The sequence below is a fragment of the Mesoplodon densirostris genome, chromosome 9 (genome assembly GCF_025265405.1).
Source record: "Mesoplodon densirostris isolate mMesDen1 chromosome 9, mMesDen1 primary haplotype, whole genome shotgun sequence".
NCBI lineage: Eukaryota > Metazoa > Chordata > Mammalia > Artiodactyla > Ziphiidae > Mesoplodon > Mesoplodon densirostris.
Genome location: NC_082669.1, coordinates 39365570 through 39509748, shown reverse-complemented (window position 1 = coordinate 39509748; position 144179 = coordinate 39365570).

The following is a 144179-nucleotide window of genomic DNA, read 5'->3' as shown; positions in this document are numbered from 1 at the left end:
AATTTTAGGAGATCTCTCTTTTAAACAATTTTGTACTATTCTTTGATAAGCCACTTCATTTGGCCATCTCAGGATCCCAGTGGGGGGCTGGTATTTTTTCCTTGCTGAGTAAATGCCATCACACAAGTGGCATACCCCAAGAGCAGATCAAAGGAGCGGAGTCCACAGAGCCATGGGCACCTCTAGGATCTGGGAGAGCAGGGGGGAAAGAAAATGAGCTGTAAACTCCCTCTGGTTAGATGGCTTTCATTCGCTGGTGTTTGTTATTTTTATGTTTGTTTTTAAAGAAAGACGTGATCTTTGAGATTCTGGAAATTAATGTAGGGTGGTTTTCTTCTTTGCGTGAGAAATGTGATTGTAAATGTCACTTCTCTCTGCATTCATGAAATGCTGGTATTAAGAAAATATATCATGATCCACAAAAATGTAGATTCTGATTTTGCTTTGTTAGCTGTTTCACATAAAAAAAATATGTTCATAAAGGTGTATACAGATAATTCTACGTATGACTTCATAATCAGCCCTATGTGTGTTCTATTGAAAGACATATAGTACTTAAGAAATACAGTGTATGCCTGTTTTCCTAAGAAAATTAGAGAGTGTATTTAATTAATGTTGAAATGCAATAGAATTCCTATGGAAGTACTTATGACATCCACATGCATACCAAATGAGTTCATTATGATCTGTGTTATTACAGTGAATACCAACTGAATTAATAATGCTGGGACACTCAAAATGAAGTGTTACCAAGTGCTGTAGTATAACAAATATGGTTAAATATTATGTGATTAAAGTTATTATATAAGCTGAGTCTCAATCAAAAGAAAGCAAAATTCCATCTCTCTTGCAGGGAGTTAGGAGTGGAATCAAACTGCCCTTTCTAAGCGCTGTGATTCTTAACTTTGAACAGTCTCTTAAAGTCTTTTCCCATGTACTATAATCAGTTAAACCTTGGTTCGAAGCGGCAGAGAAGGTGGGTGAGGGTGAGTGGAATACTGTGGTTGGGGGCGGGAGGTGGGGGGGGGAAGCAACTGATACACCTCAAGAATTCAGAAAGTTGGAAGTGTATGTTTGATTTTCTGTACTTTGCATATTAAGAAAAGGAGTTTTCAGCTTAATTATTCTCCTCTAGTGACAAGCTTATTAAAATAACTATTTAATACACATTTCAGGACAGTGAGGTAATGATAAACAAGGATAGTTTCTTTCGTTTTCTAGCTGAAGTCCCACTTTTCTGTGTCAGACATTCCATAACAATTTCTAAAATAAATTATTTTTAATAATATATCCCAACTGTATTTGTGTAAATTATCGCTGCACATGCTGTTGTAGAAAAGCTGGGCTCTACATTTGCATTGTATTATTTATGCACTTAGATGTAATACATCGTAACAATTCATATCTATTATAGATTTAGTAAGATGTGAAGGCATAAGTGGATTTAATCAGACATGTAATTATTTTTATGCCTCCAACTCAAAAATATGCATAAATGAATTTATGGTTATTTGGCAATCAGTGAAAATGGTCTTCATAAATGTTGAAACAGCTGCTGGCAAATATATTTGCAAAGGAAGGAAAACGGCACTTATCTTCTTGTCGGGTAAATGATAAAGGAATTATTGTTAGCTGTATGCAGTACCCTAGGTGTTAAATATTTCCCTCATCATCCTTAATATTACATAAACATACATTGAACAGAAGAAAACCTTCCATTTCTTTCCTTCTGTAATAATGGAGCACATTTTTTCATAAGAGGATTTTTAGAACACATCTGTATCCTAAAAAGCTTTTTTTCTAAGTCTGAGCAGTTTCTGTCATGCTGTTTGACTTTTACATTCCCATTTATTCTGTTATTTGTGGTATCATTCCAGTTCTTGAGATAGAATACTCTCATTTAAAATAGTGGGGCATGATAATGCACACACTTCTGTCAAATATGTTGATTCTGGTGTCTATTAGGATTTCTCACTGTTGCTTTTACAATGGCTTTAAGACATTTGTAAAACTTCTGTGCCACAGAGAGTAAAATGCAATCCTTGTACTACCAGGTTATGATTACTTTGTTGTGTTGAAGTGTCTAATAAATTACATATCAGTAAATGTAGATCTTGGACAAATACCCCAAGAAAATCTAATTTTCCTGAAGTGCATCTTTTTTCATTCTTTCAAGTTTTCAGTTTAAATTTAGTGCCTTTGACTGGTGAAAAATTAATAGTCCCAGCACCTGAAATTTTCTCTATAACCTGTAGCAGAGAAAGTCTAGACCTCTCCAGTGTGTCAATTATGACCCTGATAGATTACCATATGAGGAATTATTTCATTTTTCTTGGATCAAATATAAAACAGCTATAATATATTTAAGTTGTACTGAAGCAGGCACACTAAAGACACTCCTGCACACAGTGCGAGGGCAGGGAACATAAATAAAGCTGTCACTCCCTCTACAAGGTGAGCTTGGATTTGAGCAGGCAACTGGGTTTTATGCAAATGATGATTTCCAATGCTAACCATTTGGGTGATACTCAAATAGTAACATACCACTGACTTAAAAGTCACTTGCATCTGACTTTTGTAAATCACGGGGTTCTCTTTCACTCAGGTGTGTTGTTTCAATGATCAGTAGCATTTCCAATTAATTATACACTGACCAGTTGGAAGAGCTTTTGCCTGTTTTTGGAGCGAACTCTTTGCAGACCTCGTCTGTCAGATGCTGCACTCCCAGCCCTCAGCCCCCTCGCCGAGTTTGCTGAATTCCTTGGCAAACGACAGAGTGCCCTCTGTTGATGGAAAAAGGAATGCTCAGCGCAGGACACATGGAGAAGCTTTCCGATAAGTTGCAAAGCTGCAATTAGCCCGTAAACATTTGTGACGGAAAAACCACATTTTAAACTATAAAAATATTGATTTAATGGACACTGACAGAGTACAGAGTGTTGCAGATTCAGAGAGTTCAGAGGCAGTTGTAGGATTATATCTGTTTACATGCGCGCGCACACACACACACACACACACACACTGCTAATTTTTCAGTTCCTACATACCTGGAAATGCTAGGTAGGATGACTTCTTTTTATTCTGTGTAGATGTTGATTTACCTACACACGCTTGTGTTTCCATTCAAATATTTCTGAAGCTGAATTGGAAACTTGGCTTGAATAATAATGCTAAATGCTCAGGATCTATAATTTAAATAATTTTTAAAGTGAACAACTATAACAAATAACTCAAATGAACAGGGAGATTTCTAATTCCCTCAGGCTCAAGGAGGGACGGGGGTGTTTAGACAGAAAAGCAAAACTGCAGAGAGCAGCCTCTAGTGCTGTCCCTGCAGGGCGAGAAAATTGGATAACCTGGTTTGCTGTTACGGCTTTCAAACGAAGTTCTAGTGAGCCCTTATAAAACAGTAAACTTTATTGCAATTTTAAAGCAGTCCTTCACTGATGGGTACTCACCTCTTCATTTCTATATTTCCATTTACTTTGTATTCGAAGGTTGGGCGGGGTGGAATCAAATCTCACAGAAGTGACAGCTTTCCATTTGAAAGTCATTTCAAATGTTACTTAGTTTAAAAGCAAACATGAAAAATATTAACTTACACCAAAATACTTACAGGAAACATTTTAAATTGTGTGACTTTCTTGCCTGTTTTGGAGAAAGGCACTGAAGTTGCTATTGCATGCTTCAAATGTCTTCTGCCTGAGAGATTGAATTTGGGGGATCTTTGTGTATTTTAGATACTCCTCTAGCTGCTCTTGTACTTAAACCTGAGTATCTGCAACCACAAGATAAACCTAATGTAGGAATTTGATCGCAATCTTCAATTCCACTGTTACAAAAGGGGAGTTTTCTTTCTTTTCTGAGGTTCCATTTGCAAATGCTAAATGAAATTGAGAGTTAATAAAGTAATCTTTATGCTGTTGCCAAAAGACAGTGCTACCAAGAAAAGGAGGGGAGATGTTAAATTGGATTTTCCAGATATGTTATCAGTATTGATGAAATTGATCGGATAAATTACTCAGTACTATTCATTTTCCTTACAGAGAGGCTGAGGTGGTTTTTTTGTTTTGTTTCGTTTTTAAGCAGTTTGCTGATCCTTGACTTCTATGTACCCACTCTTTATCTATTTGAAATAACTCTGTTAATGTGAATTCAGATATTTTTCACAAGATTTGTTTGCATAAGTATGGGACGTATGCCGAGGAAATAATTTAAAACATGAGTTGAAATTCTCAGTTAGTGACCATGGTCTGACGAATGGGCTTGGTGATGCCTCAGAGGTTGACATACACAGTCCATATCGCTGGATGAAAATTTAAAATTCAGTTCGTTGGCATGGCTGAGATTGCAGCTCACTAGAACCTCTGTATTAGGAGGAATTGCAAACAGAGGAGAATGAGATCCTGTTGTATCACAAGATTCACAGTGCACTGGAGTTTGTGAAGATTCCAAAGCGTTTTATCAATAGTCCCTAAACGTGGAAGCATCTTAGCTCTTGTACTTTGACGTGGTATTTTTTTAGCTTTTTTTTTTCCCAAAGCAATATAATGTGTTTTTTTGGGGGGGGGGGGGGCTCAAGAATATAATTATCTCATTTCTGTTTCTTTTTTTCAAACAATAAAATTAACACTTAAACAGGGCCAGAGAACAGAACCTAAGTGTGGTAAACACTTTATTTTTTTTGTTGCTTAGCAACGGAAAAACAATACAGTTATCAAAATGGAGATATATAAAAAATGAAAATAAAGTTCCCCGAATTTTTTGCTTTGCTTCCATCCTTTAATTGAAGCTTGAAACTAAAAAAAATTTACACTTAAAGGAAAAACAGGTTTTAAAAATTAGAAAATAGCTAAACTCATCATAATTTGCTTTTACATTTTGTAAATAGTATTTCACTTTTTAAAGTTTTCTCCTTTTCCCAAATAATTTTGTTATTTGCAGGAACTGAATTGTAAAATAATCTCATGGCACTTACAGTATTTTATAAAGCAAAGTTAAAGGTGCTAAATATTTTAGAAACAGCCCACCAGAGGGCAGTCAGCTTTTAGTGTAACAGATTTGAAATAGATAAATTTATTGCTATGGTTTAATTTTAAGTAAAATATCTATTTAAATTACATTTCTGTTTGCATCTACAAGTTGAACAAAATAAAAGACGTGACTTCAGATTGAGAAGGTTATGGCTTCAAACATTTTGAGGAAAAACTATTAAAGGGCGAATAATTCTAACTTCTGCCTTTTGTGCACCCTCACACACAATTTTTCCATTGTGATATTTATACTTGGTTATAAAGTAAGATTTGTTGTGATTTGAGATGCCTTGGGACATTAATATTTTTTAATCAATACAGACTTTAGGATAAGCTCTTATTGAGAGAGACAAAGACAGAGACAAATTACGGGGGTCGGGCAGAGAGGGAGGAAGGGAAGGAGGTCAAGAGAAGAGAGGTTTAGTTTTCTTGTTCACCTCTGTCTTTTATTAATTCCAAATGCATCTAGTATGGTTTTAATGGTGAACAGTGTGCTTAATAATATGTATTGTACAGATTATACAGAGGAAATTCTGGACCTTGTGGTTGGAGATTAGAGAATCAATCCATGGTTTGTTTCTTCATGCAGCTACCATGGGTGTGGGCACTAAACGTCCTCTCATTATCTTAATAGTTAGAGATAATATTTTCCCTTTCGAAGAGGAGTTTAAAAACCCTGAGATTCTTGTACATACAGTTTGTTTAAAATACAGAAGAGCCATTGGGGTTTGGGTAATATTTTGTCATTGTTGTCATTGTTATTTGCAAAACTCTGGTTGTCACGATTCTAAGCCCTAGAAAGAAAATGTTCCTTCTAAAGCCTGCGAAAGAGACCATGAGTAATAATAATTCCCTATGAGGGCTTAGGCGCTTTTAGGTGTTCGCTTGCTTGCTTTTTTATAATAATCCTACAAGATATTGAGACCCTGGTTAAATGACGGCTAAGATAACAAAACTGAGCCTTAGATCTCGTCACCTTCTTCACTAACTTGCCTTGGAATTCAGAAACCCAAAGAAGCTAGAGTTGTGGGGTGTTTTCCCCCAGGGTTTTTAATTTACTTTTATTGTTTTTGTCAAAATGGAAACCAAATTTTTGTGATTATAAAAATCACCTATATTTACAAGAAAATAATGATCTCACAATCACAGAGATTAATACTCTTAACATTATGATGTATATGCTTCCAGATATTTCCTCTGCATATGTACATATTTACAAAAATGGAATCAGAGTGTACACCCTGTTCTTCTATTCATATGTCAGTATATCATGGAAACCTTTTCACATCATGTAGATAATAAAAGGTAACATCTACTGAGTGCTCACCGTGCGCTGGGCACCCTTCTAAGCATTTTACATGAGTTATTGCATTCATTCTCACAATATCCCTAGGAAGTAGGTAATATTGTTTCACCCATTTTGTAGAAGATAGAAGAGACTAATTAGTGAGTGACATGCAAAGCTCATATCTTGACCCTTTGGCTTTTCAAGGGCTTTAAAGTATTCTGCCATATGAACCATTTAACTGTTCTCCATTGGTGGGTAGCTCCAAGTTTCTGAAAAGCAGAATTTCCAGAAAGGGGAATTCTAGTATCCAAGCTAGTATCCTCTGATCTATACAGGTAGACCCCAAACCATTCTCAAGTTTTTTTTTTTAATCCTGCTATTTTCTTAGAACTTCCTTTTTCCCCTCCACTTATTCCCGAAAAATGACTCAGATCCATTTTTCAGGGCTTCAGAACCTACCTCTTATCACTGCCACTGAGAGACAGTAGCTCCAACTCAGGAGTGAGATGCCCAGAGTTGGAACCTTGACTATGCTACTTACCAATGGGGTGACCTTAAGTATTACTTAATCTCCCCAAGCTACATTTTTCTTATCAGCAAAGTGAGGAAAACTACCTACTTCACAGAACTCTTTGGGAAATGGCATATGCAAAGTGCCTGGCAAGTAATAAGTTTTCAATAAACGTGGGAGAGAAATGCCCCGTTACTGTTTGATTGGGAACCTCAAGGTGAAAGAGAGAGAGAACATTGCATCCTACATTGTTATAAAGACAAACTCCCATCTCGATATTAGACTTCTGTGTCAAAGGACTCCGAGAATTCCAAGTTACAGTCTCCTTATCTTGAGCCACACGTGAAGGAAACGTGAAGTGAATCCCCTTCTTGAGCATTTTCGAATAGAAATTTTTAGGTGAAGCAAATTTGAAAGAAGCCCAAACAAAAGTTTCTTGGAGAGGTTTTTTTTTTTTTTTCTGCCATCCAATTCAATAAAGCTGTGGGAGAAAGAGGGCTGAAGAAGGGCAAAGTAAACTATAAATCCCTTTCCTGACATCCTTCCTCTTGGAGTGTCTATAAATACTAAATTATGAAGATTTGAAATATGTACTGAAGACTCACGCTCCATCACCTATGCTCCAGGACTGTTTAATTAGAGCCCGTACCAAGATGGTAATTCCAAGTCCATTCCTCAAAATGATTTCTGTTCCAAACACAAGCCTCCACCATTAGTTGGTCCAGTTCAGTGAATGTCAGAACTTGAGATGATGAGTTCCCAAGCCCACTGTTAGCAGGTAGAGCCAGAGCTGTTAGCTAAAACATTAGTGTCCTTCTGAGCATTTAGGCTGTGGAATTGCTTCTGATGTGCACAGGGCTCTTCATTAATTGCAGTTGCCTCGCAGTAAGGCCGAGTGTGACTCACTCTCAGAGACAAAGGTGCTGATGAGAACTTGCCCAAATTGCACAGAATGGTGGAAATCCACATAGCACCTGGTCTGAGGCTTGGCTGTGAATACCAATGGCTAAGCCACTTCTATCATGGACATTTTCCATTTATTTGTAGGAGAAATCCCTGAGCCCACACCAAAAATAGTACATGATTAATGGGCACCCTTTGGGATAAAAAAAAAAAAAAGAATTCAGCAGCAAGGTCTCTCTGGATGCATCTCCAGCTTCTGGCGTTCTTAGTCAGGAACATGGTCAATAGAACAAACCTTAGTGAAGAAGTTAATCCCTAGGAGCCTGGATAGCCTGAGTTCTCACAAACCTCATCTCATGCACTTTTCACAATAATCCTCATAATCTGGCATTTTACTGATGAGGCAGTTGAAATACAGGTTATGACATGTGACCAAGCTTTAAAAGTCAGCTCATATGGTATCATAAATCTGAGTGACAGAGTCGATGCTCAGATTCAGGTCTTTTGACTCTAAGCTCTGTACTTTCTCAATAATTCTGCAGCTGCTTTCCCCCATGGATTTTCCAAAAGCTACCAATTAATGAAGTCCTCATAGGGCCCTGGGTAAGGCAAGGGACTTCGATATTAAGAGCCTGCTGGTTTCTCCTCCACTGGGGGTGATCAAAGGTACTAAAATACACATCAAAACTGGCATGTATGTGTCTTATTTTTACTGCCTGTACTTCCGAAAGTGATGAATATCAATCCAGCTGCTGACATTTAGGACTGAAAAAATCCTGAAGTAATATCATGGGCCCCATTCTGTCTTTTTTTTGTCAATACAGCAACCCCTGGATTTACATAGGAAATATTCAAAAGGCCCCAGGATCACTATCAAGAACTGCATCCAATTACTAACCTATTAGGTAAAACAGTTGTTCTAAGTAGCTCTGAGTGCAAGCCGAAGAAAAGCCACAGGAGAAATGCCTAGAAGGTTTTCCACCTTGGTACTGTGGTCGCTAAGCAGATGTGCTTCCTCTTCTAATCTTTCAGCATTTAAATTTTACTCTGTCTTCAGAGAGATGGTTAATTTTCCTGTGCTTCGTTTTCAAGTTTCTGGAGCTCAATGGCTGTCTCTCTTTAAGGCAGAATGAAGCAAAGTTTTTCCCACAAAGTGTCGATCAGGATAGGCTAGTATCAATCCCAGACAATCCCCAAATCTCAACGACTTCACAAGACAGTGGTTCATTGCTCACTCACATGACATGTCCATCTCCATTTGTCTAGGGACTCTGCTTCGTGTGCTTCTCATGCGAGACCTGGCTGACAGAAAAGCCACTATCTGGAACATTCTGGTCACTGTGTCTGAGGGAAGGCAAGCTCTGCAGGGGCTCCCAGCAGCAATACTCCAGTCTGGAAGTGACTATTCCTTCTTGCATCTCTTTCATATGAACAGGTAAGAAGGCCTTATCCTACCCACACAGGAGGGCCAGAAAGCGTGGTCCCAGTGCAGCAGAAAGCTGGAGAGAGTCAACACACACTACTCATTGCTGGTGCTACCCAGAAAGTCTTTGCATTTTAGAAACAAAAAAAAGTTTTTTTTCAAGATTTTATGTTCTTCAGACTCTTGTCTTTTGCACATTCCCGTTCACTTGAGAACCATTTAAAATATTATAAGATGTATACGTGAAAGGAAATTTGGGAAATAGGAACACAGATTTTGAGATGTCATGTTCTACCACCCATTCAGAGCATAGCATCCTAACATTCATTCTTTCATCCCTGTATTTAGTCTTGCAGAGAAGTACAGAGTGTCAGGCAGGCAACAGTGAGCCAGCACACGGCCCGACAGTGTGTCGGGGTGACAACCCTGCAGGTCACCACTACACAGTGTGACAGGAGGATAAGGTGCCAGAAACCTCAGAATCACACCGAACCCAGCTGGGGCATCCAGGGAGGCTTCCTGGAGGATGTTATGTCTAGGCTATGATAGGAAGGAGGACATGATACACTTGGTGCATTTCCTTTCCATCTTCTCCCCCAAGCCTGCTTTGTTATTTTTACAATTGTGAGAACACTCTTTAGCCAAGTTTGCGTACTGCTGTTAGGTAAGGAAATTATGGTATGCCAACTCAGTAGAATATGTAGCCATCAAAGTGACAATTATTGCCTCTTTCTTATTATTAAATAAATGGATAAGATCTAGAAGACAACATGAAAAATGGAGACACTTGAGACTTAAGTGTGGGATTGTGGGTAAAGTTTTATTGTTAAGAATTTTTAGCATGACTGTAGTGTTTGCATGTTACAGTTAGAATGTAAGGCGATACGTGTACACACACACACGCACACACACAGCACAGTCCTTTAAGTGTGGCCTCAGTGTCCCTGCCAGAGAAGAATTCTGAATCTATTTAGCTTAGACATTTTTATACTTTTAATTTTGTGCCTTAATTTCTACATCTGTTAAATGAATGATTTTCTGTGAATCATCCATGGTGCAAAGATTTAAGATTTGAAACCCGGTTTTACCTATCTTCTAAATGCTGATGACTACAAATTTATAAATCTAGCTTTAGATGCAGATATATCCAACCCCCTACTCAACATCTCTGCTTAAATGTCGAATAGGAATTTTGAGCTCAACAAGTCCAAGATGGGAGTCCAGCTTTCCACTCGCCTCCAAGCCTCTTCTACCTGCCGCCTTCCCCATCCCAGTGGGTGCCAACTCTACCCGTCCATCCACTCAGGTCAAAACTCTTGATATAATCCTCCTTGACTCTTCTCTCTCAAAACCCTCATCCAGTAGGTTAGGAAATCCTATTGGCTCTACCTTCAAAATAAACCCAATCTCTGACCACCTTTCTCACTTGCTTTGCTGCCCCAGGTCAGAACCACTGTCTCCTTGGACTAGATGCTGAAGTAACTTCCTAATGGATCTCACTGTTCATACTTTTGCTCCCTGCAGACTATTCTCAGCACCACAACCAGAATGATCTCTGATAAAATCTCTTACATGATGTCAAGTTTCTGCGCAAAGCCTTCCAATGACCCCCATGAAAGCCAGCATCCTTACAGTAATTCTTTTTTTTTTTCTTTTTTTTTTTTTTTGCTGTACACGGGCCTCTCACTGCTGTGGCCTCTCCCGTTGCGGAGCACAGGCTCCGGACACACAGGCCCCGCGGCCATGGCTCGCGGGCCCAGCCGCTCCGCGGCATGTGGGATCCTCCGGGATCAGGGCACGAACCCGTGTCCCCTGCACCGGCAGGCGGACTCTCAACCACTGCGCCACCAGGGAGGCCCTACAGTAATTCTAAATGACCCTGCAATTACCTTTCTGGCTTCTCTCCCTCCTCCCCTCCCTCATTCTGTCCCAGCCACAGTGGTCTCTTAGCTTTTCCTCTTGCTGGAACCCTCTTTCTCCTAAATATCTGCTTGGCTCACTCCTAGGTTTTTGTCAAGTCTTTCCTCAAATCTCACCCCAGTGAGGCCTCTATTGACCCCTTTTTTTAACACTCTCTTCTGCAGTCCTTCCTGCCCCAGCACCCCTGTAACATTTCACATATAGAATCTAACATACCACAGAATTCACTTGTACATTTCCTGTTTATTGTCTGCTGACACATCAGCTTCTCTAGGATGGGGATCTCTGTTTCATTCGTGAATTATCTCAAACATGTAGAGCACGTAGTAGGTGTCCAATAAGGGCTGTGAAGAAATGAATTAAAGGGAAGAGAGAATCTACACCTTTTCTACAAGAGATTTCTACAGGCAAATCTTCAAATTAAGATGCTGAAAAAAGATTTATTTTAAAAGTATCTTTCTAAGAGGGAAAGCCAGAAAGGACAAGCAAACAACACAAAACTAGGTCTTTAGATTGTTAACTTTTTAACTGAGAAAAATCCACATTGCAACAGTTTACTTCCAATAAAATGACAGCATATTAACAAAATTCATAAATGCAGAATTTTATGGTGCTGATACAAAAAAACATATGTTAACTAAGATCAAGCTTGTACTTTTATTTCTCAGTATTTTATTGCCTTAGCCAGGATGTCAACTGACTACATAAATTTCAAACATTAAGAAGTACAAATTAATTCACTAAAATATCTGTCAACTCACTAAAATATCTGCATTTATCAAATTTGATGTATTGCAACCTACAGGGAAAAAATATTTGTGGCAGAAACTCAAAAATAATTGAATAGCCATAATGTTAAAAAGCATGAATTTGAGTTATTAAGCTTAAATGAAGAGAAAAAGAGTTAGGAAGACAAAGTTCCTCTTGCACTTTCACACTGCTGTTTATTATAAATTTTCTACATGTTGTAGAGACATTAAACTGTGTATTACTTATGAAAGGGTTTTAATCTAATTGGACACATTCAAGTTATATTAAAATATGTTTCAGTCTATTCTAGTTGCTTTAAAGAATAGTTGTAAATTTAGCACACAAGTCATTAATTTTTTTTAATTCGTTTAATTTTGACTCAAAAAAGATAATTCAACTACTTTGAATAAGTAATTTCTCTATTTAGCCAAGAGCTAACATCTTGTGTAAGGGTGAAACACCATAGACATCTCCATTAAAATTAAAAAAAAAAAAAAAAAGTCCCATCTCATATATTAGATAACATTTTCTGAATATTCTGGCCAATTCATAAGATATAAAATATAGATATAAAAGGCATAACTTTTAGAAGGAAAAGAGGAATTTTTATGAAAAATATGTTATGATTTATTAAAAACAAAGTAAAAATTACCCCATGAAACAACTGTAATTATATTTGATATGTCTTAAATGAGGAATGATTATTTTTAATCAATAAAATTATTTACTTAGAAAACCAGTGAGAAATCTTAGTATCATCAAGAATTTCACTGAAGTTATGGGAAATATAAAAAATTAATCACTTTTAAATGACTATAAAATGTTAAAAATATAAAAATCTAACATTATGTTCATGATAATGGTAATATATAACAGTACACCTAGAATAAATGTGAAAGAAAACATGCAGCTATTGTAAGAAGGAAACTACAAACCTTTTTTTTTTTGAGATTTTAAAAGATTTGCCTGCATGAAAGGCTGAACAACATGAAGATGTCAATTCATCCCAAATTGATTTATAAGATTAATGTTATTTCAATTGAAATAGTTCCTGTCTTGAACTGGATTGATTGGACTATCTTGGATTTTTCCTACTCTAGTGGCTTAGAAATTATGCATATTACTCTGTTCTTCTAGCATTTTTCCTTAAATTTTTAACAAAACAATGTAAACATGTTTGTCTCTCAACATCCAGACTTACCTTATCATCTCTCCCCCAAGAGTAGATCACTTTAATCCCTCATCTACAATCGCTGACAATTCCCATGTTCAGTTAAGATTATCTGAAATTTTAGTTCTATGTTATTTTTTCAGAAAGCTTTAGAATTAATTTGCCATAATATTCCCAGCCCCTTTTTTCAAATTTAGCTATAAATTTTACCAGTGCCTTTACTCACCATAGATTCTTGTGAGATACAGCCAGAAATATTATTATTTTTATATGACTATTCACAGACTTCCCCATGGCTCCTGCCCACCCCAATCCCACACACTCCTAAAAGTATTATTCCATCTTTCCAAATTCATTCCTGATGTGAGTTGATATGAAGTTGACATCAGGATAATGGGTAGGCTGAAAAATAAAGGAGTGCTTACTTGCTTGCTAATTTATATTGGAGAAGGCAGGGAGTTATTCTAGAAAGAAGGGGGAAAAGAAGTGGAGTCAAATGGAGGCATGGACATGGTGTTGGAAAAGATTTTGGAGAGCTTAGAGAAGAGAGAGATTTTGGATTGGGGGGTTAGCTAGCATATGTGAGAGATACTGAGAAAGAAAAAAAAACAGGGATGGAGGATTTTAAGTTTTGCAGTGCATTAATCAAAGAAACTTCAGAAAAGATTTTAGCTGCTTTTAATTATATCTCCCTATTTATTTGCTTGCTTGTTTGTTTCATCATTTTATCTTTGAATGTGAGATTGGACCATATGATGCCTCTGCTTGATATGGATTATATCTGTAGACAATTCTTTTCAGAAATTCAGACCAGAGAGGAAAACCAAACTCCTTTGAAAGGCACCCGAGAAGGTGTCAAAAGCTTCAACTGATGGAGCAGTTACTTATTATAACAAATCACCTTGAAACTTAGTGGCTTAAAACAAGGAACAGTTATTATTTTACATGAGTCTGTGAGTTGGGTGGGAATTTCTTCCAGCCTGGGTGGGCTTGGCCTAAGTCACATAAGCAGAACAATTCCAGCAGCCTCTGTTTGAGTTATATTTGCTATTGTCCCACTGGCCAAACCAAGTCACCTGGCCAAGTCCAGAGTTAGTATGGGAAATAGAACCCACATTTTGAAGAGAATTGCTACAAATCACTTTGCAAAGCGTCCTGGATAGAGAGAGGGGAATGATTGAGGGCCACTTGTATAACCTGCCATTTTTAGTGAAAGAATATGTTAGTGGGACAGTTTAGTTAATTCAAAGGCCTTCATACTTAAACTGAAAAGCAACTGACTGAAGAGCTAGAACTACCAGCACTGGGTGTGGGTAGAAAAACTCAGGTGGCCCAGGAGATGAGGTTTGGGGAGGTACTGAACGGAGAAGGTGAGGGAGTTTCTTTCTCTATATCTTTGTCTTACCTCATTGTGGCAATAAACACTGATCACCTTTATGATTTGTAAAATGGAATCTAATAAAGCATATCTATTTGTTTCCTAGTGTTTCTGGAACAAATTACCACAAATTTAGTGAGATAAAGCAACACAAACTTATCCTCTTATGATCCTAGAGATCAGGAGTCTAAATGAGTAGGCAAGACTGTGCTCCTTCTGGAGGCTCCAGGGGAGAATCCATTTCCTTGCCTTTTCCAGCTTCTCGAAGCTGTCCACGTTCTCAGCTCGTGACCCCATATCACTCAACCCTCTGCTTCAGTTCCATCCTCTTCTGTGACTCCATCCTTCCCGCCTTGCTCTTGTCCAGACCCTTGTTGGTTACATTGGGTCCATCAGATAATCCAGGGTAATCTCCTCATCGCAAGGTCCTTTACTTAATCATATCGACAAAGTCCCTAAGGTAACATAGTTAGATGTTGGGGGATTAGGATGTCGACATCTTTGGGGGGCCATAATTCAACCTGCCACAGTGTATTAATTAATTAATTAATTTTAAAGGTCCTCAGGGAATCTGATATCAAGCTAGGTGAAGGAACCCTTGTCCTAAGATACTTCTTTGATTATAACCACAATTTTCTCTGCTCAAGTAATTTTTCCACTCAGAAATTGCTAGATGGCTGCAATTTTCCTAGTGAATCCACTAGGAAATGCTGCCACAGAGACATAGCCATTGCCATTGTTTGTTTCTGGGGAGTTTATTTCTTACCTCTTCTTACACAACTGTAGGCATCTTCTCAGGGTGTCCATGGTTTTAAGACCTGTCTTCTCAGAATATCTTCCCACAACCTCTATATTGTCAGGCCTAAGTGTCCATCCACGTATTACCACAAGAACCTCTAGGAAGCTGTACACTTAGACAAAATAATGTTTAAGTTGGTATTGATGGGGGTTTTGTTCTCCATTAAGGGACTCGTTTTGCTGTTTCTTTAGAATAACTGGACTTAATCGAGCTTAACCTCATGAGAGAGATCTTATAGAAACCAGACCGTGTCTGTGGCTAGTCCACCTCCAGACACAGGGGTATCTGGTAAAGAGAAATAAACTTCACATTTGGTACACTATTACTATCAAAGCACAACTGCAGTTCCCTTCTGACTGATCAGCAATGCATCACGTAAGTTTTTCCACAAATAGTTGGTGGCACTCTTGTACACTTACTGACTACATGGCAGTATCCAAACCCTTTGCATGGAAGAGTCTGATGGTAATGTATTCTGGTAAAGTGGAGTTGGGGACTTAAGTAGAACAAACATAGGGCTGTTGATTCCAAAATCAAGTTGATTGCCTTGAAATTCCATTTTTCTGTTTGCTCATTACTGTCAGCAAGACTGAGACAGTCACAAACCACTATGAGAGTGCTAGCCTCCTAAGTGGCAGCCACCACCATCACTGTCCATCTCCTGGGGAAAGTACAAAAGTTAAGACTGAGAAGGTAGAGTTTTCCTGGTCTGCAATTCAAGACATTTAATTGAAAAACTTAAATCTATACAAATTAAGTATTCATATCTTAAGCTGTGATGAAAATCAGCTTTATTACTAGCACTTACTTCCACTGACTTCTTTTCTTTTTTTTTTTAACATCTTTATTGGAGTATAATTGCTTTACAATGGTGTGTTAGTTTCTGCTTTATAACAAAGTGAATCAGTTATACATATACATATGTTCCCATATCTCTTCCCTCTTGCATCTCCCTCCCTCCCACTCTCCCTATCCCACCCCTCTAGGTGGTCACAGAGCACCGAGCTGATCTCCCTGTCCACTGACTTTAAACATAACTTCATATTCATTCTCCTAGGAAAAGGGGTCTTTCTTGTGTGCTATGATTGTATTTCTTAGGTTTCCAATGTTGGCAATGTTAACGAGTTAATAATCAGGGAAAATACACCAGATCTGCTGGTACCTTGATCCTGGACTTCCCAGCCTCCAGAACTGTGAGAAATATTTGTTGTTGAAGCTGCCCAGTCTGTGGTATTTTGTTACAGCAGCCCGAGCTGACTAAAACAATCCTCACAGTTCTTAGAGCCTTTGCTTTAGATGGCCACTCTGCCTAGAATCATCTCTCTCTGATCTATGCATGGCTGGCTCTTTCTCAATATTCAGAGCTCTGTTTAAGTATCACCTCGTGAGATAGGCCTTTGCTGATATCATCCAATCTAGAGGAAGTGTCAAGACACACTCTAAGTTTCCGTAATTTAACAAACTACTTATTACATATTTACTTTCTGACACTTTCCTTTTTTCAGATGTATACATTTATTTTTATTGTCTTTCATGCCCAATTATAATATAAATCCAAGAGAGCAAGGAGACAGTTTGTATATTTTGTTTACTACTATGTCTACAATGCCTAGAAAAATGCTCAGAGCATTTGAGCATTCTGGAAACATTTTTTAAATTAATGAAGAAAGCCAGAATATCAGGCCAGCGTCAAAGGTAGCCAGCTACTGCATCCTCTTTTCCACTTTAGAACATATTCTCCAAAGGCATAAGTTGAGGGTTTTTCAATAATCCATGGGATCTGAAGTGGAAAGTAATATCTTTTCTTCAATCTTGCATTCACTCTGGTAATAGGATTCTCAAGACTGTGTGATTCAGATATCCTCAAGCATTTAAGTTAGTGCTTATCTTTGCCTACACAGCATCTAAAATTGCCTCCCCAAATGGCTTAATTGGTTCAAACAAATATAGAGCAGTGCTCCCATACCAGGGTCCAAACCCTGCAGCCAACGACTGCCAGGTACAAACCTCGAGTTGGACCAGCTGTGTCTCTTATACTTTGCAGCAAGGGAGAAGCTCACCATGGGGACCTGGGAGGCATGTCAGTAAAGCAGTGTTAGAAAGGATTTCTTATGGACTTGAGCTGGTGTTAAGTGATTTGGGGGAGAGCTCGAGGAAGCAGGGCTTTGCTCTGGGTTGGATGCTCTCAGGAAGTGGGGGTAATTTTATGATTGTATATCTTTTTTTTTTTTTTTTTGCGGTATGTGGGCCTCTCACTGTTGTGGCCTCCCCCGTTGCGGAGCACAGGCTCCGGACGCGCAGGCTCAGCGGCCATGGCTCACGGGCCCAGCCGCTCCGCGGCATATGGGATCCTCCCAGACCGGGGCACGAACCCGTATCCCCTGCATCGGCAGGCGGACTCTCAACCACTTGCGCCACCAGGGAGGCCCATGATTGTATATCTTAATCATAACTAGATTAAGGGAAGACTAGAATGAGGCTAAGGCTGTCATTGTTTCAGAACAGCAGTCACTCCTGTCAGCTGGGAGAGGGGACTTTTGGTATTTTGTGGTTTATGCAGTAACCTTATTTTCATCTGGGCTTAGATAAGATTATGAAGTTTGTTCTATTTTGTTTGTTTGGTGTCACTTTATCACAAAGAGCGACCTATCAGATCTAGAGTTCTGGGAGATTCTGAGAATGCCAGGGCCTAACCATGAAGGCCAGGTCAGCTGCTAACCACACGGAGACCCAGCTGGCAGAGTCAGGCCAGTTCCCCAAGTCAGGGGCTGCTTTTCTGCTTTTCACCAGCTGCTGCGCGGCATGTGGGATCTTCCTGGACTGGGGCACAAACCCGTGTCCCCTGCATCGGCAGGCGGACTCTCAACCACTGCGCCACCAGGGAAGCCCTAGGTTTCGCTTTTGTCTGATCATAGATCAATCATGTAGCGAGGCAACTTCCACCCCACAGATGCTGCACAAGCCATTGTTACTTACCCCAGAAAGACCTAAGCCTCTCTCCTCCAAATGTGGCTTTAGGCGTGGTTGTTCCCTGAGGTTTCCTGGACCTCTCCCATCACAGGTATGGAGAAGGTTGGAGTTGCCTTGGGGCAGGAGGGTAAGGGCCTAGGCTCGAGTAGTGACAGTGTGGATGTGGAGAAACTGGGCTCTAGGATGTTAGAGATTAGCACTCATAAGATCATCACAGAAACTGAGGATATGGACATCGCTGGCTTAGGAGACTGGGTACCAGTGATGTTATTAACCAACATGGAGCTTCCAAGTCCACAGCAGGTTTGGGAGGAGCTGATAATTTCTACTGGGGACATACTCAGTTGTAGAAATGGCCTGTAGTCAGTGGAGGGTAGGAAATGGTTTAGCGCTGGGACTCATCAACGAGGAGGACATAGACATGAGAAGTGGCTCTGGAACAGACTCAAATAAATAACAGGCATAAAAGAGAAGCAAAGTATGAGGAGTTTATCTAAAATGAAAATCAAAGTTAAGAAAGGGCTAATAAATATGAGCTTAAAAAAAAATCAAAGGCATCTGAGAAGTCAGAGACTACGAAGACCCAATAAATAGTGGCCATATTTATTCATTTGTTTATTCAAGAAATATTCATTGAGCACTAGGTACCAAGGGCTATTCAGACCCTGGAAGTAAAGTAATGGGGGAAAAAAGAAAACAGGTAAAAATCCCTGCCCTCATAGAGCTTACATTACAATGGGGAAAACAAATAGTAAATAAAATAAACAACTAAATTAAATGAGATGAGAAGGTAATAACTATTTTGAAGAAAACTAAAATAGGGAAGGAGAATGGTTGGAGCCAGAGGTACGGGAGGGACGCTTTCACTTTTAAGTAGAGCGTTCCTCAGCTATTAAGTAGCCATTGAAGAAAGATTTGAAGTAAGTGAGGGATTGAGTGATGCAATTATCTGGTCAGATCATTCTGGAAAGCAAGGACGTTCTCATTGCTGATATTAGCTAGACCAACAAGAGAAGGTTAGCCTTGCCCGGTGCCTTACATATAGCAGGTACTCTGTGTAGATATTCAAACAATATATAAACATGACAAAAGATTGATTTGGAAAAAAATTTAAATATTTAGTAATATCTTCTTGGTAGAATGCATATTTAAGAGTTGCAACTGAACAGTTTAAAAGATCTTTAAGGGACTTCCCTGGTGGTCCAGTGGTTAAGACTCCGTGCTTCCACTGCAGCGATCTTTTATTTCCTTTCTTCTTTCTGAGAGTAGGTATCAGAGAGATACATCATGTGTTAGGTATTTGAAGGATTAGAATGTGGGTGCTTGGTTCAATCAGCTTGGATTTTTGTGGGGGGTGATATTTTGTTCTCTTTTGCTTCAGTCCATTGTTTCATCAAAAAGAACTCATAAACATTACAGTCTTATTCTGATTGACAAACACGCAGAGATTTCTTATGGCTAAGTTATCTAATAAGAAACAGGTCTGTATTATACACAGGTACATAAGCAGTTTATAACAAGACTGTGTTAAAAGTTAAATGTGTCTTGATTTTTGAGAACTGAAATATTTGCTTTTCTGCCAGTGCCATGGAGAGTTCATAAATGATGGAAGTACTTTGGCTTTCAGAGAGATGCTATTTCTTTGCAGTGCTATCTCTTTGGGGAACAAATATGAAAAATAAAACGTGTCACTTTACGTGATACAGAGTCTTTTTATTGTCACTTTCCTGGCTTTAAAAACGAATGGGACAAGTCATAAAAAGACATATTGTAGGTGCAGGTTCTGCCTTAAATTTAGATATTCTAATGGAGTGTACAATTCAGTGAGTCTTTTCTGTGTCACTTATTTTTCCCATTCCTTATCCATGGGCAGAGTGACCTGGTAATAAAGCACTGAATTGTGAATAGGATGATTTATTTTTGGCTGACAGCCTTTCTCAGCTTGTAGCTCTTGGAGATGATGATTTTCCTACCAACTTACTCCACAGGAGTGTTGTTAAAATACATCAGATTGAGCTCTGGGAATTTAATAGAAGTGACTGAGCACACAAATGGCTTTAAGGACCATTTGCCAAATTTTCAGAGATTGCAATCATAATGATCATTTATTTATATATATATTAATATATGTGCATAATTGATCTATAATATTGCAGACTTAGAAACTGATACTTAAAAAAAAGTTAATGGAACCACACTGGGACTGCTCCATACCAGTTAGGATGGCTATAATAAAAAAGACAAACAGTAACAAGTCTTGGTGAGGATGTGGAGAAATTGGAGCCCTTGTACATTTCAGCTGAGAATGTAAAATGGTACACTGTAAAACAACAGTCTGACAGTTCCCCAAAAAGTTAAACATAGTGTTACTCTATGACCCAGGATTTCCTTGCCTATGTATAACCCCCAAAGATTTAAGAACATGTATCCATGCAAAACTCATACACAAACGTTCATAACATTTATTCATTATTCAGCATTGTTCATAATAGCTCCAAAGTAGAAACCACTCAAATGTCTAACTTATGAATGGATAAATAAATGTGGTATATCCATACAATTGAATAATATTCAACCACAAAAAGGAATGAAGTGCCGATACATGCTATACCATGGATGAACCTTAAAAGCATGCTGAGTGAGAGAAGACAGATACAAAAGGCCAGATATTATATGACTCCATTTATATGAAACGTCTGGAATAAGGAAATCCTTAAAGATGAAAAATATATGTTAATGTTTGCCTAGGACTTGTGGGTAAATGGGAAGTGGCTGCCAATGGGTATGGCATGTTCCTTTTAACGGTGATAAAAATGTACTGAAATTACATAGTGGTCATGATTGCACAATTTTGTGAATATACTAAAAAAAAGCATTGGATTGTACAATTCAAAGGATGAATTTTATGGTATGTGAATTATATCTCAATAAAATTGTTATGTTAAAAATGTTTTAGGGGGCTTCCCTGGTGGCGCAGTGGTTGAGAGTCCGCCTGCCGATGCAGGGGACGCGGGTTCGTGCCCCAGTCCGGGAAGATCCCACGTGCCGCGGAGCGGCTGGGCCCGTGAGCCATGGCTGCTGGGCCTGTGCATCCGGAGCCTGTGCTCCGCAACGGGAGAGGCCACAACAGTGAGAGGCCCACATACCGCAAAAAAAAAAAAAATGTTTTAAATCAAGGACTTGACATCTGGTTGAATATCAGATGATATAAAGGGATAATTGTCAATTTTGGGTATGATAACAATATTGTGGTAATGTTTTTAAAACAGGTCTTATGAAGATACCTTACTTATGAGTAAATTTTTAAAAAATTAATTGCAAGCCCCTATTGTTAAGGTAGTACCCTGTTGCTGGACTTCCATCAGATGGACATGGTGGTCATGGACTCCAAATCCCAGCTTAGTATGCTGTGATCTTGAGAAAATGACTTAGCTGCTGCAAGACTTAGTTTTCTCTTCTATAAAGCAGAGATTGTTATTGGGATTGAAAACTCTCAGGACAGTTGTGAAAGCCCATGATCAATTGAGAGATAGTAGTTTTTGTTGTTGGCAGGGCAGGGGGTTGGAGGAGGTGGTGGTTAACTTTATTACACTGATTCTAACACATTTTTTCCCATTTTAGCAACTCTGAAATTAGGATGCATCTACTAATCAATGGCATATCATAGCCTCATTGGAAATATTTTTCTTTCTTAGTGCTACATAAAATAAAGAAGCATTTTACATTCAAATAGCTACTTAGACTCTATGAAATAACAGTATTGCTAGTATTATAACCCCTGCCCTTACTGTTGCAACATGGGTGGTTTTGTTTTCTCTCCTTTTAGCCAAATGCTCCTCCTGACACTTTTGATCCTCAAAGAATATCAATGTATTTCTTCTCTCTTCTCCCCTTTCCCCATTTCTTTTTTTTTTTTTTTGTGGTACGCGGGCCTCTCACTGTTGTGTCCCCATTTCTTGTATCTTGTTGTCCCTATGTATTATTCCTTGATCCAACGATTATATTCAGTGTGACTATAGGCAATCAATTTACACTTCTTCAAAAAAGGTAAATATGTGAGGTGATAGATGTGTTAATTAAACTTGATGGGGGGGATCCTTTCACAATGTACACGTATATAAATCATCCCATTTTGCACTTTCAATATCTTATCATTTTATTTGTCAATTATACCTCAGTAAAGCTGGGGAAAACCTTGCTTAAAAACCATAATAGATAAATAAATATTAACTAAATGCAAAAGAAAAAAAAGATGATCTTTTAGAAAAGAGGCCATAACTTGGAAAAGAATTGTTCCCCAAAGTGACATTTACACAGGAAATTTCAAATATGTAATCTAGTCTTTATTTTCAAAGGGGAAAAAGAAAAGACAATATATATAAATCAAATATAACCTCTTCCACTTAAAAATAAAACCCCAAACCAGCATGTTCCATATTGGTTTCCTTAGTATCTGTAAAATGAGAACAGGAATAGCTCTACCAATCTTATGTCCTAGGCCCTGAGAATATAGCAGTTAACTTTAGAGACTTCAGATTTACCCATGGGGAGCTTACATTCTAGAAGAGTGGGGAGAGAGGAGCCATAAACTAATAAACATTTGCTACATCAAGTAGTTATATGTGTTATAAAAGTAATAAAGTTGAATAAAGGGGTTAGTGTGTAGTGTGTCACTTTTTTTATATAGGGTGTTCAGGGAAGCCTTCTCTGATAGGTAATATTTGAGTAAAAGTAGGAAGACAAATAATCATTATGAAAATATCATGGTCGCCCTTTTTTCAAGGGGTGTATGTTCCAAGACTCCCTGTGGATGCCTGAAACCTCGGATAGTACCAAATCTTACATGTACATGTTTTTTCCTATACATACATACCTATGGTAAAGTTGAATTTAAATTATGCACAGTGAGAGATTAACAACAATAACTAATAATAAAATAGAACAATTATAACAATATGCTATATAAAAATTACGTGAATGTGGACTCTCTCTTGCAGGATCTTTTTGTACAGATTTAATGCCTTTTCCATCTTAACTAAGCACTTATCATACACTGTGGCCATAACTTTTGCAGCCTGAGGTGTGAAAGCAAAACTAGCATGAATTTCTTTTTCTGTCTTCACAATTTCATGGGTAGAAGATTAATTCTTACTGTATCTCTTAGCAACCTCAGCATACAATTTTTTCTTTCCTCAAGTCAAGAACTTTCACCTTTTCACTTGAAAGAAGCACTTTGTGGCTTCTCTTTGATACATCTGAATCTCTAGCATCACTACTCTGGCACTTTGGGGCCACTATTACCTAAGGTAAGGGTGACTTGAACACAAGCACTGCTATGCCTCCACAGTGGATCTGATAAGCAAGAGCACTACTAAGTGAAACACGGGCAGGATATTCTGGACAAAGGCATGATTCACGTCCTGGGTGGGATGGCATATGATTTTATAATGCTACTTAGAAGAGCACGCAATTGAAAACTTATGAATTGTTTATTTCTGGAATTTTCCATTTAATGTTTTCAGAGCTCGGTTGACTGTGGCACTGAAACCATGGAAAGTGAAACCACGGTTAAGGGGGGACTGCTGTACTCCATCAGCTGTAAAGGTAAGGAAGCATTTTCTCTCCTCATTCTATAAAATTGTCATGTTCTGAGTGAGGCCCTAAAAAAAAGGCTTAGGCCGAGCTCTCTGTCATGAAGTTCATAGGCTTGTCTGAGAAGCAAGAAGAAACAAGAATTGCCAGACAGTATGATAACAACTAATACAGAAAAATCTAACACTTCTGTGGAAACATATAGGGAGCAGGACTAACAGAAGACTTCACAGGTGAAATACCATTTGAGTTAAATCTTTAAAAAATTTTTTTTAATTAAAAATTTGTTTTTAGAGAAAATTCACAGAACACAGAAAAGCATAAGGAAAGAAAATATCACTCACATATTGGTAGGTTTGTTTTGTCCTTTGACACATGAAAATAAAAAATAAAAGTCTCTTCCTTCTTACCGCTAGGGTTTGGCTAACATTTTCTGTAAAGACCAGATAGTAAATATTTTAGGCTTTGTGGGCCAGACAGACCCTGTCACAGTCACTCAACAATGCCAATGCAGCACAAAAGCAGCCACAGACAATACACAAATGAATGAGAGCATGGCTGTGGCCCAGTTAATTCTTATTTACAAAAACAGGCAGCCAGCTGGATTTGGCTATAGTCTGTCAACTCCTGCCTTACCCCAAACCCCAGCGATTTGTAATAAAAAATGTGGTACATGTCCAATTTTTTTTTCTATTTTCTACTTTAAAACTTAAAGGATGCTTAAGAATTTTTCAGAATGGGTCAAGGGAGGAACAGTACACTCAAGACAGATCGAAAGTCACGTGCAAAGTTATAGTCATAAAAAAATTAAAACTAAAAAAGAAAAAAGCAAAAGGGAATTCCTGGGCAGTCCAGTGGTTAGGACTCCATGTTTCCACTCTAGTAGCCACAGGTTTGATCCCTGGTTGGGGAACTAAGATCCCACAAGCTGCATGCTGTGGCCAAAAAAGAAAGAAGAAAAAAACAAAACAAAACAAAAAACTAACTAACCAAACAATTCACAGACTATTCAGAGAACAGAACTAATCATAGTTAATATTGTTAGACCTGGTATTTCACAAGCTAAATCACACAGCTCCTGTGTAATAATAAAATTAATGACAATTTACTGGAGGGGGAAAAGGATGAAAAGAAATGACTAGAGATATCTCAATTTTAACTTTCACCTTCACTGTGCTTTTTGAGTCTAAGTTACCTATGGCAGGAAAAAGTGTTCATTTTTTCAGTTAGTCACTTCTCAGCGTTCAGATGTGAATGAAATGATCGTAAAGACTTTAACATCCTCATTTCCCTTTGGCTCCAAGGACATTTCTAAAGATCTTCTCTGATTCTGCCATAGGCTTTAATTTTTAATTTTTTAACATCTTTATTGGAGTATAATTGCTTTACAATGGTGTGTTAGTTTCTGCTTTATAACAAAGTGAATCAGCTCTACATATACATATATCCCCATATAGGCTTTTAACTCCATCATATTTACTCCTGAATCTTAACATCCATTAGCTTCTCTGACACATGGTTTTTTTCTGTTTGTTTGTTTTACACTTGAGATGATCTGGAACCTTCTGAGTGACTCCTGTTGCCCTGCATATCTGCTAAGACTTTCTTTCCAACCACCCCTAAATTTCTCTTCTGCTACCAGTATGGCAGATTACATAAACAAAGCCAAGGAATGATATACACCCCTTAAGAAGAAAATCTCTCAGTAAGAAAATGAAACCGAAAAGCTGAGTGTTCTCAGGACCTTTTAGAACTGCTCTTATGTCTATGGGAAAAGGTGTGTCTATCTCTTGATAAGAATTTATCTTAAGAATTTATCTTTATGTGATCTTAGCAATTCAGGCATCAGAAACATAGGTTTGAGTTCTTACTTTGTATTTGAACAAATCACTACAGTTCTCTGTACCGCATCTGTAAAATGGATATTTAACTACTTCATGGGGTTGTGGTATCAAAAAACAACTTGGGTGAAAGCTTGGACTGATATCCAGCAGGTCATAGGTGCTTAATCACTAATAAGCTCTTTCATCTCCCTTAATTAATATGTAGTCTATTTGCATGTTGAAATATGGCTTCACATACCAAAACATGGAATACCAGTTTTTATCCACAAGCATATAATTATTTGATGTGAAAGTAACTTAAATAGTTTGGGTTTTTTAAAGTTAAAATAACATTTAAATCATCTTGAGAAAGAAAGAAGAAAGGGGTAGGGGAATGAAGGAGAAATTAAAATAACATTTCTACCCTAGCTTCTTCTGATTTTCATCTTAAGCCTTAACGTGCTCATAATTTTTAGTAATAGATTATTTATTCCTCGCCCAACTTTGTCCTTGTTCTTGTTTGTCTCTCTTTCATTCTGCCTTTAACTCATGTTACTTGTATTTTATGTTCATCTGTAAGCTCCTGAAAGTCCTTTCTGGAACACAATGGGGTATAAATAAAATAAAATAGTATGTGTTGGAGATGGCAACTTCAGAAGGAGAGCCCATGGAAAGCAATAATTCTTAACAAAGCCTAAAACAATCTAGTCCCAGCCCTTAATCTCGGGCCTACTAGGCAACAAAACCAAGAGTCTGACTTTTCTTGAACCTGTTTTACTAATTTAAAAAGTTAAAATAGCTGACATTTATCAAGTTCTTAGTATGTGCTGAATATTAGTCTAAGAACTTTTACCTGTTTATATGTTTAATTTTCCCCATAGTTCTAAGAGGCAGGTACTATTTATTATCCACAGTGTAAAACTGAGGAAATTGGTGGCAAAGAAATTGAGTTTTTTAAGGTCACATACCTGCTAAATGGCAGTGACTTATAGAGGATTTATAAAGGACTTATAAAGGACTTAGAAATCCTTTTACAATTCCTTTCTTTATTTGGTTTTAGTCTCATAGAGATTTATAAACTGTATAAAAGACCATTCTCTTATAAATCAATTTACTGCCCTTAAAGTTGTTATTTCTTGGTCCTTTTTCAATATATTTTCAAAAATTTCAATACAAATATTTCATGGCTAGGAAAGAGAAAGAGGAGTGAAAATAGCCTACCCTTTTAAATGGTCAAATCAATTTAACAAAATATCCACAGAGACATCACTATATCAGACATGTGCCAGGTCCTGAGGCTGCACAGCATTGGGTTATTTGACTTTATGGTGTCTGGTCCAGTGGGGAATCCACATGTGAAACATGAAGTGATAATATTGTATGAGAGAGAGGATGATGGTAACACATGGTGCTCTGAGAGCATGGCTGTGGGTACCGTTCCCAGATGGGTCACTTAGGGAAGGCTTCCCCCAGAAAAATTTCTCAGTTGAGGTCTTTTGAGAGATGAGATGAAAGGAGAAGTGGTGGTGTTCAGGGTGTGGTGTATCAGTCAGCTCGAGCTGCTGACTGAGTGGCTCAAGCAACAGAAATTGGTTTCTCACAGTTCTGGAGGCTGGGAAGCCCAAGATCAAGGTGCTAACCAATTTAGTTTCAAGTGAGGGCTTTCTTCCTGGTTTGCAGATGGCTGCCTTCTTACTGTGTCCTCACGTGGGGTGTGGGAGTGCAGGTGAAGAGAGAGAAAGAGAAAGGGGGGCGGGGAGCATTCTGCTGTCTCTCTTATAAGACCCTACTGCTATCAGATAAGAGTCCCACGCTTATGACTTCATTTAACCTTAATTACCTCCTAAAAGCCCTATCTCCACATACAGTCACATTGGAGGTTGAGGCTTCCATATGACTTTGTCGGGGGCAGGGCCAGGCGAGGAGGCAGACACATTCAGTCCATAACATACAAGTAGGGAGAGAAAGGAAGATAGGGTTTGAGTATGGACAGTGTTTCAGGAAGGCAGATGTAGAACTGAGACCTGGTTGCTTTCAAGGATCTGAATATAATTTAATAATCCGGGTGTCTGAATACTAGAGATGGGAATGGTACCAAGGTAAGCTGGTGCCCTTTATTCAATGAGCAACAGCAATGAGAAACCACTGAAAGACTTTCATCCCAAAAGAAATATGATGGGACTGAATTCTTTTTTTTTTTTTTTACATCTTTATTGGAGTTTAATTGCTTTACAATGGTGTCTTAGTTTCTGCTTTATAACAAAATCAATCAGTTATACATATACATATGTTCCCATATCCCCTCCCTCTTGCGTCTCGCTCCCACCCTCCCCATCCCACCCCTCCAGGCGGTCACAAAGCACCAAGCTGATCCCCCCGTGCTATGCAGCTGCCCCCCCACCAGCCATCTACCCTACGCTTGGTAGTGTATACACGTCCATGCCTCTCTTTCGCTTTGTCACAGCTTACCCTTCCCCCTCCCCATATCCTCAAGTCCATTCTGTAGTAGGTCTGCATCTTTATTCCTGTCCTACCCCTAGGATCCTCATGACATTTTTATTCTTCTTAAATTCCATATATATGTGTCAGCATATGGTATTTGTCTTTCTCTTTCCGACTTACTTCACTCTGTATGACAGACTCTAGGTCCATCCACCTCATTACAAATAGCTCAATTTTATTTCTTTTTCTGGCTGAGTAATATTCCATTGTATATATGTACCACATCTTCTTTACCCATTCATCCGATGATGGACACTTAGGTTGTTTCCATCTCCGGGCTATTGTAAATAGGGCTGCTATGAACATTTTGGTACATGACTCTTTTTGAATTATGGTTTTCTCAGGGTATATGCCCAGTAGTGGGATTGCTGGGTCATATGGTAGTTCTATTTGTAGTTTTTCAAGGAACCTCCATATTGTTCTCCATAGTGGCTGTACCAATTCACATTCCCACCAGCAGTGCAAGAGTGTTCCCTTTTCTCCACACCCTCTCCAGCATTTATTGTTTCTAGATTTTTTGATGATGGCCATTCTGACTGGTGTGAGATAATATCGCATTGTAGTTTTGATTTGCATTTCTCTAATGAGTAAAGATATTGAGCATTCTTTCATGTGTTTGTTGGCAGTCTGTATATCTTCTGTGGAGAAATGTCTATTTAGGTCTTCTGCCCATTTTTGGATTGGGTTGTTTGTTTTTTGGTATTGAGCTGCATAAGCTGCTTGTAAATTTTGTAGATTAATCCTTTCTCAGTTGCTTCATTTGCAAATATTTTCTCGCATTCTGAGGGTTGTCTTTTGGTCTTGTTTATGGTTTCCTTTGCTGTGCAAAAGCTTTTAAGTTTCATTAGGTCCCATTTGTTTATTTTTGTCATTATTTCCATTTCTATAGGAGGTGGGTCAAAAAGGATCTTGCTGTGATTTATGTCATAGAGTGTTCTGCCTATGTTTTCCTCTAAGAGTTTGATAGTGTCTGGCCTTACATTTAGGTCTTTAATCCATTTTGAGCTTAGTTTTGTGTGTTAGGGAGTGATCTAATCTCATACTTTTACATGTCCCTGTCCAGTTTTCCCAGCACCACTTATTGAAGAGGCTGTCCTTTCTCCACTGTACATTCCTGCTTCCTTTATCAAAGATAAGGTGACCATATGTGCATGGGTTTATCTCTGGGCTTTCTATCCTGTTCCATTGATCTATCTTTCTGTTTTTGTGCCAGTACCATACTGTCTTGAATACTGTAGCTTTGTAGTATAGTCTGAAGTCAGGGAGCCTGATTCCTCCAGCTCCATTTTTCGTTCTCAAGATTGCTTTGGCTATTCGGGGTCTTTTGTGTTTCCATACAAATTGTGAAATTTTTTGTTGTAGTTCTGTGGAAAATGCCAGTGGTAGTTTGAAAGGGATTGCATTGAATCTGTAGATTGCTTTGGGTAGTAGAGTCATTTTCACAATGTTGATTCTTCCAATCCAAGCACATGGTATATCTCTCCATCTATTTGTATCATTTTTAATTTCTTTCATCAATGTCTTATAATTTTCTGCATACAGGTCTTTTGTCTCCTTAGGTAGGTTTATTCCTAGATATTTTATTCTTTTTGTTGCAATGGTAAATGGGAGTGTTTTCTTGATTTCACTTTCAGATTTTTCATCATTAGTGTAAAGGAATGCCAGAGATTTCTATGCATTAATTTTGTATCCTGCTACTTTACCAGATTCATTGATTAGCTCTAGTTGTTTTCTGGTAGCATCTTTAGGATTCTCTATTTATAATATCATGTCATCTGCAAACAGTGACAGCTTTACTTCTTCTTTTCCGATTTGGATTCCTTTTATTTCCTTTTCTTCTCTGATTGTTGTGGCTAAAACTTCCAAAACTATGTTGAATAAGAGTGGTGAGAGTGGGCAACCTTGTCTTGTTCCTGATCTTAGTGGAAATGGTTTCAGTTTTTCACCATTGAGGATGATGCTGGCTGTGGGTTTGTCATATATGGCCTTTATTATGTTGAGGAAAGTTCCCTCTATGCCTACTTTCTGCAGGGTTTTTATCATAAATGGGTGTTGAATTTTGTTGAAAGCTTTCTCTGCATCTATTGAGATGATCATATGGTTTTTCTCCTTCAGTTTGTTAATATGGTGTATCACATTGATTGATTTGCGTATACTGAAGAATCCTTGCATTCCTGGAATAAACCCCACTTGATCATGGTGTATGATCCTTTTAATGTGCTGTTGGATTCTGTTTGCTAGTATTTTGTTGAGGATTTTTGCATCTATGTTCATCAGTGATATTGGCCCGTAGTTTTCTTTGTGATATCCTTGTCTGGTTTTGGTATCAAGGTGATGGTGGCCTCGTAGAATGAGTTTGGGAGTGTTCCTCCCTCTGCTATATTTTGGAAGAGTTTGAGAGGGACAGGTGTTAGCTCTTCTCTAAATGTTTGATAGAATTCGCCTGTGAAGCCATCTGGTCCTGGGCTTTTGTTTGTTGGAAGATTTTTTATCACAGTTTCAATTTCAGTGCTTGTGATTGGTCTGTTCATATTTTCTATTTCTTCCTGATTCAGTCTTGGCAGGTTGTTCATTTCTAAGAATTTGTCCATTTCTTCCAGGTTGTCCATTTTATTGGCATAGAGTTGCTTGTAGTAATCTCTCATGATCTTTTGTATTTCTGCAGTGTCAGTTGTTACTTCTCCTTTTTCATTTCCAATTCTATTGATTTGAGTCTTCTCCCTTTTTTTCTTGATGAGTCTGGCTAATGGTTTATCAATTTTGTTTATCTTCTCAAAGAACCAGCTTTTAGTTTTATTGATCTTTGCTATCATTTCCTTCATTTCTTTTTCATTTATTTCTGATCTGATTTTTATGATTTCTTTCCTTCTGCTAACTTTGGGATGTTTTTGTTCTTCTTTCTCTAATTGCTTTAGGTGCAAGGTTAGGTTGTTTATTTGAGATGTTTCCTGTTTCTCTTTTTTTTTTTTTTTTTTTTTTTTTTTTTTTTTTTTTTGCGGTATGCGGGCCTCTCACTGTTGTGGCCTCTCCCGTTGCGGAGCACAGGCTCCGGATGCGCAGGCCCAGCGGCCATAGCTCACGGGCCCAGCCGCTCCGCGGCATATGGGATCCTCCCAGACCGGGGCACGAACCCGTATCCCCTGCATCGGCAGGCGGACTCTTAAACACTGCGCCACCAGGGAGGCCCATGTTTCCTGTTTCTTAAGGAGGGATTGTATTGCTATAAACTTCCCTCTTAGAACTGCTTTTGCTGCATCCCATAGGTTTTGGGTTGTCGTGTCTCTATTGTCATTTGTTTCTAGGTATTTTTTGATTTCCTCTTTGATTTCTTCAGTGATCACTTCGTTATTAAGTAGTGTATTGTTTAGCCTCCAGGTGTTTGTATTTTTTACAGATCTTTTCCTGTAATTGATATCTTGTCTCATAGCATTGTGGTCAGAAAGGATACTTGATACAATTTCAATTTTCTTAAATTTACCAAGGCTTGATTTGTGACCCAAGATATGATCTATCCTGGAGAATGATCCGTGAGCACTTGAGAAAAATGTGTATTCTGTTGTTTTTGGATGGAATGTCCTATAAATATCAATTAAGTCCATCTTGTTTAATGTATCATTTAAAGCTTGTGTTTCCTTATTTATTTTCATTTTGGATGACCTGTCCATTGGTGAAAGTGGGGTGTTAAAGTCCCCTACTATGAATGTGTTACTGTCGATTTCCCCTTTTATGGCTGTTAGTATTTTCCTTATGTATTGAGGTGCTCCTATGTTGGGTGCATAAATATTTACAATTGTTATATCTTCTACTTGGATCGATCCCTTGATCATTTTGTAGTGTCCTTCTTTGTCTCTTCTAGTAGTCTTTATTTTAAAGTCTATTTTGTCTGATATGAGAATTGCTACTCCAGCTTTCTTTTGGTTTCCATTTGCATGGAATATCTTTTTCCATCCCCTTACTTTCAATCTGTATGTTTCTCTAGGTCTGAAGTGGGTCTCTTGTAGACAGCATATATATAGGTCTTTATTTGTATCCATTCAGCCAGTCTGTGTCTTTTGGTGGGAGCATTTAGTTCATTTACATTTAAGGTAATTATTGATATGTATGTTCCTATTCCCATTTTCTTGATTGTTTTGGGTTCGTTATTGTAGGTCTTTTCCTTTGTTGTGTTTCTTGCCTAGAGAAGTTCCTTTAGCATTTGTTGTAAAGCTGGTTTGGTGGTGCTGAACTCTCTCAGCTTTTGCTTGTCTGTAAAGATTTTAATTTCTCCATCAAATCTGAATGAGATCCTTGCAGGGCAGAGTAATCTTGGTTGTAGGTTTTTCTCCTTCATCACTTTAATTATGTCCTGCCAGTCCCTTCTGGCTTGCAGAGTTTCTGCTGAAAGATCAGCTGTTAACCTTATGGGGATTCCCTTGTGTGTTATTTGTTGTTTTTCCCTTGCTGCTTTTAATATGTTTTCTTTGTGTTTAATTTTTGACAGTGTGATTAATATGTGTCCTGGCATATTTCTCCTTGGATTTATCCTGTATGGGACTCTCTGTGCCTCCTGGACTTGATTAACTATTTCCTTTCCCATATTAGGGAAGTTTTCAACTATAATCTCTTCAAATATTTTCTCAGTACCTTTCTTTTTCTCTTCTTCTTCTGGAACCCCTATAATTCGAATGTTGGTGCGTTTAATGTTGTCCCAGAGGTCTCTGAGACTGTCCTCTGTTCTTTTCATTCTTTTTTCTTTCTTCTGCTCTGCAGTAGTTATTGCCACTATTTTATCTTCCAGGTCACTTTTCCGTTCTTCTGCCTCAGTTATTCTGCTATTGATCCCTTCTAGAGTATTTTTAATTTCATTTATTGTGTTTCTAATCGTTGCTTGATTCATCTTTAGTTCTTCTAGTTCCTTGTTAACTGTTTCTTGCATTTTGTCTATTCTATTTCCAAGATTTTGGATCATCTTTACTATCGTTATTCTGAATTCTTTTTCAGGTAGACTGCCTATTTCCTCTTCATTTGTTAGGTCTGGTGGGTTATCATCTTGCTCCTTCTCCTGCTTTGTGTTTTTCTGTCTTCTCATTTTGCTTATCTTACTGTGTTTGGGGTCTCCTTTTTGCAGGCTGCAGGTTCGTAGTTCCCGTTGTTTTTGGTGTCTGTCCCTAGTGGCTATGTTTGGTTCAGTGGGTTGCGTAGGCTTCCTGGTGGAGGGGACTAGTGCCTGTGTTCTGGTGGATGAGGCTGGATCTTGTCTTTCTGGTGGGCAGGTCCACGTCTCGTGGTGTGTTTTGGGGTGTCTGTGAACTTTTTATGATTTTAGGCAGCCTCTCTGCTAATGGGTGGCATTGCGTTCCTGTCTTGCTAGTTGTTTGGCATAGGGTGTCCAGCACTGTAGCTTGCTGGTCGTTGAGTGAAGCTGGGTGCTGGTGTTGAGATGGAGACCTCTGGAAGATTTTCGCCGTTTGATATTATGTGGAGCTGGGAGGTCTCTTGTGGACCAGTGTCCTGAAGTTGGCTCTCCCACCTCAGAGGCACAGCACTGACTCCTGGCTCCTCAATTTGGGATGATTCGTTGTCTATTCATGTATTCCACAAATGCAGGGTACATCAAGTTGATTGTGGAGATTTAATCTGCTGCTCCTGAGGCTGCTGGGAGAGATTTCCCTTTCTCTTCTTTGTTCTCACAGCTCCCGGGCCTCAGCTTTGGATTTGACCCCACCTCTGCGTGTCGGTCGCCAGAGGGCGTCTGTTCTTCGCTTAGACAGGACAGGGTTAAACGAGCAGCCGTTTCGGGGACTCTGGCTCACTCAGGCCGTGGGGGAGGGAGGGGCACGGAGTGCGGGGCCGACGTGACGTTGCACCAGCCCGAGGCGCGCCGTGCGCTCTCCCGGGGAAGCCGTCACTGGATCCCGGGACCCCGGCAGTGACGGGCTGCACAAGCTCCCCGGAAGTGGGGCGTGGACAGTGACCTGCGCTCGCACACAGGCCTCTTGGTGGCGGCAGCAGTAGCCCCAGCGTCCCACGCCCGTCTTTGGGGTCCACGCTTTCAGCCGCGACTTGCTCCCGTTTCTGGTGCTCCTTTAAACAGCGCTCTTAATCCCCTCTCCTCGCGCACCAGGAAACCAAGAGGGAAGAAAAAGTCTCCTGCCTCTTTGGCAGGTCCAGACTTTTTCCCGGACTCCCTCCCGGCTAGCTGTGGCACATTAGCCCCTTCAGGCTGTGTTCACGCCGCCAGCCCCAGTTCTCTCCCTGCGCTCTGACCGAAGCCCGAGCCTCAGCTTCCAGCGCCGCCTGCCCCGGCGGGCGAGCAGGCAAGCCTCTCGGGCTGGTGAGTTCCGGTCGGCACCGATCCTCTGTGCGGGAATCTCTCCCCTTTGCCCTACCCAGGTACGTGGGGAGTTTCTTGCCTTTTGGGAGGTCTGAGGTCTTCTGCCAGCATTCAGTAGGTGTTCAGTAGGAGTTGTTCCACGTGTAGCTGTATTTCTGGTGTATCTGTGGGGAGGAGGGTGATCTCCGCGTCTTACTCTTCCGCCATCTTCCCCGGAAGTCTCTCCAAAGTTCGGGACTGAATTCTTGAGAGACCCTTGCTGCAGGAACAAGAATAGATTGAAGAGGGGCAAGGTAGAAGGCAGACGATAGAGGAGCTTGTAGTTTTAGGGTAATGACAGTGAGGACAGAAAGATGTGAACAGGCTAAAGAGAGATGTTTAGGGAGTCAGAATGGCAGGATTTATAGGTAAACTAAACACTGTGGAAGAGGGAGGGAGAGGTGCCAAAGCTGGCACCCAAGTTGTTGGCTTGGGCTTCCCTAGCACTGAGCCCTGGAGGACACAGAAGCTGCAAGCAGAGCCCAAGAGAGAATTGTCACCATGTCCTAGGCAGGGCAGTGAGAAAACTCTCTCCTAGTTGCTAACTGCCCCAAGTAGAGCTGGGGTCTCTGACCGCCAGAGCTTTCTGTCACTGAGCCTGCCTTTTATAGCCACCTCTAAGCCTTAAAGTTTAAAGGTCAGTAACACTTCATTGGTGTGTGTTTATCAGATTTTACCAGTTTCCACGTAGACTTGTGTTTTGAGTTTTTCTTTTTATCTTTGGTGTTTTTTCTCAAGGTACATGGGGACCCTAGAGCTATGAGAAACAGACCTCTGTGACGGTTTTGGTGTATATTGATTGGCTGAGCAATCTTGAAGCCAAGAGATCTTAGATTTCTTTTCTGAAATATATCTAGATGAAGAAAGAGCAGTTAAACATTGTACTAACACTCATAATGGTTAATGTTTTGAGTGTTATCGGATGCCAAATAGTGGGCTAAGACATATGAATATATAGAACATTGAATCCTGACAACCACCCTCTGAGGTTGGTACTAGTATTATTTTTCCTTATAGGTAAAGACACTGAGGTTTTGGGTTTAAATGCCTTGCTGGTAAATCACCTAGCCCAGAGGTCAAACAGATAGATTGGCTTGTGATACTCCTTTCCTGAGTTTTGTACTATTTTGCCTTTTCAGTTTTCTCCATGATGGTTTAACAATAGAGATGCAATTTTAAACATTTTGTCTATTAAATTGTTAGCATTTGCACTGTGATTTAAAATAACTTTCTTATTATTATAATAAGGAGGCTTATTGCAAGATCCAACTTGATAAATATAAAGGAAATAAAAATAATCCATAATCCTACCACTTGATTATAACCAATATTATAATTTTGATGTATTTCATGCCAGTATTTTTCAGTACATATTTTTAATAGTTGAGATCAGTGCTTATACATTTTAATCATGCTTTTGCCATTTAAATTATAAATATAACGCTGTCTCCATGCTATTAAACATGATTTACAAATGTTATTTTCAATGGCTGCAAAATATTTCATCATATGGGCGTATTATAATTGATGTAACCATTCAAGCATTTTTGAACATTTAGTTTCTTCCCATTTTTCACTACTATAAATAATACATTTGGTATTTCAAGTTATTTCCTTTAAAAATATCACCAAAAATGTAATTATTGCTTTAAAAAGTGTGAGCATGTTTTCAAGGCTCTTACTACTTTCAAAAAACAATGAAACAATAGACACTCCTATCAGCAGGAAATGAGAACCTGGCGTCATCACATTCTTACCAGCACTGTTAATGATCACTTTTACATCTTTGTTAATAATTTAAATCTTTTTAATAATTTTAATTTCTATTTATTTGGCTACAAACAACATTTAACATTGTTATACACCTTGGGGTTGTTTATATCTTAAAATTTTTTTCCTTTTCTTGTCCCTTATCCATTCACCTATTAATTAATTTAACAAACATTTCTTGGGCAATTATTACATACCAGGCCCTATGTGAACTATAAAGTATAGCAGTAAACAAGATGGGAATGTCTTTGCTAACAGTCTAAGGAAAGGGCATGAAGTAAATGGGTTAAAAAATTAGAAAAACGTGATGGTAAAGGGCTGTGCATTCTACTTATTTAAAAGGGGTAATATGATGAAGCAAAAGAGCCAAGTTTCTAAAGTTTTTGGTGTCAGGAACACTTTACAGTCTTTAAAAAATTATTGAGGACTCCAAAATGGGTTATATCTATAAGTAGTTACTGTATTAGAAATAAAAACTAAAAAAATTGTAAAACACAAGAACTCTTAAGGACGCATTCCATTAGTAGCCATCAGAGAGATGTAATCACCCATCATGTAGCTTCTGGAAAACTCCACTGTACACTCATAAGGGAATGAGAGTGAAAAGACAAAGAATGACTTAGTATTATTATGAAAACAGTTTTGACCTCATAGGCCCCTTGCAAGATCTGGAGGACCCTTGTAATCCCCTGACCATACTTTGAGAACCACTCTGATGGAAAATAACTTGATGCTTTGAACTGGGTGGTTATAGGAGCTCTCTCTGAGGATATGAGATTTAACTGAGGATCCAAGAGATGAGAAAGAACATAGTGTGAATGTCAAAGGAAGAGCATTCAGTTTGTGAAAATTCATCAACACATGTATATATATGTATATACCATCATCCCTCAATAATGAATGATTTTTTTTTAATTATGTGGAAAGTAAAGAAATCAAACCCAGTTAAGATTTCAGTTTTGTTTTTCTTATGCTGCAACTGAAAACGTCAAAGTTAGCATTCCCATAAGCAGAATCTCCATTTTGGCAAGAAGAGACAAATGGAAATTAGTTAAAAACAATAATACAAAAAAATTTAGGTTCTGAGTCCAGTTGATTTTGAAATAAAGAAAGAGAAAAAAATATGATAGATTGCAACCAATGGAACTTGTTTCCACAGGGTATCTTAAATTTCATCTCTTTTTCCTCTCCTGTTTGCTTCCCCTCACTTCCCTCAGAAAGTCCTAATTTTGGCTGTCAGCCAAAAAAAAAAAAAAAATGCTACACAGCTTTAGCAAATCAAATACTTTTTATTGGAGACAGTCTCTGGGGAGAATGGAGCTAAGTGAAAGATTAGATGAAATTTAATTTTTAATCCAGAAATATATCCTTAACAGGAGTCCTTTAAATAGCAGACACCATTTTTTTATTATGAATGTGGGTGTCACCTCCAGGAAGAACTTTGTAATTCCTTTAGCAAGATAAAGCCTCCTTCTTCACACCTGACCCACAGGACATTTGCTGAGTTAAAAGAGTTGAGAAAGATACAAGTTTTTATATCCTGTAGGGCCGAAGGGGCTACAGAGAGGAAAGAAGAGCACAAATTATCTGGCTTTTCTTTCTTTTTAAATTTGATTAAAACAGTTTAATATGTAGATGGAAGTAGAGAATTTCTTTCCAGACATATTGGTGTACCTTCACTGAGTGGTTAAGAGCCTCTAAAACAAGAAGAAAAGATGACCAATTCTAAGGCTGAGAAGGCCAGTATTATAAAACAGGTTTATTGTTTGTTTATTTAGGTAAGAATTAGAAATGCATCTAAAACAGAATAAAGGTTTCAAATTCTTTAGTTGCAGTAGGGAGAATAAATACCTTCATGATTAGAGTCAATAATATGGTAATGAACCAAACTGAACGTTCTCTACATGAAGATATACTTGCAGTTAAAAGAATGTACCATTGTCTTGCTCTGCTTGTACAATGACAGTTCGCAGTAATGTAGGGGTAAGTGAAGAGTCAAGTGCTGTATCAAGGTACAAAATGATTCTCCACATCTCTTCAAATGCCTTTCTAAACAGTCTGGCTTGTGTGGCAGGCTAGAAGCAGCAGACCTACCAGGGCTCAGTCTTGCCCTCTGTTCCTTGAGTCTCTGTGAATCTTAGAGAATGTGCTTTTGCTCATAGCATATCAAAGAGAAGGATCGAGCCCTTGGTATCACTGTGAAATATAATTTGCAGACGGCTTTTTATGTTAGTATGCGACAGTGTGAAGTTCAACAATTTGAGCCTTCTATGAGGAACGCTCTCAATGAGATTCCAAGCCCTCACTCACACACAGATGTTTTCAGCTGTTAGAGATTTATTTTGCTTATCCTTTCCATTTGTCAACCATTTGGGAATAGACTCTCAGTCATTAGGATTCTAATACAAATAGCATGGCTAAAATTAGAGCTCCTGAACGTGTGCCTTTCTATGACTCTAGAAAATAAAATGAATCTGGGAGCATTAGGAGGGCGGATAGAGACCTCCTTACTGATTAGATAGTCTCCACCTAATCATTTATGGTCTCTGCTTCTAGAAACTAGAATAGTTTGGTCACTTATTTATTCCTCCTCTAATTCTGCCACTTGGCTGGAAATCCAAGTCACTATTAATTTGTCTTATTTTAGAAACATATAATCTGGCTAATTTGTTCCTTAAGAATTAAATCCCAAGTCAAACATCTCCCTTTAAGCCTAGGTCCACGTTATGTTCAAATATCAAGATAAGTTGGGGTGGGGAAGGAAATCTATGAGATACCTGGATGATTTATCTCAGAGAGCACAATATCTAAGCAGGTGGAAACACTGCATGAATCAGAAGCACTAATCTGTGTGCTAATGGACCATTTATTTGCATTCCATTTTCCTTGGGAAAAAAAGTCCTGTGTCAGTCTTTCTAAATGTGAGTGCAATATGCATATCTGTTGATATTTAAAGAAAAGAGCTGCACATGTACAGGTACTCATAACCCTAAGCTGCATAATTGGTTTCTGTTTTGAAATAGAAAGCTATCAGCTAAAAGACTCACATGAGGTATTTCCAAACACCCATTTGATAAAGTGATTAACACCCTACAGATATCTATTCAAGGCTTTTAATAAACTCATGGATTTTGCTAAACATTAAATGACAAGAGGAATACCAAAGTTCACACTGTATAAAATTCAGAGTTGCATTATTTCAAGGGAATAAGTGGGCAAGGTCCAGAGTTGTAGGGGTCCAACTTCATGAATCAACACTGTTCTGGTCTCAGCTATAATTTTGTGCCATTAACCTGGTGGCAGTTGTCTAATCTGGCTTAAATATCAGTGAGAACATTCTGGCTTCTGTGGCTGCCTGGGACTTCCAGGATTCAAGCATCATTCCAAGAATCTCCCCATTGGCTGGTGCCCGATTCATTTGTATGATTAGGGAGACTGGGCAGAAAAAAAAATATTCGAGTACAAGGGTCTCCTTTTTCCTGCCATTTCCCAATATTGAGTTGCCTGCTTTATCCAAGAATGCAAGCTGGGCAGAGAATGAAATTCAGTCACCAATTGCATAATATCCTAAATTGCATGGTCACAGAATTTTACTCTATTATTATTATGGATATTGTTTTACCAGCTTTTAAAGTCTTTGGGCATCAAACTTGTACTCAAAAGTATATTCGCACCTTCATGTTGATTTTTTTGTAGGCCAAGAACCACTAAATACTCAGTTTTAGAAAAATAGCTAAAGTGTTTGTTTGCATGGGTTACTTCAACCCTATAAGGTAGGTAGACTAGTTATTCCTATTTTAAAGGTTAGAAAACTGAGGCACAGAGAGGTAACTAAATTGATAAGATCACTGTATTAGTTTCCTAGGGCTGCTGTACCAAAGTACCACAAGCTTAGTGGCTTAAGACAACAGAAATGTATTGTCTCACAGTTCTGGAGGCTGAAAGTCAGAAATCAAGGTGTCAGGAGGGCCGTGCTTCATGTGAAACCTGTAAGAGAATTCTTCCTTGTCACTTCCTAGCTCCCAGCGTTCCTTGGTTTGTAGATGCATGACTCCAGTCCTTCTTTCAACCCAACATTATCACATAGCCTTCTCCCTGTGTGTTTCTGTCTTCACATGGCTGTCTTCTTATAGGAACAATAGTCATATTGGATTAGGAGCCCAGCCTTCTCCACTGTGACCTCATCTTAGCTAACTATATCTGCAATGACCAGATTTCCAAATTAGGTCATATTTTGTGGAACTGAGGGTTAGGACTGCAACATATCTTTGGGCGGGGAGTGGGGGAGGATGCAATTCAATCCATACCAGTCACATAACTAGAAAGTAGTACAGCAAGGATTAGAATGCCTCCACTCAACAGTAATGCTGCCCAAAATTTTGGGATATGTTGGGGGTTAGGTATGGCAGGATGTTAAATCATAGCACATGCAATATCTAAAAGATTTCGGATGGCGCTTTTCTCAATTGAAAGACAACTTTTGAACACCCTTCCCCTGCCTTAACCTCCTCTGGAAGTAAATACTTTATTGTTGGTTCAGTACTTTAGGTCAGTTTCGTACATTCTAGTGTATTCCTTTTTATACCTTTGAGAATAGGAAGGGACAATAACGTGAAAATTACATAAGAGAAATGAAAAAGCCATATAAATAAGCATATATAATAATGATCCTCCAAACATTTACTAATGCATAATTCTGTTTTCTTACTTTAATGATAAAAACTAATCTTTATCTAGCATTTACTGTATGCAAGTATTTTACTAAATTCTCTAAAAGCCTTGGACCATTTGGTCATCAAAATAATCTCATGAGGCAGGGAATATTATTGCCATCATTTTGCAGATATAGACTCTGAGAGTTAGAGAAACGAGTTGACTTGCCCAAGATCATAAAACTGATTTCTAGGCAACCTCCAGAGCCCACACTCTTAAACATCTGATCCTTGCCTCTCTCTTCTCAAGGTTAAAAAACATTGGTGACAGTGTTAATCAGCATACCCTAAACAGTTTTAAAAAAGAAAAAAGACCCTGTAATCCAATAACCCAGCAATTCATTGGGGCTGAAGTGAAATCTCATTTCATCAAGATTATAAAGATATTCCTCTGACTCACCATAGCAAAGTTACTCCCAATAGAGAAGGAATTCTATATGCTGTCTTGTCTAAGCTCTGTCCAATCACAAAAGAGTGATGTATCCTAGGTGTTTGAAGGTTTTCTTTTATACAGACCCTTAAAGGTCTAATAAAGTAATTAATAAGAACTTATTATGAACCATATGCAGTCATACTACAGGCATGTGTGATATGGAAGGATAGTGAGGTTAGATTTAACTCCCTCCCCAGAACATTGATATAGCTCTTAGTCATGGGTAAGTAATTCAGGTAACATTTATCCTGGTCTTAGTCATCTCCCTTTTCTTGTTGAGCTGTCTTTCTCTGTATCATAATGTGGCCTCCTCCCAATACTCTAATTGATGATTTTCTTCTGAATCATTACTAAAATACTAACTGCAACAAATCTTCATACTCTCTGCAGCTTGCCCACTAAATTCCACTAATGAAATGTATGGACATTCTGCCTTTAATTATAAGCTCATCTCTAACTCGTGATCTTTCTTACCTATTTACATCATTGCTGCTATTGCAACTGTGTTGATATTATACATTCTCCTTTTGCCCTCTGTGCATTAAAGTGTGCTCCAAAGCACCATTGAAAGAAAAACTCTAATTTGGCCACATATCCACCTTGGCCAAATCCTACTTTTCTAAATGTCTTAGTCTGCAAATTCACACCAGTTTATATGTAATGAAATATAAAGATTGTATGTAAAAATTTGTATAAAATTATTTCCATTGGTTCTTTGGTCAATGTTTGATTAACTCAAATTGAACAGTCCAAAAACCCATTATATAGTAGCCCCATTTATATACTTAATTAATTTAATTAGTTAAATATTTTAAACTCTGTTGAACATTTTAAGTACAGTAAATATCTGACAAGACAAACTTAAAACTTAAGCAAATCTTCCTCTTCTAATGTAAGATAAATTTACAAATAAAAATTTCAGGTTGTCTTGAACATTCTGATACTATTTATATGCTTAATAAAATTCTCTTATACCTTTTTGTTTCAAGTGGATAAGACTTTTCAAACGTCTTCAAATTAGAACTACCCAGATTCTTTTTACTTTAATACGAAGATGTCAGACTATATTCCATTATCTATGTACTTGTTTATTTATCTTCCCTGTATGGAATCATTTAATTAAGGAAACAGATTTGCCATAGAACTTGGAGAAGGTTAGTAATGGTTACTCATCGGTGAGAGATTTAAGACTGAAACATGGGATCAAGGATTAAGTTTAGGATGCTTTTATCTGAGTCACATGAATGCAGTGAACTGTTTTTAAAGGTCATTGTGCCAACAGGAGACTCCAAGTCTATACCATACAGCTGGAATTGAGTTTAATATTTTCTGACTCTTGAATTTTTATACCATTCATATAATTCATTCCTCCTTCCCTCCCTCCCTCCCTTCCTTCCTCCCTTCCTTCCTTCCTTCCTTCCTTCATAATCTCTTTTAATTTTAGCACCTGATATCTGTTAACAGAATTCTATACTTCCATTCAGTTTGCTGATAATTTCCTACAGTGCTTATTTGGATTATGCAAATTTCTTCCCTGCCTGATTGGAGTCTGTATTCTGATCATGCTATTTTTGTCTAATATAGCTCTTGGCCACAACTCTATGTTCATCCTTTTTTATTTTTAACATCTTTATTGAGATATAATTTACATATCGTAGAATTCACACATTTAAAGTGAACAATTCAATAATTTTTAGTATGTTCACAGAAATGTACAGCCATCACCACAATTTTTTAACGCTTTCATCATCTCAAAAAAGAAACCCTGTATCTTTCAACTATCACCACACACCAAATCTCCATACTCCAGCCCCCTTCCATCCCTAAGCAACCACTAATCTACTTTATGTCTCTTACTAGTTTCCATATTCTGGACTTTCATATGAATGGAGTCATGTAGTGTCTTTTGTGACTGACTTGGTTGGCAAGAATGCAGCATAACCAGCCCTGGGCAGAAAACTTTGCTTACAGAGAGTGCTGGACTTGATTTAGAGTGAAAGGCAAAATATCATTACTTTTCAGCTAAAAGTGGTGTTATGGCATGGGCATGGAGGGGGAAAACCCCATAGCTCTGCTTGACCAAAATTACATTCCTAGTTGGGGTGAGTGGTTGACTAGTCAGAAAACTTAACAGGGAAGTCCTAGAAATAAGAGAGCCATAGATAACCTGAGATAAGCTCTCCACATATTCCTGGATCTCTAGGATATTGTCAGTGTATGGCAAAAATTGCAAGCAAAGGAGGAGTTGAGCTGCAATTTTTTAAGTATTTCCCAGTCCACACAAATCACTCAGCACAGGACAGAAGCATTATGGTCTTGAGATGTTTGGGCACAGCTCTGCCCACATCAGTGACTAACCACTAAATTATGTTGACACAATGATGACTACTGGGAAGTCAGGCTATAAGAAAACATAGAAACACTAAAAAGGCATAAGCAGATGAACGATATGGGAGAGACACATTCTTCAGTTTAAGTTCAGGCACATTACTAAAAATAACCAACACCCCATCCAAAAAAAAAAAAAAAGAAACCTCAGAGTAACTACTATATATTTTCTAAAATGTCTGCTTTTCAACCCAAAATTGCTAGACATGAAAAGAAATAAGATGTAATCTATACCTGGGGGTGGGAGTGGGGAGTCAATAGAAATTGACCTTGAGAGGACCCAGATTCTGGAATTATCAGCAATATACTATATACATCAGGGCAGCTATTATGAATATGGTCAAAGAATAAAAGAAAAATACAATAGCAATAAATCTATGAATGGGTACTATCAATAAGTAGAAACTACAAAAAAGAACCATATACTCCCTATAACGAGACAGATGCTGCAGGAGCTGGCAGTATATTCATAGCCCAGTAGGAAGAAAAAAAAGGAAGAGGAGAAGGTGATGGAATCTGTGAGTTGGATTATGTCACTATCATGCTTAAAGTCCTTCAGCAGGTTTCCATTGACCTTGGACTAAAAATCCAAAAAGAAAACATTTTTTTAGAGAAAAAAATTTTAAAGAACCATATAAAAATTCAAGAGCTGAAAAATATAATAACTGTACTAAAAAATTCACTAGACGAGTTTCATAGCAGATTTGAGATGGTAGAAGAAAGAACAAGTGACCTTGAAGATAAATCAATAGGAGTCATCCAATGTAAAGAAACAAGAAAAATAAACAGAGGCTCAGAGATCTTTGGGACATTCCAACATATGTATAACAAAAGTCCAAGAAAGAGAAAAGAAAATAAGTTCTGAAAATATATTTGAAGAAATAATGGCTGAGAACTCCTCAATTTGGTAAAAAAAAAAAAAAAAATTAACCTACAGATCCCAGAAGCCCAGTGAATCTCAAGAAGGATAGAGACCTAAACACAGACGTATCATTTCAAACTTCTGAAAGAAAAGAGAAAATGCTGAAAGTAGCAAGACAAAAATAGTGCATCACATATAAGAAACAATGCAATCAACAGGTGACTTTTCATTGGAAACAATGGAAGTCAGAAGATAGTTAGATACCATATTCAAAATACTGAAAGAAAACACAGTGTCAACAAAGAATTCTATTGTAAAATTATCCTTCAGAAATGAAAGTGAAATAAAAACATCCCCAGATAGAAAAATCTGAGAGAATTTATTGATAATTGATCTTCCGTTTGAGAAAAGACCTTCAGACTGAGAGGAAATGGTCTTTCCTACAAGGAAGACCTTCAGGCTGAAGGGAAATGACACTAGATGGCAACTCAGAAGAGCACCAGAAATGGGAAATATGTGGATCAATATTTTTTTTAACATCTTTATTGGAGTATAATTGCTTTACAATGGTGTATTAGTTTCTGCTTTATAACAAAGTGAATCAGTTATACATATACATATGTTCCCATATCTCTTCCCTGGATCAATATTTTTTAAGTGTAAGGCTATGTTCTTCAGCTTATAACATGTACTAATGTAATATATTTGACAGTAGTAACACAAAGGTGAGAAAAAGTAGTGGAACTATATTGGAATAAATTTACTATATTTACTTAACTAAGTATATTTACTAAGTATAATTATTGGAACTAACCTTAAATAGATTGTGCTAAGATAAAGTCATACATGTTAATGCCTAAGATAGCCATACACACACACGTACAAATAACACAAAAATTATAGTTAAAAAGTTCGCAAAGGAAGTAAAACGGTTCAATAAAAATATTTGGTTAACATAAGGGAGTAAAGAAGGAACAGAAAAACAAAAAGACATAAGATATATAGAAAACAATAGTAAAATTGCAGGTATAAATCCAGCCACATCAAATAAGTGTATTCAATTTGAATGGGCTAAATACTTCAATCAAAAGGCAGATATTGGGCTTCCCTGGTGGCGCAGTGGTTGAGAGTCCGCCTGCCGATGCAGGGGACACGGGTTCATGCCCCGGTCCGGGAAGATCCCACATGCCGCGGAGTGGCTAGGCCTGTGAGCCACGGCTGCTGAGCCTGCGTGTCCGGAGCCTGTGCTCCGCAATGGGAAAGGCCACAACAGTGAGAGGCCCGCGTACTGAAAAAAAAAAAAAAAAAAAAAAAGGCAGATATTGTAGACTGGATTAAAAAGAGATATCCAACTATATGCTATTTATAAAAGACATTTTAGTAGATTCAAAAATACAAATAGGTTGAAAAGAATGAAAAAAGTTTTACCATGCAAACAGTAACCATAAAAGAACAGAAGTAGCTATAATGTTATAAAAGTAGACTTTAAGACAAATAATATTACTAGAGTCAAAGAGGGACATTTCACAATGATAAACAGTTAATAATCTCAGAAAGATATAAAAATTTTAAATGTATATGTACCTAACAACAGAGCCCCAAAGTACATAAATAAAAAATTTACAGAATTCAAAGGAGAACTAGAAAATTCAACAACTGTAGGTGGAGATTTCAATACTCACCTCCAGTAATTTGAGAGAACAGCTAGAAACAAAATCAGTGAAAATATAAAAGACTTAAATAACGCTATCAAACAGTTTGACCTTACTGCTGTGTTTAGAACATTTCATGCAGCAATAGAATACACCTTTTCAAGCACATATGGGACATTCTCTGGGATAAATAGACCATGTGCTATGCTGTAAAAAAAAAAAGTCTCAAATTTAAAATGGTTGAAACCATACAAAGTATTCTTTCCAACCACAATGGAGTTAACTTAGGAATCAATAACAGAAAGACACTTGGGAAATCCCAAAATAATTGAAAATTAAACAGAACACCCCTGAATAGCTCATGGGTTAAAAAAGAAATCACAAGGGAAGTTAGAAAATATCTTAAACTGGATGAAAATAAAAACACAAAATATCAAACTTTATGGGATTCATCATTGGTAGTGGCTAATGGCTCAGATGAATAGCCAGAGACCTAGAGAAAACACAACTGAAGAACTGGTGACAGGAATGATGGGCACAATGTAAGGATATTTGTGTCACATGTGATTCTAGCTGCAGGGAGGAAGGTCATTAATCAAATAATCAGGTAGATATGACTCACCCTATGATGTCAACTTCTTTACCTGGCAAACTTCTTCTTACAAAGAGAGTTTATAAACAAATTAACCAGGTTGGATCAGTGGAGATCATCATAAGCTCATATTTATATATTCTTCTCCCCCTCTCCCAGTTAGTCATTTGTCTTTAAGTTTACTTATGGCGTCTTCTGACCTGTAAGAGATTCTGTGTTGCCAAATCATTGGTATTTTCTTTTGAGGTTTCTTCCTTCATATTTATGTATATGTAGCCTTCTCCACCCTCAAGGTCATAAAAATAATCAAATATTCACTTAATTTTCCTTCATGTTTTATTATGGCTTCATCAAAATATTACTTTATGCTTACCATAAGCTTTAAATATTATGTTCAATGGTAATATTGGGGAAAACACAGTTTATTATTACATGGACTCAAATAAGAATCCAATCTTTTACCCTGAAACTGCTATTTATGCATATTTTTAAAGTTTAAAATAGAACAACTTGGGCTTCCCTGGTGCCGCAGTGGTTGAGAGTCCGCCTGCCGATGCAGGGGACATGGGTTCATGCCCCGGTCCGGGAAGACCCCACATGCTGCGTAGCGGCTGGGCCCGTGAGCCATAGCCACTGAGCCTGTGCTCTGCAACGGGAGAGGCCACAACAGTGAGAGGCCTGCATACCGCAAAAAAAAAAAAAGAACAACTTGTCATGTCTTCTAACATCAAAATCACAAATAGCTTGTAATTTACCACAACATATTAGGTCAGAATTTTTTTATATTGCTCTTTCTTTATCGTTTCTTCATACACTTGTCATTATGCCAGATTAACCCCCCAATAGTGTTTCATCTATTTAATCTTTACTCCTCATCATTGCCGATTTAGATAAGTACAAATAATTCACCAGGCTGAGGACTTAGTCTACATATCATATGTTTTTAAATTATCATTTCATACAGTAATTTGTGAGTTGCACTCTTCTCTGAGCACAGTGCTTCCCCACCCCCAATTTTTTTTCTGGAAGGTGCCAGAACATTTATCTAGTATTTCTTAAATCTCTGAAAAAAGCAGAAATCTTCCACAGATACTTTGACATCTTTTGGAATTTCTAACAGCTTGGAATTCATATTGATTCAATTTCATATCCAGGTGCTACTAAGTATCTTCTTTTTTATTTATTTTTTTATTTTTTATTTTTTATTTTTATTTTTTGCTTTATAACAAATTTAATCAGTTATACATATACATATGTTCCCATGTCCCCTCCCTTTTGCGTCTCCCTCCCACCCTCTCTATCCCACCCCTCCAGGCAGTCACAAAGCACCGAGCTGATCTCCCTGTGCTATGCGGCTGCTTCCCGCTAGCTATCTACCTTACGTTTGGTAGTGTATATATGTCCATGCCACTCTTTCACTTTCTCACAGCTTACCCTTCCCCCTCCCCATATCCTCAAGTCCATTCTCTAGTAGTTCTGTGTCTTTATTCCTGTCTTACCCCTATGTTCTTCATGACATTTTTTTTTCTTAAATTCCATATATATGTGTCAGCATACAGTATTTGTCTTTCTCTTTCTGACTTACTTCACTCTATATGACAGGCTCTAGGTCCATCCACCTCATTACAAATAACTCAATTTCGTTTCTTTTTATGGCTGAGTAATATTCCATTGTATATATGTGCCACATCTTCTTTACCCATTCATCCGATGATGGACACTTAGGTTGTTTCCATCTCCAGGCTATTGTAAATAGGGCCGCTATGAACATTTTGGTACATGTCTCTTTTTGAATTATGGTTTTCTCAGGGTATATGCCCAGTAGTGGGATTGCTGGGTCATATGGTAGTTCTATTTGTAGTTTTTTAAGGAACCTCCATACCGTTCTCCATAGTGGCTGTACCAATTCACATTCCCACCAGCAGTGCAAGAGTGTTCCCTTTTTTCCACACCCTCTCCAGCATTTATTGTTTCTAGATTTTTTGATGATGGCCATTCTGACTGGTGTGAGATGATATCTCATTGTAGTTTTGATTTGCATTTCTCTAATGAGTAAAGATATTGAGCATCCTTTCATGTGTTTGTTGGCAGTCTGTATATCTTCTGTGGAGAAATGTCTATTTAGGTCTTCTGCCCATTTTTGGATTGGGTTGTTTGTTTTTTTGCTATTGAGCTGCATGAGCTGCTTATAAATTTTGTAGATTAATCCTTTGTCAGTTGCTTCATTTGCAAATATTTTCTCCCATTCTGAGGGTTGTCTTTTGGTCTTGTTTATGGTTTCCTTTGCCGTGCAAAAGCTTTTAAGTTTCATTAGGTCCCATGTGTTTATTTTTGTCTTTATTTCCATTTCTCTAGGAGGTGGGTCAAAAAGGATCTTGCTGTGATTTATGTCATAGAGTGTTCTGCCTATGTTTTCCTCTAAGAGTTTGATAGTGTCTGGCCTTACATTTAGGTCTTTAATCCATTTTGAGCTTATTTTTGTGTATGGTGTTAGGGAGTGATCTAATCTCTTACTTTTACATGTCCCTATCCAGTTTTCCCAGCACCGCTTATTGAAGAGACTGTCCTTTCTCCACTGTATATTCCTGCCTCCTTTATCAAAGATAAGGTGACCATATGTCCGTGGGTTTATCTCTGGGCTTTCTATCCTGTTCCATTGATCTATCTTTCTGTTTATGTGCCAGTACCATACTGTCTTGATTATTATAGCTTTGTAGTATAGTCTGAAGTGAGGGAGCCTGATTCCTCCAGCTCCATTTTTCGTTCTCAAGATTGCTTTGGCTATTCGGGGTCTTTTGTGTTTCCATACAAATTGTGAAATTTTTTGTTGTAGTTCTGTGAAAAATGCCAGTGGTAGTTTGATAGGGATTGCATTGAATCTGTAGTTTGCTTTGGGTAGTAGAGTCATTTTCACAATGTTGATTCTTCCAATCCAAGAACATGGTATATCTCTCCATCTATTTGTATCATCTTTAATTTCTTTCATCAGTGTCTTATAATTTTCTGCATACAGGTCTTTTGTCTCCTTAGGTAGGTTTATTCCTAGATATTTTATTCTATTTGTTGCAATGGTAAATGGGAGAGTTTCCTTGATTTCACTTTCAGATTTTTCATCATTAGTATATAGGAATGCCAGAGATTTCTGTGCATTAATTTTGTATCCTGCAACTTTACCAAATTCATTGATTAGCTCTAGTAGTTTTCTGGTAGCATCTTTAGGATTCTCTATGTATAGTATCATGTCATCTGCAAACAGTGACAGCTTTACTTCTTCTTTTCCCATTTGGATTCCTTTTATTTCCTTTTCTTCTCTGATTGCTGTGGCTAAAACTTCCAAAACTATGTTGAATAAGAGTGGTGAGAGTGGGCAACCTTGTCTTGTTCCTGATCTTAGTGGAAATGGTTTCAGTTTTTCACCATTGAGGACGATGCTGGCTATGGGTTTGTCATATATGGCCTTTATTATGTTGAGGAAAGTTCCCTCTATGCCTACTTTCTGCAGGGTTTTTATTACAAATGGGTGTTGAATTTTGTCGAAAGCTTTCTCTGCATCTATTGAGATGATCATATGGTTTTTCTCCTTCAATTTGTTAATATGGTGTATCACGTTGATTGATTTGCATATATTGAAGAATCTTTGCATTCCTGGAATAAACCCCACTTGATCATGGTGTATGATCCTTTTAATGTGCTGTTGGATTCTGTTTGCTAGTATTTTGTTGAGGATTTTTGCATCTATGTTCATCAGTGATATTGGCCCGTAGTTTTCTTTCTTTGTGACATCCTTGTCTGGTTTTGGTATCAAAGTGATGGTGGCCTCGTAGAATGAGTTTGGGAGTGTTCCTCCCTCTGCTATATTTTGGAAGAGTTTGAGAAGGATAGGTGTTAGCTCTTCTCTAAATGCTTGATAGAATTCGCCTGTGAAGCCATCTGTTCCTGGGCTTTTGTTTGTTGGAAGATTTTTTATCACAGTTTCAATTTCAGTGCTTGTGACTGGTCTATTCATATTTTCTATTTCTTCCTGATTCAGTCTTGGCAGGTTGTTCATTTCTAAGAATTTGTCCATTTCTTCCAGGTTGTCCATTTTATTGGCATAGAGTTGCTTGTAGTAATCTCTCATGATCTTTTGTATTTCTGCAGTGTCAGTTGTTACTTCTCCTTTTTCATTTCCAATTCTACTGATTTGAGTCTTCTCCCTTTTTTTCTTGATGAGTCTGGCTAATGGTTTATCAATTTTGTTTATCTTCTCAAAGAACCAGCTTTTAGTTTTATTGATCTTTGCTGTCGTTTCCTTCATTTATTTCTGATCTGATTTTTATGATTTCTTTCCTTCTGCTAACTTTGGGATGTTTTTGTTCTTCTTTCTCTAATTGCTTTAGGTGCAAGGTTAGGTTGTTTATTTGAGATGTTTCCTGTTTCTTAAGGAGGGATTGCATTGCTATAAACTTCCCTCTTAGAACTGCTTTTGCTGCATCCCATAGGTTTTGGGTCGTCGTGTCTCCATTGTCATTTGTTTCTAGGTATTTTTTGATTTCCTCTTTGATTTCTTCCGTGATCACTTCATTATTAAGTAGTGTATTGTTTAGCCTCCAGGTGTTTGTATTTTTTACAGATCTTTTCCTGTAATTGATATCTAGTCTCATAGCATTGTGGTCAGAAAAGGTACTTGATACAATTTCAATTTTCTTAAATTTACCAAGGCTTGATTTGTGACCCAAGATATGATCTATCCTGGAGAATGTTCCATGAGCACTTGAGAAAAATGTGTATTCTGTTGTTTTTGGATGGAATGTCCTATAAATATCAATTAAGTCCATCTTGTTTAATGTATCATTTAAAGCTTGTGTTTCCTTATTGATTTTCATTTTGGATGATCTGTCCATTGGTGAAAGTGGGGTGTTAAAGTCCCCTACTATGATTGTGTTACTGTCGATTTCTCCTTTTATGGCTGTTAGTATTTTCCTTATGTATTGAGGTGCTCCTATGTTTGGTGCATAAATATTTACAATTGTTATATCTTCTTCTTGGATCGATCCCTTGATCATTATGTAGTGTCCTTCTTTGTCTCTTCTAGTAGTCTTTATTTTAAAGTCTATTTTGTCTGATATGAGAATTGCTACTCCAGCTTTCTTTTGGTTTCCATTTGCATGGAATATCTTTTTCCATCCCCTTACTTTCAGTCTGTATGTGTCTCTAGGTCTGAAGTGGGTCTCTTGTAGACAGCATATATATGGGTCTTGTTTTTGTATCCATTCAGCCAATCTGTGTCTTTTGGTGGGAGCATTTAGTCTATTTACATTTAAGGTAATTATCGATATGTATGTTCCTATTCCCATTTTCTTAATTGTTTTGGGTTCATTATTGTAGGTCTTTTCCTTCTGTTGTGTTTCTTGCTTAGAGAAGTTCCTTTAGCATTTGTTGTAAAGCTGGTTTGGTGGTGCTGAACTCTCTCAGCTTTTGCTTGTCTGTAAACGTTTTAATTTCTCCATCAAATCTGAATGAGATCCTTGCTGGGTAGAGTAATCTTGGTTGTAGGTTTTTCTCCTTCATCACTTTAATTATGTCCTGCCACTCCCTTCTGGCTATTAGAGTTTGTGCTGAGAGATCAGCTGTTATCCTAATGGGGATTCCCTTGTGTGTTATTTGTTGTTTTTCCCTTGCTGCTTTTAATATGATTTCTTTGTGTTTAATTTTTGACAGTTTGATTAATATGTGTCTTGGCGTATTTCTCCTTGGATTTATTCTGTATGGGACTCTCTGTGCCTCCTGGACTTGATTAACTATTTCCTTTCCCATATTAGGGAAGTTTTCAACTATAATCTCTTCAAATATTTTCTCAGTACCTTTCTTTTTCTCTTCTTCTTCTGGAACCCCTATAATTCGAATGTTGGTGCATTTAATGTTGTCCCAGAGGTCTCTGAGACTGTCCTCTGTTCTTTTCATCCTTTTTTCTTTATTTTGCTCTGCAGCAGTTATTTACACTATTTTATCTTCCACCTCACTTATCCGTTCTTCTGCCTCAGTTATTCTGCTATTGATCCCATCTAGAGTATTTTTTATTTCATTTATTGTGTTTTTAATCGATGCTTGATTCATCTTTAGTTCTTCTAGGTCCTTGTTAACTGTTTCTTGCATTTTGTCTATTCTATTTCCAAGATTTTGGATCTTGGAAATAGAATCTTGGATCATCTTTACCATCATTATTCTGAATTCTTTTTCAGGTAGACTGCCTATTACCTCTTCATTTGTTAGGTCTGGTGGGTTTTTATCTTGCTCCTTCTCCTGCTGTGTGTTTTTCTGTCTTCTCATTTTGCTTATCTTACTGTGTTTGGGGTCTCCTTTTTGCAGGCTGCAGGTTCGTAGTTCCCGTTGTTTTTGGTGTCTGTCCCTAGTGGCTAAGGTTGGTTTAGTGGGTTGTGTAGGCTTCCTGGTGGAGGGGACTAGTGCCTGTGTTCTGGTGGATGAGGCTGGATCTTGTCTTTCTGGTGGGCAGGTCCACGTCTGATGGTGTGTTTTGGGGTGTCTGCGGACTTTTTATGATTTTAGGCCACCTCTCTGCTAATGGGTGGCGTTGTGTTCCTGTCTTGCTGGTTGTTTGGCATAGGGTGTCCAGCACTGTAGCTTGCTGGTCGTTGAGTGAAGCTGGGTGCTGGTGTTGAGATGGAGATCTCTGGAAGACTTTCGCTGCTTGATATTATGTGGAGCTGGGAGGTCTCTTGTGGACCAGTGTCCTGAAGTTGGCTCTCCCACCTCAGAGGCACAGCACTGACTCCTGGCTCCTCAATTTGGGATGATTCGTTGTCTATTCATGTATTCCACAGATGCAGGGTACATGAAGTTGATTGTGGAGCTTTAATCCGCTGCTTCTGAGGCTGCTGGGAGAGGTTTCCCTTTCTCTTCTTTGTTCTCACAGCTCCTGGGTCTCAGCTTTGGATTTGGCCCCGCCTCTGCGCGTAGGTCGCCGGAGGGCGTCTGTTCTTTGCTCAGACAGGACAGGGTTAAAGGAGCAGCCTCTTCGGGGACTCTGGCTCACTCAGGCCGGGCGGGAGGGAGGGGCACGGAGTGCGGGGCGAGCCTGCAGCGGCAGAGGTCGGCGTGACGTTGCACTAGCCTGAGGCGCGCCGCGCGCTCTCCCAGGGAAGCCGCCCCTGGATCCCGGGACCCCAGCAGTGGCGGGCTGCACAGGCTCCCGGAAGGGCGGTGTGGACAGTGACCTGCACTCGCACACAGGCTTCTTGGCAGCGGCAGCAGCAGCCCCAGCGTCTCACGCCCGTCACTGGGCTCCGTGCTTTCAGCCGCAACTTGCACCCGTCTGTGGAGCTCCTTTAAGCAGCACTCTTAATCCCCTCTCCTCGTGCACCAGGAAACCAAGAGGGAAGAAAAAGTCTCTTGCCTCTTCGGCAGCTCCAGAGTTTTCCCGGACTCCCTCCCGGCTAGCTGTGGCACATTAGCCCCCTTCAGGCTGAGTTCTCGCCACCAGCCCCAGTCCTCTCCCTGGGCTCTGACTGAAGCCCGAGCCTCAGCTTCCAGCGCCGCCCACCCCGGCGGGCGAGCAGACAAGCCTCTCGGGCTGGTGAGTGCCGGTCGGCACCGATCCTCTGTGTGGGAATCTCTCCGCTTTGCCCTACCCAGGTATGTGGGGAGTTTTTTGCCTTTTGGGAGGTCTTGGGTCTTCTGCCAACCTTCAGGAGGTGTTCTCTAGGAGTTGTTCCACGTGTAGCTGTATTTCTGGTGTATCCGTGGGGAGGAAGGTGATCTCCGCGTCTTACTCTTCCGCCATCTTACCCGGAAGTCTAAGTATCTTCTTATATTTATAGATTGTGTGAAAAAAATAGAGGTAAATAAGAATGTACTTTTTTTTTTTTTTACCACTTGAGATTATACCTCAAGGGATCAAGGAAAGAGAAAATATCTCCCAAAGTACCACTTAATTGTCATGCAAATGTCTACTTTCAGAAAGAAACTACAATTATTTATACTATGTGATAAATATGCACCATATAGTCCACCATATATTATAGTGATAATTATGAAACTGCAGGACTTTGCGAGATTCACAAGATAAATATATTTAGCTAATACACTGTTATTCTTTGAAAAAAACTTAGCCTTATGAAAGAATGAAATAAAAGAAGAAACATGCACAAATATTGCCAGAATGTATCTTTTCCTTTGTGGAAGGTTTCCCTTTACTCAATTTTCAGAGAAGAAAGACATTTACTTCTTGTTTTGGAAAATGGCAATTGTCATGGTTCTCCTCCTCACGACCACAGACTTGCCTATCTTGTAATCCCTCTACCATTAGAAAAACTTCTTTAAGATCCTTTACTAGCCAACAAGAAAGTGTGGCAGTATCAGTACCAACCCTGATGCAGAGAAAGTCATTTAAAATTTAGTTTCTCAGCCCACATACAATTAGGTTTAAATCACCTGATTTATGATAGAAGAATGATCACTGTTTGTAAGACCCTTCTTTTCTTCTGTTTTCTTTAATACTCTTTCAAAACAAAATTTGAAGAGAGAATATAATTTTCATCAACTGTGAATAGTTTTCATTCTAAATTTATGATCTATAAAGCAAGAACATTATCAGATCATTGCTGGAAAATATTTGGTTATTCCCAAATTCCTAACTGAATTTCCATAATTTTAAATTATGTTCTTTTAAATTATGTTCTACTTTTTCCAAAAGTTAAAATCATGTCTTTGGTGTTAGCTGTACCCATTGAAAATTGAAGTCTTCCTCTCATAACACCTTCAAGATTTGTCCTATTGGGAATGCTTTCTGAAAAATCAGACCAGTCAATGACGTATTTCTATGATCCTTAGTTGCTTGTCTGGCAGTGTTTGCCAGTAAGGCTTTACTGTAGTCTTGGCTTAAACATGTATTTTCCTATCCTACCTATCTTGGGGGCACAGTGAGAGGATGCATATGGGAACAATGAAATTTGAATCAAAGTAATTACATTTTAAAGATTTGGGATCTTTATTACAATTACAAAAAGCCAATAATATAGTCTATTATTCTGTTTCAAGTCTTTGGCTTGTAATCCTATAGATTACTGTACTGATTTATTCCGTAGATTGCTTTAAAAAGGGCAGCATCAGTCATATTCATTTACAAATTACTGTGTCTTGTTGTCAGTATCTTCTAAAATATTATTCTCAGCATATGTGATTCATGAAGACAGCCAGATGGTAAATTTCCCTTTGGCAAAATACATTAAGACTCTTTCATTCTGTCATCCTTTTGCAAGTTCTTACTGTTATAAGCTCTTAGTGTTAACAAATTGGGTGAGATAATGCTCTTAGGAGCCTGATACTTTGAAGAGAGAGGATAAATTCTTTTCTCTTGGTTGTGGTTCCGTTATGTTCACAGCAGCCATATATCACTAAAATGTTAAAGGTCACATGAATACCAGTTTGTAGCGTATGCTCTCTTGATTTGTTCTACGCAGCTACAGTTATGCATTTAGCTGGCAATTTAAATCACGCCCTTTTCTGTTGGGTCACTAATAGCATTCAGAGGGAGAAAGCCCCTCTGAGTATCACCATTAGAGATCATTTCACAGACAGTGGAACCAGAGACCCAAATCATCTGGGAACCAAAACTAGATAATGGGAGGGCAGGGCTTCCCTGGTGGCACAGTGGTTGAGAGTCCGCCTGCCGATGCAGGGGACACGGGTTTGTGCCCCGGTCCGGGAAGATCCCACATGCCGCGGAGCGGCTGGGCCTGTGAGCCATGGCCGCTGAGCCTGCGCGTCTGGAGCCTGTGCTCCGCAACCGGAGAGGCCACAACAGTGAGAGGCCCGTGTACCGCCAAAAATAACAATAATAATAATAATAATAATAATAATGGGAGGGCAGTATAGTCACCGCGTGAAAAGTTTTAAGAAATAAGCTGTGTAAACCCTAACAATCAGAAGGAGCCTGAAAGCCCCTCATTTCTCTTTAGAAATGTACTTGGGAATCAATGTTTCCTTGTCACTTTCTTGATTTGGTGTTGGCTAATGATATAAAATGTTAAGAATGTACACACATATGAATTGATATCACTTACTCTATCTTGGGGCCAAGAAGCTTCCTCTGGTCACTCTCTAGAGTTTGTTCAAGCTTCAACAAAGCCAAAACGGAAGGCTCAATGGCTTTCCAACAAAAGAAAACACTTCCAACAAAAGAACTCTCAACAATCTTTGTTAATATTTCTGTTTGATTCTAGATCGATTTCCTAAACATTAACAAATGGCTGATTTACCAATATTAGGTTTGAAGAATCTTTACAAATAATCACTTATTAGTGAAAAATAAATTTCATAAGGTTCCCTCATATTCAAGTAAGCCCCTCTGTCTCCCTTTTCATTTCCCATCAGTTGCCAGCTGCTATAAGAAGCTGGGGCAGGACTAAATGAACATCCCTCAAAATTCTAATATGAGTTTTGTACAGAAAGAGCTACCGTTGTTATGACAATGAAGAGCAGTCAGCTGAAACTAAATAATTAATGGAAACAAGTAAATTAAAATGGCTTTCAGAGAATGAGAGGGACTGCTTCCTTTGTGTTCTTATCAATCCTCCTAGGATGCAGCTACGGGTTCAGGGGCAGAACTGGGTGAAATCTGTACCAAACAGCAACTTTCAATCACAGTCATGAGATGGAAGCTCCCCCAGACAGCAAACACCCAGCAGTATCAGATGTTGACAAGGCTCTCTGGTCTGAATAAAATACAGTGAACCAGATAGCCAGAAAGCTTGAATCTTATGGCCAGGGGACCTCAGGGACAGGTATACTGCCAAATGTGTAGCTCCAGGCCCTGTTGGGAAATTCCGCTTTGGGTCTAATCCTTCATTTTGTTTCTCTCCTCTTGTTATAATGTTTTTGGCATCTGTATTGTGCTTCTTGGTATGCAAAGTGCTCTCCCATGTGCTGTGTCTTCTAAGCCTCAGAAGAATCCTATGAGTTAGGTGTTTTGTTATCCCTAGAGGAGGAAGTGAAGCTCAGTCAAGTTTCGTGATGTGTTCAGTTTCAAACAGCCAGTGATTGATGGGCCTGGGACTTGAATATAGATTTTTGAATATGTATCTTCTACCATGTTGACCACATCACACCACCTATTACTTACATTGGTGGAGACACAAATAGATTAACCACCATCCTCCATATAATATCTGCAAAGCATCAAGGAAACATCTGGTCAAATAGAAGGTGAAATGCTTTATACTCTCTTGCTTTAGGAGACTTACTATGTATAATAGCTGATTTAAAATTTTGAGAGGTCCTGAAAGACAGGAACTCTATTTCATCTTGCTTTTTCCAGGATTTTCTTAATTTTTAGTCCATAGAACAATTTTTTCATTTAATATGCATCAACATTTCAAAGAGAAATATTCCATAAAAGATATCTCATGTAGCACTACCAAGTGAAATACAGGTCTCTCAGTTAAATTTGAATTTCAGATTTTAAAAAAAATTTAAGAAGTTTAAGTATGTCCCAAATATTGTATGGGGCATACTTAAGCAGAACAGTTATTTGGCTTTTTATCTGAAGTTCAAATTTAATTGATGTCCTGTATTTTTATTTGCTAAATTTGGCAACCCTAACTGTGGTCATTACTGGTTACTGTCTTTCCTTTTCCATAGGTACTCAGTGAATAATAAAATGTTAGAAGTTCTATAGCATACATTTTATTTACTCTGTTGTGCCATATAATTATTAGATTAGTATTATGCAGTAATGAGAAAAGTAGATTAGCCATAATATCAAAACCATAGAAAAAATTAAAATATAAGTTGGAATTATAATGATGGCTTCTTTTACCACAAACGTCCTTTGAGCATTTGAATCCTAGAATGGAGTCACAGTGCAGACACATAGCAAAATCAGGCAAGCCAGCTGGAAAATGGGAAAGTGTGTGACTTGGGGCTATAATGTGTCCATAGCAGCATCTTCACTGCCTGCTGATTATCTCCAGATGAATGACCTGCCAGCACCTAAATCCTGCCTGTACATCATTTAGAAATTGCTGCTGTCTTTGACTCAATTCTCTCCTTAAGCCCAACTATCTAATGGATTTCTAAGTTCCCATCAATCCTACCTCCAAAGTAACTTGTATCTCTCCCCTCGGTGTTCATGCCGTCCACACTGCCTGTTTGCAGATCCTCCTTATCTTTTACCTACACCTCCAGTATCTCCTGATGGGCCTCCCTGCCTCCAGTCTTCCCTCTCCATAGTTCCTCCTTTATACAAGTATCAGAGTTGCCTTAAAAACTACAGTCTAAACATCTCTATTCCACTCAAAAACATGCAATGATGCCCACCACCCGTATTTGTTTGCTGATGTTTACTAATGACCCACTGGCCAAAGCAAGTCAAGTGACAAACCACAAATTCAAGTGTTAGAAAAATAGCCCCCTTTGATGGAAGGAGCTGCAAAAGCACATTGCAATATATGCAATATATATTGGGAATATAGAGGTAGAAAGAATCTATGGCCATTTGTGCTATCTACCATGTATAGACCCTTGTCTAAAAGATAAAACTGGGACTTTATCGTTCAACTTTCAAACTTTTTCCATCACACTACAGTGCCACTTCAGGATGAAGCACCCAAAAATATTACTCAGTTTAACTTCTTTATGCGCCTGCAAGAATACCAATAAGCTAGCTTTGGACATAGGCCTTCATTCCTTACATCTTCATCTCTTTGGTCTGTGCTGCTGCTCTGACTTCTGTTTAGTCAGCACATATGTCTCTGGCTGTTACTTGGACTCTGGGACCTGTGTCTCCCTCAACTACCTGTGACCTTGTCTAAAGCCACAAATTAAAATTTCATCTCCTTAGAAATTGGTTTTTAAAAAACCCCCAACAACACCCCAATTAATAAATGTTTAAATATCGTAATTTGTGAAGGAGATGCTTCAACTAGTTAATATATGGAAAAATGTTCAATTTCACTAATTACAAAATTCAAGTTAAATCAGACACAGTTGCCCCTCCACCACCTTATTTCACTCTTAGTGGTTTGGTTTGCTCCTTAGGGTTATTAATCAAGAGACCTGGTACTTCAAGAGGAGTATAATTTGGAATATTTGTTTTAGAAAGCTTTTAGCTACTTTTAATCAAGAGATTCCCCTAATTACTATTCTGTGAATCTCTCCTAAGGAGAGAATTTGAAAAATAGCTAAGTGCATGAAGATGTTTGTTATGCAATTATTTATATTACCATAAAACTGAAAACAACCCAGTTTTGTGATAGTTAATAGGGGAATAACTCAAACCATTGGATGGTAACTGGGAATATTATACACTTATAAAATTATATGAATTGTGTAAAAATAAAAAATAGTGTACTTATAAAATTAAGTGAAAGAAACAGCTCATAGAATTCCCACGTACTTATTTCTATATAGAAAAACAAAATAAACAGTTAAAAGCTATCTATAAATACTAGAATGAAACATACACAGAGTTAACTATAGCTGGTTGTGTACTCTCCATAGTATCATTATTAATCTTTATTTCTTTTTTAAAATTATCTAAGTTTTTATTTATCCTATATAGTAAAGTTTTCTATTTATATGTTCCCTTTTGTTTTTAATACTAATACACATACCTAATCTTTATCAGGTTTATAAATTGGTTATTAAATATTGACCACATACTCTGTTTTTCCATGTTTACTTTGCCTTTCAAATTCAGTCAGAAATTAGAAATCTAGACAGCACTAGTTTTATAATGAGCTACTGATGCCAGTATATTTGGGATTTAGAATCTTCAGACTATTAAATCTCAATATTGACCCCATAGTGTTTATCCCAATTTATGTAATAATTTCCCTTATGGGCAGTGCCATGATGTGTGATAAATAGTATAAATAATGCTCTTTAAAGAGAATATATTTTGTGAGAAAAGATTTTTAAATTATATTTTGATTTTACAAGCTGGAGAATATATTTGGATAAAGTGATTACTGCTTTTCTATACATCTCTAACCATCATTTCCCTGAACTATTATTAAGGTAATAATCGATTTCAGGGTAAAGTACAAAAATATATAAAAAACTATGTACTTTACTCTGAAAGAGAGAAACACTGACACTTCACTAAACTTGATACCCAGATGTATATTAAGCTTACTGCCTTGAGAAGCTTGGTTATATGATTTCCAATAATATTTGTCAAGGTTATAAATGAGTAACAGATTAGATCCAGGTGATATACGAAGAGATGACAAGTGTAATGAGCTGGATTCTCAGTTTTAAATAACAGAATTCCTTCCCTTTTAGTTTCTGTAAAGGGATTTATCGTGGAATATAGGTAGAATATAAAATCACTGGAGAAGTGCTAGAAAAAGACTAGAGATTCATGTTGAGGAATGATACCCAGGGTCACATCCCACAGCAAGCCTACCTAAAATGTGCCTGCTGCAATCGGGAAACCACTGCACCCAAAGGACAAGCCACTGTGGTTGCCAGCTAGGGAGTCACATAGCCTCTGCCACAGTCTGCGCCACACATGGATGTTTTGCCTTGTGCTACTTTCCCCACAGAAAGTGGTTTCTGAATCCAAGTGTCATGTGGGGTCATGAGAATCAAAAACACAAGGCTGTTAGGCTATTGCAACACCTATTAAAATATTTCCTCATAGAAACACTCATTGAAGTTAGGAGTAAGGGACTGCAACATACTCTTTGGTAGGGAAGATCACTACTTCATATTTACCTTGCTGTCATTGAGGCTCCTCTCTCCCCAGAGATGTGAAGCAGAGTTCTTTGAGATTCTTGAATGTTCAATTGAGACAGATTGCATCTCTGCTAAGAGTTATTTCTCACATAGTAGTGCCTTTTTTCTTGGCAATCATCTCATTAAGTAGGTTTTTTTTTTTTTTTGCTGTACGCGGGCCTCTCACTGTTGTTGCCTCCCCCGTCGCGGAGCACAGGCTCCGGACGCGCAGGCTCAGCGGCCATGGCTCACGGGCCCAGCCGCTCCGCGGCATATGGGATCCTCCCAGACCGGGGCACGAACCTGTATCCCCTGCATCGGCAGGCGGACTCTCAACCACTTGCGCCACCAGGGAGGCCCGGTATTTTTGATTTACTACCATTTCTTTATATTTTTGTAAGCGAGACATAAACATCCGTATTTCCGTTGACATGCCTCGGGAGCTAACTTGTGTTGGTTTTGTACCTAAGACAGTGACAGCTTTGTGCACACTATCCTATGGTTGTTTGAATCATCTTTAATGAATCTCTAGTGCAGTCATATTCCAAGACTGGTGTCATCAGGTGTGTTTCTGTGCCCCTCCTGAGGATCCTCATAAACATTTGGGGACACATCTCAACTTCTTGATTACCTGCAGAATAGGACCTCTGATTATTGTTGTTAAAGTCTTAAAGGGAAAATTGACCTCTGAAGTCTGGAAAATTTGAGGTTACTTGGGGTTCCAATCTTTAAAACAATCCAGGAGACATACACTGCAATTAACACAACTGCTTGGTTAACTAACATCCATATAACTAACCTGGCTTTAGATACATCTTGTGCTGCCTCCAGTGACAGTAACTTGTAAAACTGACTTCATCATCTCTAGGTGGGATGGGGCATGGAGTTAGTATTTTACCAGTAGTTTCAAAGGTACTTCAAGTAGATGATACCTAGATGTTTAGTGCAGTAAGTTGAAAATGAAATACTTAGTTCTATTCAAGGCTGGATTTAACATCTGAAAATTGAAAAACTATAAAGTAATTGCAACATTGGAAAATTCTGTGGTTTAAGATGGTTGTAGATTGACATGTTGGGAAATTTTACTCAAATGATACAGAAGAATTTTCCTTATTATAAAAGCATTCATTCTTGACTGTTATAATCTGCCTTTTTGGCCAGTTCATTCAGAGCATTCAGTTATGAATGACCAGTCCTATCTGCCTATTTTAGTCCTATCTGCCTATTTAAGGCTGTTTTCTAAAGCTCAGTCGATTTCTACACAAAAAGAAAATACAATCTCAAGAAACCAAGGGATTCCAAAGAGAATAGCATACCTTATACTCTTGTTGTGATAGTCAAAAACAGTCCAACTCTTTAAAAGGAAACATAATCCCTATAAAGGAAGACATTGTTTTATTTTCTAAAAACTAATGATCTAAAAACTAATTATCTTTAATGGAGGTAGTGCAGAACTTGGTCAATAGTAGATTTTCTTGATAAACTCCACACTGAAATTTTTGTGTTAAAAGAAGGCATTCTTTTTTTTTCTTCCTCCCTCCCTCCCTCTCTCCCTTCCTTCCTTCCTTTCTTTCTTTCTCTCTTATTGCTGGCTGTGTCAGGTCTTAGTTGCAGCATGTGGGATCTTCTGTTGCAACACACAGGCTTCTTTCTAGTTGTGGTGCACAGGCTTCTCTCTAGTTATGGTGTGCAGGTTTTCTCTCTAGTTGTGGCACGGGAGCTTCAGAACACGTGGGCTCTGTAGTTTGTGGCACATGGGCTCTCTCACTGAAGTGCATGAGCTTAGTTGCCCCGCGGCATGTGAGATCTTAGTTCCCTGACCAGGGATCGAACCTGCGTCCCCTGCATTGGAAGGCAGATTCTTTACCACTCTACCACCAGGGAAGTCCCAAAGTAGGCATTCTTATAAGGCCTATAGCATCAGACTCCAATGTACATATGAACACCAGTGTTAATTCTGAGATATCTCTACATGACTTAGAAAATATTTTATACTAGGAGTCCTCTTGTGCAATGCCAGAATTTGTTGGTTTGTTTTTATTTCTTTGTAAATAAAAGATGACCTGCTTTCCATGCAGAGAATGAATTTAGAGCATCCTGGTAGACATATTTTTAAAAATTAACCAACTCACTAGACTTCCAGTAATGGTGATTGTGGAAACTATCCCACATTAAAAATATTTTTAAGTGGATTTAAAAAAAATTAAGATACTAGAAAACATCAAAAAGCAGAAGTCATTAGATAATTTAGTTTTGAAAAACTGCATTTGGGAAAGATAATAATTCTCAGTTTGCAGCTTTCTGGCCTGTGGGCACTTACCAACCCACAAGCAATGACTGTGGAAAACAGAAGCAGTGGAAATTGCAGTCATACCAGCTCAAAATGTCAGAGGTCAAAGTTCAGGACTGGAAAATCAGGTGGAATGTTAAAGGAAAAATCCAAACAACAAGAGAACTACAAAAGGACAAATACCCAAATTCTGACTGTGAACTGCCAAAATCCCTGGCTGACAGCTTAATTATGTATCATGGGTGTCTCAAGTGGCCTGGGGGGGAAGGGGGCACCAAAAACCAAACAGAGACCAAAGAAGAATTGACTCTTGCAAAATAGATCCACACAGGGCTTTACCTATGAGTCTGCTGCCCCCCCCCCTTTTTTTTTAACTGAACAGAAAGCTGAAGCCTTACAGATTTGAAGTGTACCCTCCAGTCTTGAAGTGTCACAGGGCAGAGCACAAGACAAGATGAACAGCTTGAAATTCCTTGCCTAGAAGCAAGGAAACCACAGCAAGGGTGAGCCCATCTTTGCCCTTCCTTGGCTGACTACCAAATTATGTAGACACAGTGCAGAATCCATGAAGCCAAACTGCAAAAGCAGTGGTGGAAAACCAAAAGGACAGGGCAGAGACATCACTTGGTATATACCATAGGAGAGACAAGCTTTGCACTTGGTGTCACAGAAAGTTAACTGCTTACTAAATCAAAAAATCAACAGTCTTTAGAAAAATATAAGAGAATTAAGAGTTGCTACAATATATCATCTACAATGTGCAGTTTTCAACCAAAAATTAATAGTCAAGCAAACAGCAATGTGAGATATGTAGTTAAGAAAAAAGCAGTCAATAGAAAGTGACTTCAAGTAGGCCAAGGTATTGGATTTAGCAGTTGAAGATTTATCAGCAATGTCTACATTTATATATTCAAAAATTAAAGTAAAATATGTTCAAAGAAGTAAAGAAAAGTGTAATATCAATGAATAAACGGATAGGAATCTCAACAGAAAACAAATTCTATAGCTGAAAATTATAACAAATGGAAAAATTCATTACCTGGGATCAATAATAGATTAAAAATTAAAAACAGTAGTAAGCAACAAGGATTTACTGTATAGAACAGGGAACTATATTCAATATCTTGTAATAACCTATAATGGAAGATAATCTGAAAATATATATATATGTTTATATTACTGAATCACTTTGCTGTACACCTGAAACTAACATAATGTTGTAAATCAACTATACTGCAATAAATAATTTTAAAATAAAAATAAAAATTGTAAAAAAAGTAAATTAAACAGAATAAAGAATCCATTCACTGACAATAATAGAAATTATGTAATTTGAAGAACACAGAGAAAAGAGATCAAAGAAAAATTAACAGTCTTAGAACCTGTGAGACGATAGCAAGTGATGCAACATATGAGTAATTGAAATGCCATAGGGAGAGGTAAGGGAAAATATTTGTGAAATAATGGCTGAAAACTTCCCAAATTGGATAGGAAAAACTAACTCATTGGTCAAAGAAGCTCAACCAAAACATAAACAGAGAACCCCTCCTAAAAACATTATAGTTAAACTTCCAGAAGCCAAACATAAAAGAAAATCTTGAAAGCAGTCAGAGTAAAACAGTCCATTCCATCAGGGAAACAATAGATTAGATTACAGTTAGATAGACCAATGGCTCATGTACCATCTGAAGCCATTTCAGCCAGAAGGCAATGAAATTACATATTCAAAATGCTGAAGGAAAACACTTTCCACTAAGAATGCTACATCAAAAATACTTCCATAATGAAGATAAAATAAAGATATTGTCAGATAAAAACTGAAACAAAACTGAATTAAACAAACTGAATAAACAAAACTGAATTCGTCACCAGCAGATCTCCTTTTCAAATGCTAAAGCAAATTTTCATGCTAAAGGGAAATGACACAGGATGGCCCCACACTAGGGAAGGCAATCTGCTTCACTCAGTCTGCTGATTTAAAAGATCCTCACAAAAGCATCCAGAATAATGTTTGACCAAATACTTGGGCATCCCATGGCCGTCAAGTTGACACATAAAATTAATCAGTACAAGTCTACCCCTTGTCAGTTTGGCACTCCTATGCGTCTCCTTAACCGTGCTTAATCTCCAAACAAAGACAATGACAAGGTCATAATTCTGCTTAACATGATATAACTATCAACCAAACACACACACTAATGCCTCCCCCAAAGTAGGAGGTAATGTCCTTGAGGGACATTGACTCTTCCCCATGATATTATGCAGGTTAAATACCATGATGTAAAGTTAATTGTATTTACATACTGTGATATAAGTCTGTACATCTTATATTACATGATAAGGGGATAAGAAAAGGAAGAAAACCAATACACATACAAATATATCCATGACAAATAAGGAGGAAATACTCATGACAGTTACTGTCCTTGGTTTCTGTTACCTGATCATAGGTAGCTGGTATTTATAACTGTCTTCTTTTACTACCCATTCTGTATTTCCTTCGCTTTCAGCAAGGATCTCAGCTGGTTGCAGTTCACCCCACATGGTGGCGTGACCCAAGCCTTCATTCCTGAAGGGTCTGGGCCATTAATAGTGCTATCTAGATTGGGTTCTTGCAGTTTTCCTATGACTCTTAGTCACAGGGTATGGTAATACTGAGATATCCTAGGAGATCTGTATTCCAGACATACTTTTCTTTACTTCCATTATGAACTAGTAGCCCAATTTCCTTTGGTAGTCAGGCTGAGTCACCCCAGCCAGCACAGAAACTCTCCTGTTTGCCTGTTGATACATAAGCTTGAGGAGCCCAAAGTGGTGGGACAGCTGTCCTAACTTCCAGTTCAGTGGAATCATTATGTATCTCCTGGTAGAATCATTCTTCCCCCTGGAATTAAGATCTCAAGGCCAGTAGAGCATAGGATCACAGGGACAGGAAACAAAAATTTTGCTCCTGGGTCACTAGAGGTAACAGCCCATGAATCAGTATATAATTACATGTCCAGCCATCTCTCCTTCCCATCAAAGTGAGCAACCGGGTGCCCTGCTTGAAGTTGTGCCCACTGCTTGGATTTCTTTTCACCACTGCCCTTCAAGGATGTCCCAGAAAGGGGCTATGGTGCTGTACCACCTTCACGTTGTACCTACATGTCATGCAGAACCATCTGCGAATGAGGCCCTGGATTTTCTCTTCCTCTGTCAACTGATCATAGCAAACTCTCCATGAGGCCATAGATGCATGGTGGGAGAGAGAAGGCAATATATCAGGAGTGAGGACTGTGGGCATTTGGACCACTTCATCATGTAACTTACTTGTGCCTTCAGGGCCTGATGACATATATAGCACTTCCATTTGATGATGGAATGTTGCTGTGCATACCCAACTTTATGGTTTGCTCAGTCAGATAATACTCAATTCATGATGGACAGCTCAGGTTGCATGGTAACTATGGTGGCCCATAGTTAAGTGTTCAGTCTCTACTAAGGCCCCTGCACCCCAGGATCCAATCTTCCTCTGTGTTTAGATTTCCCAATTCAGTGATGGCAGTTCCCACTGTAAGGTCTGGCCTACAGAGAAGAGCAATCACAGAGCTCTTCGAGAATGATGGTGCTCCCCTCACAAATTTATTTCTCAAAGTCATGGTGAAAGGTATGCCTTCTGTACCCTCCCAGGGTGGGTAAGTTGGTCTTAAATGACAAATCCACTCTAACACCCCAGTCTTTCTAAGCCTCTGAATCTCTTCCTCTACACGAAACCAAGGCAGGTCTGGCATGTCTAATTTGCTCACCGTAGGCCACCTTTTGGTCCATATTTCAGCCAAGCAACCAAACAATTAGAGCTCTTTCTGACTCTTCAAGCTGCAACATTAAATGCAGAATTTCTGCTTAACGAGTCCATATCAATAACTTTCTGTCCAGCAGCATTCATACCTTGGGTGCCCAAAATTATACTTTTCACTATGCTTTTTAAAAGTTTCCTGGGCCACCGAATGGAGTGGCCCCCTAGAGGGTAGGATAGGGACTAAGCAAGGTGTGAGGACCAACATCCAGTATGGGAAGCCAATGAGAGACGTGCCACTCCTGTCAATGGGAGGTGCTGTCTCTGCTAGTTAGCATGAGGATCATCAGGAGCCTTCTCAAGCCTGTCAGCTGAGTGGATGCCAGGTGGTCCGCGTCACTCATTCACTCCCCTTGGCTTCTGGCCCTGGCACAGGCCCCACTGTGACCTGCTGGAGTAGAGGCTGGAGAGTCTCTAGGTATTGACTCTACTCAATGCATTTGATCCTTTCAAATCCTGGCTCCATCCCAAGTTAAGTTCACCTTGTCACTCCTGTCTCCTCCTCCTACTATCATCTGACAAATTTTTGTTACCTTCATGTAGCAAGGACCATAAAATAAGCATTCTACCCGTCATGTAGATTTTCAAACTTTTTTTTTTTTTTTTTTTTTTTGCGTTACGCGGGCCTCTCACTGCTGTGGCCTTTCCCGTTGCAGAGCACAGGCTCCAGACATGCAGGCTCAGTGGCCATGGCTCACAGGCCCAGCTGCTCCACGGCATGTGGGATCCTCCCGGACCGGGGCACATACCCGTGTCCCCTGCATCGGCAGGTGGACTCCCAACCCCTGCGCCACCAGGGAAGCCCTCAAACTTTTTTTTTTTTAATTTCACACCTTAACCTTGGCTTTTGAAATTCAATAAGCAAGGATTTGATTACTTTTTTCTTGGTTCTTCTGTGCCAGCACACCATGAAGCAGTAGGTACCTCAAGTATAGCTCTCAACAGGGATGGTCACTCACCAAAGACCAGAAAAATGACATCTGCTCATATGCCAAAATAGTAGCTTACTAAAATAAGAAAACAAGCCAAGGGTAGAATCCTGCGAAACATCAATATTTAAAGGTCTGGTGGAGAAGGAGTAGAGAAGGAATAAGAATGAACTCTTGAATACCAGAGAGGTAATGTATCAGGAACAAGATAGCAGCGTCTGTGCCGTAAAGGAGTCAGTGAGAAAGATTTTTACAGACCCATTGGCCTTCGTTATGAAGTCCCTGTTAAGCTGTGTATCTGAGGAGGCAGCATGGAATATGGATCAGAGACACGTGTGTCTCAGTCTTAGCTCCACTCCCTACTCAGTACATGTGTGGCGTTGGATGAGTGGCTCAGCCTCCCATCCACCAGTTCTTCTTTGTGATGTTTAAAAATGCTTTAGTGGTTGTCAAAGTGCAGTTTCAAGGACAGCAGTACCAGCATCACAGGGAAACCTATTAGAAATGCAACTTCTTGAGCCCTACCCCAGATCTGTGGAATCAGAAACTCTGAGGCGTGGGCCCAGCAATCTGTGTCTGACCACGCCTCCCAGGTGGCTGTGGTCATACTAAAGGTCAAGAACCACAGCTCTATAGAATTGATGCAATGAGGAAAAGAGATGCAAATGTAATGAAGTGAGGACAGTACAGCTGACACGTGTGAGATCTTGAGTAGACTCTGCTTGTCCCCTTTCTACCTTCAAGCCTACCCTCCCTCTGGTCTTTCTGAGCTAACCTGCTAATCCTTTCCCTTGTTTCTCAGCCGTTGTCTTCTCCCTCCTTCTTGTCCCCATTCCGTCACAAAGGAGCACTCCAACATACTTACTTAACTCCCCTAGGCCAATTACTGATAATGTGGTCCTCATGGTGATGAAAGAGGCAATTAGTCCAAATGCATTTTCTTTTTGCTGAACAAAACAGAGCTAACTGGCTATTTAAAGTCATGTAGGAACCTCCACATACAAAGCCCAATTATTTGGCTGAATTTTTCACTTTCCAATTGCTTATGTTTGTGCTGTGTAGACAAAACCTCAACTAATTACTCTGTAGGTTTCTGGCTCTAACAGTATCAACAGAATGTAGAAGTCACATATTTGAAGATGCAGCCAAATGGGGTTCCCGGGAAGAGGCAATAAGCAACGGCTTTTCCGCAAATTTGGGTCCGTTTTTATTTCTAGTAAAAGCTCATAATGAAAATTGCTATGTGCACTTGCTGACAAACACATTGAAATGAACAGAGCATCACTACTTGGCACGATACAGGTTTTGCTCCATGGCTCTTATTTGTAACAGCATTTTCATCCTTTACCAGAACTTTGTCTTTCTAATCACTAGATTGATAGAAGTAAATGTGGAGGATCAGGAAGAGAGAAAAAGCTTGAAAACAAATAGCCACGTGCTGCATTTTTATCAATCCCATGGCTTAATTGATAATCAGTGCTCTTTCATTCAGTTTAAAACCAAAATTGTGACTTAGCTGTATGGAAGAAAGCTCTCCTTCCAAGCTACTTGAGGTACTAGAAATAATATTAATCTGTCACAATTTAAATAGATTTTATTAGGCAGATTATGTACAATCAAGTATCAGTTTTAATCGGCCAATTGCCAAGGAGCCTTAAAAATATTGTCAGGAGCGTGTTGTGCTGTGATATTTGGAGTAGTTTTGTCCCTGTCCCTGTCTCTCTGTTTCAGATGTCTTTAGCACTGATGGATTTATCAATCTTCATCTCATTTCTCTTATGTCTGTTTTCCAACCCCCCTCAGCGGCACTGATTCCCCTCCTGGAAGGGTCAGCTGGCTGCACTTCCTCTGCCATTCTTGACTCAAGGCAAAGAGGATTTAAACAGCCTTGTGTGCCAATACTGATTTCTGGGACCCTGTGGCTCCCTTGAATTAAAATTCTAGCTTAGGGAAAATAGGAGAGGGCTTTTCCTTACATTTTGGCCCATATTTATGAACTCAGGCCTGGGCTCCTGATAAACATTTTTTTTCTCTTCCTTTTTCCTTTTATTGTTATTGTCATTACGATTGTACATTTAATAAAGGTTTGCAGTGTTTCAGGTACCATTGAGTAAATCCCAACCATAAGATTATAAGTGGGGTCCCAAAACTTCAACCATGTAAATAAAATACAAGTTTCTTTATTGCAAGGATGACGAAATGCTCTGAGTCAGCCTGTTTTATAGCCAGGCAGCTGGAGTTCCAGGGCCCAGGAGACAAATGACAATAACATTGTACCTGAAATTTGCATTATTATGGGGCTTACTTATATTTTTACATATATTATCATCTCACTTAATTTTCACAAAACCCTGTAAGAAAGATATGACTATTATTCCCATTTGACACATAAGACTTTCACAGTTTAGAGAGCTCAGGTACCTTGCCCATGGGCACGGATCATTGTCTTCTGTATCTCTAGCCCAGATGTGGCTCACTGAGTGCCCTAGCTTTTATCCACCGTGTTATAATTTCCTGCCTTTGTTACCTCCTTAAAGGCTGAAAGCCTTACCGTGAACCGCAGCCTGGTATAAACTGAAGGCAGACTTTCCTGATAACACCAGCAGCTCCAAAGACTCCATGACAATGCCTGCCCATCTACCCCACTGTCAAAATCTCTCTGCCTGGTTGAGAACACAACCTCTTCTAGGAATGACCCATGTCCCATGCTGACTGTGGCTTGAGTCACACTGGGTGGTGCTAGTGCTTAAACCGTGTGACCTTAGCCAAGTAACTTGGCTTCTCTGACCTCAGCTTCCTCTTCTGCAAAATGAATATAATAATAATGGTCATGCACTTTTGTCATGTAGATGACAGACTATATATATGTAAAACCCTGGCACTAGTACCTAGGTGCTTAATCAATAAATGGTACCATCCTTCCTTTGGCCAGTGCAGCTACCAGCTACTTGTCCACAGTTCACTGGACTTACCTCCCAGCTCTCAGTTGCTGGCTGAGTATGATGCCAACCTTGAGCTTTTTCTTTGACTGAATTTATTCTCTACTACTAGGAAAAAAACACAACCCAAGTTCCAAAACGCTGAGGTAAAACAGGCAGTCATTGTTAAGACTAGTTTCTATTCTGTATCATAACATTAACTTTTAAAATATTCTGGTGTTTTTTGGAGGGGGGAAGAGCCAATTTTCTATGAAATACTTTTTGACAGCTTTAACGTATAACCTAAAATTTAGTAAAGCCTTCAAGTGTTTAGCTGACAGGAAAGCCTTCTCTCTTCCCCTCCCATTTTCCATACCTCTCTAGTTTCCTAGCATGCAGCAAAAGCGGTTTCAAGAGGGAAGTTATAGCAATACAGGTCCACCTTAGAAATAAGAAAAATATCAAATAAACAGTCTTTCTTTACATTAAGCATCAGAAAAAAGAACAAACAAAGCCCAAAATTAATGGAAAGAAGAAAACAATAGAGAGGAAGTAAATGAAATACAGACTAAAAAGATAATAGAGAAGATCAGTGAAACTAAGAGCTAGTTTTTTGAAAAGAAAAAATTGACAACCTTTAGATAGACTAACCAAGGGAAAAAAAAAAAGGAGTTCAAAAAATAAAATCAGAAGTGAAAGAGAAGTTACAACTAATACTACAGAAATACAAAGGATCATAAGCCACTACTACAAACAATTATATGCCAACAACTTGGACAACATTAGTTAGAACTAATAAATGAATTCAGTATAGTTGCAAGATATAAAACAAATACACAGAAATCTGTGGCATTTTGATACACTAATAATGAACTATCAGAAAGAAATTAATAAAAGAATTCCATTTACAACTGTATCAAAAAGAATGAAATTCCTAGGAATAAATTTAACCAAGGAGGTAAAAGACCTGTACACTAAAAATGATGACACTATTAAAAGAAATTGAAGAAGATATAAGTAAATGGAAAGATATACTAAACTCATGGATTAGAAAAATTAATATTGTTAAAATGTCCGTACTGCCAAAAGCAATCTACAGATTCAATGCAGTCTCTATCAAATGGCATTTTTCACAGAGCTAGAACAAATAACTATAAAATTTGTATGGAGCTGCAAAAGATCCCAAATAGCCAAAGCAATCTTGAGAAAGAAGAACAAAGCTGGAAGTATTACACTCCCTGACTTCAGACTATATTACAAAGCTATGGTAATCAAAAGAGTATGGTACTGGCATGAAACCGACACATAGATCAACAGAACAGAATAGAGAGCCCAGAAGTAAATTCATGTTAATATGATCAATTAATCTACCACAAAGGAGGCAAGACTGTATTATGGGGGAAAGACAATCTTTTTAATAACTGGTTTTTAGGAAAACTGGACACCCAGATGTAAAAGAATAAAACTAGACCACTGTCTTACATCTAGAAAAAAATTAACTCAAAATGGATTAAAGACTTGAATGTAAGACCCCAAACCATAAAATTGCTAGAAGAAAACATGGGTGGTGAGCTACTTGGAATCAGTTTTAGCAATGTTTTGGTGCATCTGACTCCAAAGGCAATGGAAATATAAGCAAAAATAAACAAATGGAACTACATCAAACCAAAAACTTCTGCACAGCAAAGGAAGCCATCATCAAAATGAAAAGGCAACCTACTGAATGGGAGAAGATATTTTCAAATCATGTATCCAATAAGGGGTTAATATCCAAAATATATAAAGAACTAATACAACTCAACAACAACAAAAAACAAGCCAATTAAAAAATAGAGGATCTGAAAATACATTTTTCCAAAGAAGACATACAGATGGCCAACAGGTATGTGAAAATGGTCAATGTCATTAATCATCAGGGAAACGAAAATCAAACCACAGCAAGATATTGCCTCATACCTGTCAGAATGGCTATTATCAAGAAGATAAGAAAGAACAGTTGTTGACAAGGATGCAGAGAAAAGGTCTTGTGAACTGTTGGTGGGAGTGTCAATTGGTACAGCCACAATGGATAACAGTATGGAGATTCCTAAAAAAATTAAAAATAGATCCAGCTATTTCACCTCTGGATATTTATCTGAAGAATATGAAAACACTAACTCCAAAAAGATATATATGCACCCCTGTCACTGCATTATTTACAGTAGCCAAGATATGAAAGCAACCTAAGTGTCCATGGATAGTTGAATGAATAAGGTGATGTGATATATATGTATGCATATATACATATACACAATGCACATACACAAAATGGAATATTACTCAGCCTTAAAAAATGAAATCTTACCATTTGCAATGTGAATAGACCTTGAAGGTATTACATTAATTGAAATAAATCAGACAAAGACAAATACCCTGTGATTTCACACATATGTGGAATCTTAAAAGCAAAACAAAACAAAATAAATGAACAAACAAAACAAACTCATAGGTACGGAGGACAGATGGGTGGTTTACCAGAGGGGAAGGGAATTGGCGGGTGGGCGAAATAGGTGAAGGAGATCAATTATATGGTGATGGGCAGCAACTAGACTTTTGGTGGTGATCACTTTGTAGTGTGTACAGATATTGAATTATAATGCTGTACACCGGAAACTTATATAATGTTATATACCAATTTTACCTCAAAAAAAAAAAGAGTCAAACATATATCTAGGACTCTTTTTTTTTGGCTGTGTTGGGTCTTCGTTGCTGTGCGCGGGCTTTCTTTAGTTGTGGCGAGTGGGGGCTACTCTTCGTTGCGGTGCTTGGGCTTCGTTCTCATTGCGGTGGCTTCTCTTGCTTGTTGCGGAGCATGGGCCCTAGGTGCATGGGCTCAGTAGTTGTGACTCGTGGGCTCTAGAGTGCAGGCTCAGTAGTTGTGGTGCACAGGCTTAGGTGCTCTGCAGCATGTGGGATCTACCTGGACCAGGGCTTGAACCCGTCCCCTGCATTGGCAGGCGGATTCTTAACCATTGCACCACCAGGGAAGCCCTAAACCTAGGACTCTTGATTTTGTTTTAAATATCTTGTTCCGGCACTTAATTCTTGATGAGATGTAACTACATTTAACTCAAATTACAGCAGTCAAATTGGAATTTAGAAGTCCAGCTTCATCTAAACAGCACGTTTCTAGTTTTGAAAATATTTTTTCATTATTTGAAGGGCAATGATTCAGCTGTTGTATTATTAGAAGAGAATAACAGTAAAAGATAACAATAAAAACTTCAGTATTGCTCTCCTCCTCCTCCTCCTTTTTCTCCTCTTCCACCTCTACTATAGAAGTGTTGAAAGCATATAACATCAATGTGAAATAGAAACTTTGCTCTCTGTTGTAAAGAAGGGAAGCCAAATATTGATTTATCCCACCAATCCAAATAGACCTTAGAAATTAGATTGTGGAAGCTGAGATTCATCTGCATATAACATTTTTCTTCTGGTAAAAGAACCTCTTTCTCATATGGAGAACAGAGGACCAATCTCCCTGTTCAGGGATGGGAGGTCATCAAACCTTGGCCAATTAGGGTCATTCCCAGTACTGCATCTTTTCTCTCTGAAATTATAAGCCATAGGGCAGAATATACCCCCAAGAGTACTGTAGGACACCATCTATTTTAGCAGGGAAAAGAAATTTCCAGAGAATAAAGCCAAAACAGGGAAAAGCAGATTTGACACATGGAGAGAGAGGGAGAGGGGGATGGGGATGGGGGGGGACAGAAGTTTGGAGAGGGTGGGGAGTGGATAAAGAACGAAAGAAAGAAGAGAGAAAGGTAGAGACAGTGAGGAAGAAAGAGAGCAGGACAGAGAGGCCAAGGTTTCTGTGAACATTTGACCTAAGAGCCCTCCATCTCTGTTTGAAGTCTGCACTCTTCTATACTCTTCAGTTACATGCCCAAAAACATTCCTATTTTTCTTCAGCGAGATGAGGTTGTCATTCTGTCACAGTGAAAAATAAACATCTTCTTTGTCAGTTATACCTCAGTAAAGCTGGGGGGGATATGATTTATAATTTTTGAATTATGAAATAAAGGAATAGCATTGATGGTAAAAAAAATTAATAAATATCTTGATGAGCATGATCACTTTGTGTGTCTAATCAGATAAGGGAAGCATCTAAGCTCTATGGCAACCTTCCTTGACATTTCAACATGCCTCTGACCATGCAGTAGATCAGGTTATGAAATCTAAATTTGTACTCAATCACAGTCTTTCAACCAGGGCTTGCACTACAGAGAATTCCAAAAAAGTAAAGTTGCCTTTGATGCTAGTTTCTCTTCAGTGTAGCCCCATACAAACAGATTTTCATTACTCATGTGCAAAGGAGAGAAAATAATCTGATACATTTATTAATATGTAAAGTTAATGAACTTACATTTTACTCATTCTAGTAATATGACTGTATTTCATAAGGGTTAGCATCAATGATTAATCTAAAGACATGAATGTCTAATTGTGAAATTACAAGGGCTGTGGCACATGGATGAGGAAGATACTTTGTGTCAGGGAAATTATTCTCCTTTTTATGTGAGGAACTGTAAAAGTGACATTTTAGATATCAAAAGCTTGGGCATCGGGCCTCCCTGGTGGCGCAGTGGTTGAGAGTCCGCCTGCCGATGCAGGGGATACGGGTTCGTGCCCCGGTCTGGGAGGATCCCATATGCCGCGGAGCGGCTGGGCCCGTGAGCCATGGCCGCTGAGCCTGCGCGTCCGGAGCCTGCGCGTCCGGAGCCTGTGCTCCGCAACGGGAGAGGCCACAACAGTGAGAGGCCCGCATACCGAAAAAAAAAAAAAAAAGCTTGGGCATCTCTTTACATTATTCAAAATCCAGATGAGTGGTCATGCAAGGGATCAACTCATAGTTTGTTTCTTTTCTTTTTTTTTTTTTTTTTTTGTGGTACATGGGCCTCTCACTATTGTGGCCTCTCCCGTTGCGGAGCACAGACTCCGGACGCGCAGGCTCAGTGGCCATGGCTCACGGGCCCAGCCACTCCATGGCATGTGGGATCTTCCTGGACCGCGGCACGAACCCGTGTTCCCTGCATCGGCAGGCGGACTCTCAACCACTGTGCCACCAGGGAAGCCCCATAGTTTGTTTCTTAGAATAGAATAAGGCATATAATTTCACAAGAATAATTTACAACTATTTATGCCAAATTCCTTCAAAATCCAGACACATTAATATCCCAGTTCCCTTTGACTTAGTGCCCTCAGGGACTTTTACCAGAAACTCATTCTTTTTTTTTTTTTTTTTTTTTTTAACATCTTTGTTAACAGGTCATTCTTTACCATCTGGGTGCATGAGAGATCAGAAAATGAATGCACAAGCCTTAAATCTGAACTGTTCTTAATTAAAATGAAATCATGTTTATGATTTCTATTCAAGTCACAAGCCATGACAAAAGGACACTAAACAAATGGCTGATTTACACAATTAAATAATCAAAACATCTAATAAAAATAAAAACATTGACAAGTCTGAATTTCTGGAGGAGGTGAAGGATAATCCAGGTGTATTTTAGACACATTTCCATCATGCACTTACCAATGAAGATCACCTTTCAGATGCTCTCCCCTACACTTGATCTCTTTTTTTATTTCATCGCCCTCCACTTTCCATTCTTTTTTCATTTTTCCTCCCTTTTCTCTTCCTTCCATCATCCTTTCCTCCCACCTCCTCCTTCAATTTATTTGGTTAGTATTTACTGGGAAGCTAATCAGTTCCTGGCACTGGGCTAAACACTGGGGATTAAACATGAAAAGGCAGAGTGCCTGCTGTAGCAGTTTTCTCTTGCTCAGTAACAAATTACCACCAATTTAGTGGCTTAACCTAACACCCATTCATTAGCTCCCAACTTTGTATGTCAGAAGTCCGGCCTGGAAGAATCTCTGCTCAGGGTTTCACACGGCCAAAATCAAGATGTCAGCCATGCTGGGATCTCAGGTATAGGGTTCTGAGGACAAATGCATTTCCAAGTTCATTCATGTTATGGGCAGAATTCAGTTCCTTGCAGTCATAAAACTGAGGTCCCGGTTTCTTTGCTGTCTGTCATCCAGGGACTCTCTCAGCTCTTAAAGTCACCCACTTTTCTTTTCACATGACCCCTCCATCTTTGAGCCAGCAACAGTGTGTTGAATACCCCTCCTGCACTGTATCTCTCTGCCTTCCTCTTCAGTCACCAGTCAGAAAAAACTCTCTGCTTTTACTAGGCCTCCCTGACTAGTCCAGATTACTCTTCCTATGTAACAAAACATAATCTCAGGAGTGATAGCTCATCATATTCACAGATCTCAGGGACTCAGGCAGGACTTTTATGGGGATCCATTGCAGACATTCTGCCTACTGCATCTACCATCAAGGTGCTCACAATCTAGTGGGAACAGGCAAATTACATATTATAATAACTGTACAAAAGAGAGTGGGATAAAGAAAATGTGGTATGTATATACAATGGACTATTATTCAGTCATAAAAAGTAAAAAAAATCTGATACATGCTACAACATGGATAAATGTTGAAGGCATTATGTAAGTGAAAATAGCCAGACACAAAAGGACAAATATTGTATGATTCTACTTATGAGGTACCAGAATAGGCAAATTCATAGAGACAGAAAGAATAGAGGTTACCAGGGGCTGAGGGAAGGAAGAAAGAGGGGGATATTGTTTAATGGTACAGAGTTTCTGTTTGGGATGATGAAAACATTCTGGAAATGCACAGCATTGTTAAAAGTACTTAATTGCACTGAATTGTACACTTAAAAGTAGTTTAAATTTCATGTTATATATATTTTCCCACAATAAAAGAAAATTAAAATGTTTAAAAAAATAGAGTAGGGACCGGGACTTCCCTGGTGGTTCAGTGGTTAAGAATCTGCCTTCCAATGCAGAGGACACAGGTTTGATCCCTGCTCAGGGAACTAAGATCCCACATGCCGCAGAGCAGCTAAGCCTGCACGCTCTAGAGCCCACGAACCACAACTAGAGAGCCTGCATGCTGCAGCTACTGAGCCCGTGCGTCCTAGAGCCCGCACACCACAACTAGAGAGGAACCAGTGCACCACGATGCAAGATCCCACATGCTGCAACAAAGATCCCACAACTAAGTCCCAATGCAGCCAAATAAATAAATATTAAAAAAAAAAAATAGAGTAGGGACATAGGAAAAGAACAGCATAAACTGCTTCCTGAAACATCAAAGTGTCAGACGGGGCAGGGGATAAGATCACACGAGTGTGGGTGGGGAGAAGGGTGTGTCCTGTGTGGTAAGGAGGGGTAGTGGCATAATTTCAGTTCTCTTTTTGATCATCTCAAGCTTAGAGTAACGTGTTCATTTTGTCCAGATATGGCCTTTCTCACGCAGGCTGCCTGGAAAACAAGCCTTACTTAGCAATCATTGGTAGTCCTAGAACCTTGAGTGTTGGTGGTAGAGGTGTGAATTAAGTTAGCTGCTATTTGTTAAATGTCACATTGGTGACGCCAAGTTCACCTTGTTTCTAGGAAATAAAGGAGGAAACACAGAGACTGAACCCTCCTCTGTGCTGGCCACTGGGCTTCCTTACAGAGCACCGATGCCTCAAAATAACTCTGCCAGTGGAGTACTATTACCCCAGTTTTACCAATAAAATAACTGAGGTTTTGAGAGTGTAGATAATTTCCCCCACGTCAGGTGAAGCACCTTCCCACATCAGGGTCTTGTACTATGCTATTCCCTCTACCATGATTATCTGTCTTCTTTCTCAGCACTGTCACCACACCCCCTCCCACATCTGCTTAATGTGCTTCATCTAAGTCCTTCCCATTAAGCAGGGCTGCCACGTTCAGCTTTACAGATGTGCTCTGCAAAAGATCCAGGAGCACTATTCACGTGGATTCCAGTGTAAAAGTTGCCCCCTGGCGTTGTACAAACACATATGGCAAACCTCTCTTAAGTTTCGGCTTAGGTGTTATTCCCCAGAGTGGAGGGCTTGGTTAGATCTCCACTCATATTGCATCTGTAGTCTCCTTCAAAGCGTCTATTACAAGTCTACTTAAATAGTTATTTGCATAATTAATGTTTGGTATCTGACTTCCCTGCTAAACTGTAAGTTCAGTAAAGGGAGGAATTTCATCTGCCTTCAATCCATTTCTGTCTCATTTATTTGTTCAAAAAGATTTACGTGAGTTCAAAACAAAGCTCATTTCACTGTAATTTAGTGGTGGTGCCTGGGACTGAAGCACAGAAGGATGTGAAACTCAAAGAATAGCACACTAGCACTCTAAACCTTAACTCTTACATTGTTCATTTTTTTCTACGGCATGTTAAATGAATAACATTTTTTGAAATTTTATGCATATGTTGATCATAATGCTTAACATGTCTTTATTATCTGGTGAAGGGGCACTCCACACAGCCACATTTTTTACTAGGTGACTATACTGAATTGAACAGTGTCCTGCAAATATTCATGTCCACTTGGAAACTTAGAATGTGACTTTATTTGAAAATAGGGTCTTTGCAGGTATAATTGGTTAAGACGAGGTCATAGTTGATTAAGGTAGGCCCTCAAACTCAGTGACTGGTGTCTATATAGGAGAAAGGGGAGAGAGATTCAGATACAGAGACAGAGTAGACATAGGAGGAAAGAGGCCATGTGACAACAGAGGCAGAGATAGGAGTGATGCAGCTGCCCGCCAAGGAACACCAAGGATTGCTGGCCACCACCAGAAGCAGGAAGAGGCAAGGAAAGATTCTTCCCTAGAGCCTCTGGAAACAGAGTGGCCTACAGCCCCCTTGATTTCAGACTTCTGGACTCCACAAGTATAAGCGAATGAATTTCTGTTCTTTTAAACCATCTAGTTTATGCTACTGTTATGGCACTCTTAGGAAACAAAAATAATAACCTTTTCTATAACTACATGGAGTCAAGATAGTGCTAAGTGCTCTGACAAATAAACCTCAAAATTTCAGCATCTTATTAATAGAAGTTTGAGACAGGAGTTAGAGTCTACTGTAGATGTTCCAGGTGTATTGGTGGCTGTCCTCCACATGGTGATTCAGTGTCCCAGGCCCTTTTTGCCTGTGGAAAGGGAGAGAGTTTAGAACACATATCCACTTTTTAATTGCCTTAAGCGACACTCGTTTCTGTTCACAGTCTTTTGGCAAGAACTGGTGACATGGCTACGCTAGATAAAAGAGTAAATACAGATGCTTTTGAACGGCAATGCTATATTGTGGGAAGGGAACACAAATTTTGCTGGACAGTTTGCCATCTCTGCCCCATTGACCTCCCAACCTCAGTAGATTTGGCCAGTTGGAGCAGTGACCTCATACTTGGCAAAAACAATGAGCTTGATTCATCAGATTCTCATTCTTGGGAATTTTGTTTTAGAACCTCAGAAAGAATCAAGCACTTATCAGAGGAGCTAATGCTGACAGGATGTACTCAGAGAGCCATAGGTAGGGTCACGACCATGAACAATTATGAGAAACCCAAGTTCTGAGGAAGCAGAACTATGAATAATCAGTAACCTTGATGAATATGCAATTCAACAAGAGGAGGATACTAGTGACATCCAAGAGTAGCTAGGTCGTGTTAATGGTAGAGTACCAGAGAGAAACTCTTCAAACTCCTTCTGGTAGGGCCCCTAAAGAAGCTGTAGATCAAGTGTCAACTCTTGTAACACTCAACCTGAATACATTTCCTGTTTCTGGAATCCCTTGACACTTCAGCTGCCACTGTTTCTCATGTATGCTTGCCATATCCTCCCCTGTACCATCCACCTTCTGTGACTGAGTTTGAGTAGTTGTTTCTTGCAATCCAAAGAATATCACAAAAGCAGTCATCCTATACTTGTTTCTTACCAACTGCATATTACAGAGAAAGAAAGCAAATTAGCCTATAGAAGATTTACAGTAAGTACACAACATAACTCTGATTCAGCAGCCCATTTTTTGGCTTGCTGGGCCATTCTGCTCCCATGGAAAAGCTCAGTGGTCAGATAGAGTTCATGCTATATCATTTAGGGTTCTTAGTCACAGACAACAGGATTCACTCTGGCTCTTTAAGCAGAAAAAGGTTTATTACAGGGCCATAGGTAGAGCAAAACTTGTAGGAGGAAAACTAAGTTTGGATGAAGCCAGGAGAAATGGTCAACCATTCAATGAAGCTGTCCTAGCAAAACCCACAGATGCTCAGCACCTATGATGCTTGCAACTGGAGAGAAAACTGTTCACAGCAGTTGTCCCAGAAGAACTAAACTCCTCTGCCATAGAGCTTGTCTGAAGATCCAGCTTCCCCCCAATGTGGCTGCCCCTTCATATTGCCGTCTTCTGCTTTCAAGTTTTTTCTCCACAAAACCTATGATCACAAATAGAAGCCTAGTTGCCAGGGGAGTGTGGGAAATGTAGTTTTTATGGGCTTTCCGGTCTTCATAGTACAGAAGGGCAAGTGGAACTGGGTGTGAAAGGGTGTGGAATATGCCAATCTCTAATGGTTATAATACATATCAACCCTTAGAAACTGACTATGAGAGGAGAACTGTTATTATACAGCCAACCACAGTGCATGGTAGAAGTGCTGCTTCATGTGGTATGAGAACACTCTCCATGCTTCCTCTGTCAAGACAATGACTGAGGAAGGATGGTCCAGGTCTTCTAAGCTTAGCGTAGCCACTGATCTAAAGGACTTTGACAGTAACGTCACTCTCCTCACCATACTTTAGGTTAAACAGAGAACAGTGATTACCAGCGCTTATCATCAGGCTTCTAGAAGTCATTGTAAAAGTTTTAAAATAAAACTTAATTCCAGATCTCCTTTGAGTGTCAGGAGGCAGTATATGAAATCAAACAATAGTAAGGTACTCAACTCAAAAAATTTTGAGAATCACTGATAATTCTAAGAATGGGAAAGGAGGGAGGGCAAACACTATGAAGGAGAGAAAACCTTATTAAATCTCTAAGAATGAAAAATATGGATGATAAATATGAATTGTTATTTATGAGTAGCATAGTCACATCTGATTTTTCAAACTAAAGAGAAGAGCATTAGATTGGAAAAAAAAGACAATAGGAGATAATGACCTCAGGGCCTTCTTTAGCATGTTCATCTAGAAGATGGAGATGTGTAATCCACCCTACATACCACCACCAAATTAGTCTTCCTGACACATTTCTTTAATCATGTCACTTTCCAACTTAGAAACCTAAGCAGTTTTTCATTGTTTAAAAAATAACACATTTCTAACAGTTGGGGCCCTCCACATTCTGAAACCAAGCTAGCTTTCAGTTTATATAGATTTTATATTTTCTGGTCAAGCTGGTCTCTTACTTGCCCCCCAAAGTGCATGGCCCACCTCTGTACATTTGTTCACATTCCTTTCTCTGCTGAAATCATTTCTGACTCTCAAAGTTATACTTTCTCTACAGGGTCCATACCCCTACCACAGATTCTTCTACAGGCTTTCCTTCACCACCCTAGTCAGGAGCAAGGTCTTCATCCCTGATAACCTCCAAAGCTCTGTTACAGCACTTAGCACATCCTCTCTTGTGTTATAATTTTTGGTATATATGTTTTTTAGCTCTTGCCTCAACCTCTTGCCAAGTTCTTTAGGTCAGGGACTATATCTGATTCATCTTTATACCCTGCAAATTTCCCTGTGCAATGATTCACACATAGTAGGGATTTAATATATACTAGTTGTGTGCATGCCCAAATGTATGAATAAATTAGGAAGCCTTAAGAGTAAAGAGTTATGGTACCTATCATTTGAATGTAGTTAATCAAATTGGCCACACTCAACTGTAGTTTAAATTCATTCATTCATTCATTAAGGGGTTTATACAGTGACCTTTCTCCATTTGTAAACAAATCAATCATCTGATCCTAATTTTCAGTGTTTTGCCACATTCTGCTTTCAACAGTGCAAGAGGAATATGTGACAGTGGAAGTGATGGCTCTCTAGTTACATGAAACTTACTTTCACACAATGGTTTGCCACTTGTCAATGCTAGCATGCGCCTCAGCAGAAAAGCCACATCAGATGAATTATGGTTTCCTTCTTGCACTCAGAGCAGCAGTAACCCATGGCCATATCTAGTTAGGGCACAGAGTCGTTAACCACCGTTGCAAGAGACTCAGCCTTGACGTGGAAACACTTCAGCAGCTCTTCGGTGGAAGGCTGAGATATCTGGGTTAGTAGGTGTCAGATTCATTTTGTGCACTTCTGTGGGACTGCTTGAAGCAAAGTGAAGTTACTGGGGCCTGAAAAGTATAGTAAATTGGCACCTAGAAAAACTTGCATGTCAGGCAACTAGATATATGTGCTATGAAGTTTTTAAAATATAGATATATATTCAGTTGTAAATCAAGGGTATTCCTAGCTAGATTGCTCATAGATCTGCTGTTTTCCCCACAGAAGATGTTGAACTTTGTTTTTCTCCCCTGAGGAGCAAAGCCTTAGGATGCCACATAATTCCAAGAGATATCAGAAAGTAACTTCCTCAGTTCCCACATGAGTTTCAAGAGCTAATCCCTGGGGGAAAGGGAGGAATTTTGTGATTTATCAGCTGCCTTGTTTAAACACATCACGAGCGAATTATTGCAGTATCCATGCTGCGCTCAAAATAACAACTCTCTCTAAACACTAACCATCACTTGATCGCTGAAGAAGCAGACAGGGAAATATGACCAGCATAAAATGGCAGTCCTTTCCTTAAAGCCAAAAAGAGATTCATAAAATCATTAAATTCTGCCACAAGTCACTTTATTAAAAGTGAAAAACTTGATCAAAGAAGGGACATAGTTAAATGGAAGTAACTGACATGTATCATTTTGACCAGTTGGAGTGACAAGTTTCAATAGGATTAGATGGTTGAGATTTCTTATAGTCAGGTCTCTTTGAACAGGGAAGAGAAAATTTTCCATTGTCATCCTTAGATACTTTTTGTCATTGCCTTTATGCTTTATACCCAAGGTGAACCTAAAGGACAACTTGAAGTAGCCCTTAGTGGAACAATACCGGCTGTTGATTGTTCTATTCCAGGTAGAGGGAGTTAAATTTCCTCCTCTTTGCCCAGTAGAAATAAGCTCAAAATAAAAATAATACAATGCAACCTGCTTCAGTGCTACCAGAGGAAGGAAAAAGAAAAAAAATACCAAAAGAACAGTAAAATGCTTTCATGGTAAATTGTCTTGGAAATATCACCTTGGAGTCAATGAAGAAAGAAATGTGAAGAATGACACAATTTTTTTCCCACTGATTCCTAGGAGAAGAGAAAACAGTACATTCAAATAAGACAATAATGAGTTTTCTAGTGAAGTCTTTAGAGATGCATTAATTTTTTATGTACAATTTCATTTCTGAAATTCCAGAAAGCCTTCATTTTAAATTCTTTAATACTTTGAGTTCATGGTATTGAGCAAATTTCTCCCAGCATGTTTAATCCCAACCTTAGACCTTGAGAATATTAGTTTCTTATGGATGAATGAATCCATCATACTACACCATCATACTAATTGATTAACATTCATCCCATGTATTTATTCAGCTGATAATTGAGCACCGACTCTGGGCCCAGTACTGTGCTGGGTACTGAGCACACAAAGGTTCAAAAAGACAAGAGACAAACAGCAATCTGTTCAGTGCCACAAAAGCGATAAACTCAGGAAGTAAATAGGAGGGTCAGCTAACTTCCTTGGGTGTGTGTGTGTGTGTGTGTGTGTGTGTGTGTGTGTGTGTGTGTATGCACGCACGCTGGGGTGGGGTGGGGGAAGTAGGGTGTTGGTTAAGAAAATATTCCTAGAGGAAAAAAAACAAAGCTGAGGCTTGGAGACTGAGCAGGAATTACCCTGGGAAGTAGAGGGAGGAATTAATGATAGTTAACACTGACAGTACCTCCTTCTGGATCAGGTACGGTTTTTTACATACAGTAACTCATTTAATCTTCATAAGAGCCTGGATATGCAAGTACTATTAGAACATACAGACAAGGAAACCGCAGCACACGGAGGTTAAATTACTTGCCTGAAGTCACACAGCTGGTAAATGCAGAGTCAGATTTCGTGTCCAAGCATCCGAGCCCTGCTTGTTCTGTCTTTTCCAGCAGAGATAACACAGCCTCAGGGATAACAGTAAGAAGAATAAATCTTACATTTGCTGAGCACTTTGTAAAGTCCCCAGCCCGGGTGACTTCTTTAATCTCTCAGATCATCCTGTGATTAAGTGCTGTTATTTGCCTTATCATTACAGATGTAGATTTAAAGGCTTGAAAGAGCTGAGTCACCATATGAGGTATGACTTCACACCCACTAGGATGGCTATTAAAAAAAAAAAAGAACAGAAAATTACAAATATGCTGGGGCTGTGGAGAAATTGGAATCCTCATACCTTATTGGTGGGAATGTAAACTGCTACAGCCACTGTGGAAAACAGTTTTGTTTTTTGCGGTACGCGGGCCTCTCACTGATGTGGCCTCTCCCGTTGCGGAGCACAGGCTCCGGACGCGCATGCTCAGAGGCCGTGGCTCACGGGCCTAGCTGCTCCGCGGCATGTGGGATCTTCCCGGACCGGGGCATGAACCTGTGTCCCCTGCATCGGCAGGCGGACCCTCAACCACTGCGCCACCAAGGAAGCCCCAGAAGACAGTTTTGGTAGATCCTCAATAAGTTAAACATAGAATTACCATAGGACCCACCAATTCCACTCTTGGGTATATACCCAAAAGAATTGAAAACAAGTGTTCAAACAAAAACTTGCACATGAATATTAACAGCAGCACCACTCACAATAGCTAAAAAGTGGAAACAACCCAAATGTCTATCACCTGATGAATGGATAAACAAAGTGTGGTCCCGGAACATTATTCAGCCATAAAAAGGAATGAAGAACTGATGCGTGCTACAACATGGATGAACCTTGAAAATATAATGCTAAGTAAAAGACCCCAGACACAAAAGGCCACATATTGTAGGATCCCATCAGTATGACATATCCAGAGTTGGCACATCCATAGAGCTGGAAAGCAGATTAGTGGTTGCCAAGGGCTGCAGGGAGTGGGAATGAGAAATGATCGCTTAGTGGGCATGGACTTTCCTTTCTGTGGTGATGAAAATGTCTGTAACTAGATAGTGGTGGTTGTACAACATAATGAATGTACTAAATGTCACGAATGGTGATTTTTGTGTGTATTTTACCAAAATATTTTAAAAGGGGGGAAAACAGGTGGTAAAAAAGAGAAAAGCTGAGTAACTTGCTGAGGACTGTACAGCACATCAAGTAAAAGGTGGTTTTGAAGTCATGTTAGAAAGACACTTTTCAGGAACTCCAAGTTACTTGCAGTGAGTGCATTGAGGTGTATGTGTTGGGGGAGGGAAAGAACGGCAAAGACCGAGGCCAAGGAGGAATCAGTCTCCATTCTGAAGACACCTTGTAAGGTGATGGAGACAACCCTAGAGGCAAAGACACAGGAATGGAGGCACTCAGGAAGAGGGAAGGGTCACCGCCTGTCACTTTAGTCAGGATCTTTCCTCATTACATGCCCCTCCCCGGAAGAACTGTGTCCTTTGGGTTTCTGGATAAAGTGACTGCTGAAACAGAATAAACACAGTCAATATCCATCCTCTGCCCCTACCAAGCAGCAAAATTAGACATATTCATTGCTACCTCAAATACCTCACCTGTAAAATAGAGGTAATAATCATAGTTCCTATTTCATAGGTTCGCCTCAGGACCAAATGAGTTAATACATATAAAGTCCTTCAAATAGTGCCTGACCCAGTCAACACCGTATAAATGTTTGCTATTATTACCTTGATGGTTTCTATAAAGTGTCCCTCAGTTCTTTGCATTTTTATCATATGTGATAAAACTGGGTGTTGTCATATCACGAATGTTTGCCCAAGAACAATACATTTTGTTAACCTGGGACTGATCATCGAAACCTGACCTCATGGGAAATAGCATTATCTTTCATTTCATTTGCATTTTACAACTACAATATAAATTTCCTTCCTGGTTACTTTGGTTACTTTGATAACAGAGAAAAAATGTTTTTCTCAGGTTAGCCTGTACTTGTTAACGTAGAGTTTAGTGGCAGTAATTAGGAGACTGCAAAAAAATTTTAATACAATGAAATAATGAACTATACTAAATGGTTTGGGTGGAAGATGATTTGTCAGACTTCCAAGCAAAAACATATGCTTTTTATCAACACACATTGCATAAACATTGTAATCCTTCATTCAAATTCACAAAGAGGACAAAGGCAAGAAAACATTTTTAAGCATTTTACAGTCTGTAACTGTCCATCATGCTTTAGAACTTTTTTTTTTTTTTTTTTTTTTGCGGTACACGGGCCTCTCACTGTTGTGGCCTCTCCTGTTGCGGAGCACAGGCTCCGGACGTGCAGGCTCAGCGGCCATGGCTCACGGGCCCAGCCGCTCCGCAGCATGTGGGGTCTTCCCAGACTGGGGCATGAACCCACGTCCCCTGCATTGGCAGGTGGACTCTAAACCACTGCGCCACCAGGGAAGCCCGCTTTAGAACTTTTTGCACCACGATTCACTAATTGACCCTCTCTCACGCAGCATCATGATGTAAAATGTGTATCAGTAAAATGTGAAAATGAGCCCTCCTCACTGTAACCAGGCCTGAGGAAAGAAGAATTTTAAATCTTGACATTTGGGACTGTTTATTAATGACAACAGTGTGACAAATAGTTCATTAATCCTGTTTATCAAACTGTGAAATAAGCCAAAATTGCCATCAACAAGTAACAATATAAATGGTCTTTTAAAAATCAGGGAGTGTTTATGATTCTTTAATCTAATCCAAGGGTTTAGACTTTTTCTGTAAAGGGTCAGTTAAATATCTTAGGCCTTGCAGACCAAAAAGTCTCTGCCACAACTACGCAACTCTGCCATTGTAATGTAAACGTGGCCATAGATAATATGCAAACAAATGGGCCTGGCCCAATTCCAATTCAACTTTATTTACACAACATGGATGAAATGCGAAAACATTTTGGCAAGTTAAATAAGCCAGACACAAAAAAACAAATACTGTATGGTTCCACTTATATGAGGGATCTAAAATGGGCCAATTCATGGAGACAGAAATGAGAATAGTGGTTACCAGGGTTCTGGGGAGGGGAGAATGGGTACAGAGTTTAAGTTTGGGATGATGAAAAAGCTCTCGAAATGGTTAGTGGTAATGATTGTACAACACTGTGCCTGTACTTAATGCCACTTAGTTGTACACTTAAAAATGATGAAAATGATACATTTTATGTACATTTTACCACAAGTTTTTAAAAACTTTATTTTGCAATAACAGGCAGTTGGCCCTCAAACCTTAGTTTTCTGACCCCTGAGCTAAACTATCCTTTGTCCTGCTGACTGTGCTCCTTTCTTTGCTTCCTACATCTTTGCTGTTGTTTCTGCTGCTGCTGCAGCTGCTCTTTATTTCATTCCTTGACTAAGCTGTGCAGTCAAATGTTGCCTTGTGCGCAAGGGAAAAGAAAACCATTTGCATTCACGGGGGGCAGTTCTTTCTAGACATAGTCCATTCTGAAGCCCACAGCTTTAGATGCAGATCTAGAACTATAAATATGAGTGTGCTGTTCTGTGCATATGAAAATGACCATAGTGGCCCCAAAACATTAGGGGATAAACTTGGGCTGGTTTCTACTTTTTCTGCTGGGATCTACGAAGCTTTCACTTTCCTTTTCCTGGTTTCCCAGTGGCTAGCAGCATAGATGAGGGTGCTAGCGTTAGGGCACTCAGGCTATGACTTTCAGTAGAGCTATTCTTTTTTTTTTTTTTTTTTTTTGCAGTACGCGGGCCTCTCACTGTTGTAGCCTCTCCCGTTGCGGAGCACAGGCTCCAGACGCGCAGGCTCAGCGGCCATGGCTCACTGGCCCAGCCGCTCCGTGGCATGTGGGATCTTCCCGGACCCGGGCACGAACCCGCGTCCCCTGCAACGGCAGGCGGTCTCTCAATCACTGCGCCACCAGGGAAGCCCTAGAGCTATTCTTTTCATGAAGATTATTGGCTCTTGCACAAGGGTGAACCATTGGCCTTGATTTATAGCTCTTGCCTAACCAATTAGGTCAACTGACCTTGAGTTAATCATTTTCGGAAGACAATGATGAGTGCTTAACCTCTGAGGACAAACCTGATTCCTCAAAATAGAGACTCAGGCAAACAAAAAGCTGATATTTTAAAAGGGAACTTATTTGCAAGTATATATTAGTATTGGAAGGTACATTTAAGTTGACTAACTCAGTCTATTGAGACCTCTTAAAGATTAGAATCCCTAATTTACTTCAGAGTCTAGTCCACCAAAACTGATGACCTAAGAGTTGACCAGGGTAAGCTACCTTTGACAGAGCCATAATAGTAATAATAATAAATTCTCTGTCTTTAACTAATGAAATGAAAATTATTTTGCTGATCCAAGAGAAGACAAGGCTCTTGATTTCAAATGGATTTTTACCTAAAGAAAAGAAAAAAACTCTGTTACTTTTGTCATGTTACTCGAATGTTACTAATCATGCTACATTTTTAAAGCATCCTTAGTACCTGCTTAAAAGACTAAATCATATGACTTACACACTTCAATAATTATTAGTGTTTTTATTTTTTCCCTAATTTCTATCTTGAATCTTTGCATGTCAAAGTAGAAAAGACATTGAATCTAGATGTTTCAAAAGTGCAGATATCAGATAACCTCAACAATATCATTTGATACCAAAATAAATTGTTTAAAATTTTTAATGCCATTTCTGCTTTTTTCTTTCAACACTTGGCCCTGCTACAAATAAGACACTGGTTGAAAACAACTTATTAGACTTTTTAAGGATAAATATTGTTTTCAAATAAAAGTGAGAAATATATTTGTATTCAAAACTCCATTTTTTAAAATCCCTTTAACCTGCATATGATAAAAATTGTGTTAAAATATTTGAGAAGATAAAAACACAGAAGTGGGCTTCCCTGGTGGCGCAGTGGTTAAGAGTCTGCCTGCCGATGCAGGGGACGCGGGTTCGTGCCCCAGTCTGGGAAGATCCCACATGCCGCGGAGCGGCTGGGCGCGTGAGCCATGGCCACTGAGCCTGCGCGTCCGGAGCCTGTGCTCCGCAACGGGAGAGGCCACAACAGTGAGAGGCCCGCGTACCGCAAAAAAAAAAAAAAAAAAAACCAACAACACAGAAGTATCACTTTGATAGTCAACTTCAGCTGTAAGCCTATATATTGTGCAGATGCTTAGATATAAGGGGGAAGACAGAGAGCAATGATGTCTGAAAATTTATAGTTACCAAAATGATTAGGTAACAACATTCATTTCTAAGCACATGAAGTATTTACAGATTACTTGAAAAATCACTCTAGCTTCCGGGATGTTACCTGTTGACCTTTGAAAGTGGAAGCAAGTGAATTTTGCCATCAGTATTCTTCTTTCATTTTGAAGTTTAATATAGTGTCATTGGTCCTCCAATATCCATGGTGCCAATTTCCCACTGATGTCTTATATCTTGGGTTTCTTTCCCCCGTAAGAAAAAGTGTAGTGATGAAATAGGTGCGGTAACTTTGATCTCAGAAAAACCCATATAATTACATAGTGTTTGCAGCACAATCCACCATGTTCTGACACTGGATATCAGCACAGCGATAAGTAAGAGCAAAAAGCTTGTCAGAAAAGTTTGGCAACAAGCTTAGCCTCAGGTAAAAAAGTGGTGGCTGTGAATACTTGGAAATCAGAATGTATATGTGGAGAATAAGTTGGCTTCTCCTGATCATTTCTAGGAGATCTTTTTGTGAGGCTCATTTTCCTTTAAAAAAGGCAGAATGTCCCATACAGAAAGTGAAATGTTTCTCTTCTGAGAAGAAACATTCATGGAAAGGGTTGTTCCCAGACACAACACAACATGGAGAATTGTTAGGATTACATAAATAATTCCTTCCTAAGAACTGACTTATAATTCTGCAGTTTGACAAGATTTGACTAGCTGCACTGATTGGACTCACACAAATATAGCCTCCAATTTCCCTTTTGAAATTTGTGGACCACCCTGCTAGTATTTTCCCTTCATAATTATTACTCTCCAGGGCCCTAAATGCTTGCTGAGCTTTCCAAAGTACCTGTTCCAAAGTACCTGTTTTTGTCCTTTTCATTTATTCTCTCTGACTATGCATAAAATCGGTTAGAACAAATACCTCTACTTAAGCCCAGGTGTTACTACCCTACCTAACCTTTTTTCTTTGGTTTGTTTCTTGATTTTGAATTTCTTACCATGAGTTAGCTTGTATTCTCAGCACACACCAAACTCTTCTGGCAGTCACACCGGACAGTCCTGACTAGTTATATGTGCAAAGGAGAGAACAAAGAATCCTTCCATGTCTCTGACATTCCTTAGCCTCAGAGGCACCTGAGATCACAGATTTACCCAAAATACACTACTGAAACCAATGTCTAGGATTCTAAGCATAAAAATAACTATTACTGTTGAGTATCAGATGTTGCCTTATGCTGTACTTCAAATATAGATATTGTATTTCCTCAAAAAGCAAAGTAGGTAGTTATTATTATGTCCACTTCAGAAGTACGGAAACTGTGGCTAGGGGATGTTAAGAAACTTGTCTGAGGTCTTCCTGGCTAGTAAGCATTGAAATCAGGAGTTAACCTCATTTCTAACACCGAATTTCATGCTCCCTCCATAACCCGGCGTCAAATGTCCCCAAAGCCTCTTGGTTCTCTCTTCTTGATGTGTAAAATCTGCAAACATCATCATGGTAAAAAGTAAAAATTTAAAAAGCAACATAGCAAAAAACACATGTACAGGTTGTATGGTACACTGCTAATGTACTTTAATTAATGCTTAAAATATATAAAAGACTGAGAGCTAATACACCACAATATTGGCACTGGTTATCTTTTGGCCAATTACTGGTAATGTGTATTTTCTTCTTATACTTCTCTTTATCTTACAAATTTTCTATAATAAATATGATACTTTAAAATATAATACTTATTTAAAATGCAAGAAATGTCACTATTTAAATGCAAATGGTATAATGGACTGGGTTTTCAAGAGTGCCTTACACATTTGTCATTTGTCATGTTCAGTTGACAATTATCATTGGGCTTCGCATGTCAGTGAACATTTTAACGTCCAAGGGAGGGCTTTTATATGCAAAATGAACCACTTAGAGCTGTCTAAATATGCAATTTGTAACTGTAGTTAATTAAAAGACTGAATTTTTCTTAAACCTCTAAGTTCAACTTATAATTCTTGCTAGTTGATTTATGAATTAAATAATTTTATTAGAAATAAGTAGATCACTTTTACTTATTTCTTGATCAATTTTAACTAAGTTTAATGTATTAGATGATCTCATGTCATTATTAAAACCCATCCAAAAAACTTATTTCACTAAATTCCCTCAAACATTTTAACTTGCATATGCAAATTTAATTTTTTTTCTCAAACACATCACATTCATAATAAGGCCAGTTTACAAACTAAAGCAATCTTTATTAGTTCTTAAGCAGCTTTTAAAAATATAACAAATTGAATGTACAACTTTGTAAGCATTCAAACACTGTTAATAAGCTTAATTAATTCCATTCTCTAATCATGTCAAATTTAAGTCACAAATATCAATCAGGTATTTCTTTTTTTTTTTTTTTTTTTTTTTCTTTTTGCGGTATGCGGGCCTCTCACTGTTGTGGCCTCTCCCGTTGCGGAGCACAGGCTCCGGACGCGCAGGCCCAGCGGCCATGGCTCACGGGCCCAGCCGCTCCGCGGCATATGGGATCCTCCCAGATCGGGGCACAAACCCGTATCCCCTGCATCGGCAGGCGGACTCTCAACCACTGCGCCACCAGGGAGGCCCCAATCACGTATTTCTAATGAAAAGAACAAGGCAGGGCTTCCCTGGTGGCGCAGTGGTTGAGAGTCCGCCTGCCGATGCAGGGGACACGGGTTCATGCCCCGGTCTGGGAAGATCCCACATGCCTTGGAGCAGCCAGGCCCGTGAGCCATGGCCGCTGGGCCTGCGTGTCCGGAGCCTGTGCTCCGCTACAGGAGAGGCCGCAATGGTGAGAGGCCCGCGTACCGCAAAAAAAAAATAAAAAAAATAAAATAAAATAAAATAAAATAAAAAAGAACAAGGCAAATAATTAGATTATCTGACACATCAGGCATTCTCTAACATGCTTTTCTTGGACATTTCAAAACTGCATATAAGGAACATAAATTATCATTGTGACTTAAAATATATTCCGCATAAACTGACTGCTGCAAGATTAACACTTTCTGTAGATTTATTTCATTATCGCTACACTTATGTGTACAACGTTCTGGGTTTGCAAAGTCATTTCTCCAAGTAAAGAGTGGAAATTACTATCTCCAGCAGTGTCAGATTCCTTGGGTAAAGGTTCAAAACGAATACAGCTACAGATCTGGGTAACTGGTCTGAATCTGGGGACTAGAATGTGAGATCAGATCTGTGCTTCTTTCCCCAATCCTGGGTTGCTTGCCGTGTCAACAGGGGAGCTCAAACACATGCTTTTAGCTGTCATGTCATTTTACACCCCCTAAAACATATTCCCTGGGAATATTTCAAATTTCACCATCGCACAGATTTTTTTTCCAACTTTTTCTTAACTGATTTAAATAGATTGAATTCTGCACCACCCACATGGAATCCTGCTAATTGCCTTCAATTAAAATTAATTGAGTTTTGTACCCTCTTCATGTTTATAGCATCCTTTTTATATGTTACTCATTATCTAGCTCCTTGAGCACTATTTGATAGTCATTCTATTAACAACATAATAGGTTACTTGTAGATTATATAGATATACGCAAAATGTTTATAACTTGCTTTAGATCTGTATTCCAGCACAGGAAAACATCGTTTCCTTGTTAATTTATTAAAATTTTATTTAGGTTGCAGTTTAGGGGCAGCTAGTTCATCCAGCCACCAACCCCTAAGGCCAGCTATGACCCACCCAAATTAATCATCCAATAACAATCTTTGCCACATAAGCATAAAGTATTACTCATAATGAATGTAGGATTTTGTAAACTCACTGCAGCACACCTAATTAACTTCATTTTTATTATTTTCGGAAGTCTGAATTAGATGCATAATAGAAACTATGGTCATCCACCAAATTAGCATAACATTATTTAATTTACCATTGGCTATAATGATAATTGAGGCTGTTTCCAATTTTTAGAATCATAAATAAAATCACAGTGAACATGTATTTGATCATGAATGTAGTTTTATTCTGTGGGATTTTTTTCCTTAGAAAAAATTTCCAATAGTGATATTACTCAGTGAACAGATGGACTTAGTTTTGGATATTAATAGGTACTATGTTTAATGTTTTCCAAAAAGTTTGTTTGATTACAATTGTGTCAGTATTGTATTTATTTGTTTTGTTTGGATGTCCTTTAATTTGGGCAAATTGATAGATATTAAGTGATACTAAAATGTCACTTTGATTACTAGGGTGAATAGATTTTTTAAATAATATTTGTTTTCTATTTGCATTTTTACTTATGTGGTTTATCTGTTTATAGTCTTTGTTCATTTACTACTAGGGCTTGACGTTTATCCTGTTACTTCATGTTAATTCTTTATATATTATGATATTAACCTAGTGGTGTTCACATTTTCTAGAAACTGTTTTCCTATTAATTTTAGTTTTATTATATTTTATACTTATATTAAAATGATTTATTTTAATTTATATGGCAATGAATCTAGCAATCTTTGAATAATGATTTTCTAGCTTTCTTTTAAGAAATAGAATCTATTTTAAAATATATGTTTGCTCTGTGAGTGCAAGGACCATGCCTATTTTATCCACAAGAATTTCCATAATCTAACAAACATCCTGGCACACAGTGGGTACCCATCAATTTTTCATTTTTTCTATCCAAAAATATACAGAGTTTCCCAAAGTGTTTGGCAATTAAATAAATTTAGGAAACACTGAAAATTACAGTCTACTTTCTGAGATTTATAATGCATATTACCATGTTAAAGGCTCTGAGTAGTCTGGTTATTTAAAAAAAAACAAAAAACCTATTTAACTTTCTTTAACCCAAAAGAATACACTTTTATTTAACCATAGAATGTTCATTGAGTAGCATCACAGAACAAATGTCCAATAAAATAGACTTCAGAAATTATATGTTAATGTCATAGAATATTCATTTAACTAATTTATTTATAAATAAAAATATTCAAGATAGATATTCACATAGAAAATATTGCAATGACTCTAGTGGGAAAAAAAGTTTAATAAAATAGCTAAGAGTAATACTAGAAAGAAAGTTCTATTCTTATGAGGTATTTTTTTTTACATATTTTCCCTCACAATTTGTATTGACTATTACCTTTGGTATATGATTTGCAGATATTTATTTAAAACCACACCAATACCTACAAAAATACTATAATCAGATCAGTCAGATTATGAACAATTGAAACTGGATATTTGATTCTAAAAGTGTTAAATGATAATATTTTTAATAGAAATCTTAAAATAAAAAATTACAATTAATAAACATTTTGATTTTTCTTTAGAAATACATTACGAATTAAATTTATAGAACTTTTGTAAGGTCAACACTTTTTTTTTTTTTTTTTTTTGCGGTATGCGGGCCTCTCACTGTTGTGGCCTCCCCCGTTGCGGAGCACAGGCTCCGGACGCGCAGGCTCCGGACGCGCAGGCTCAGCGGCCATGGCTCACGGGCCCAGCCGCTCCGCGGCATATGGGATCCTCCCAGACCGGGGCACGAACCCGTATCCCCTGCATCGGCAGGCGGACTCTCAACCACTTGCGCCACCAGGGAGGCCCAGGTCAACACTTTTGAAGTAAAACATTTATTTCTTCTATTCAATGAATAATATACTAGCTAAATTACTAAATTCTTTTCTGTTTGAAATACATAATTTCTCTGTGCAGAATATATTGGTTATTGGGCTTCCAGCTTCTGCTATGAATGTTGAAAGGTGGAAGGAGTATCACTCTTACACAGACACACAAAAAGCTGAAAATCCTGAATAGTCATAACTTTTCTCAGTACAACCACTTAGCGTGCACTCTAAGGGAAAGACAAGAAAATCCAAGAAGAGACAGGATGTGAGCATTGACTCACCTGAGGCAGAGCACAAAAGAAACATGTGGCTGCCTAGAGGGCAGACAGCAGAAGCAAGGAGAGCTACAGTCCTGCAGCCTATGGAGCAAAAACCACATTCACAGAAAGATAGACAAGATTAAAAGGCAGAGGGCTATGTACCAGATGAAGAAAAGGATAAAACCCCAGAAAAACAACTAAATGAAGTGGAGATAAGCAACCTTCCAGAAAAAGAATTCAGAATAATGATAGTGAAGATGATCCAGGACCTCAGAAAAAGAATGGAGGCAAAGATCAAGAAGATGCAAGAAATGTTTAACAAAGACATAGAATAATTAAAGAACAAACAAACAGAGATGAACAATACAATAACTGAAATGAAAACTACACTAGAAGGAATCAATAGCAGAATAACTGAGGCAGAAGAATGGATAAGTGACCTGGAAGACAGAATGGTGGAATTCATTGCTGCAGAACAGAATAAAGAAAAAAGAATGAAAAGAAATGAAGACAGCCTAAGAGACCTCTGGGACAACATTTAACGCAACAGCATTCACATTATAAGGGTCCCAGAAGGAGAAGAGAGAGAGAAAGGACCCAAGAAAATATTTGAAGAGATTATAGTCGAAAACTTCCCTAACATGGGAAAGGAAATAGCCACCCAAGTCCAGGAAGCACAGAGAGTCCCATACAGGATAAACCCAAGGAAAAACATGCTGAGACACACAGTAATCAAATTGGTGAAAATTAAAGACAAAGAAAAATTATTGAAAGCAACAAGGGAAAAACAACAAATAACATACAAGGGAACTCCCATAAGGTTAACAGCTGATTTCTCAGCAGAAACTCTATAAGCCAGAAGGGAGTGGCATGACATATTTAAACTGATGAAAGGGAAGAACCTACGACCAAGATTACTGTACACGGCAAGGATCTCATTCAGGTTCGATGGAGAAATCAAAAGGTTTACAGACAAGCAAAAGCTAAGAAAATTCAGCACCACCAAACCAGCTCTACAACAAATGCTAAAGGAACTTCTCTAAGTGGGAAACACAAGAGAAGAAAAGGACCTACAAAAACAAACCCAAAACAATTAAGAAAATGGTCATAGGAACATACATATTGATAATTACCTTAAACGTGAATGGATTAAATGCTCCAACCAAAAAACACAGGCTCGCTGAATGGTTACAAAAACAAGACCCATATATATGCTATCTACAAGAGACCCAATTCAGACCTAGGGACATATACAGACTGAAAGTGAGGAGATGGAAAAAGATATTCCATGCAAATGGAAATCAAAAGAAAACTGAAGTAGCAATACTCATATCAGATAAAATAGATTTTAAAATAAAGAATGTTACAAGAGACAAGGAAGGACACTACATAATGATCAAGGGATCAATCCAAGAAGAAGATATAACAATTATAAATATATATGCACCCAACATAGGAGCACCTGAATACATAAGGCAACTGCTAACAGCTATAAAAGAGGAAATCGACAGTAAGGCAGTAATAGAGGGGGACTTTAGCACCTCACTTACACCAATGGACAGATCATCCAAAATGAAAATAAATAAGGAAACACAAGCTTTAAATGACACAATAGACCAGATAGATCTAATTGATACTTATAGGACATTCCATCCAAAAACAGAAGATTACACTTTCTTCTCCAGTGCGCATGGAACATTCTCCAGGTTAGATCAGATCTTGGGTCACAAATCAAGCCTCAGTAAATTTAAGGAAATTGAAATCGTTTCAAGTATCTTTTCTGACCACAATGCTATAAGACTACATATCAATTACAGGAAAAGATCTGTAAAACATACAAACACAGGGAAGCTAAACAATACACTACTTAATAACCAAGTGATCACTGAAGAAATCAAAGGGGAAATCAAAAAAATACCTAGAAACAAATGACAATGGAGAAACGACGACCTAAAACCTATGGGATGCAGCAAAAGCAGTTCTAAGAAGGAAGTTTATAGCAATACAATCCTACCTTAAGAAACAGGAAACATCTCGAATAAACAACCTAACCTTGCACCTAAAGCAATTAGAGAAAGAAGAACAAAAACATCCCAAAGTTAGCAGAAGGAAAGAAATCATAAAGATCAGATCAGAAATAAATGAAAAAGAAATGAAAGAAACGATAGCAAAGATCAATAAAACTAAAAGCTGTTTCTTTGAGAAGATAAACAAAATTGATAAACCATTAGCCAGACTCATCAAGAAAAAAAAGGAGAAGACTCAAACCAATAGAATTAGAAATGAAAAAGGAGAAGTAACAACTGACACTGAAGAAATACAAAAGATCATGAGAGATTACTACAAGCAACTCTATGCCAATAAAATGGACAACCTGGAAGAAATGGACAAATTCTTAGAAATGCACAACCTTCCAAGACTGAACCAGGAAGAAAAAGAAAATATGAACAGACCAATCACAAGCACTGAAATTGAGACTGTGATTAAAAATCTTCCAACAAACAAAAGCCCAGGACCAGATGGCTTCACAGGCGAATTCTATCAAACATTTAGAGAAGAGCTAACACCTATCCTTCTCAAACTCTTCCAAAATATAGCAGAGGGAGGAACACTCCCAAACTCATTCTACGAGGCCACCATCACCTTGATACCAAAACCAGACAAGGATGTCACAAAGAAAGAAAACTATAGGCCAATATCACTGATGAACATAGATGCAAAAATCCTCAGCAAAATACTAGCAAACAGAATCCAACAGCACATTAAAAGGATCATACACCATGATCAAGTGGGGTTTACCCCAGGAATGCAAGGATTCTTCAATATACGCAAATCAATCAACGTGATACACCATATTAACAAATTGAAGGAGAAAAACCATATGATCATCTCAATAGATGCAGAGAAAGCTTTCGACAAAATTCAACACCCATTTGTGATTAAAAACCCTGCAGAAAGTAGGCATAGAGGGAACTTTCCTCAACATAATAAAGGCCATATATGACAAACCCACAGCCAACATCGTCCTCAATGGTGAAAAACTGAAACCATTTCCACTAAGATCAGGAACAAGACAAGGTTGCCCACTCTCACCACTCTTATTCAATATAGTTTTGGATGTTTTAGCCAAAACAATCAGAGAAGAAAAGGAAATAAAAGGAATCCAAATCGGAAAAGAAGGAGTAAAGCTGTCACTGTTTGCATATGACATGATACTATAAATAGAGAATCCTCAAGATGCTACCAGAAAACTACTAAAGCTAATCAATGAATTTGGTAAAGTAGCAGGATACAAAATTAATGCACAGAAATCTCTGGCATTCCTATACACTAATGATGAAAAATCGGAAAGTGAAATCAAGAAAACACTCCCATTTACCATTGCAACAAAAAGAATAAAATATCTAGGAATAAACCTACCTAAGGAGACAAAAGACCTGTATGCAGAAAATTATAAGACACTGATGAAAGAAATTAAAGATGATACAAATAGATGGAGAGAGGTACCATGTTCTTGGATTGGAAGAATCAACATTGTGAAAATGACTCTACTACCCAAAGCAATCTACAGATTCAATGCAATCCCTATCAAACTACCACTGGCATTTTTCACAGAACTAGAACAAAAAATTTCACAATTTGTATGGAAACACAAAAGACCCTGAATAACCAAAGCAATCTTCAGAACGAAAAATGGAGCTGGAGGAATCAGGCTCCCTGACTTCGGACTATACTACAAAGCTACATTATTCTAGACAGTATGGTGCTGGCACAAAAACAGAAATATAGATCAATGGAACAGGATAGAAAGCCCAGAGATAAACCCACACACATATGGTCACCTTATCTTTGATAAAGGAGGCAAGAATATACAGTGGAGAAAAGACAACCTCTTCAATAAGTGGTGCTGGGAAAACTGGACAGGTACATGTAAAAGTATGAGATTAGATCACTCCCTAACACCATACACAAAACTAAGCTCAAAATGGATTAAAGACCTAAATGTAAGGCCAGAAACTATCAAACTCTTAGAGGAAAACATAGGCAGAACACTCTATGACATAAATCACAGCAAGATCCTTTTTGACCCATCTCCTAGAGAAATGGAAATAAAAACAAAAATAAACACATGGAACCTAATGAAACTTAAAAGCTTTTGCACGGCAAAGGAAACCATAAACAAGACCAAAAGACAACACTCAGAATGGGAGAAAATATTTTCAAATGAAGCAACTGACAAAGGATTAATCTACAAAATTTACAAGCAGCTCATGCAGCTCAATATTAAAAAAACAAACAACCCAATCCAAAAATGGGCAGAAGACCTAAATAAACATTTCTCCAAATATGATATACAGAGTGCCAACAAACACATGAAAGAATGCTCAACATCATTAATCATTAGAGAAATACACATCAAAACTACAATGAGATATCATCTCACACTGGTCAGAATGGCCATCATCAAAAAATCTACCAACAATAGGGCTTCCCTGGTGGCGCAGTGGTTGAGAATCTGCCTGCCGATGCAGGGGATACGGGTTCGAGCCCTTGTCCGGGAAGGTCCCACATGCCGCAGAGCAACTAGGCCCGTGAGCCACAACTACTGAGCCTGCGCGTCTGGAGCCTGTGCTCCGCAACAAGAGAAGCCGCGATAGTGAGAGGCCCGCGCACCACAACGAGGAGTGGCCCCCGCTCACCGTAACTAGAGAAAGCCCACATGCAGCAACAAAGGCCCAATGCAGCCAAAAATAAATAAGTAAATAAATTTATATAAAAAAAAAAATCTACAAACAATAAATGCTGGAAAGCGTGTAGAGAAAGGGGAACACTCTTGTACTGTTGGTGGGAATGTGAATTGGTACAGCCACTATGGAGAACAGTATGGAGGTTCCTTGAAAAACTACAAATAGAACTACCATACATCCCAGCAATCCCACTACTGGGCATATACCCTGAGAAAACCATAATTCAAAAAGAGTCATGTACCAAAATGTTCATTGCAGCTCTGTTTACAATGGCCAGGACATGGAAGCAACCTAAGTGTCCATCAACAGATGAATGGATAAAGAAGATGTGGCACATATATACAAAGGAATATTACTCAGCCATAAAAAGAAACGAAATTGAGTTATTTGTAGTGAGGTGGATGTACCTAGCGTCTGTCATACAGAGTGAAGTAAGTCAGAAAGAGAAAAACAAATACTGTATGCTAACACATATATATGGAATCTAAAAAAAAAAAAAGTTATGAAGAACCTAGGTGTAAGACGGGAATAAAGACACAGACCTACTAGAGAATGGACTTGAGGATATGAGGAGGGGGAAGGGTAAGCTGTGACAAAGGGAGAGAGTGGCATGGACATATATAGACTACCAAACGTAAAATAGCTGGTGGGAAGCAGCCGCATAGCACAGGGAGATCAGCTCAGTGGTTTGTGACCACCTAGAGGGGTGGGATAGGGAGGGTGGGAGGGAGGGAGATGCAAGAGGGAAGAGATATGGGAACATATGTATATGTATAACTGATTCACTTTGTCATAAAGCAGAAACTAACACACCATTGTAAAGCAATTATACTCCAATAAAGATTTTTTTTTAAAAAGGGATTTTATATGGCACATACAACAAAGGGTAGGAAACTTGGGGGCCCTCCTGAAATTTTGTCTACCCCAGCACCTTAAACTGTTCAGTTTACCTTCAATTAATTATATAACGTAAACTCTAGAATAAGAACCTTGCACCAGTAACTTATTTGTATTATTGTATCTTTGGTGTATGCATTTCAGTATTGCATATATTATAAATCCCACTCTGCATGGTATTACTGTTGCTTAAACCTGTCGATTATATTTTAAAGATATTTAAACAAAAAGAACAATAATTGGTTTATATGTTCACACACACACACACAAAACTGTACCTTCAGGGGACCAGATAATTTACATCACCTCCATGCTTTGGAATGTGATGCAGCTGTGGAGGAGAGTGAAGCAGAGCTAAATCAACACACAGGGAGATGTGCAGGATGTATAACTCAATGAGAGAAACCATTTGGGAAGCAGAGTATGTACACACACACATGCATGCACCCACACACCATGTACACACACACACCATGCGCATCTAGCGCACATAGAAAAAGGTCGGGAAGAACACACACCAGATTTTTAACAGTGAACACATTTTAAGAGTCAGGTTTTGGGGTAGGGATAGCAAACTCTCATTTTTTATTTTATATACTTCTATATTTTTAAAATGACCATATTACTTGTATAAATTTGTATTTTTAAAATGTAAAAAATGTTTACGTTATATACTTGTATTTGTGATAATGGAATTGTGGTTATGTAAAAAAAAAAAAAGAAATATGGCTGCCATATAATGGGTAAAAAGAATTCATATCCAATTTTTAACAAAATACTGGAGTCTGAGCATTGGCTACCATGTTATCATAAACCCCATGGAAACAGCAGATACAGGGAAATCCACACCCATTTCATAGGCTCTTCTTCACAGATCTTCCTTTGATGCTCATGAGAAAAGTTAGAGCCATGGCAGGAAACCAGTGAAAGCTTCACTTTTGATGCAGGTATAGAGGAGGGGACTGATCACCACTGCCGGAAGGACAGGAAACCCTGCTAAGACTCTGCTTTTCTACTGACAGAAGTCTTAATCTAAAGGGATTAGAAAACCCCAAGCCAAATAAATAATAAATCAATAAATTGAAACAAAACACACACACACAGACACACCCCTAGAAACTTCACATTAAAACTTCTAAACACCAGAGGTAAAGGAAAGCCCGAAGGCAGCCAGAGAAAAAAGACACATTACATAACATACCCTTGGTCAGTTTGGGCTTCTATAATAGAATACCATAGACCGAGTAACTTAAACATTTATATCTCAAAAGTTCTGGAGGCAGATCTGGTATCTGGTGAGATCCCACTTCCTAGTTTGCAACTGGCTGTCTTCTTGTTGTATCCTCATGTGGCAGAGACAGTGAGGGCAAGCTCTCCTGTCTCTTATTAGAGCACCATTCCCATTCATGAGGGTTCCTCACTCATGACTTAATCCCCCCCCAAAGGCCTCCAGTTCCTAATACTGTTATATGGGGGATTAAGATTTCAATATATAAACTGGCGGCAGGACACATTCAGTCCATAACTCATGCACAGGAAAAAAGATAAAAATTACAGCAGACATATCTTCTTTATCTTTGGCTACTATGCAAACCAAAGGACCAGAAAACAACAACAGCAAGAACAACAAAAAAACCTGTTAGCCTAGTTTCTATGCCCAGAAAAAAAAGTTGTCTTTCAAGAATGAAGGATGAACATTCTTTTTTAGAACATTCAATGCCAACGGATCTGTATTATGGGAAATGTTTGAGAAGATTCTTAAGGCAGAAAGAATATGAGATCAGACAGAAATGTGGATCTACATAAAGAAAGAAAGATCTCCTGGAACAGTTAAAGGTAAACATAAAAGTTATATTTTTCTTATTTTTGATCACTCTAAAAGATCATCATAAAGAAAAATAGTAGCAACAATGTATTTGGAGTTTATAGCATATATGAAAGTAAAATGACAATAGTATCACAAAAGATGGGAGGAAGATGTCGGAGCTTATGGTTGCAAAGTTCTTATATCACACACAAAGCAGTATAATATTATTTGAAAGTAGATTGTCATTAATTAAAGGCATATGTTATAAATTCTAGGAAGAATACTAAGAAATAGTTTAAGGATCTATAAATAATAAGTCAAGAGTGGAGATAAAAATGGAATATAAAAAATATTCTACTAATCTAGGGCTTCCCTGGTGGCACAGTGGTTGAGTCCACCTGCCGATGCAGAGGACACGGGTTCGTGCCCCAGTCGGGGAAGATCCCACATGCCGCGGAGCAGCTGGGCCCGTGAGCCATGGCCGCTGAGCCTGCGCGTCCGGAGCCTGTGCTCCGCAATGGGAGAGGCCACAATAGTGAGAGGCCTGCATACTGCAAAAAAAAAGAAAAAAAAAATTCTACTAATCTAAACACAGGGGAAAAAAAGGAAACAAAAAAATGCATGGAACAAATAGAGAACAATTAGCAAGATGATAGATTTTAACTTAACCATATCAATACTTTACAAGTAAATAGTCTAAATACAGTGGAGGACAGAGATTGTAGGTTAGACAAAATAGCAAGACCCAATGCTGTCTTTCTGTAAGGCACTCGTTTTAACTATAAAGACATCTGGTTTAAAGATATACTATTCAAATACTAATCAAAATTCTCTCATTTTTAAACAAATTTCAACACCCTGGAGGTAAACATTATTTAATATTCATTGATCCTTTTGGGAATATAGCCTGATTTACGTTTATTAAATCAAGAAGTAAAAAATTTTCCCTAAACCTGTGGCTTTCTTTCCAAAGTTATTGTCAAGAGATGCCTGCTAGCACTTCAAAAGAGAACCAAGGCTAATAATAACTCAGCAGTTTTCTAATGAGAATTGGGTCCACATTTAGCTCTGGACTCAATCACTTTTCTTTCATCACAATAGGAATAGATGACCTTTCTTGTGTTAATGTTAATTCAAACACTTATTAACAAGACCTCACAAAACAGAGTGTATTAGACACATATTGTTAAGTTTCTATGTGCCTCTTCTGCTCATGCAATTTTGCTTCCAGATTACACTGTGTATGTTATCATCTTTCTACCTCTCTTCTTTCTTGTGGAATTGAAACTTTCTAATGGATGATCTACTTGTCACTCTACAAGCTTTCTTCTGTTTTTTTTTAATAGTTTATGTTTCACCTTTTCAGGGATCAATAACATAAAGACAATTTTTAAAACACTTTGATTCTGTCATATCAAGGTATTGCCTATAAAATAATTCATCTGAATACCCTTTCTAATATATAAAAACCAAGCTGTCTCTCTTGGGGAAGTCTCTCGCCACAAGAAATGCCAACTTATTTTTATTATCTTCTGCCCTAAAAACTATGTATTAGAATGTCTAAAATTTAGATTTGAAGCCTGATAACACCTCAGGGTAAGTAAGTAACGTTATGCAACAAAGAAGAGTTTGGTGCCTCCAGTTTCTATTTACTAACTTACATTGTAACAAATAGAAATCTTTGTCTTAATAAAGGCCCTGAAAATGGGAATCCTAGGGTTAGGAGAAAATATTACAAATCTAGTTAATCTCCTTATTTAACTGCCTTTTCTTAAAATCATTAAATACTGAAATTTAAGTTTTAAAAAGAGGCGCACAAATATAAACCAACTGATTTCTGTCTTTCCATAACTTGAAAACGTAACTGAACTAACAAAATCAAAAAGTGAAGAAGATGAATTGGATTAAGAACTGCTTAGATATTATAAAAGTTATGTAAAGTGTGGGCTAAAAATAGCTACTCAATGAACTAATTGATATCCTGAACTCATTAGTTGAAGTTATTACCAGGGATTTTAACTGGAGTGGATTCTTCTGCTTATGGAAGGAAGCCTTGTCAGATGAAGACCAGCTCTGTGGCGAGCAAACTGGTAACAAGATATGAGACCTTTCATTTTTGAGACTGATTTGTCTTATGAACACTATTAGTGAATGGACAGTTGCCATCTAAGTATTGTGCAGTTGCTTATGGGAAATAAATCATCATAGTTTAGTTTCTAATAGAAATATGTTCCATACTTCATAAATTGCCACCACAATTAATACCCTTGTTAAAGCATCAGTAAATTGAATCCACCTGAGACTGGTGTAGGAGGATGTTCCCTTTAGGGCTGATCCATTTCAGATTGCTGTTTTTGTTATTTTTACAGAGACAGAGACAGAATTTCATCCCCATTCAAAAATAAGTTCCTATCAAGGACTTTGTGGGCTACTGTTGTGTATCGTGCAGTACTGTCATTCACATTTCTTTCTGAGGAAAAAATTAGCCCTGATTGTGTCTTACTAGATGTTTGTTAGGGATGTTATATAACCTTTATCATGAAATTTGAAAGCATGGTACAGATACTTATCTGTAATAGTTATTAATTTAAATACCATGTTGTCTAAAAATTGAAGGATAGATTGAGTGATCTTAAGTCTTTCAACAAAAATTTCATGGCTTAATTAAACACCTACATACATTTGGTCCCTATCTGTCAGTTCAGATGTAGAGGAAAAAGTATAAACAATGTGTAATTGAATATTTTCAGTCATATTCATAGTTTCCATATCTGTCATATCTACAGTCTTTCCATACTAGAGAAATGATCTTAAAGGGACACTTTACCTTACAAGCACCTATTGTATGTTTGGGAACTAATCTCACCCAAAGGGATGGACCTATTGTTTCCAAATTATTTTGAGACATTAGGTTTCATGCTAGGATCTGTATATTGGGTTCTTTTGGAAGCCCAGATCACCTAGAATTAACTAGAAGAAGTTATTAGTCAGAATATTTTAAGTTATAGTATTATATTAATCCTGAAATCTCAGGTTTAGACTTGTTACTCACTTGGAACTCTCATCAACTTAGCTTCTTGAACTTCTGAAATCCAGTAGTTTTAGATAACTATCTCGCTGTAACCATTATCCTGAGTTTTCTGTTAATCTTTTCTTTATAGTTTTTTGCACATATTTTTCACTAAACTGTATGTTTTTTAGATTTTTCATGTATTCTTCTTCAACTTGCTTTTTTGATTGAACACTTTCTTTTTAGATTCATTCGTGACAATTCATGTCACTGTAGTTCAGTTCTTTTCACTGCCATTTAGTAAGCATTTCATTCTATGAATATTCTCAATTTGTCCATTCTGTTGTTAAAGAATATTTGAGATATTTCTAAATTTTGGTCCCTGGAAACAAATACTATTATGAATGCTGTATATGTGTAAGAGATTAAGCTTTAGGAAGGGAATTGCTGGTAATGTATACTATTTGCCAGAGTAATTCATCTCTCTCACCTGCAGTGTATGAGAGTTCCCATTACCATCACTTGCAATGCTCCGTACGGACAGGTCTTTAATTCTCACCAGTCTTCTTTGTGTAAAACTGTATCTTAGAATTTTGTTGAACATTTTCCTGATTTCTTATAAAATTGAGCATATTTTCCTGAAAACAAATTTATTTAAAGTGTTATGATCGAGTTATATAGAGAATTATTTATGGAGGGAGGTATCTACCTGAAATATGGTGGAAGTAGGGGAATCTCAGGGAAGGCTGTTTGGATGAGGTGTCGGTTTTGAACTGTATCTTGTATAATGAAGTCAGCCAAGTAAAAGCAGATTTGGGAGAAAGGCAGGAGGGTGCTTGGGGGAATAGTGTGTGCAAAAGCTATGATGACTTTGAATATCACGATACACAGATGTCAAAAGTTGATTATGTTAGTGTTGAGAAAGTGACAGGGAGGCGGACCAAGGCCAGATCATGATGAAAATTGCATGTGGTGCTATGGACTTTGATTTTTTTCCTGAAAACAATGTGGAGCTTTTGAAGAACTTTAAGTAGAGCTAAGACATAATAATCTTTGCATTTTTAAAAAGATTGCCCTGTAATCAAAATTGAATATAAATTGGAGAAGAACAAGAGAGCTAGCCCAATATGGAAGGGACTACAGTAAGACAGGCAGGAAATTACAAAATCCTAAAGAAAAGCAGTATCAGTAGAATTGAGAGAAAAAGTCAGGTTCAATATATTTTGAGGATAGAACTGACAAAGTCTGGCAGCTGATTGTAAGTGAAGCATGAAGGAAAGGGAAGAATTTCTCAAGTTATTCTCAATTTTCTGAATAGTTGCCAAAAACAAATTGGTTGAGCATGTTTAGGACATTGAAAATTTTGATGCAGTTTTGAGATTCCTTCACATATCAACATCCAAAAAGAGATGTACAGAAAGATACACTGTCTTAATCAAGAGAGAGATTGAAATGCATATTTGGAAATTATGGCTCATGAGTGGAATTGGAAACTATGGGTCAGATTTTTATCTAGAACAGTGGTTTTTTTTTTTTTTTTTTTTGCGGTATGCGGGCCTCTCACTGTTGTGGCCTCCCCCGTTGCGGAGCACAGGCTCCGGACGCGCAGGCTCCGGACGCGCAGGCTCAGCGGCCATGGCTCACGGGCCCAGCCGCTCCGCGGCATATGGGATCCTCCCAGACCGGGGCACGAACCCGTATCCCCTGCATCGGCAGGCGGACTCTCAACCACTTGCGCCACCAGGGAGGCCCTAGAACAGTGGTTTTTAAAGTGTAATCCTGATACCTCTACTTGACCTACAGTGGTTTGCAGTGAGTCTGTCCATATGAAAGGACAAACAGAAGAAAACTCTATTCACATGCATCTCACAAAATTGAGGCATAAGATTAATTATTTAAAATATTCGTTTATGATCCTATATACAGAAAACCCTAAAGACTCCACACACAAACTACTAGAACTGGTAAACGAATTCAGCAAGATAGCAGGATACAAGATTAACATACAGAAATCAGTTGCATTTCTTTACGCTAACAGTGAAATATCAGGAGGGAATGTAAAAAACAGTACCTTTTAAAATTGCACCCCCAAAAATAAAATACTTAGGTATAAACCTGACCAAGGAGGTGAAAGACTTACACACTGAGAACTATAAAACATTAATAAATTAAAGATAATTCAAAGAAATGGAAAGATATCCTGTGCTCTTGGATTGGAAAACTTAATACTGTTAAAATGGCCATACTACCCGAAGCAATCTACAGATTTAATGTGATCCTTATCAAATTACCCAGGTCATTTTTCACAGAACTAGAACAAATAATCATAAAATTTATATGGAACCATAAAAGACCCAGAATTGCCAAAGCAATCCTGATGAAAAAGAACAAAGCAGGAGGCATAAGCCTCCCAGACTTCAGACAATACTACAAATCTACAGTAATCAAAACGGTGTGGTATTGGCACAAAAACAGACATATGGATCAATGAAACAGAATAGAGAGCCCAGAAATAAACCCACACACCTATGGTTGATTAACCTTCGACAAAGGAGGCAAGAATATATTAGTACAATGGGACAAAGACAGTCTCTTCAGCAAGTCGTGTTGAGAAAGTTGGACAGTGACGTGTAGATCAATGAAGTTAGAACACACCCTCTCACCATACACAAAAAATAAACTCAAAATGGATTAAAGACTTAACATAAAACATGACACCATACAACTCCTAAAAGAGATCACAGGCAAAACGTTCTCTGACATAAATCATACCAATTTTTTTTAGGTTGTTCTCCCAAGGCAATAGAAATAAAAACAAAAATAAACAAATGGGACCTAATCAAATTTACAAGCTTTTGCACAACAAAGGAAACCATAAACAAGATGAAAAGACAACCTACAGAATGGGAGAAAATATTTACAAATGTTGCAACAAACAAGGGCTTAATGTCCAAAATATACAGACAGCTCATACAGCTCAATAAAGAAAAAACAAACAACCCAATTGGAAAATGGGCCGAAGACCTAAATAGACATTTCTCCAAAGAAGGCATACAGGTGGCCAATAGGCACATGAAAAGCTGCTCAACATCACTAATTATTAGAGAAATGCAAATTAAAACTACAATGAGGTACCACTTCACACCAGTCAGAATGGCCATCATTAAAAAGTCTACAAACAGCAAATGCTGGAGAGGGTATGGAGAAAAGGGAAACCTCATACATTGTTGGTGGGAATGTAACTTGGTGCAACCACTATGGAAAACAGTATGGAGGTTCCTCAGAAAACTAAAAATAGAATTACCTTATGATCTAGCAATCCCACTCCTGGGCATATATCCAGACAAAACTCTAATTCAAAAAGATACCTGGACCCCTATGTTCATAGCAGCACTATTCACAATAGCCAAGGCATGGAAACAACCTAAATGTCCAGTGACAGATGAATGGATAAAGAAGAAGTGGTACATATATACAATGGAATACTACTCAGCCATAAAAAAGAACAAAATAATGCCATTTGCAGCAACATGGATGCAACTAGAGGTTAGCATACTAAGTGATGTAAGTCAGAAAGAGATGGACAAATACCGTATGATATCACTTATATGTGGATTCTAAAATATGACACAAATGAACCTATCTACAAAACAGAAACAGACTCATCAACATAGAAAACAGACTTGTGGTTGCCAAGGGGGAGGGGGTTAGGGGATGAATGGAGTGGGAGGTTGGGGTTAGCAGACATAAGCTGTTATATATGGAATGGATAAACAACAAGGTCCTACTGCATAGCACAGGGAACTATATTCAGTGTCCTCTGATAAACCGTAATGGAAAAGAGTATTAAAAAAGAATGTGTATATATGTATAACTGAATCACTTTTCTGTACAGCAGATATTAATACAACATTGGAAATCAACTACAATAAAATAAATGTTTAAAGACTGAGCATTATTCTCACAGAAATTCTATTACATGTTTGATAACTGCTGTTTTTGCATATTTTATAAAAACTGCATTAGTAAGTTTATCTCTGAAAATATTTTCATGTTATTTTTTAATATCTATTATTTTGCATTTTAATCAGTACTGTGGTGCTTTATCCCCATCTCAAAAATAATCCAGTAGTGCCTCATTGAAGCATAAAAGATGGCAATAGCAACAAATCCAACAACTCAGAATAATTTAATAAAGAAAGATAAATAACATAGCCCTCCAGTGAAATCTAAATATGAGTCTTTCTGGGCAGAGGAAAATGAATACAGAGTGGAGTGGTTTCACATAAGGAACTGAAAAAGAAAAGTGCATTTGGGATATGCCATTATGGATAACTGAATGTTGCATTTTATTGTACAGGCATTCCATTTACCTCATCCTCTATAATGAAGCTTTGACAAAAAATAACATGAATTCCTCTATACTTTTGCTTCATTTTCTAAAAAAAGTACAGTTTTCCTCAAGTAAGCCAATTTAGTTTTTCCAGAACAATTGAATAATATTTTGCAATATAAAACTGATAAATTGTATCACTTAAACCAAAACTAACAAGACATCCTTCAACATGGCAGACTTTACAGCAAAAACAGGCACAAGTCATACTGTTGCTAACAGGCTAGTAAAACTAGCCACAAAAATTAATAATATACATCTTGCTTAGCAACAAAACAAAACAAGTTTCATCAGAAATCTTTGCTACGTGAGAATAATGGATGTTGTCCAACATAAATAGCATAATTTTTTTATTGAGGTATAGTTGATTTATAATATTATATTAGTTTCAGCTTTACAATATAGTGATTCAAAATTTTTATAGATTTTACTACATTTAACATTATTATAAAATATTGGCTATATTCCCTGTGTTGTATAACATACATTTGTAGCTTATTTATTTTATACATAATAGTTTGTGCCTCTTAATCCCTTACCCTAATCTTACCCTTCCACCCCTCCCTCTCCCCACCAGTAACCACTACTTTGTTCTGTGAGTCTGTTACTATTTTGTTACATTTATTCATTTGTTTTATTTTTTTTTAGATTCCACATATAAATGATAATATGCAGTATTTGTCTTTCTCTGTCTGAATTACTTCAGTAAGCATAATAACCACCTGGTCCATCTGTATTGTTGAAAATGGCAAAATTTCATTAATTTTTTTATTGCTGAGTAGTACTCCAATGTGTGTGTGTATGTATGTATGTGTATATATATATATATATATACCACTTCTTTATCCATTCATCTGTTGAAGTACACTTAGGTTACTTCCATATCTTGGCGATTATAAATAATGCTGCTATGAACATTGGGGTGCATGTATCTTTTCAAATTAGTGTTTTCATTTTCTTCAACTATATAACCAGGAGAGGAATTGCTGGATCATATGGTAGTTCTATTTTTAGCCTTTTGAGGAAACTCAATACTGTTTTCCACAGTGACTGCACAAATTTCCATGCTCAGAACAGGGTACAAGGGTTCCCCTTTCTCCACATCCTCACCAATATTTATTATTTGTGACCTCTTTGATGATAGCCATACTGTCAGATGTGAGGAGATATCTCATTGTGGTTTTGATTTCCATTTCTCTGATTATTAACCATGTTGAGCATCTTTTCATGTGCCTTTTGGCCATCTCTATGTAGTATTTGGAAAAATGTCTATTCAGGACTTCTGCCAATTTTTTCGTTGGGTTCTGTGTTCTTTTGATGTTGAGTTGTATGAGCTGTTTATATATGTTAGATATTAACCCCTTATTAGTCATATCATTTGCCAATATTTACTCTTATTTCATGGGTTGTCTTCATTTTGTCAGTGGTTTCCTTTGCTGTGCAAAAGCTTTTAAGTTTAATTAGGTCCCATTTGTTTATTTTTCTTTTGTTTTCTTTGCCTTAGGAGACAGATCCAAAAAAATACTGCTGTAATATATGTTAAAGAGTGTTCACCCTATGTTTTCTTCTAGGAGTTTATGGTTTCTGGTCTTATATTTAGGTCTTTAATCCATTTTGAGTTTATTTTTGTGAATGGTGTGAGAAAATGTTCTAATTTCATTCTTTTGTCCAGTTTTTCCAGCATTACTTATTGAAGAGACTGTCTTTTGCACACTGTATATTCTTACCTCCTCTGTTGTAGGTTAATTGACCATAAGTGTGTAGATTTATTTCTGGGCTCTCTATTCTGCTCCATTTATCTGTTTCTGTTTTTGTGCCAGTACCATACTGTTTTGATGACTGTAACTTTGTAGTATAGGCTGAAGTCAGGGAGCCTGATTCTTCCAGCTCTGTTCTTGTTTCTCAAGATTGTTTTGGCTATTCAGGGTCTTTTGTGTTTCCATACAAATTTTAAAATTATTTGTTCTAGTTCTGAGAAAAATGCCATTGGTATTTTGATAAGGATTGCATTGGATCTGTAGATTGCCCTGGGTAGTATGGTCATTTTAACAATATTAAAATGAACATGAACATAGCATATTTCAGTCCATGAACACAGCATATTTTCCCATCTATGTTGTCTTCAATTTCTTTCAGCAGTGTCTTATAGTTTTCCAAGTACAGGTCTTTTACCTCCTTAGTTAGATTTATTCCTAAGAATTTTGTTCTTTTTGATGTGATTGTAAATGAGGTCATTTCCTTAATTTCTCTTTCTGATAGCTTGTTGTTAGTGTATAGATGGCAACCAATTGCTGTATATTAATTTTGTATCTTGTACGTTTACCAAATTCATTTATGAGCTGTCATAGATTTTTGGTGGCATCTTTAGGGTTTTCTATGTATAGTGTCATGTCATCTGGAAACAGTGACAGTTTTACTTCTTCCTTTCCAATTTGGATTCCTTTTATTTCTTTTTCTTGTCTGATTACTATGACTAAGACTTCCAATGCTATGTTGAATAAAAGTGGTAAGAGTGGGCATCCTTATCTTACATGTTAGAGGAAATGTTTTCAGATTTTCACCGCTGAGTATGGTGTTAGCTGTGGGTTTGTCATATATGGCCTTTATTATGTTGAGGTGTGTTCCTTCTATACCCACTTAGTGGAGAGTTTTTTTTTTTAATCATAAATGGATGTTGAATTTTGTCAAACCCTTTTTCCACATCTATTAAGATGGTCATATGGTTTTTATTCTTCAATTTGTTACTGTGGTGCATCACATTGATTGATTTGTTGTTATTGAACCATCCTTTCATCCCTGGGATAAATCCCACTTGATCATGGTGTATGATCTTTTTAATGTATTGTCGGATTAAGTTTGCTAATATTTTGTTGAGAGTTTTTTAACTCTCAACAGTGATATTGAGTGATATTTTTGTGATATTTTTGCCTGGTTTTGGTATGAGGGTGATGCTGGCCTTTTAGAATGAGTTTGGAAGCAGTCCTACCTCTGCAAACTTTGGCATAGTTTGAGAAGGATAGCGTTAATTCTCCTCTAAATGTTTGGGAGAATTCACCTGTGAAGTCATCTGGTCCTGGGCTTTTGTTTGTAGGGAGTTTTTTATTACTAATTTGATTTCGTTACTGGTAATTGGTCTGTTCATACTTTCTTCCTGATTCAGTCTTGGGATATTGCATTTCTAAGAATTTTTCTTTTTCTTCTAGGTCTTCCATTTTATTTGCATATATTTGTTCATAGTAGTCTCTTATGGTATTTTGTATTTCTGTGGTGATCGTAACTCCTTTTTCATTTCTGATTCTTTTGATTTGGATCCTCTTTCTTTTTTTCTTGATCAGTCTGACTAAAGGTTTATCAATTTTGTTTATCTTTTCATAGAAGCAGCTTTTAGTTTTATTGATTTTTAAATTATTTTTTAGTCTCTGTTTCATTTGTTTCTGCTCTGATGTTTATAATTTCATTCCTTCTACTAACTTTGTGTTTTGTTTGTTCTTATTTTTCTCGTTCCTTTAGGTGTAAGGTTAGGTTGGTTGGTTGGTTGTGGGTTTTCTTGAGATTTTTCTTGCTTCCTGACATAGGCATGTGTTGCTATAAATGTCATTCTTAGAACTGCTTTTGCTATGTCCCAAAGATTTGGGGTCATTATGTTTTCATTTTCATTTGTCTCCAGTTTTGGGGTTTTTTTTTTAATTTCTTCCTTGATTTCATCAGTGACACATTGGTTGTTTAGTAGCATTTTGTTTAGCCTCCATGTTTGTGTTTTTTACATTTGTTTCCTGTGATTTACTTCTAATCTCTTAGTGCTGTGCTTGGAGAAGATGCTTGATATGACTTCAGTTTTCTTAAATTTACTGAGGCCTGTTTTTTTGGCCTAGCATGTGATCTGTCCTGGAGAATGTTCCATGTGCACTTGAAAAGAATGTGTATTCTGCTGCTTTGGGGTGGAATGTTCTGTATGTATCTATTAAGTTCATCTGCTCTACTGTGTCCTTTAAGGCCAGGGTTTCTTTATTGATTTTCTGTCTGAATGATCTGTCCGTTGATGCAAGTGGGATGTTAAAGTCTGCTACTATTATTGTGTTACTGTCAGTTTCTCCCATTATGTCCATTAATATTTCCTTTGTACATTTAGGTGCACCTTTGTTGGGTGCATATGTATTTACAATTGATATATCTTCTTCTTAGATTGATCCCTTGATCATTATGTAATGTGCTTCTTTGTCTCTTGTTACAGTCTTTGTTTTAAAATCTATTTTGTCTGGTATAATTATAGCTACCCCAGCTTTCTTTTGATTTCCATTGGCATGAAATACCTTTTCCATCACCTCACTTTCAGTCTGTGTGTGTCTTTAGATCTGAAGTAAACATCTTATAGGCAGCATATACAGCATAAAATTTTGAAAAGCATTATAACTTGGTGAAGTAGCCAGGTACAGAATACAAAGTATTTAACTGATAAAGCAGACAAAACCCATCAGAACAGATGCCAGCTATAAGCAAGTGATACAGAACTACTGATGTGTGTTAGCTTGCATCCTAGCAGATATTTTACTTTTCTACTATATAGAGTATGAATCATTTCTTGATAATTGCCTGATACATCTATGGAGGAGATGTGCTTGACAGTTTTTTGTTGTTTTTTATCATTAGGTGCCTTGGCATTCTGTTTAGAATTTTTTCCCCAAGATTAGTCTGGACACTGTTCTCCTTAATAGTCCTAATTAATCAATAGATAGGATAAAAATTCAGAACTTTACAAGGTAGACATCATCAGAAGCATTTTCAAAGTAACCTTTTATCTACTCAAAATAATTTTAAGTCATTAATCAGTTTTTACCCACCCTGGTTTCTCAGCTGTCTGCTCTAAGTTCCCTTGATTTGAATCACTCATGTTTCCGTTAATAGAGTTGCCTTTTCTTAGAAGGAAAAAACAGAAAGTAGTTTGTGTCAAGCTTCATGGACTTAATTAGATCTTCTTCACCAAATTTAGTAACCTACCTCCCTCTTTTATTTATATCTGAGGTGACTGAAAGAGATGACAACCAATTACAACCATTACAACTTTTACTTTCCCATTTGGGGCACTGGGAGACAGTTCCTTTATGTTCTTTAACAGAAATATTACAAAACAGTTAGTATGCAAAATTTCTCATGATATGGAAAAAGATATATAGCCTGAAGAACACTTCATACATTTATTCCATCCTCATTATGTATGTAACATACATAAATGATGTCTTAGCAAGGAAATGACTCAGCCCTGTGGTTCCACCTTTTCCTTCTTGGGTTTGTCATATTCATCTTCTTCCAGAAGAAATGAGGATCAGTCAATGGCAAATGGTCATTGCAAGGCAGAGTTACCAAAAGATCCCCTGGCTCACCATGCTAATGGAAAAGAGAGCTGTGTTTTTTTTTATTTTAATTATTTATTTGAAAACCATGATATGGACTGGAAAGTGTTTGATGGGCACCCATGACATGTGCAACAAGAAAGGATATCGGTACATAAATAAAATGTTCACCCAAGTGCCAGTCCCTAGGCTGCTTTCTCAATAAAGAAGAGCTGGAAGGTATGTCTCCAGATCTTAATTCATAGTTAAGGGAAATAATGAAAATTGTGAATGGGATCAAAGTTTAGCCTGTTTTCAGCATGCTGAGCAAAGAGATGGATAGCAATTTCAAGGCTCTGCTTTTTTACATTTGAGTACACTGGCTTTTGAGAGGACATTAGAGATGAGATAATAAGCTTTGCTTGTGACGACAAAACAAGTAAAGCCCATTTCTGTGATTTTAAAGGTTTTGTTGATGTGGTATAACTCTGCAACTTACTCTCAATTTTTTCAGCAATAATATACACCTACTATTATTATTACTATTATTATTATTAGAGAAAGCCAATATAGTAGCATGTTAACAATTGGTTAATCTAGGTGAAGATTAAATGGTTATTCATTGTACTTTACTTGTGACTTTCACATACTTCTTAATTTTTCAAATTAAAAAGTTGAGAAAAAAACTCATGAGCTCAAAACGATTGGTGTCTGTTAAACATCCCTAATCAAGGTTCTGTGATGCTTTATTCTTTGACTTAATCATATTTCCATTGAGGGCACGTTGTATATTAGAACAGGCTATTTTGGTGCACTTTGTGATTGGCATGTACTGTAGAATGGGGCAGGAGCCTCTAACTGTAGCCTGGTTACTTTTTAGAGTGGATCCAGATTTTAACAGAAAATTCCAATTGAGCTTTTTTTTTTTTTTTTTTTTTATTTGTTTGTTTGCACTGGGTCTTAGTTGTGGCAGGCAGGCTCCTTAGTTGCCACTCACTGGCTCCTTAGTTGTGGCACATGGGCTCCTTAGTTGTGGCATGCAAACTCTTAGTTGTGGCATGCATGTGGGATGTAGTTTCCTGACCAGGTATCGAACTCAAGCCCCCTGCACTGGGAGCGCAGAGTTTTAACCACTGCACCACCAGGGAAGTCCTCAATCACACTTTTGTGAATACAAAAACCATAGATTATTTTTGCCCTTTTTTCAGAAAACACAAAATTTCAAGTACAGTGCACACAATTAGGTCAAATATGAGCAAATGCAAAGTAAATACTCATAACTTTCTTATTATGTAAATAAAAATCAGTCAAATGTGCAAACATGTATACTTATACGTAGAATAGCCTTGGAAGAGTAAAAAGAAGCTGGTATTGGTCTTGCCTCCAGAGAAGGAAATTGAGTAGCTATAAAACACTATCACCTCCTTGATGCTTTTGTATTATGTGAATGTAACGAATTAAAAAAATAATTAAAAGCAAAGAAAAAATAGTAGATCACCACTGTGCCAGAGGCCCACAAAATCAAAATAAAGTGTAGGCAGCTTTTATGAGGCTTGAGGCTTATATAATTTGTGGAGAGGGGAGGGGCACTTTAAGGAAAGGTATACAAATTTACACATGAATGTAAATATCATGAAAAATTATAAAACCTTACAAATTTTATGATGCTAAGAGATAATACAAATATTTCTAAATCTAAAAATATTATAATATTTTAATTAAGTGATGATCTTATTCAGTTTGGGCTGCTCTATATTAAAATACCACAGACTGGGTAGCTTATAAACAGCAGAAATTATTTCTAACAGTTTTAGAGGCTGGGAAGTCCAAGATCAAGATGTCATCATGGTGGACTTCTGGTGAGAGCCCTCTTACTGGTTCATAGCCAGCACTTCCTGACTGTGTCCTCACATGGTAGAAGGGGCTAGAGAACTCTGTAGGGTTTCTTTCACAGGAATAGTAATCCATTCACAAGGGCTCCACCCTCATGACATAATCAGCACACAAAGGCCCACCTCTTAATACCATAACAGTGGACCTTAGGATTTCACATATGAATTTAGAGGAGATGCAAATATTTAGACTGTACCAGTGTCTCACACATCTTTAATTTACTTAACTATACACAGAAGTAATTATCAACCTCATATATATATATAACCCATTAGACACATACCAAATGTGTCCCCAACTCAACTTCCTTTTAGCAGGTTCCCCCAAAATGCTCACAACCACTCCAAAAATATGCAATAAAACAGCAAGTGTGAAGAAGGGAAGTCTGAGTGGAAAGAGACAGCCATATTGACCAATTATAATTAAAATAATTTCTGGATATTTATACAAGTGGATTGTTGGGAGCAACCAAATGCCAGCAGTTCTATCAATGATAATTCATCCCCAAAGAGAATTCTATAGTGAAAATAGAACGGAAATATGAGTCCAAAGAGAATAAGGAACAATGTAAAATTGCTGGCTACTGAAGAAAATCTTGTTCATGTATTTTAAATGGATAATGATGGTATCAAATCTGTGTGGTATTTAAATAATCTTTTATACTTTTAAATGTGCTGTAAACATTTTAATTTTAAAATGCCATAGTTAAAGTATGCTAAAAATTACATGCTTTAAAAATTTTTAAACTTCTCATGGAAATTCTTAGGTATTCGTTTTTAAATGTTCAAGGGACATATGATTTTTCCAAATTATTTTAGGATGTACATGAACAAAAATGTCTAAAGACCAGTGCCCTAGGTTCTCTAAGCTTTTTGCCTGTACAAAGCAATTCATTGGTAATTTGTCAACCTGGATAAAACTAGTTCCCCAAAGAAATTTCACAGAGCCACAAGTTAACATTTTATGCACTTCATTAGTGGGATTAAAATTTAGTGGGATAAAATTGTCCTCCCCTTAAAGAAACTTTCGAATGTCTTTTATTATACCAAATTAGAACCCTATGGAATATATACCTCCCAAAGTAAAAGGTAAGGAAGTTTGTTCCTCTTGTTACACAGATATGATCCATAACATATCAATTTCATTTTCCATTGGATGTCCCCAAAGCAAAGAGTCAAATTTAGCACTGAATTTAAATAGTTTCCATTATACCAGGTTTCCTAACACCTAATTATTCTTTGGTCACCTCAGTTGTTACTTACGTTGTACCTACTTTATTTATCTTAATGATTTTATGGTTTTATTGTACCTATGAGCGAATGGATTGCTTTCTTTCTTTTACCTTTAACTCACCCACTTTTTAAACAAATAATACACAAACTAGCTTGGATAAATTCAGTTGAACTAAGCAAATCATCAGCCTGAAACAAAGAGAATTCAAATGTTCAGTTTAAATGATGGTATTACTAACAGCTAGATACAGTCATAAGAGTACCAAATTAGCACTGTATTTCTTTTTTTTTTCTTTAACATCTTTATTGGAGTATAATTGCTTTACAATGGTGTGTTAGTTTCTGCTTTATAACAGAGTGAATCAGCTATACATATACATATATCCCCATATCTCCTCCCTCTTGCATCTCCCTCCCACCCTCCCTACCCCACCCCTCTAGGTGGTCACAAAGCACCTGAGCTGCTCTCCCTGTGCTATGCGGCTGCTTCCCACTAGCTATCTGTTTTACATTTGGTAGTATATGTAAGTCCGTGCGGCTCTCTCACTTTGTCCCAGCTTACCTTGCCCCCTCCCCGTGTCCTCAAATGCATTGTGTACATCTGCGTCTTTATTCCTGTCCTGCCCCTAGGTTCTTCAGAACCATTTTTTATTATGGTATTTCTTAAATAGAAATTTAAATGACTAAAATTATTACATTTTTCTCTTCTGACTGATGTTTCAATTAATTATTCCTATTTTGTGACCAAAAATTAAGGGATTAGAATTAAGGCAAATGGGAAAATTATGAATATTATCAAAAAGGAAGCAGTAGCCACCTAGACACATGTTATGATTTTTTTAAATTAATAACAATAAGCCAAAATTATAGTTAGCAGCCCAGTCTTAGTAAATGCAAGAAAGAAATTACCTAGGAACTAACTATATTATCAAACAATAAATGGTATTAAGTTCTAAAATATTTTGCAGAGCTATTAAAATAATTAAATACAATCAGAGTTATATTTACAAAACATTACAGAGGGTCTTTCAATTTAGGAAATGAATATATTTGTGATAAGCCCTTTGCAGGTAATATTTCATATAATGAATTTATTCCCTTTATTTAAATTATTTGTTTAAATATGTATTTGTGAGAGAAAAAGAATTCACTCAGTGGACACTATTGAAAAATTTAATAAAGGAAGAAATTAAGTGGAGGGCATACCAGTGATGATTTCACATAGAAATTATCATCTCCATCTGTAGTTTACCTGAAAATTTCAATAAAGCCTTACTGATTCTTTAAAACCACAACAATAAAAATAACAATAAAACACCAATTTAGCTACTCTTGTGTACCATCACACTGGTGGAGTGTAGGTCAAAAATCTTAAATTTTCTTCTAGAAGATTCAATTTTATCTATGTCTTAGGTAACTCTCAGTCTAGTATATAAGTTGTTTTAGGCAGATCAAGGCATCCTGACCTGCTATAGGGAGTGTCTCTCTTCAGGAATCACCCAGTGCTTATAAAGAGGTTCCTATTCAAGAGTATAAATATTCCATTTGATCTTTTGTTTTTCACAAAGAATTCACCATGAAAATTTTTATGCCCTTCTTATTCCCTTGCAAAAATAATTTAAAATGTTAATTGAAAGGGGAGTTCCTCATTCCCTATTTTAGAACACTACCTCTTTTAAATCTTTCTCCTATAATTTAAACATGTGCAATGTATCTCTACTACAGCAATGGTATGCCTTATTTCATTCATCTATTGCCGGTAAAGTGCTTTCATAGGCAAAATTTCATACTCCAAAATTGCTTATCTTCTCATTGCCCTAGGTAGTTCTGTGGAAGCTTATTTTAAAATATGCTGCCAGCCTCAATTAACTGGACCAGAACATTGTAAAACAAAGCATGTTGACCATCATCCAGTTCTACAAGGAACAAGTCATTAGCCACTATGGTCACTGACCTACAGTATACCCTGAAGGGTAATCAGGATGAAGACCTGGATGAGGCACTCTGTGCTTTGGGAAAACACGATAAACAGGCCCTTAGGTAGGTATATCTATTTCAGGAAAATGTTTTATGATCTCGGATTCTTGCATCTTCCCATACTTATAAAATTACGAAGATCATGAATGGAAATATATGTTTCTCATGACTAGCAGTAACATTCTACTGAGATATAAGCTGGATTGCACTTACTCCTTGACTAAAATCACATGTATACTGGCCTCTCCTCCTGCCTCTTCAGAGCAGTTCCTCAGAGCTCTCTGAAAGGCTGTGTCCTGGGCCGTAATCCTCAGTGAGGTCCCCAAATAAAACTGAAATTCACAGCTCTCACATTATGTGTGTGTGTGTGTGTGTGTGTGTGTGTGTGTGTGTTTCAATTTCAGTTGGCAGTTTTGGCTACCACAAAGGGAACCAGAGCAGATTTCTGTCCTTCACTTGAACTCTACAAGGATCCAAAGCCTTGGTACCAACAAGGGCCCCTTGTGTCTATCCACCTCCTTGGCAAGTCCAGACTAATTGGGTGAGTCTTTCCTGATCTCAGATCTCCTGTCTTGGTGGATGATCCTGAGTTTTATTCAGTGGTAGTTAAAAAGGTACCTGACTTCTCAGTTGGAATATACTGAGAAGGTGCTCAGTTGAAAGACCCTGGGAAGGTTTGAATTGGGTGATTAGGTAAGGAGCTGCATTTCCTTGAATTAACTCCTTTAACAGAGTTTGTCAGAATAAAAGTGAAGATACCATAAGAGAGCCCTTAGCTCCAAAGATAAGGTACACAACTCCTCCCAGCTGGTGATGCTGGTTATGGCTTTCTCAGGCTACTGAGAAATTTTACAGGAGTGATGAAGGCAAGTCCTCATCCTGTGTAGCAGTCCCATAGGGAAACCCACTCATTAATTTAAAAACTAACTCATGGGGCTTCTCTGGTGGTGCAGTGGTTGAGAGTCCGCCTGCCGATGCAGGGGACACGGGTTTGTGCCCCGGTCCGGGAAGATCCCACATGCCGCGGAGCGGCTGGGCCCGTGAGCCATGGCCGCTGAACCTGCACGTCCGGAGCCTGTGCTCCACAATGGGAGAGGCCACAATGGTGAGAGGCCCACGTACAGAAAAAAAAAAAAAAAAAAAACTAAATCATGGACTAGCTACATGTAAAAGAATGAAATTAGAACACTTCCTAACACCATACACAAAAATAAACTCAAAATAGATTATAGACCTAAATGTAAGGCCAGACACTATAAAACTCTTAGAGGAAAACATATGTAGAACACTCTATGACATAAATCACAAAATCCTTTTTGACCCACCTCCTAGAGAAATAGAAATAAAAACAAAAATAAACAAATGGAACCTAATGAAACTTAAAAGCTTTTGCACATCAAAGGAAACCATAAACAAGACAAAAAGACAATCCTCACAATGGGAGAAAATATTTACAAATGAAGCAACTGACAAAGGATTAATCTCCAAAATTTATAAGCAGCTCATGCAGCTCAATATCACAAAAACAAACAACCCAATTCAAAAATGGGCAGAAGACCTTAACAGACATTTATCCAAAAAAGACATGCAGATTGCCAACAAACACATGAAAGGATGCTCAACATCACTAATCATTAGAGAAATGCAAATCAAAACCACAGTGAGGTATCACCTCACACTGGTCAGAATGACCATCAAAAAGTCTACAAACAATAAATGCTGGAGGGGGTGTGGAGAAAAGGGAACCCTCTTGCACTATTGGTGGGAATGTAAATTGATACAGCCACTATGGAGAACAGTATGGAGGTTCCTTAAGAAGCTAAAAATAGAACTACCATATGACCCAGCGATGCCACTACTGGGCATATACCCTAAGAAAACTGTAATTCAAAAAGAGTCATGGACCACAATGTTCATTGCAGCTCTATTTACAATAGCCAGGACATGGAAGCAACCTAAGTGTCCACTGACAGATGAATGGATAAAGAAGATGTGACACATAGATACAGTGAAATATTACCCAGCCATAAAAAGAAACGAAATTGAGTTATATGTAGTGAGGTAGATGGACCTAGAGTCTGTCATACAGAGTGAAGTAAGTCAGAAAGAGAAACACAAATACCATATGCTAACACATATATATGGAATCTAAAAAAAAAAAATGGTTATGAAGAACCTAGGGTCAGGACGGGAATAAAGACGCAGACCTACTAGAGAATGGACTTGAGGACACAGGGAAGGGGGAGGGTAAGCTGGGACAAAGTAAGAAAGTGGCATGGACTTATATATACTACCAAATGTAAAATAGATAGCTAGTGGGAAGCAGCCGCATAGCACAGGGAGGTCAGCTCGGTGCTTTGTGACCACCTAGAGGGGTGGGATAGGGAGGGTGGGAGGGAGGCGTAAGAGGGAGGGGATATGTGGACATAAGTATACATATAGCTGAATCACTTTGTTATACAGCAAAAAGTAACACAACATTGTAAAACAATTATACTCCAATAAAGATATTAGAAAAAATAAAATAAAAAAATAATATTAAATGAATAAATAAAAGAAAAACTCACTCATATGGAGCTGCACGTATGAGGATGAACCATCCAGTGTTCTGAGCGCCCATGGCAGTTTCAGACTCTGGAGAGAGAAACCGAGACATGTAAAAACTCTGAGAGGACTCTAGAGTGATGCCTAGAGGAGTTGAGCCACATAGTTTTCAATAGTAATTTTATCCTGACAAAGCACCTTTCAACTGGGAAATGGCCTCTAAATGAGAACAAAAAGGAGCACTAGATAACCTCTAACTAACACCTCAACTGGATTTAGGTACATAAGGAACTTATACTTGCACATACTTACTTAATTTGGAACTAAAGGAAACCCTCCTCTAAAATGGCCAACACGGAACTCTTTTTCATGTTCCAAAACCAGCTTTTGCATGCACAGTTAGAGAGAGCCAGCCTGATAAAGTATCTTTCCAAAATTTTGACCGAAAAGGAACAGAAGTTGTTCTAGGAGGAGCTTGTATTTCTCTCCCTGTGTCTTTGATATGTAAATGTTCTACTAGGTCAGGGAACTCTTGTCTATATCATCTCCTATTCCTGAGGCTGGGGGGAAAAAAGGGAACAGAGGCCTATTTAAACTCAAACAAATAAACTTAACTTCCAAGTGTTATAAACTAATGAGTTGTATATTGTAATACCTGATTCATGACTAAGTTTTAAAATGAAGCTATGAGACATTAGTTGTCTGTCCATATGTCTGTGTGTACATGGTAGATAAGACATGTCTTTACCTTTGGATGGTACTGCCAAAATTAATTTGTAAATGAGCTATATTTAACTGGCTTAAAGGAAATTAAGCACTTATATAAATTCTCAAGTATATTATAGAAACTGACCCAAATGAATTTCAGGTTCACATGATTTGGGAAATATGCAGTATTAAATTAATATTCGGTATTAAAGTTAGATTAAGATTGTTGGTTTAATTAATACAGACATGTCTTTACAGTCATCAGCATTAAGTATAATACTATTGTTTAATCTAGGTTTAATAAAAGTTAAGTAAGATCTTATTATCTATGTACAAAATTTGTCAGCAAGAAAAATAACTTGGTTTGATGAAATTTTCATAAGTAAATTAAATGTAAATGAGGTAAGAGTTTTTAGGCAAGCCCCTCAAGCATAATTATGTTTTATGATATGTCTACTTAAAAATTGTTTCTCCATATTTTTGGTAACTTGGAACTTCAGAGTTTTGCTAAATTATGGATGTTTCTTGAATATCTAGATCATTCCCAAATAAACTAAGATCCTGAAACATTAACTCCTGAACATAGACTTCTTTTACAGAGAAATTAAAGATATTTGAACTATTAATAAATATGGGGACTTCCCTGGTGGTCCAGTGGTAAAGAATCCTCCTTACAATACAGGGCACATAGGTTCTATCCCTGGTCAGGAGCTAAGATCCCACATGCTGTGGGGCAACTAAGCCTGCACACCACAACTACTGAGCTCGTGCGCCTCAATAAGAGAGCCTGCATAACATGAACTACAGAGCCCACGTGCTCTGGAACCCACGCACCACAACTACAGAAGCCCACGTGCCCTGGAGCCTGTGTGCCACAACTAGAGAGAGAAAAACCTGCACGCCACAACTACAGAGAAGCCTGAGCCACAACGAAGATCCTGCATTCTGTAACTAAGACCTGACGCAGCCAAAAACAAACAAATAAATAAATAAATAAATGTTTTTAAAAATAACATAAAAATAAATAAATAAGTTTGGTGCCATACTGTAATATTTTCTATAAGGAAGCAAATGTTAAAAAAAGAAAGCAAATGTTTTTAGAAATTATTAGTAGTATTTCTAAGTTTGCTGTTCTACAGAATACTAATGTAAAACATAGTTCATAATTGCTTACTTCTTAATTTTCACTAGAAATTAAGGTTTTTAAAGGTTGAGGATTTGAATTAAAATATGTAATTAAAACTACTAAAAATTAATAAGAAAAATATCTTTATATGCAAGGGAAAAAGAAGGTATAAGGGAAGTACATGCATTTTACCAAGGGAAAAGAGAATAATTTTGTCCTAAAGAGAGAGAGAAAAGGAAAGCATAGGACAAAATTTGAAGGCAAAAAGAAGTTATAGGAGGTTTATGGAAAAGGAACTCTGAGGAAAGAGTTTTGTGCATGATCAGAACTAAGATTTGAACAAGTTTAATTGATAAATAAATTTTAATATTAAAGGTAAGATGGTGCAAAATCAGAATTTGGTTTTCTCTCTGTTAAGAGGACAGTTTTCTTGAAGTACTGATCTGCTTTTGATAACAGATTGTAAGGTGTCTTTACCTTTTAAGCAATCTGTTATAACCATCTATATTTGCTTTTTGAAATTTTTTTTTTTTTTTTTTTTTTTTTTGCGGTACTCTGGCCTCTCACTGTTGTGGCCTCTTCCGTTTCGGAGCACAGGCTCCAGACGTGCAGGCTCAGCGGCCATGGCTCACAGGCCTAGCCGCTCTGCGGCATGTGGGATCTTCACAGACCGGGGCACGAACCCGTGTCCCCTGCATCGGCAGGCGGACTCTCAACCACTGTGCCACCAGGGAAGCCCTGAAATCTTTTATTGTCACTTTGATTTAGTGAATAAGTATTGTTTCACAATATCCTATGTTCCTATTTGACCAAGTGTTTTAAAACCTTTTGACGTCTTCAACAAATTTCCCCAAATCAAATTCTAAATGAGGTTCTTTTGACCTCTAGCTAACTTTGGGATGCATCAGAGGGCCCCTGAAATATCTCAAAGAGAGATATTAAACTAATTAGTCTTATTTGGTATGTTAAATTACATGGGAAGCATTGTCAAATGAGCAGTGATCAACGTTTTTAGAGTATATTGTATGGGTAAATATCATTATTATTGATGTTCTAGAAATTATGTGAAATTTCTAAAATATGAGTATGTACTGGTGTAAAGTTATCGGTCATAATTCTAGTTATTATTTTAATAGTGAATGTCACAAAAATAACCCAAATTTCTTTGACAGTTGCATTCTACACAGATCTTTAACCATGCCATTTTAAGTGTTGTGATTATGGAGTTATTATCTTACTCTAATAGACATTTTTCCAAAGAGGACATTCAGATGGCCTACAGGCACATGAAAAGATCCTCAACATTGTTGAGGATGCATCAATGCAAATTAAAATCACAGTGAGATATCACCTCACATCTGTCAGAATGGCTATCTTCAAAAAGAACATAAATAACAAATGTTGGCAAGAGTGTGGAGAAAAGGAAACCCTTATATACTGTTAATGGGAATGTAAGTTGGTGTAGCCAATACGGAAAATAATATGGAGGCTTCTCAAAAAACTAAAAATAGAACTACCATATGATCTAGAAATTCCACTCCTGGGTATATATCTGAGAAAAACAAAAACACTAATTTGAAATGATCCATGCACCCCAGTGTTGATAGCAGCATTATTTACAATTGTCAAGATATGGAAACAACCTAAGTGTCCATCAGCAGATGAATGGATAAAGAAGTAATATATATGCATACAATGGAATACTACTCAGCCATTTGCAACAACATGGATGGATTTGGAGGGTATTATGCTACGTGAAATAAGTCAGACATAGGAAGACAAATAGTGTATGATATCACTTATATGTGGAATCTAAAAAATAAAATAAACTAGTGAATATAACAAAAAGAAACAAACTCACAGATATAGGAAACAAACTGGGGATTACCAGTAGGGGGAGGGGCAAGATAGGGGTAGAGGATTAAGACGTATAAACTGTTATGTATAAAATAAGCCACAAGGATATATTCTACAGCACAGGAAATATAGCCAATATTTTATAATAACTATAAATGGACTATAAGCTTTAAAATTTTTGAATCACTATGTTATACACCTGTATCTTATATTGTATGGGTTGGCCAAAATGTTCATTCGGGTTTTTCCATACCATCTTACAGAAAAACCCAAATGAACTTTTTCACCAACCCAATATATCAGCTGTACTTCAGTTTTTTAAAAAGAGAATTTTGTTTGTCAGGAAATTTTTTTAAATGAGGTAACTTTCAGAAATCCCCTCCCAAGGATGGGATATGGTTACTAGTGGGAATCAATCATGTAATTAGACGGCCGTAACTTTGTCCCTACCCTCTCACCTCTGAGGAGGCAGAAGAAATGAGTTTGAATTGATATTTACTGGCGAAGGTTTAATCAATCATGCCTCTATAATGAAGCCTCCATAAAAATGCAAAAGAATGGGTTCACAGATCTTCTGGAATGCTGAACACATAAAAGGTACTGGGCAGGTGGTTTGCCTGGACAGGCCACGGGGGCTCCATGTGCTGTTACAGAGAATCGGGACCAGACAGTAAGTTAAAGCAGTAAAATAGATTTTATTCAAAAAACAATTGCATATGTCTTTGTCAATCCCAATCTCCCAATTTATCATACTACTATATATAAAGTAGATAACTAATAAGGACCCACTCTATAGCACAGGAAACTCTACTCAGTACTCTGTAATGACCTATATGGGAAAAGAATTTTAAAAAGAGTGGATATATGTATACATATAACATTGATTTTGCTGTACAGCAGAAACTAACACAATATTGTAAATCAACTATACTCCAATAAAAATTCATTTAAAATAAATAAATAAATAACAAAAAGTTAAAAAAAAAATAAAACCAAGAAACTATTTCAGTAGGAAAAGAGAGATTCCAGTATAGAGCTGGAATTAATTCCAAATAATATAACCAGAACAAGTGTAGATTTATAACCAAGGAGCAAGTTTGGGGACGGGGCATTGGTAGATGGAAAATTACTAAGAGGAGACATCAAGTCTGGGGGAGTCTGGCTGAAATGACTTAACAGGACTCTTGCTGAGGGCAAGCTGATCAGATATCACCTGGGGGGATGGTGGGGATGAGAAGTTTAATGGGATTTTAAGGGTAGAGAATTCTTGCTAAACTGATTTAGCAGAATTCTTGCTAAAACTGGATTCTATAGGGAAGTACAGGGATGGGCCTTGATGGAGAGAGAATTTAGGGGAGCCTGACTAAAGTTTGGCCAGGTAAAGAACCTTTTAAACCCCTTCCCCTGTACTTTGCCCTGTGCATCTCTTGCATCAGGATCTTCTTCTGTAGCCTTTGAAATATCTTCTGTAAAAATAGGCAGTGGTAAGTAAAGTGTTTCCCCGAGTTCTGCGGCCAGCCCATTCTAGGAAATAGTTGAACCTGAGGAGCGGGTCATGGAAATCTCTGTGTTATAGCCAGTCAGAAGGTCAGAAGCCCGGGTGACAACCTGGCCTTGTGTTTGACATCTGACATGGGGTTAAGGAACAGTCCTGTGGGACTGAAGCCATAATCTATGGGATCTGATGTTAACTCCAGGTAGATAGTGTCAGAATTTGAGTTAAATTGTAAGACACCAGCTGGTGTCTGGAGAATCAGAGCATTGTTTGGTATGGGAAAAAAGTCCACACACATTTTGTGAACAGAAGGGCCAGAAGTGAAGTATTCCACAGAGGCGAGGTACAGGGATGTTTTTTCCCTATGGAGCAGTTAACTTCAGGAACAATGTAATCAGGACTTTTTAGCAACGATAGAAACCCAACTTAAACTAGCTTACTTAAAGTAGAAATTTGTCGGCTCAAATAATTCAGAAGGACTTGTATTTCTGTTATCAGACATGCCTTAATCCAGGTTCAGACAATATTATCAAGTTCTCTTCTCTTGGTTCTGTTTCTCTTTGGATGTTGGCATTGTCTTCTCCATGTTGCAGAGATAATGGTTAATGGTGATCCCAGATTTATACCTTTCCACATTGTCATCCATATGAAAGATAAACTTGCCCCACAAATTTTTCATTGGGATGGCTGTACTCCAACTCCAAAGCATGACCAAGGGAATTGCCCAAGTCTCAAGCACACGCCTACCGCTGTTGGCAGAAAAAATAAAACCAGCTACTGAAGGAGGGGAAAGGAAGAAAACCTTGCTAGTCAGCCAAAAATGTTGGTATGAAAGGGACCGGAAAGCAAATTATAATCATCATAAAACTCACTGAAACGGCTGTGAATTTAGGAGTGTATGTAATAGACCTGTAATATTAGAATGGCATAATTGGGCAGGGGTGAGATGTTAAAGTATTACAGGGTCTGGTCTGCTGGCGAGAATTAAGTCAAAACAAAATCAACTGGACCAAGTATATAATTAAGTAGGCTGCAGGATAACCCTATGATCTGGACTCAAAAGTCAGCAGAGCCTCCAAGGGCCTGAAGCTTTCCTAGAAATTTAAGAAGTGTAATCCCCCCCACCTCTGGGTTTTTCACCTGTTTACATCTTTATCTAGAAGTCCAAAGGGTTTGTGAGATCTCTGGAGCTTCATGGGTTCTCTAGAGAGCTTCAGTAGAGTTGATGGCATTTGGAAGACCCCTGAAATTCCCTGGATGCTGGCCAACTTAGAAATGTAGACTAGGTATCTTCGATGCATGTTAACTGTGCACTAGAACAAAGTTTCTCAAAGTGTCGACCTCAACCAACAGCAGCAGCAACATCTGGGAACTTAATAGAACTGGAGATTCTTAGGCCCCACCCCATGACTCCTAAAGCAGAAACTCTGGGGATGAGTCCCAGCATCTGTGTTTTAACAAACTCTCCAAGTAATTCTAATGCAACTGAAGTTTGAGAACCACTGATCCAGAGCAAAATGGAAACGAAGTTCACTAGCCAGACTCTTGAAACACCCTTTATGATGGTTCACATTATTGATCTGTCAGAAGATAATGGAGTTGCTTTTCAGAATAACTCCCAGAAGAGCTTTGGATAAGTCCCAACTAAGTTCATGAAGAATTAACCATGGCTTTAGTGTAGATTATACTGTTAGCTTGTCCTTTATTCCATAAATAAATAGACTCTATAATTATATGGAAACAAAATGTTTTGGTGGATTTTTTTCTTTTCCATCTATTCTGTATAAATAGGCTGTTGTTATTATCCAAATTAATAGTTGTAATACATTCTGATTTATATAATGCAATGTAAAATTGCCATAATTACATTTCATGAAAAACACAGCTTGTATGGCAATGCTAAAATGATCAATATAATGTGACATCCTGCATAACACAAATATAAGAATGCACCCGAAAGTTAGATCTTGGAAAGTGTTAATCACAGTTTTAGATAATAGAATGTACACTAAACAATACAATTGTGATTACATAGTATTAACAGTAAATAACTTGAAAGTCAATTACACCCTTGCTCTGATATAGAAGTGAAGGAAAAACACAGAGATGTTTAAGATGCAGGTGAGTAAACATTGAAAAGCTACAGTTGATGGTCTCTAACAGTTAACATTTATAGAACACTTATAGGCACCAGGCATTATGCTAGGAGATTGGACAAACACTAATTCATTGGAGCCTGAAAACTTTCCTATGCAGTAGGTTGCTTTTACTAACTCATTCCACTTCATAGAAGAGGAAACAAGGCTTAGAAAAGTTAAATACAGTTTGCCTAAGGTTAGACAACTGGAAAATGAGAACTCATGGCTCAAACCCAGTGCTTCAGTACTTTGAAGCAGGTGTTCCTAAGTACCAAAATATGACAGTAAAACAACTCAGAAGAAAGGAGTAATCTTCATGACCTTGGATTAGATAATGATTTCTTAAATATGACACCAAAAGCACAACAACCAAAAAAAAAAAACTAAATAAACTGGACTTTATAGAAATTAAAAATGTGCTTCAAAGAACATCATCAAGAAAGTGAAAAAATAACCCACTGAATGGGAGAAAATATTTTAAAATCATACATCTGATAAGGGACTTGTGTCTTCCAAAGAAGATGTACAAATGAAACACATGAAAGATGTCCAATATCATTAGTCATCTGAAAAATCAAAGTCACAATGAAATACCTCTTTGTATATATTAGAATGTCTAAAATCAAAAAGACAGAAAACAAGATGTAGAGAATTGGAACCCTCATATCCTACACTAGTGGTGAGAATTTAAGATGGGGTAGTCACTTTGACAAATAGTCTGGCAGTTCCTCAAATGATTAAACATAGAGTTATCAAATAACCTAGCAATTCCACACTTAGGTATATACCTAAGAGAAATAAAACATATATCCACACAAAAACTTATACACAAATGTTCGTAACAGCATTATTCACAATAGCCAGAAAGTAGAAACACCCAAATGTCTATCAACGGATGAGTGAGTTTAAAACTGTAGTATATCCACACAATGGAGTATTATTCAGATATATATCTTCATAAAAAGGAATCAAGTTCTGATTCCTACTACGACATGGAGGAACTTGGAAAACATTATGCTAAGTGAAAGAAGCCAGTCACACAACAACATATATTATGTAGTTCCATTTATATGTAATGTTCAGAACAGGCAAATTTATAGAGATAGAAAATCGATCAGTGGTTGCTTAGGGCTGGAGTGCTAGGGGACAGGGTTTGTGTGGTGTTGGTTGAAGGGTACAGTATTTCTTCTGGGAGTGAGAAAATGTTCTAAAATGGATTCTGGTGATGGTTGCACAAGTTTGTGAATACATGTTTTTTAAATTGAATTATACACTTTAGATGGGTGAATTGAGTGGGTATATTTCAATAAAGCTGTTACTGAAAAAAAAAGAGTGAGAGTAGCGAATGATTAGAGTCCTTGGAAGGGTGATGGTTTAGGATAGCTGGTGGAGTAAATATGGTAGGAACTGGCCAACTATTTCTGTCAAGTGGTGAGAAACTGATTAAAACTGGGTTGTGACCATGTGCAGGAGTATCAAGCCTGCAAGAACAGAAATCTTCAGCTCAGAGTCTGGAGTGAACAGGCTGAAAGACTTGCACACGGGGGCTGAAGGTCAAGGTGCAGACCTTGGTCACCATATGGTCTTCCTGGGGTTCTTTCTTATCTGACCATTCCTTCATGGTCTTCTTTCTTTCGCCATCCTTCTTCCATTGTCCATCCTTCAAATGTTTGTGTCCTCAGGTTCTCCACATGGCAACCCTCTATTCTTCTTGCTCTACATGCTGTCTCTTGGTGAGTGCACACTCTCTCATGTTTCAACTGCCATGTGTATTCTGCTGAGCCCAAAAGACATGTTCACAGCTCAGACCTTGCCTGAGCATCAACCCCAGTTATTCAGCTGCCCACTAGACATTTCTACCTGATTGTCCCACACATGTCCCCAATTCATCTCCAACATCACTCCTTCTCCATCTGGCTTATCATCCTCTACTCCCTATCTTGGAAAATGGAAAGAAAGCCTTTGATAGTTTAGTTTTGCATACAGTAGACTAGTACTTTCCTAGGGCCCAATGAAATGAGATGGTTTATAAATGCAAACAGAACAGGGAAGTGAAAGAGTCTCTTAAAAACTACCCCCTTGATCAAGTCACACCTTTGGTTGACAACTTTCAATTATTCTTTAGAGTGCAAAGATGAAAACCCAAATTCTACATGCTGTTACTCAAAATTCAACTTTCTCTTGAATTTAATTTAAAAGAGTGTGTAGTAAACATATGAGAAATTGTGATATAGATATAGACCTTGACCTCAAGTGATTATGGTCTAGCAAAGGAGGCTCATGAGTGAACAAGAAATTTTCAAACAGTGTGATAATGTAAATGTAGATTAAGCAAAAGGTGCTATGCTGGCACGTAGGGCATCTTACCCAGTAATTTGGGGATAGGAAGGTGGAATGTGTTAGAAATGGCTTTCCTGAGGCCAGAAGAGTTCCTGAAACAAATAGAATGAGTAGAAGTGTAGTGGAGAGAAGAGTATCCCAGGTGTGAACTTGACCTACCTGTGGATCCATAAGGTTGGGTTCAGAGAGATGAGGATTGGAGAGGGAATCTGGTGAATGTAGACAGAGAGATTTGAGTGAGTAAGGTAGGAGCCACATTAAATGGGAAGTGAAGAAGTGGACACAAGAGAGGGGTAGAACATTTTCCCCATAAACTTGGCTGTCAAGAGGGAGAGAAAGATAAGGCAAGAGGCTGAAGGGGGTGTATGCTAGGGGGAGTGTTTAGAGTTGTTGTGTGTGTGTGTTTCCAAGATAAGAGAGATGTGAGCAAGTTTAAACGGTGAAGGGAAGAAGCCAGAGCCAGGACAAGTTGGAAGGAAATGCTGTGGAGCAAGGTGTCTAATGTGGGAAAGACTGAGAAGTTGAACAAGGTGAAGGTGTTAGCCTCATTCTGTGGGATTAGAAGGAAGAAGCAAAGATGGGTGTGGAGGAGAGATTGGCAGGAATTTGATGGGTTTCATTTTCAAAGTCAATGACAGGGCAAATAGGAGGGTAGATGGTTTGCAGAGTATAAAGAATGTTCGAAATAGCCATAATGACTGTAGAAGGATTGAGTGAACAGCAAATGGACTAGTATTTTCCATGAATTTGGGACCAGCTCAACTAGGGGTAAATAAGAAAACTGCAAAGATAGGAGACTGGGATTTGAGCATGGAACCTATTCTGTGGTTTCAGAAGCAGATGGATCCCAGGTGATGATAAGATCAGAACCTAGCCATGGGACTGAGTGGCTAATTGGGAAAATGATGTGAAGGTCATTTGAGGCAAGGGAGTCAATGAACTGAGAAGCCAATGAGTTGAATGGAGCATCCAAGTATGCGCTAAATTCCCCTAGTCAATGGCAAGTGTTATGGAGATGAAGACCGTGAAAGAAGGGCTAAAGTCTTCAGGGAATGATGGGGAGGAAGTAGAGCTATAAACGTGATGGTCAAGTGAGGAGGCTGCTACAACTGGATGGTGTGACCCTTTAAGATGCAGAATTTCTTCAAAAGAATGGAAGATTGACCTGGAAGCTATCTCCCTGTTTCCATTGTCTATTCTTCATACAGCAGTTGGGTTCATTTTTTAAATGTATTTCCTATCTATGTTATTCTATTTAAAACCCTCCCATGGCTTCCCACTTCCCCCTGAGTAACGCCAATATTTACACCCTGGCCTTCACTATCTGGCCTGCCTACCTTTCTCTTTGGCTTCATCTCTTACCACTTGACTACTTGCTCCAGCCACGCCAAATTCTTCGTGTCCCCAGCATGACCAAACTTGTCCCCAACTCCGGGCCTTTGCACTTGCTTTTTCCTATGCCTGGAAAGCTCTTCCCCCAGGGGCCTCCCTCATCTCTTTCTGATTTCTGCTTAACTGTCACCTTCCTCATCTCCTCCTGTGCCCTTTCCTATAGGAAGTCCCTATTCTCCACCTCTGCTTCCTTTCCTACATTGCATTTATCACCATCTAACTTTACATATGTTTGCTTTCTTTTCCCTAGCATCCATCTCCCAAGAGTGGAAGCTACCTGAGGGCAGGATTTTTGACCACTGCTCACTGCTATATTCTATAGGAGGCATAGTTAAAATTTTTTTTGCATGAAGGCAGTAGCAGTAGCAGTGGGTTGTGAGAAAAACCTTGACCCTAACCATTTGGAGTTTGTGAGGAACTGCAGGGAAAGGTAGGAAGGGAAGTGTGGGTGCATGTTGAGGAGTTGTTGCCAGGCGATGACATTCCAGTGGACACTCTGGGAAGTGTTGGTGGAGCAGTGGGCATAGGTCATTGGTAAGAAGCCCAGAGCAGTCTGGGGACACAAAGACAGCAAGTGTGGGCGATTGGAGGAACTTACATTTCAGGAAGTCTCCAAAGACAATGGCAGGGATGGGAGGTGTGATGACATTTGCTGGCTTTAAATTTTCCAAAAAACTTAGAGCCAACGTCGCTTGTATTGTACTTCTGGGTTGATGATACTTCTGAAGGAATCCACATGAGAGACAATAGCGGTCACTGGGGTGCGGGAGGAACACACGGTTTGTTGGAAGGAGTTGCCCGTCCCGTGGGCAGGTGTGCTGCTAAGTGCTCCCTGGCAGGCAGGGCACGGGTGGATCGTTAGATCCCGGTTACTACCAGGGCACTTTACCAAGAGTTCTCCACAGCAGGAACCCTGAGGGTGAGAGGCTGGCCTTGAAATAACGTGAGGTCCTCTCAGACTTCGTGTTTACTGTCCTCACCTCGTGTGCTCTTCCAGCATTTTCTTGCCTCCGTACCTATGCTCACACTGTTCCCCTCGTCTGGAATGCCCTTCCCCTCCCCTAGAACTATTCCGAGTTTAGGCATTCTTTCAGATCCAGCTGTATCCTCGACAGCGGTTTCCTTTACAACCCCAGCTTGGAGGGATGGCTCCTTACCTTGAACTCCTATCGCAGTTATTGACTGCAGAATTCATTTAGCCATTAATCACCTACTGCCTTGTTCAATGATTGCATTGAACTCTTACTTTTACGTTCTGGGTTGTATAACTTTTGTGTATGATGGTGCCTTGCTGTCTGTCTAGCTTCCCTGTAGGCCTCATGAAGGCAGGGGCAGGCTTGTTTGTCTTTGGAGCTTCCACACTACCTGACATAGACCCTTACCCAGAGAAGGTATTCAGATCATATAAATTGATATAGTTTAATTTATTAATCATTAATATTCCATGCCGACACCCAGATGATAGTTCTGTTTACCTTCTAATGATTATTTAACATAATGAGAATACTGTAATATTTATCTTTACCATAAGCATGTTGTATACTTTCCCTTTTCTATTCAGATTCTTCTAAGCACTGATACTGTTGTGGTCCCCTGTTGGATAATTCGATCTTAATTTTTCAGCAGAGGCCAGAGAAATTGGTGGATTAAAGAACAGCTTCTGGAATCAGATGTCTGGGTTTAGATACAAGCTCTGCCACTTCCTAGAAGGGTGAGTCTGAGTAAGTTATGTAACTCTTCCACACCTCTGTTTCTTCATCTGCAAAATGGAGATTATAGTAACATGCTTCTCATTGATTTGTTGTGGGGATTAACTGAATTATACCATGTGACATTCTTTGGGTGCATGATAAAGCCCTCAGTGCTTGCTAGCTGCTATTTCTGGGTGACTAGAAATTTCCAGATCTAAAGTATGAGGTTCTCACAACTCTTTTCACTCTGTTCACTGAAGAACAGAGGGCAGGCAGTGAGGCTATGGTGGTCTGCTGTCTACATCAGGAGAGCAGGCTGCAGGCTAAACTCTACCACTTAGTTTATGTGCTATTTTAGGCAAGACACTCAACTCTTTGGGGTGCTGTAAAGATCAGAGGGTAAACATCTGTGAAAATACTTTGTAAACAGTATTCTTGCTTTACCCAAAGCAAGGAACTGTGGTTGAGAACAGAAAACAAATTTCATTGGTTTTGAAAATCTTACCCCTAGAAAATTCACTTCAGGAAAAGAGTAACTCTTTGTCTCACTTTGATTGGATTATCTGATCATCTTATGTGGCCTTTTTTTTTTTTTTTTTTTTTTAAACTCCTAGTGCTGTGGGAAGTCTTCCTGAGCCCAGGATATGCTTCCTTTTCTCATTTGTAAATCTGGTTGGTCTACTAAACAAACAACGGCAGTCAGACACATTTTGTGGTTTAAAATCTGTTGCTGGGCTTTGACAAAGGAGCTCTGTAGGGACTGGTAATACGATTAGGATGGTAACTGGCTGGGGGAGTGGGAACAACCAAACCAGACACACACCCCTCCCTACAGGGTTCCTGAAGAAATGTGCCAGGGGCAGGTTAAGAGCAAGGTCTCTGGCGGGAGTGGCCTGGGTTCGAACCCCAGCTTTACCACTTATTTTCTGGGCAGCCTTGCAAATTACTTCACCTCTGATTCCACATCTATAAAATGAGAATAGCTATAGTATGTACTTTATAGGGTTACCAGGGGATTAAATGAGTTGATACACATAAAGTGCTTATATGCAGCATAGAGAGTGCTAAATAAGTATTTACTATTAATATATGCATAGAGTCAACACTAGCAAAGCCATGTCGTTAGGTACTAGATAAGCCTTCCCAAATGCCAGTGCACCCCTGGGAAGCTGTGCTGGGATGGATGGAGGACTCATTTCGTCTAGGCTAGAGGTTTAGAAGTAATATAGGTCTAATAGGTTTCTCCTCTTGTTTTCCCTTTTCTATAAGGCTACAGACAAAGGTAGGAAAGGTGGATTCAGAACACACCAATCAGTTAGAAAAAAATACAAAGAGTGAGTCCCAGTGCTGGTTGGGCCTGGGTCTTCCTAGTGTTAGAGGAGTCATTCCCATAAAATTTGCCCCCTGGTGTATTTTGCCCAGGGAATACAGGATAGGGATGGGGAGGCAAGGGCAGACAGGAGGAGAAGGGAAGCAGGGTGGGGGAGAGGGGAAGGAAAAGGAAAAGGGGAACGAGAGAAGTAGTTTAGAGAGACTAGGCCTCTCTCTGGAGTGGGAGACAAACCCTGGTCCCATCTTTTCTCTTCCACCTCTTAGAAAGAAATGTGGTAGCCGGAGAAAGATGGCTGGACCTTCTGATAAGTTTAACTTGCCATCTCAAATTTGAAGTGTCCTCATGAGTTATGTGAAAGGAAAAGAATCCAAAGAATGAAAGGTCAATGAGAGTCAGATGGACTGGGCACTCTCTCAAGGAATAGCAGGCAGATCTCTCACTCCTCACCTTTCTCATAAGAGAAAATGTGTTCCAAGAGCCCAAAGGAGGGGACTTCAACTGCATGGCGCCAGGTGGGAAAGTCAATTACATTGTAATCCGATCAGCATTTCTCAAGCTTTGCTGTGCATAAGATGACATGATGATCTTGTTAAAATACAAGGGTAGGCCTGCGATTCTGCATTTCTAACAAGCTTTCAGGCGATGCCATTGCTGCTGGCTAAGGACCTCACTTAGAGCAGCAAGAGTCTTCTAGACAAATGGTGACCAAGCGTTGTGTGATGCCCAGGAACTCCTGCTACGTTACTACCCTCCAGATAATGTGGTCCGTCTGAGTACACTTGGGCCAGGCCAACCTGCTTCTTGGAAGTGGGGTGACAAGAAATGTCCTAGTCCTTGCTTCTGACCCCAAACTTTGTGAGAGTGAAGCAGGGGCAAGGGGGACAAAGGTGTTTATCTTGGTCAGTCAGTTGTGTGAGGGAGTTTTCTAATCCGTTCACAGCAAGAATTGTTTGAAATAAACCTAATGTGAATATTAGAAACATTTCATGAACTGTTGGCTTATGCGTTAAATTGGGGGATGGGGAACAATGTCATTCATTATCTTCAGATAATGACAGATGATAACTCCAAATGGCATTTTTAAAACCTCTTCCTTATGACTACTCAAATCTTATTAGTCCTTCAATTTAGCTGTCATTAATTACACAACTTCTATATACCAGTGCTTTATACACATTTTCATTTAGATTTTCCCAAACAGTGTAGAGATCATCACCTCCATTTTACAGATGAAGGAATTAAGGCTCAGAGAGGTGAAGTCATTTGCCCAAGGTTACCCAGCTATGAAAACACAGAGGCCAGCTAGGAACCCAGGTGAATCTAATTTCACTTCTTCTCTCTTTCTACTCCCTCCATGCTGTCCCATACTCAGCAAAATGATTATTCTAAAACTTAGAAAAATTATTTATTATTTAAAAACAAATTCAAATCTCACATTTATTTGATATCAACTGACTCCCTTGCCGTGGATTTACGACAAAGCTAATGAAAGTTAAGTTTCAAAGATTCCTCATTTGTAAAAATGCCTTCCAAAGGCTCTCTGATTTTTATTCATAATTTTATATTCTTTGTTCTTTAAAAGAGCTCCCCAAATCTGAAAACTCTGGGCTTCGCAAAATCTGGATCTGCTTCTGTTGCTGTCAGATATGTAAATCCTCTTTTCCAACATTCCCAGTAAGGAGTAGTTTAGCCTGTGCTTGAAAATCTCCAATTAAGAGGAGCTCACCACCCCACAGAGAGTTTGTTTCATTACAGATAGTTCTAATTCTTCAGAAGTTCTTTTTACACTGTGCCAAAATCTACCTCCTGACAGCAGGCACTTATTGATTATAGTTCAGCCCTCTGAAACCACATAAAGTAAACCTAATCCCTCTCCATCTCATGCGTCTGAAAGTATCTGAAGGCTGTTACAGGACCTTTTCCCAAATCATCCTCAGTGCTTACAACTGTTCCTCAGTTCTTCCATCCTGGCCCACCTTCTCCTCCAGTTGTTGATGTCCTTTCTTAAAGAGCATTCCATGTTTGGCTTGACTGACAGAGAGCAAAGCAACCGCTTGCTCTATTTATTTGTTGAGGACGTTGCATTTATCTCTGTGGGAAATGATCATTGCCATTATATTTGGCTCAGTGTTGCAGCTTGCCCAATTGTGTTGTGCTCATATTTTGCTTCCTGCCCCAGATGTCAGTGTCTGGAGAGATGCTTCCTATTCTTCATGTGGTGATGTCATTCACATCACACGATCTGTCGGGGTGGATTTGGCAGGACTTAGCAAGAAGGCTTCCTGGCACATTGCAGACAAGTGCTACAGAAAGATAGCACACCTACAGCTGTCCTTGCATATAATACCGCCATGTCTATACCCCTTGGCAGGTGTTACCTGCTCCATGATCGCACTCTTAATCTAAGTTTTCTCAAGCCACTTATCATGCTTGGGAAAAAATCTTTATAGGAAGAGCTCATTGAACAGCATAATTATGATGTTTTTCTTTTTCATCACGTTTGCTATTTATACTCTTTTCTACATGAATTCCTCTCAACCTTTTTGCTTTGTCCTTTTTTTTTTTCCCCCTAGTATTCCCTTGGTCCTGTCTAGAAGTTCATCATCTTCTCTGATGATGTAGGGATAGAGAAGCACCCCAAGCCCATGCATCTTCCATGCTGAGGGAGCACATCCCCTTTGGAGGGAAGCCAGACAGTGTGTTCCCTGCAGGTTTCAGCTTGCTACTCTCTTTGCCCCACCTCTCCCCAGACTCATCTTCCACATCATCTTATATCTACCAGAGAGTCCCTCACATCTCCCTTATGCCCTTTCCTTTTGTTGGGCAAACTCCTCATTCAATCTTTTAGGTAGAGAAGTTAGTAAACTTTGGGGTTCAGATTCTTTTGGAGATAAGTTGGAGGCTTTCTTCCCCATTAAATTTTAATTAAATTGCTTTCTGTGAGTTTCATAGCAAATTGCTGTAAGAAATTAAATACAGATTCTGAGACCCAGAAGGGCCACTGATGACCCCAGAAGCTATTATTTGCTCATGAAAAGCACCTTTCACTCCCTAGGTTGTTCACTACATGTTAGAACTAGGAGCCTAGCAAAATGAAGACTTAATTTTCATGAAAGATAATAAAAACACTGTGAACCAGAGAGGAAATAAATCCAAATTAATTATTAAATACCTACCATGTAGATTACCTCATGTAACCTTCCTAAAATCCTATATGGTAAGAATTATTATGAAGATTTTACATAAAGATGAGGAAACTCAGAGAGGTTAAGTAACTTGCCTGGGAGCTAAGATGGGAACACTTGTTTGCCAGGTTCCAAAGCACACAGTGCTCATCCTACTTGACCTCACTCACTCTAGAATGGCTATCAGCCAAGCTGCATGAACTCCATTATTGATCTTCTTCATCAATTTGCATTTTTATAGCTCCACAAGAATCTGGGTAAGCAGGAAGAGTGGTGGCTTGATCAACAAGAAAGCAGCCCTAAACAATTTAAAACATGTGCTGGGTTCCACATCCCTCCCCTCTTCTTTATACCATATCTTTATTTTTTTATTGAAGCATAGTTGATGTATAATATTATATAAATTACAGGTGTACAACATAGAGGTGCACAATTTTAAAGTTTATACACCATTTATAGTTATTATAAAATATTTGCTATATTCCCCTTGTACAATATATACTTTTTTTTAACATCTTTATTGGAGTATAATTGCTTTACAATGGTGTGTTAGTTTCTGCTTTATAACAAAGTGAATCAGTTATACATATACATATGTCCCCATATCTCTTCCCTCTTGCGTCTCCCTCCCTCCCACCCTCCCTATCCCACCCCTCTAGGTGGTCGCAGAGCACCAAGCTGATCTCCCTGTGCTATGCAGCAGCTTCCCAGTAGCTATCGATTTTATGTTTGGTAGTGTATATGTGTCCACGCCACTCTCTCACTTCATCCCAGCTTACCCTTCCCCCTCCCCATATCCTCAAGTCCATTCCCTAGTAGGTCTGCATCTTTATTCCCATCTTGCCCCTAGGTTCTTCATGACTTTTTTTTGTTTTTATTTTTTTAATTCCATATATATGTGTTAGCATACGGTATTTGTTTTTCTCTTTCTTTTTTTTTTTAACATCTTTATTGGAGTATAATTGCTTTACAGTGGTGTGTTAGTTTCTGCTTTATAACAAAGTGAATCAGTTATACATATACATATGTTCCCATATCTCTTCCCTCTTGCATCTTCCTCCCTCCCACCCTCCCTATCCCACCCCTCTAGGTGGTCACAAAGCACCGAGCTGATCTCCCTGTGCTATGAGGCTGCTTCCCACTAGCTATCTATTTTACGTTTGGTAGTGTATATATGTCCATGCCACTCTCTCACTTTATCGCAGCTTACCCTTCCCCCTCCCCATATCCTCAAGTCCATTCTCTAGTAGGTCTGTGTCTTTATTCCTGTCTTACCCCTAGGTTCTTCATGAGTTTTTTTTTTTTTTCTTAGATTCCATATATATGTGTTAGCATGCGGTGTTTATTTTTCTCTTTCTGACTTACTTCACTCTGTATGACAGACTCTAGGTCCATCCACCTCACTACAAATAACTCAATTTCGACTTACTTCACTCTGTATGACAGTCTCTAGGTCCATCCACATCACTACAAATAACTCAGTTTCATTCATTTTTATGGCTGAGTAATAGTCCATTGTATATATGTGACAGTGTATTCTTATAGCTCATTTTATGCCTAATAGTTTGTACGTTTTAGCCCCCTACCCCCATCTTGCCCCTCCCCCTTCCCTCTCCCCACTGGTATAGTTTATTTTGTGTATCTGTGAGCCTGTTTCTTTTTGTTACTTTCACTAGTTTGTTTTATCTTTTAGATTCAACACATAAGTGATATCATACAGTATTTGTCTTTCTCTGTCTGACTTATTTCACTTACCATAATGCCTTCCAAGTCCATCCATATTGCTGCAGGATGGCAAAATTTCACTATGTTTTATGGTGGAGCAGTATTCCACTTCTTCTTTATCCATACACCTGTTGACGGATACTTAGGTTCCTTCTATATCTTGGCAATTGTAAATAATGCTGCTGTGAACATCTTTTTGAATTAATGTTTTTGGTTTTGGTTTTTTTTGGATATATACCCAGGAGTAGAATTGCTGGCTTATATGGTAACTCTATTTTTAGTTTTTTTGAGAAGCCTCCATACTGTTTTCCACAATGGCTGCACCAATTTACATTCACACCACCAGTGTACGAAGGTTTCCTTTTCTCCACATCCTTGCCAACAGTTGTTATTTGTGTTCTTTTTGATGACAGCCATTCTAACAGATGTGAGGTGATATCTCATTGTGGTTTTAATATGCATTTCCCTGATGATTAACCATGTTGAGCATTTTTTCATGTACCTGTTGGCCATCCACATTTCCTCTTTGGAAACATGTCTAATCAGGTCTTCTGCCCATTTTTTTAATCAGTTTGTTTTTTGATGTTGAGTTGTGTGTGCTGTTTATATATGTTGGATATTAAACTTTTAGCAGTCATATAATTTGCAAATACTTTCTCCCATTCAGTAGGTT